Consider the following 109,306-nt stretch of genomic DNA (forward strand, 5'->3'; position numbering starts at 1 on the left):
CCAGGCTAGCTTAGAAGAAAGATCCGCCTGCCTCTGCCTCCCAAGTGCTGGAATTAAAGGCCCACCCCACCCCACCCAGCTGAGCAAGGAGCCTTAATAATCATGCTCTCTGCAATCTCAAGTGTGTGGCTGCTTTGAGGCATAGACAGGTCCTGACCAGTTCAGACTTCAGGGAAGATGCAGGAAGCAACAACAAGGTGAGGGACTGAGCAGTTTCTCATGGCCACACCTCAAATAGAACCAGTGAAAATAGTTTATAAAAAACTTCCTTTGCAAAGGTATGAGGGAGCTGCAGGTGTGGTTACTGTGCACCGGCCAGATGGGTGAGTAGGTGGCAGGCAGTACACATGCCCTCCAGATGTCTCTGCCTCAGGTCCCTTTTCACACTGGGCTGCGAAGGGACCAGTTAACCTCAAACCTGGATGGTTACCTGACTCATTTGTCCCAGAAAGAAGGGACACTGAGCGGGCTGAGCAAGCCAGCGTCTCCAGGGATCATAGAGAGGCATGGCTTTGTTTGGAAGACAGTTTTAGGTTTTATGATTGACAAGAAGAGACATGTCTACCAAGATTAAAGGCTGAGCATCTCTTGGGCCACACCTACCCAGGTCCCACACACCCACAAGCTTCAAAGACTGTAATATAGAGACTTGGAAGCACCTACAAGACACGCTTACTCAGCACTGGCAAAACAGTTTAATACGGCACCAGAAGGTTTGCATAATTGACCTGTTTGGCTTTTCTACCTCAGAAGCGGAGCGCTGACAGGGTAAACATGGGTGGGAACCACTGTGCTTTGGAAAACAGCCTTGTGTTCTGAGATTAGCAAAGAGCAACTTCCTCATCCTCACTCAAGGTTTAAGGCAAAATATTCTCACATGAAATCTCACCTCTCCTGTCCCAGAGTGGATCCTGAAACAAAAATCAATGACCTGTTTACTAGGTGGCCACATCAACAGATTTGACTTAGATCCACAAAACCGGAGCGGAGATTAGCTGTGCTGACTCTGGAGGAGGAGCATGAGTGTGCAGTGAAGTCCTAGAGATAATGCAGGGGTGGCCCGCCATCAGGTTAGCTGTCGCACGGTGCTCCATCAGCTGCTTGAATGTGGAGCCTCAAACAGGTCAGCTACCTGTTTCTCCTGGCAGCTGATCCTTCTGTTATGTAAACAGCTAATGTAAAAGAGTCCTGGTCTCTGTCTCATGCCCACTGGAGTTCTGACCTAGAAATTCCCAGCCTCTAGGAGGGGCCACTCGGGCAGTGGCTAGTGGGTGTGTGTGGAGCCAACCAAGACCAAAACAGCTTGGTGTGGTAGGTGCTGGTGCCTTCATCAGGTGTGTCTGCAACTGGCGTCAACAAGGTCAGTTGGGTTCTGTTGAGGACTGTCTCAGGTAGCTAGAAGTTGTCCTTGCTGCAGCTCTCCTAAAGAGAAAAAAAAAGTCGACTTTGTGGCCTAATAGAATAGATCCTTCTTGCCTGGGGCAGAGCCCACCCACCAGAGTTTAAGGATAAGTACTCAGGTGGTTTCCCCAAGGACTCAGAGGCCTGTGTGCTCAAGTTCCTGATCCTGCTCCAGACAGGTGAGCCAAGCATCCTGCCTTCAGAAAGGGACTGTTGTCATGTGGCATCACAGAGGACCTTGGAGGGGAGATCTGCATAGGCTCTGATGAGAGAAGACTCCACACCATGACAGCTGGCACTCATCTAACCACACACTCAGGCCTCCTGAGGACAGAGCTCCCCGTTTGTGTGTTAGCTCATCCCAAGGAAATCCTGGCCAGAGAGCATCACAGGGACTTGAGCCTATCTGAGGGCACCCTGCCTGAGGATGCCCTCCCTTCTGCAGGCTCATGGGTAGTAACAGCCCCACCAGGGCTGTGCCAGGGCACCCCTCTCCATGTCATGCGGCAGCAGCTATTCTGCTCTCATGAAAGCAGTGTGCTCCAAGAGACTTGTCCAGGGGCTGGGATAGCCCTGGACAGTAGATAGCTACTGACTTGTGTATGGCCTACAAATCCTATTTTGGTCTCCTCTACCATCTTGCTTCTCTTAGCCTCAGAGACAGCCCAGAGTTTCCCCAGAGCAATAGAGAAGCCTAACTTCTCTAAGGACTGAGAGGAAGCCACAGGAGCCACTGGCAAAACAGGGGTCCCTTGCAAAGTCTCCCTGGTGGCCAGGTACGTACCCATGCCTTCCTCCAGCCCTGCATCAGCCGATCGTGCTCCCCAGCAACAGCTCGCCATGCAGCAAGTTCCTGGCTCCACTTTTCTTGCTGGAATGCCTCTGCAAGACAAGCAGAGTCAAGGTCACAGCTTTGCAGACCTCTGGAGTGCTAGAGGTGCATCCTGCCCGTCAGGACCACACCCTAGGCTGAAGTTCTGATCTGCTCTAGTGATCTGTCCCAATGGAGAATCTCCTCACTCACCTGAGGGGGTCACAGTAGAGATCTGGGGAGCCAGTGGGTTTTGCATTTCATTATTGGTGTTTCAGACAGTTTTGCTTTTTCGACCTAGTTGCCTTGAACTCACCCTGTAGCCCAGACTGGATCTAAACTTGAAATCCTCCTGCTTCAGCATTTCTAGTTCTGGGATTCCAAGTGTGTGCCATCTCACAGTCGGTGTCTACACTTACCCCCTCTTCCCAGCCACAAATGTTCTCCGAGGCTCCAGTGGACCTGGCCTCTACATCCCATTGCCATTTCCTGAGTGACAGAGGCCCCACATTGCAGGTGAGCCTGTAGACCCCTTCAGTAAGAACAGGTGCTCCTGTTCAGAATCTAGCTTAGTTCTCCTCAAAGTTGGTAGAACCTTGGGAAGCCAGCATGACTGTGGGTTCAGGGGTTGAGGGATATTTCCCTTGCCTCTCTCTCCATGGTCCCCTAAGTGTGCTTTCTGGATTCTGAAAACAAACCCAACAGCATGTAAAAAGGCACACCATGTCCTTGAACTGTTGCTTACGCCACTAATGTCAAGGTATTTCGTGAACGTGAGCCCATCCGACTTGAAGAACAACTACTAATGCCCAGTGCTCCTTCAGAATGCCATGGGAGCCCTAACCTGCTGGCCACAGTGAGGGAGAGAGAGCTAGTTCTTCCCAGCCACCCTTGAGGCCCTGCAGACAGATTCTGACAGCGCAGTGAGCAGTGCAGCCCCACCAAATGTTAGAATCACTTCCCCCTGCTGCAGCTTTGCGGGGCCTGGAAACACTGGGTGGCACAGATTAATACTGAACCGTCCTAGCATGACTGTATCCTTTGATCCTTGGTGCTAAAGTGTGGGGGGGTGGGGCATGCGTATAGTAGCTTGGGTGTGGCATTGCCATCCTGTATCTTCATTAGCTGCTCACCTTGGGCAAATCATTTGCCTTTGTGGCTTCTGTCTCGACATCAGTTATTTCTTCATCCTTGTAAACTGGCTTCCCACTGCCTGGTGCCTCTCTGGTGACTGTGGGTGCTTGCTAGTGCTGCCCTAACTCCTGGTGAGAATTTGAAAGTCACAGGCCCCCCTCTGCTGATTCTGGTTCATCCTGATGATCAGGCATCAGGCCATTGCTCAGATGTGGACAGTGAGTTGTTGGAGTTTTCTCTAGACCCTACTGAAGGACAGCAGAGGACTTTTTCTTTCAGAAACTGCAGGAGACCTGGAAAGTGGGCAGCTGCAAGACAGCTGCTGACCCAGGACAGATTCACAGAAGAGCTATGGGGCAATCAGTCTGGATCATCTGGATAAGGGAGGAGTAGCATGCTATGGCTTAAAAGACTGCCCAACCAGGGGCCACCCTCCCTCTGCTCTAGCACACAAAAGGTCTCTGGGTTGGGTACATAACAAGCAGATTGAGGAGCATTCAACACTGAAGGAGGAAGCCCTGCCCTTTCCCCAATTAAGTCTCTAGATCTCCAACCCAGCTAAGCCTTGTTGTGCCAGATATTTGTTCTAGGTCTGGGCTGCTGCTGGGTTTTAATGCTGAGCCCCACTTCGCCCGAAACAGAAGACTCATTCTGTAAGAGCCAGGGGAGGAGGAGATTGTATCGTGCTCAGTGGGAGGAGAGCCTGTTCCTCAGCACCCTGCACGGCATCACCTACAGGGGGTTTCTGAACTCCTCACCCTGCAGTCCTGACCCTGGCTTTCCGGTGAGCCCCAGGCCATGCAGATGCTATTTGGTCCAGATCACATGCTTTGAAAAAAACAACATGGAGAGAAGGAAATTGGAGAGAATGAAGTCTGTCCATATTGTGGAAGGCAGAGAGAAGATGCCCAGCTGTGAACCAGCAGGATGCAACAAAGCCAAAGCCTTCATTTCTAAAAGACCCCTTAGGCTTTAGAAGGGGAAGCTGAGACTCGTATGAGGGAGGAGAAAAGTTAAGAGATGGCAGAAAAGAACAAGGGAGCTCCCTGGAGGAGCGGTCCAGCTCTCACATCTTGGAAAAATTCTGAACAGTAGATGGAAAATAGTAAACACGGTCAAGAAAATGCCCCAGAACTGGGGGGCAAGGGCTCCCTAACTAATGGGCCCTAGAAAAGTGTGAAAAGATCAAGCCATTTTAAGTTGTAACTGTTTGAGAAAACAAGCTTTCAGAGATTAGAGAGGTCTCCGGTGACAGATATACAGTGAGACTGTCTCAGGAAAGGGGGGAGAAATCAGGTGAAGTGCCCAGCACCAACAGTGACCTCAGATGCCAGGATGGGGTGTCTGGACTGCCTGGATACCCAGCTAAACTAGCACACAGGGATCAAGCTTTGAAGGTGTTTACCTCCACATCTGTTGCGAGGTGTGCCACAAGACAACACATAAAACAGCTCAGTAGAAGAACACACAAACTCACGGAAATCAGACCCTTGATCCAACATGAAGACACTGCCTTCAAAGTGATGAGAACCCAAACCAGGTGTGGTGCAAGCCTATAATTCCAGCACTCAGGAAGCTGAGGCAGGAAGATCACAGGAAAGCTTATTTGGGCTACCGAGTGAGGGATTGTCTCAAAAAGTGACACCTTGGCTCTTCTGGGAAGCAGATGATGGAAGGTTGTAGGTTGGAAACAAGCCAGTGTGTTTAATGCTCAAATGAGCGCCTGGTGTTGAGTTTATGGTAACTAAGTAACCTGCAAATGGAAATCAGCAGACCACATGAGAAATGGCACAGGAAAGTGGGGCTCTCTGTGTGTGTGAGATTGAGACAAGAGTGTGTGGGGTGTGTGTGTGTGTGTGAGAGAGAGAGAGAGAGAGAAAGAGAGAGAGAGAGAGAGAGAGAGAGAGAGAGAGAGAGAGAGAGAGAGAGAGAGAGAGAGAGAGAGAGAGAGAGAGAGATCAACCCTAGGCTCCCCTGGTCTTGGAGCTTACTGACTTGGCTAGGCTGATAGGCCAGTGAGCCCCAGGGATCTGCCTTCCTGTGCCTCCCCAACAATGGGATAATAAGTGCATACCATCACACATTCTTCTGTTGAGAGAGAGGGGAGCATACACACATGTTCACCTGTTCTTTTCTGTCATTTCTCTGTTCGCACTACACAGGTCCCAGGGATCAAACTAGGTCATCCGGCAAGCACTTGTACCCCTTTAGCCTCACAAACCCTACACTCAGTTTTTGACTTGGGTCCTGATGTTTGCATGCCAGACACTTTATCAAGAGCCTCATCTCCCCAGCCTCCACTGTCTTAGTAACATGAACTCAACTTCCCTTATAGGAAAGTGGGAGACAGGAAGTGTATAGTATGTGTGTTATGTAAGTGGCTCTGCACGTGTAGCTGTCTGTGTGGCATGTGCATTTGTGTCTGGTATACATGCATGTATGTGCAGGCATACATGTATATGGCATGTACACATGTGTGGGTGTGTTTGTAGTGCTTGTGTGTATCAGTTCACCATAAAGCAGTGAAAAGCTAAATCTTCCTCTTCCCCAGCAGAAGGCAAGCAGGTTAGCCCTCAGACTGAAGCTACATGAGTGTCTTTAGATGGACCACACAGCGACAGAGCCCCTAGAAGTGCTGCTGCCTGAGTGGCCCGAAACTTACCATGTCTCAGCACAGTGATTTGAACCTTTGAGGTCTGGTTCCCTGCTGAGGAGAGGACAGAGCAGCTGTATTCGGTGGTTTCTCGGACAGCGTCACGAAGCCAGCTGAGCACATGGGCCCTGCCGTCAGGCAGCATGTGAGTCTGGACAGGTACACACGTCTCCAGGGCATGTCTGTTCTTCTCCCAGATGAAGCGGACATCTGCCGGACCTGTGGACACATAGGCTCTCTCTGCATCTCCACCCAAGATTCAAGGGAGCTGCCCAAATGAAAGGCCATCTTAGTCTCAAATGGACTGGCAGTGACTTGGGACAGCTTCCAGCTCTGTACCAGTCTGTCCTGGAGGAGCTGAGCCACGAAGTTCCACACCTACCCTTAGGCTTTATGGCTTTCTGTGGGCTTCATTTTCTGACATCGGGTGCTTTTATTCAGGGCACACTTGCATGGCCTGCGCCTTCCATAATAACATGGCCTCAACCTCCCGCTTCTGGTTGCTCTGCACCCCCACCCCACCCTAGTGAAGTACCCAGCGACAGTGTCTGGAGGTGTAGTACCTGTTCTGCAGGTGTTTGAACTCTAATTCCACATGACCTTAAACTCCTGATAGACCTGGCTCTGCCCTCCAGGTGTCAGGGTTACATGTGTGTATCACCTCACCATGCCTAGTCCTTTGGGTTTTTTATACTAACTATTGAAAAGAGCCAAGGGATCTAGAAAGATGGCTCAGAGGTTAAGAGCACTGGCTGCTCTTCTAGAGGTCCTGAGTTCAATTCCCAACAACCACATGGTGGCTCACAACCATCTGTAATGAGATTTGGTGCTCTCTTCTGCCAGAACACTGTATACATAATAAATAAATCTTAAAAAATAAAAAGAAAGCTGGGCGGTGGTGGCGCACGCCTTTAATCCCAGCACTCGGGAGGCAGAGGCAGGCGGATCTCTGAGTTCGAGGCCAGCCTGGTCTACAAGAGCTAGTTCCAGGACAGGCTCTAGAAACTACAGGGAAACCCTGTCTCGAAAAACCAAAAAAAAAAAAAAAAAAAAAAAAGAGAAAGGAAGGAAAGACTAGCGTGGTGGCGCACATCTACACTCGCAGCATGGGAGTCGGCTGTAGGAGGAGGACTGACATGAGCTTGAGGCCAGCCTGGTTTACACAGTGAGCTTCAAGCCATCTAGAGCTATATGGTGAGATCATCTCAAACACAAAAATGAAGTCTAAGGTTATGTCTGGTGGCACACATATTTAATCCCAGCACTCAGGAGGCAAAGGCAGGAGAATTTCTGTGAGTTCAAGGGCAGCCTGGTTACATAGTGAGACCCTGTCTCAAAAAGAAAAAAAAAATCAAATCTAAGGAAGGTCACCTATATCCACCACACTCGCCCATTCAAGGGGGCACTGTGGGTGGCTTCAGCTTGTCTGACAGACAGCATTCTGGAAAGTGGGCAAGGTAGGGACATCCAGTAAAGTGGGGAGGGGGAGAGGCTCTGTGAGCCCAAACAGAAGATCCCCAAGCAGACAGAAGCTTGACTTCCCTCAGACCCCAAATTATATTATAGGGTGACTGGGGGTTGTCATGGCTGGGAAATCATGATCAGGGGCTGGCTCTGGCCCCAAGGCCAAAACAGTTGTGATGGCAACAGGTAACCTCTCTGTTGGTCCTGACTTACGGGTGTTTCTAGTCTGGGTCTCAGACTGCATCCTAGAGCACCAAAGCTCCAGGCTGTGCCGGAATAGGCTCCACTCCATCCACCACGGAGGAGAAGTCACTCATACATGGTTCACTCGCTGACCCTGCCCTGGACTGGGCTGAAGATGGCCTGACAGTTCAAACCAGCCTAGTGATGTTACATTACACTTTGTCTGCTCCTGCCGCTGGGTATTTGCTGTGTCACATTGAGCTGGTCAGGCCAGGACCCTTCACCCAGGCCCTGCCACTTTTGTGTCATCTCCTGACACACCACAGGCAAGCCTGCCTGGATTGGGCTAAGCATCTCACCAGCACGAACAAGGGCACCTTTTACTGGGGACCCTGATTCTCGACAATGCCTACACTTCCTTCAGCTTCCCTGCTCCAGACGAGCTGAGGTCCCCTGGACTGATGTGGCAATAGCACATTCCCATCCCCAAGGGCAGCTTCTGCTTGGCCAGAATACCTTGTGAGGATGGCTCTTCGGGTTCCCTAGATGCTAGCCCAGCCAGGAATGGAAGACTGGCTTGGGGAGGAAGGACATAGTAATCCCTCATTGGGACTCAAAACACTAAGCAGAAAAAAAAACAAAACAAAACCAACCAACCAAACAAACAAAAACAGAATTGCCAGGGGAGTCTTAAGAAACACCTGGCATTGTCCCCAGCTGTGAGGCAGAGGGGCAGGTGTCCAAGGGTGGGAGCTAACGCCCTTCTGTGGGAAGGATGGAGCTAGGCAGAGAGTTTAGTACTTGTTGGTCACAGGTCACAGCCTTCTTCTTAAGACAGGATCTCAATATAGCCCAAGCTAACCTTGAATTTTATGTAGCCAAGGAAGCCCTTGAGCGTTTGATCCTCCTGCCTTTACCCCCCAAGTGCTATAGACATGCATCCCTAAACACAGTTGATGGAGTGTTGAGGATCTAACCTCAGGCTTCATGCATGCTAGGCAACCATTCTACCAACCGATAGAAGAGGGACTTGGGTCCACTGGAGTCGCAGGTAGTGTGTGCCACCATGTGAGTTTTGGAAATCATACCCAGGTGATTTCCAAGAACAAGTACTTTTAATTGCTGATCCATCTCCCCAGCCCCTTGAATTTTTAAAATATATTTTCCAAGAGCTAATAAATAAATAGTTACTTTTATAATTTAAAAAGTCACTATCTGAAAAAGAATTGAGGGCTGGAGAGATGGCTCAGAGGTTTAGAGCAATGGCTGCTCTTCCAGAGGTCCTGAGTTCAATTCCCAGCAACTACATATGGTTCACAACCATCTGTAATGAGGTCTGGCGCCCTCTTCTGGTGTGTGGGCATACATGGAGGCAGAATGTTATATACATAACAAATAAATAAATCTTTAAAAAATTGAGCTGGATGTGATGACACACACCTGTAATCCCAGTACTTAGGAGGCAGAGGGTTAACCATAAGTTTAGGGGCAAAGTGAGCTATATAGCAAGTCCCAGAGGTTAGTATCCAGGCACCCCTTGGGAACCTGGCACAGCCACTGCTCTGCTCATGGTAAGCAGGTCCCTGACTGTACAAAGGTGCAAAGGTCCCTTTAATAGACAAGCTCTACCCACTGCCAATCTCTCCCTCCCTACTGAGGTAAGGTCTCTGCCTCTCCCCCTCTCTCCCCTTTCTCCCTCTCTCTCGCCTTCCCATTTCTTTTTCTCTTTGTCTCAATAAACACCACGCCCAAACTCTGTCCGCATGGCGTATTTTGTCACCCATTATGATTTGGACCTCAGCTGCCATGGGACCTGCATCAAAGGTCCCCCTCGCACCATACAAATGGTGCCATGACTTGGATTTGAACCAAGGTCCCTAGACAGTCGTTTCACTTTTTAAAAAAATCAACTTTTAGTACCTGAAGGGCATCAGTTCCAGATCCGTGAGGACTTCAAAAGATGTTTGCAGAAGACCTACACATACCTCCTCCTGAAGACTTTGAGTTGTCTCTAGATTTCTTACGGTGCCTACTACTCTGCAGACACTACTTAAATAGCTGTGGACCGGTCTGTTTAGGGAACAGTGGCATGATACAGCCTGTACATGTCCAGGACAGGTGCAGCTCTGTGGACCCAGATCCACAGCTGGTAGAATCCTGCGTGTGCACCTGCAGATCTCAGGGCCAAGGGTTCCCTTCTATGTAGCTACTCAATGCCTTTCATGAAACCATGTTGAATTAGCCATTCCTCTGCAGATGAGCATCAACCTAAAATCCAACTTGAACTAATTCCTGTTATAACCAAGGGATGACCATGAGACACTAACTCTGTTGTGTGTGTGGTGTGTGTGTGTGTGTGTGTGTGTGTGTTTAAAGCCCAGCCTCCCCACATCCACCAGCTCTGCCCTAACACAGAAGACAAAGGAGCATTCTCACGACTAAACCCCCAGGCAAAGAATCCAGGTAGCCCGAGTTGGAACTAACCACCAAACCCCAAGAACAGGAACCTCCAACTGCAAGGCTCCTCCAAGACCAAGTTCTTGCAGTGAAATGAGAGCATGCAGGATGTACCAGCCACAGACCCCATGAGGACAGACTTAAGCACCTATAAATTTAAATCTTGCATAACTGTCAGACATGAAAAATGATGAAGTGGTACTTACTCTCTGTTCGATCATTAACTATCCAATTCCTTTTGAGTGCAGAAATTAAAGAGAGGAAGAAGGAGCGTTAAAAGTGGACAGTACATCCCCATCAGCGCTGTGCCATCTGCACTGGGTAGTGAACCCAGAACTAAGCCTGTGTGCCACAGGTCCCCCAGGCTCATCCCACATACAGGACACACAGAGGGTTTGTTTAGTTTTGGTTTTTCAAGATAGGGTTTCTTTGTGTAGCCTTGGCTGACCCGAAACTAGCTCTGTAGATCAGGCTGGCCTCGAACTCACAGAGATCCACCTGCCTCTGCCTTCCGAGTACTGAATTAAAGGTGTGTGCCACCACCGCCCAGCTCACAAAGTTCTTTTACTCACTGTCCCAGCTAGGGGTTGGCAGAAGAGTTGTTTCTGCCTTGGGCTAACCTGCCTCAGATACCTTTATGTGGTGGTAGATATTATCAACTTGACAGGATCTAAAATCACCTAGGAGACAGGCCTCTAGGTATGCATGCCTGTGAAGGTTTCATCTAGATTGGGGTCCTAGAAAAAAATAAAAAAAAAAGAGAAAGTCTGGGTATGATGGCACATGTCTTTAATCCAGCATCCAGGAGGCAGAGGCAGGCGGATTTCTGTGGGTTGGAGGTCAGCATGATCTACAGTGAGTTCCAGGCCAGCTGTGGCGCCACAGTGATACCCTGGAGGGCAGGTGAAAGGTGGAGAGAGGAAGAGAGGCAGGTGGGGGGGGGGTTTGAGAGTAGAAACTGAACACTGACATTCACCACTGCTTCCTGACTACAGATGCAGCATCATCAGTTGCCCCGTGCTCCTGCGACCATGCCTTCTGCAGGGACTCATACTGTGAACCAAAATAAAACCCTCTTCCCTTCAGTTGTTATCGTCAGGTAGTTTGCCATAACGCCACCTTGGACATACATTCATGGACTCTTCCTGGCATCAAGCCAGTGGATACTAGGCCTCCTGGCTGGGAGGAAATCTGGCAGAGAATCACTAACCCACCTGTCCCCATGGACTGGTCACTCCCCCAAAGCCTACACTCCAGCTACAGAGGCTCTTTCAAAGCTCCCCTCAGCGCGAGTTCCCACAGTCAGTATCAATCCCATTTCACCCAGGACAGATTAGCAGCACAAGGCTTTAAGCGTAATTTTTTTCTAGAAATTTCTCTCACACTCTAGCCTTCATGAGTTCCCCAGCAGCCATACCCATTAGTACAGACTTCTCTGGGCAGTGTGTACTGCTAGCTCAGATAGCACCTTGTTTGGTCCTTGCTAGCCTGGAATTTAGATCAAGTACGTCTGTTACCTGTAAGGGAGGCTTAGGCTCTGAAGTGTGTCAGTCTCTCTCCCTGGCCCTGAGTCACGTCCCCAGACACCTCATCAGGTCAGGGCTGCACCTGCTGGTCTTGAGAGGTAATGATTTAGCCACCAACAATGGCTTCTTAGGACTATGGACCTGAAACACACCACTGTAATGAATATGCTGGGTTCTGGACTCTAGGGGACCAAAGTCTACTGATGCTCTCAGCTTCCATTGTCTGCCTTTAGGAAGAATTAGCGAACTGAAGCAGCAGGCAGTCTGGACCCTAAGCGTACTCCAGGAAATAGTAAAAGGCACCCAACCCCGGGTCTTAGGGTAAGGATCATGTGATCTTTATCAAAACCACCCCTTGGAAGAACCAGAACCAGAAGAGGTTCAATGACTGAGTCATGGATACTGAATCAGGGGGATCACTTTCTGGTGTGCCCATACCCTGCTTGAGAAAGGAAGACACCAAGGACCCTATTTCTTCCACCCACCTGGCTGCCCACAGAGGTCTCCATTAGTGCTCTTCAGGAAGGGACTGAGAGGGACCCATAGAGCCTCCGTGAGCCCAGAGCCTGAGCTGCCCAGACCGCAGGAGGCCCAGAGAGGTAGCTTTGGTAGTCCCTACCACCCAGTTCCTTAGCTCTCTTAGAAGGTCCTAAACCCATACCAAAACTCCCAGTGAGCTAACGGGCCAGGTGAAGGGATCCCAGACATGCAGGTGCTCGGCCTGGAGTCTTGCTTGGTAAAAGAATTTGCTTATGCTATTAGTAAAAGACCATGGTGGGCAAAGGTATGTGCCCTGTGGTATGCTGTTTGTGTCTATTTTAGTGGCTGTGTAGGGGTGTGCACATGATGTTGACTTAATGTGGGATTCCCCTCTGTATGCTGTGATTACCATTAACGAATAAAGAAACTGTCTTGGCCCTATAGCAAGGCAGACCTTAGCTAGGCAAGAAAAACTAAACTGAATGCTGGGAGGAAGAAGGTGGAGTCAGGAGAAGCCATGTAGCCCCACAGAAGACAGATGCTGGGAACTTTACCTGGTAAGCCACAGCCACGTGGTGATACACAGATTACTAAAAATGGGCTAAAATAAGAGTTAGCCAATAAGAAGCTAGAGCCAAGTAGTCATTTAAATAATATGATTCCTGTGTGATTATTTCAGGTCTGAGCTGCTGGGCAGCCAGAAAACGAACGAGCAGCCCTCCTTCAACATTGACTGGTGCTTTCCTGTGTGGGTGATTTGTGGTGTTGGTGTTTTATGTCGCTGTATGCTATGTAGTATTTCTGTGTGTATGTGGTATTTGTGTGATGTATGTGGTGTTTATAGACTGAGTAAATACTATGTACATGTATGTGTAGCATGGTATGTAGTTTGGGGTATGTGTATTGTATGTATGGCATGGTGTAAGTAGGATGTATGGCATGTGTGATGTGGTATATGTGGTGTGGGATATGTGGTGTGTGGTGTGGTTTGGTACTTGTGGTGTGGTGTGGTCTATGTAGTGTGGTATATGTGGTCTATGTGGTGTGTATTCTATACATGGTATATATGAGTATATATGATATGATGTAGTATTGGTGATATGTGTGGAGTGTGGTGTATGTGAGGCATGGAGTGTGTTTTGGCATGGCCTATGTGGTGTGTGTGGTGTGGTAGATGGTGTGCATGTGCCAACCCATGGCAGCTGGCAGCAGGACAGAATAAACATGAACTTACCAGTTACATCAAGACACCTGGGAAGCAATCGTAGTGCAATATGAGCAATACGGTACCTCCAGTCCCTCAGGAACCCGGCTGCATCTGCACAGGGACCTCAGTGCTGTGCTGGCCCACACAGACTCAGACTTTATAAAGGCACCAGGAAGGCAGTGCCAGGTCCTGCAAGCTCTAGGCTGTGGGCAGCCTGACCTTCCCAGCAGCCATGCTTGGGGCAGCTCTGTTGTCTCCTGATGCAACCTGCCCTGGCCATCTCATTTACCGCAGCGGGGGGTGTCTCAAAGCCTCTCAGACCCTGGGACATACTCACCCGATCCAGATGACATGAAGGCTCTGGGTGGGAGCAGAGGCAGGAGACTAGTCCTGAGTGCAAGTCTAACTAACTGACCCTGATCAACCCTCTGTAGGGGAGAGGCTCCCCAAGATAGTTCAGGGTAACCAGCAGAGCCAGTATGAACACCAGGACACAAGCCAACGACCTGAAGATTCCCTATCCATCCTCTCTTTAAGTCTTGTGTTCTAAAAACAGCTTGCCAGGCCTTTAATCAGTCAGCCCCAAGCCATTTAGAGCAACCATCAGGCAAACAGCTGCTTTAGGAAGTAGAAAAACCCAGGTCATGGCTCCCAACCTGCCCTGCCCTGCCCTGCCCTGCCCTGGGCTGCCCTGGGCTGTAGGATGAGGTTGTGGTTGGGCTGGGAGAGGCAACTGCAATCTCACCTGGCACAGCTGCCTTTGCCTTCTCAGCAGCCACCAGAGACAGAACCCAAACACACACTGCTTCTTGTAGAAAAGTCCCCAGCTATGGTTCCTAGTCCCTGGTCTCTAGTGTTCCCTGAGGTCTGGCCATGAGAAGGCTGATGAAAGTGTATGACGAGCACATCTCCAGCCTCTCACGGTAGCTCTGAGGTGGTGAGGGCAGCGGTGTTGCTGGCAGTAGATGTAGGTTGTGCAGGCCTGGCCTCAGAGGTACTGTACAATAGTCCTTCTGTACACTGTAAAGATCTGCTGCTCTCAGAGCTGGAGAAATGGCTTGGAGGTTAAGGCCACTGGCTGCTCTTCCAGAGGTCCTGAGTTCAATACCCAGCGACCACATGGTGGCTCACAACCATCTGTAATGAGATCTAGCCTCTTCTGGCCTGCAGGCACACAAGCATATATTCTGTAGTATATATACAGAAAACTGTATATATAATAAATAAACCTCTTTTTAAAAAAAGCTGATTATCTGATGGCTAAGCAGGATTTTGGGGACAGAGAGAATGTTGGGAAGAAGAGGGGCAGAGTCTCGGGGGTCGAAAAGAGAGGCCATGAGAAGTAGAGCGCACAGGATGGGAAGTATGGAGATGAGGTAAACGAGCCCCAGGCAGCACAGAGATGAAAAGGAATGGGTTAAGTCGTAAGAACTAGCTAAAATCAGTTAAGTCTCTGTGTGGTTACTGGGGAGCGGCTGGCGGGCTGGCAGGCCAGAGCTGGTTGGCAGTCTAATGAAAAACTCCACCAACACAGAGGCCTGGCCACGTGAGTTAACACAGTTCCACTGTCCTGCCGCTCGGGCTGGTGACTTCCGACAGCTCTGTCTCTGGAGAAGCCAAATCTTCCTGTCTCAGTCCTGTCTTTCCCATGACCTGGGTAAGCAGCTCCCTGCTTCAGATTCCCCGTGTTGAGACGTCTGGTATAGTTTCTGTACATGTAACAGTGAAGTCTATCTTCCTCAAGGCCCCAGCCTGGGACCAGCGGCACATCTCCACTGATGAAGTCACAGCACTCAGGTCCACGACAACCTCCATCCTCTTTGTCAACTACAGCCTCGATGGGGCCACCAGCTGCCAATGGCATGTTACATTCAAGCACGGGGCACAGGCTACAGGATCCTAGAGCTAATTTAACAACACAAGTGGCACTTTCAAGTTCCCCATAGCTGCTTTGATAATTAAGAAACAATCTTAAGATAAACCAGACTTGCTCTTCCTTGCAATCAACTCCATTCCTCATCTCTGCATAGAGGCCAAAGCCCACAGAGACAGAGGCTCTGCATGTTCCTGAGCTAACGCATGGTTTGGGTAAACTACCATCTGCTGAGAGTACATGTCCCTGTGCAATCCAGTATAGGGAGAAACCCTCACCTTACGGTTTTTATGCCTTATATATGCATTTACTTATTTTGCCACTACTGGGACCTTCTACATGCTAGTCACATTCTACCATTCTATCCCTATTCCTATTTCAAAATTCCCAAGACAGGGTCCCACTAAGTTGCCCAGGCTGACCTTGAATTCCCTCCATAACCCAGATTAGCAAACCATGGCCTGTAGGCTACATCTGGATCTTAGTTGTCCCACAGGTCCAGTTTTCTAATATAAAACAGTGCCCATGCCATGCCTACGGCTGCTACTACAGCATAGCAGCCTACAAGCCCAAAAGATCTAACCCTCTATCTTTATGGCAAAAAGCTGGATGACCCCTGCTGCAGCCTAGCAACAGCTTCATATCGTAGTCAGTTCATCTCAGGATCAACTGCTGTGGGATAATGCTTTTGTCACTTGTATGGGTTTAATAAAATGCTGATTGGCCAGTAGCCAGGTAGGAAGTATAGATGGGGCAGCCAGACTAAGAGAATTCTGGGAAGAGGAAAGACCAGACACAGTCGTCACCCAGACGTAGAGAAAACAAGAGAATGCTGCACTGAGAAAAGGTACCAAGTCATGTGGCTAAGCACAGATAAGAATTATGGATTAATTTAAGTTGTAAGAGCTAGTTAATAATAAGCCTGAGCTAATAGGTCAAACAGTTTATAATTAATATAAGCCTCTGTGTGTTTCTTTGGGACTGAACGGCTATGGGACCAGGCAGGACAGAAACTTCCATCTACAAATATCAACAGGGCTGAAAGTACAGATGCTGAACCAAGCCAAGGTAAGGCTAAGTGGTGAACAGTTAGGGACAGCCATGGACAGTTGGGCCCTCAACTCACCTGTGGCCTGGCAGAAGAGGTAGAAGGTCCCCAGCGCCTGCACCTGCTGTGCCTGGTCACTCAGGAAGGGTGGCAGCAAGGTAACCCGCTTACGGCTGCTGGGCCCTGAGGCCAAGGCTGGCCAAGGACTTCTGGGAGAAGACGAGTCAGGGCCCAGACAGGATAGAGAAGAGGAGCCAGGAGGAGGAAATGACTTAGGAGATGAGGCTGTGAGGACAGAAAAGAAGGCACTGAGGAATGAGGAAGAAGTCATCAGAACAAGTCCCATGCCAGAGAAGGTAAAGCAAGAAACGGACACTTAGGGGTGAGAAAAGAAAAGCACCCAGCCCCCCCCCAGGACTATCACGGGGGAGGGGGGACAGGAGGCCCGCACAGCCTCCACCAAGGAGAGGCTGGCCCAGTCAACGATAAAGCTTCTGGTTTATTTGGGTACTTTTCAAATGTATACAGTTCAAAGTAGAAAAATAAAAACAAAGTAAATCTTATAAACACAAATGTTTACACGGAATGATGAGACCATGGCATGCTGAAGATGAGCGTCTACCCGGCACAGGCAATCCAGAGTTCACTGCTCTCTACATGGAATGAGTGTTCCACACACACTGAGTGAGAAACAAATGCTAGGCTCGTACCGCCCAGTACCATCCTGAAAGACACTGGCAGAAGTCACGCTGCAGCAGCGGCCGTCACACGGGATGCTGTGGTCACTGTCCCAGGGCTGGGGGCCCAACTACCCGATCCATTTGTGTCTTGTCTTGCGTGGACAGTCAAGGCGGAAGTCCAAGGGCAGTGATGTGAGATGTAATGGAGGAGAGACAGGAAGTGATCAAGAACCAAGGTTGTCCTCATGAAGGCTCCATCCATTAGGACAGCAGATCTCAAGCAGCAGCAGGGCCATCGGGTACTAACCCTCCTCCCCTCATAGGACCAGCTCAATAGCCACCCAGAGCCACTGGGCCACCTGCCCTTACTCAAAACCCACCTTGTAGATGTATGGTAGGAAAAAAAAAAAAAGCACAGAAAGACAATTTTGGAAAATGGTATTTCCTTCAAAATGCGTAAGATTAAAAGACAAAAACAAACAAACAAACAAAAAAACCCACCAAAATAAAAGGGTGAGTGAGTCCGAGAGACAGTTTTAGGCCTACCATTCCTAACAGCAGGAAAGAATGCATTTAGCAAAAATAAGTCTATCCCTGAGAATCTTAAGCGACATAAGCCATATTTTATCTCCATATATAACAAAAATCTAGAAAATGTTCATCTTCTCACAAATATTAAAACATCTCCTTCAGTAATTAAAAAAAATGACCTAAGACATCAACAAAATCAGAACAAAAATCCTAAAAAATAATTAAGTGAAAGAAAGAGTCCGTGCCAATCTGGACAGCAGGTAATACGTTACCAATCTGATAAACTAAAAGGTCATTTCCAATCTGGAATTAAATTATCTTTTAGTGGCTGCTATGAGTAGGGAAGAGGAAGGTTTACTCTTCTCGGCCCGCAGAGGTGGCCATCGCTCCCCAGTACACAAAGGGCTCAGGTTCATCTTAAATAAGCGCTCCGACGACTGCAGGACTTGAGACTGGAATAGATATTTGTTTCCCAAAAGGACAAAGAGGGACAAGTCACAGACTCAACCCAAGAGAAAAGAGACAAAGGACTGAGGCTGGCGCACAATGACAAGACTCGGCTACTGAACGGGCTCAACACGACACTCTCCACAAAGACTGCGGGACATGGCCTGGGGTGCACAGCGTCAGTCCCCATCAGCATCCGAATCTGCAAACTTCAGTTCACATTTGACATCGAACGGTTTGTCCCTGGCGGAGAGGTCATCGATCCGCTGGGAGTCCTCACGGTCTGTGGGCACTTTGCTGGTGATGGTGTCCTGTTCGGTTTCATAGCCAGTGTCCAGGGCTGGCTTGGGCTGGTCGCCATTCTGCTGTGAGAAGCTCGCAGGTTCCACCAGAGTCTCCTTTACACTCTGCTCCAGGTCAGAGAAATCTGACTTGGGCTTCTTCTTCCCAAGCAGCATGGCTGAGCGGAATTTTAAGCACTGTCCGGGCAGGTAGCCCTTGTAACAGTTGTAGAAAAAGAGGCAGAGGAAGAGGACAAAGATGAAGAGTAGGAGGGACATGAGCAGACGGTTGTCACTGGACTTAAGATACACTGTCTTCTCCGAGTGAAGCTGGGGGACCGTGTTGATGACCATTTTCGGTTCACAGGATGTGCCGGTGGAGGAGGACTTGGGAGGTAGGGTAGCGGCCTTGGGGGAGGTGGCCCACAGAGCCGGGGTAGAGGGAGAGGACCCCTGGGTAGATGCCACCGGCATTTTGGAAGTGATCCTACTACCTTCTGTCTGAACAGCCTGGGAGGCAGGCGACGTGGGGGTCTGAGAAACCACCTTTACTTCCAGGATGTGCTTGGCAAGCAGCCGAGAGACTGTGTTATTCTTCACCCTTTCCTCCGACAGGCACTGGTACACGCCACTGTCTCCCTCCGACAGGTTGAAGATGAGCAGGTGTTTCCTGCCCACAAAGCCATACTTGGGACTCACAGCCTGCAACTCGCCGTTCTGGAACTTCCACACGACCCGAGCCAGGTTGGACTTTTGGAAGCATTTGAGTTCGGCTATGCCACCGTGCTTGAAAAAATGCTGATGGGAACTTTCTTTACTCTTATCTGGAACATCAAAATAAATGTGCTCAGCATCAACAACTCCGTCTGACGACTCAATTGCTCTCAAAAACAGGTTAATACCCACAGGACAGCAGAGAGTTTCACCCACTGGAGCCAGATGGAATCTTCAGGACCAAAATAAAGATATCCGAGACCCGGCAGCAGCCCCCAGAAATGAAGAATTCGGTGACAGCTCTGAGACGCCCCTATTCTCACTCTGTCCCTGTGAAAGCTCAGCAGGCTGGAGGGCTGTGCACTGCTCAGCTCCCCCATCTGCAGTAGTACCCAGGGTCCGCTGCCAAATGATCTGCTAATGGCTGAGGTGGGCCAGCCAGCAACCAGGGACCCTCTTCTTACATGTCTGTGACATGGCTGGTGAGGGAAGGGGGCACAGGGCTTGGGCCCATCTGACCTCATGTGCTGGAAAGGCGGATTAGAAGCCCTGCGAGATACTATGTCTACCTCTGGTCACGGCTATTCCCCAATGGCCAGCCATCAGTAGTAGAGGACAGGAACTAATTATAGGTGTGTCTTTTGTTGGAAATACCAGAGACGGGAAAATGTTTGGGGTTGCGGATATTTGCATATATAAAATGAGACAGCTATCTTCGGAAGGGGACCAAAATCTAAATATGAAATTTCATTTGTAATATAGTGACACCTTATACATATAGCCTGAAGGGAATTTTGTACAATTTTCTGTGTGCGAGTGTATGTTCATATATAGAGGCCAGAAGTCTATCAGGTAATATAGTTAATCTTTTTTTTTTTTTTCTTTTTTTGAGCCAGGATCCACTGCTAGGCTGTCTGGGACCAGCAAGTTTCAGGGATCCACCTGTCCTGCCCTCCTTAGGTTTGGAATCACAGGCACAAACTACCATGGCCAGCTGTTTTACGTGAGTTCTGGGATCGAATTAGGTTCTACAAACAGCCATCTCCCCAGCCTTAAATTACTTTAAATGACATTTTACACATGAAACTACCATTCTAGTGTAAGATTTTTCTCCTTGAAGTATGACCCTGCACCAAATGTTCCCGAATCACTGGTTTTCAATTTAGGCTGTTTGGCCATACCCAAGGGCTCCTTCCTTCTCATTCTTAACAATCTCAGGTTTTGTTTAAGGAGCCCAGGTAAGCAGAGGAGCTTGGTGTGGGGCAGGACATGCTCTCCGGTGACCCGATACACCCTGTGTGGCTTTGCACTCTTGCTGGAATCACAGGGACAGAGAAAGACCACGGGTGCACCACAAGGAGAGGTCACAGGTCTGCTGCATGCCGCCCGACCTCTGTTCAGGGAGGAGAATGGAAAACAAAACACACACGAGCGGTGTGGAATGGAAACACCGGGAACTTTGGCATCCTGAGCAGGAAGGCAAAGGAGGGCCACTCACCCAGGCACGAGGCTGTGTCACCATTCATGTCCTGAATCCAGGCCCTGGAAGACAACAGACACCCGTTACTCTCCAGCCTGTCCACGGAGCACATACTCACAGTCCCGTCCATACTCATACCTGTTGGAGCCCACGGCCTGGTGCAAGGTAACACAGGCCTTGGCAGCTGGGCTCCAGGCACAGTAGGGGTCCCGCGCCAGCACGCAATCCTCACAGGTACCGTGCTTTCCGCAGAAGGCCAGGGGAGCCTGGACCACTCCCGAGTTGGAGCCAGCATAGACAAACCTCTTCCCCTGTGTGTGGGAGACAAACAGCAGGTGTAAGGAGGACTAGACACTGGTGAGGTTGCCAGCTTCTCTACCAACCCCGGGGAAGGCACCGTGCGCTCAAACACTGCAGGGAGGGAAGGGCTCCCTGGCTCAGAACAGGCCACAAGGTCTAACCACCAAGACCTAAAGGGTAGTTTCCTGATTAGTTTTATTGTCAACTTGACACACCTGGGCAGAGGGAATTGGAGTTGAGAAATTGCCTATATCAGATTGGCCTGTGGACATGTCTACGGGCCATTTTCATATTTGCTAATTAATGTAGGCGGGTTCAGCCTGCTGTGGGTGATGCCACCCTTGGGCAGGTAGTCCTGGGCTTTATAAGACAGTAGCGAAGCAGAAGCCACAGGACCAGCCCATAAGCAGCTTCCTCCACGTGTTTGCTTCAGTTCCTGTCCTGGCTTTCCTTACTGATGGACCTGGAAAGGGGAAGCTGAAACAAACCTTGTCATCCCCAGGCTGTTTCTGGTCAGAGTCGATTATTACAGCAACAGAAAAGCAAACTGAGAGAGAAATCGTGTATAAAAACACACAGGCCAGTGCACTGTGTCCCGGGAGGACTCAAACAACACCCGAGGATCCGTAGGGCCTGGGATTTGACATCACCCTTCCACATCTGGGCTGGCTAGGGCTGAGGGCACTGGATTTCTGCACCAGCCTCTCTTCCGACAATGTCTATCCCTATTTCCCCTGACTGGAACACTCCCTCCTAGAGGGCAGAGGGAGGTTCACAAGACTCAGAAACTAAGAAAAACTTCAGAAGCTGGAAAGTTGTAAGATTCACAAGTCCCTCTTCCCCAAGGTTACGAGGAGAGACCTGCGCAGCTGCCTGCTAGCTGTGTAGAGAGCTCTGTGGTCACAGCTTCTGGAATGCTGCTTGCGCTAGAGTAGGTTGTTTGTTGACGCAGCTGCTGCCTCTGAATCACCCACGCTCTTGGAAATACTCCCTCGTTCATACCCTGTAGGTAACTCCCCAAAGTCACTGGCTCACTGAGGTAGACTGGTCTCCATCCATGGAGCCCTCCCTGGGGTAAAGAGACTTCTGTGTCTTGAGAAGCTCACAACAGCCCTCTGCAGCTGCCTCCCACTCCCAATCTGATACCCATACTGCTCCCCTGGACTTACGGTAGAGGACACTGCACTACAGCTAGACGCCAAAGGGCACACAGCCTTCAAAGGCCAGTCCTGCCTCCTGGCAGAGAGTACGCACCTGTGATAAGGAAGCATCCTTATCACTCGTCTCTGAATCTAGAACGTCAGTGCGACCACACCCATCCACAGCGTGCAAAGAACAAACAGAAAGCAGGCAAATTTCACCCAGCAAGAGACACTGTCATGTGATCTCTGCTTGCCTGTATTTGTGAGGGAAGAGTCACCAAAACCAGTCCTGGTGCTGCAGTGTAGCCACACAGAGCTCAGTCCCTGCCAGGCACTGACTTCCAGGACAGGGACGTGTCACGGCACTAGTTGCAGGCCAGGTCCAGCTACCCACCTGGTGCTGGCAGAAGTCCAGCACACGGGTAAGTGACTGATGGCCCCTTGGCATCTGTGGTGGCTATCTCCCTAAAGGGAACTAAATCACAAACATGGGGCCCACGGATATGCAATCCATAGGGAAAGGCAACACCAGGCCAGAGTTCAGAACCAGCCAGGCATCGAAGACGAGGGTACGGGCAAGAAGCTAGCACTGGCACCTGAAGCCAAAAGAGTGACCCGGGACCTATCTCACAGTGGATCACATCAGAGTCCTGGCAAGGACAGGGAGCACCTTGGCAGGTAGGCATGGAGCAAGGCAGGTGGCAACTGTCAGCAGGGAGGTGCTGGCCCTGCTCCTGGTTTTCCCTGGGTCTTGTGCTGCTCAAACCCAGTCCTCCGCACCTATGAGGCTCACGTCCTCTTAACAGTCACATCATGGAAAGCTTACAAACACAGAGATCACCTTATGAGGCCATACAGTGAGGCCCAGGAACACATGGCAACACGCAGCATAGCCGAGATCTGGGAGAGCCCACAGTCTGTACCTACTGCCCTATCCTAGCTGCAATATGTCCATATTGCATATTGCATATTCTATACAGTCCACCAGCTAAAGGACTTTATACCTCCTTTTATTTTTGCAGTGGGGTCTCACTTGGCTCAGGCCAGCCTTGACTCCTGATCCTTCTGCCTCCACCTGCCAAGGCCTGGGACTACAGGTGTGAAGCACCATGTCCCATTCAGGGGCTCCAAATAAATAAATAATTTATATATAATTTATTTATGTATTTATATAATTTGTATATCTTATTTGTTTATATGTCTCTTCACAGCCTCTCTCTCCCTCCCCCTCCCCCTCTTCTCTCTCCGCAGCCCTGGCTATCTTGGAAAACACTATGCATACCAGACTGGCCTTGAATTTATAGAACTCCACCCGCCTCTCTGCCTCCAGAGTGCTGGGATTAAAGGCATGCACTACCATAACTGGTAGAGGTTTACATTTTTAATTGCTTGAGAATACATTTTAAAAATGAGTATTTTTATGATCTATGGAAACTTTAGACAACACACAGTGTGGCTGATTTGGCCATCAGTGTGCTTCCATGGCTCGTGGGAGCCAGAGTACAAAGTTGGGCACCTGGGACTGAGACTCTGGCTGCCAAGCCTGCCAAGCCTGTCAGAGACATGCTGGGAGCACCACAGGGTGAGCTGTTACCAATCAGCACATGTACCATGTCCCACAGCACAGCCCACATTCTCTCGGGCTCGAGGCACAAGGACGTGTTTCCCCAGGTTAGAGATGACCCAAAAGTGCCAGCTACCAGCTCTAGTGGCTTAGTATATTCAACCTCCTTGGCTCTGCCATGCCTCCTTCCCAAGCTATAGATCCTCTGGAAGATGCTGTGAGAGTTCCAAGCCAGCTCATCTAGGCCAGAGGCTGCCAAACCTTGAGACACCATCCCAGCCAGTCTTCACCATGGAGAAGACAAGCACCCAGGTCTGCCCCAGACCACATTACCTTCTTTGACGACAGCAGCAGAGTCTGGACCGGCTCATAGTCCTGGAAGAGCTGGGTCTCCTCGACAACGTGCACCTCCTTCCCAAGGACGACAGCTTTATGTAGAGCTCCCCGGTCTGCAAGGTCGAAACCCAGGTCAGCGAGGAGGGAAACGCTTGCTTTAAGGGTCACCTTACTGCAACCTAGAATCACCTGGAAAGAGCCTCAGCAGAGGAACTGCCTAGATCAGGCTGGCCTGTAGCATTGTCTGTGGAGGGCTGTCTTGATTGTTGACTGACATGGGGAGACCTCACCCACTGTGGCGGCACTGCCCCCACAACAGGCAGTCCTGGACTATGTAAGTGAAGGAAGCTAGCTAGGTAAGCGTAGGGCAACCCGGCAAAGCAGGCAGCACGGATGCATTCATTTCTGTGCTCTTGACTGTAAGTGCAATGTGACTCGCTGAAGTTCCCAGCTGACTTTCCGAAATGACGGACTATAACCAAACATACCCCCTTCCTTTAAGTTGCTTTCGGCCAGAGCGATAGGAGAGGAGGCAGCCAACCTTGATGGTGACCACTCACACTTCCGCAGGCTCAAGTTATTCCCTCACCAAGACCTTTGCTTTAGAAGTGGAGAGCAGCACTTGGCAAAATAATCAGGAGCTCAAGTTATAAGCACTCCAGTTTTCCCACAAAGCATCACCCCTGCCCCAGGGTGGATGCCACCGACCTTCACCAGTAAGGTCACATCCTGACACCTGAGTCACATTGGCTGTAAGGTGGCTGCTGTTGCACTCTACCTGGCGAGACTGGGCCCAGACAGGCAGGCGAAAGCAAAATGCTCAAATCATCTAGGCAGTGGGCCCGGGGACGCTGCCAGCTGCTAAGCTCCAACTCTTCACCCCCATCCCCTAAGACTTGTCTGGAGTTGTGCTGCCTCCTAAGGCTAATCAGGGCAGAATGGAGCCTGGCTCCTCCTAGACAGGGGCAGGGTCTCCCACTACCAATGAGGAAATACCAGGCCAATCCCTGGTTCCATGACAACGGGGACTACTTTGTCCCACAGGCCAGGACTTGCATATATAACAAGTGCCCCAGGTGCCTGCTGATAGTTACAGAAGCTCCCAGGTGCAGGGATGTCTTAGAAATCCCTTCATGCTGTTCCAAACCTCTTGGGCGCCTGGAGATACCAGATCTGCCCACAAATGACCTCGTGAATTTCCCAGTCTCACCAAGGAACCCACCTGTGCTGATAAACATGACATCGTAGAAGGTCCCATCCAAGGCCTGGGTCCTGTCTACCACTATCTGGGTGTAGTTTACATCTGTTTTTATTAGCTTGGGTCTGTTGTCTATGGGGGTCACCGAGTCGTCCATCAGAGGGTGGTCTTTTACAAACTGCAGTGTTTTGTCCGGGAGATTCAGAGAGCTGGTGTAGTTGGCTGCCCGAGCCTCACTGTCGATGCACTGTGGGAAAAAGCAGCGTGATAACACACTCTCTTAGCTCCAACTGAGCACAGAAGAGAGGTCGCATCAGCAGCCCTGGAGGGCCACAGTCACACTTCTCCAAAGAGGAACAGGGCTGAGGTGACCTCCTGGGGACAGGAGCAGTGGTTTTAAGGCACAGCCACATGACATAATTGTCTTAGAGCAGCAGAGGAATTAGGTGTCAATGAAAACACTCAGCAAACCTCTCCAATTAAAAACACTCATTTCATAGCTTCCCTGTGAGAAGAGAGCATGCTAAATATTGTTTAACATGTACACACACGCACACACGCGCGCGCACACACACACAGAGAGAGAGAGAGAGAGAGAGAGAGAGAGAGAGAGAGAGAGAGCCAAGTTCTAAGTAGCATGAAAGGAAAAAGGGCTAGAATTTTTTTTTCCTTTGTCCCAGCTCCTTAGCCATGTTTCAGTGAACACTGCATGCACACCAGAATAACTGGAGGGGGAAGGGGTGTACCCACAGAGAAGCTGGTCCTGGGGAGATCTTCAAGAGCCAGATAGGGCACTATCTAAAAGCCACCCCCACACACCCATTCACCACATGGCGACAATGTGCAGGCAACCCTAGAATTTCCTTTGCTTTAAATTTACTATATTTAGGAGGCCAGAACGTGAGTCCTGTTGTCTAATGGACAGGCTGCCTCAGGAGACAGCCTAGGCTCTGCTGACAAGCGAGGTTTCTTTGTAGAAATCGGGAAATCGAGTGGGCCTGCCATTGCGCAATGTCAGTTTCTCAAAAGAACCCAGGCCAGTGGTACTCTCTCATTTGGGCAGCATGTGGTGAGCCCTGTTCACGTGGAAGAGATCAGAAAAGAACAAGCTTCCCTCTTCACCCCCAGGCCCAGCAGCCACTCGGCCCAGTGCAGAGACTCCTGTTGCCATGCAACCGGCTACAAGTAAGCTCGGGAATCTGCAGTCTGCAGTCTCATGCTTGGGGCCCAAGACCCAAAGGGAAGATAAGCCCTCCCTGGAGCCGGGAACCCTGCTTACCGCTCCAGGCCGGGGAGTGGGCACCGGACCATTGTAGCGCACCCACTTGGTGTGAGATTGCTCCACCGTGGCACTCTGCATGTATTTTCCACGGGAGAAGACTGCCTCTACCGTGGCCAGCGAATAGGCACAAACCGCTGACAGACCCACATTGTTCCTGTGACGGGGAAACCGTGAGTGTCAGGAGGGTAGCAGGTCATCAGGGCGGGCGGGCTCCAACTGCCAGAGGAACTAACTTACAACTGTGGGGTGAAGACCGCATAGAACACAGGCTCCTGGAGGCCTGGGGCCCGCAGCACGAAGACATCCTGCAGTACGTTGAAGACCAGGCCACTGTCTGGCCTGGAGCAGATCAGCCTGGCCTTTAGGAAGGAGGTCCACTTCTTTTGCAAAGTCCGAAGGCCGCCCTGGTCCCCCTGGAATGCCAGAGACAGTGCGTGGTAGGGGCAGCACAAATGCAGCCACACAAACAGCCAGTTCATGTGTCCCCACCCACCAGGCTAGCCCAAGTCTGCTGCGGACGTAAGCGCAGTACTACTGCCACGTGGGCTGGGATCACAGAACACAAAAAGAGACACGTTCAATGACAACCAAAACAACCACATCTGTCACCCCAAGTGTCACATAAGTGCTACTGGACTTGGCTCCCGCAGCTTTCTGAGCTGTGACCCACAAAGGAGCATATAGGAGCTGGACAAGTGACGGGTGGCCTCCTTCCCATCACAGACCCCGACCCTGCAGACCATCTCGGGGGTGGGAGGGAACATGTAAGCGCACCACTGAGAGACCCTTTCACGTCCCCTCCGCCTGCCTGATTCTAAACAAAGTTCTAGATGTTTTTCATTTTCAGTGAGCCAATGACTGAGAGGCAGCTATGAACTGCAGACGACTCAGGGCTGGAGAGAACTACAGCTTGCTCCCTTCCTGGCCTTGTCTCCTGCAATTTCAATTACCCGTGATTAGTCACACACATGGAAAGGATTAATGCTTTCTTCTCCCCCTTCAATTTTTTTTCCTTTTCATGTATATGCACATGTGGTGCGCCTCCACATGGACTCATGTGTGGGTGCATTTGGAGGCCTGAGGTTGATAACAGAAATCTTCCAACTTATTCTTTGAGACAAGGCCTCTCAATCAAACTCAGAGCTTGCTGATGAGGGTAGTCCCTCTAAGCAGGCTTGCTCTAGGCTGGCATTACAGGGGTCCACCTGCAATCCATTTACATAGATTCTGGAGATCAGAACTCTGGTCCTTTTGCCTTTGTGGCAAGAATTTTAACCATTACCCCACCTTCCCAATCCTCTTTGGAGTCTTAAGAGAGAAAGCATCCATACGGCTCTGCCACTTTAATCACCGGTCGTTGTTCCATCTCCTACTGTGCCTCGATTCCCAGAGACAGGAATAGCAGCACCTGTCCGGGACTATGGGTGGGAACTGGGCCTGGGGAGAGGGTGAAGCACTCACCTTGCACACCCTGGCGACTCGTGGGATCATCAGCTTGAAAACGAACTCGTACTCCACAGACACCTCCGTGAAGAAGAAGTAGACCTTCTCATCGTCACCCTCTGCACCATCTGGGCTTTTCTGGATCACATCCGCAAAGACGAAGCTGGGCTCTGCAGAGCAGTATCACAGGATTGGCCCTGTATACAAAGCCACCTTGCCACCTCTCTACCTGTTCCCCATGATGTCCCAGGCTGGCCAGTGCAGCCTTAGGGCTGGAGGCGTCCCTTCTAGGATATCTATACAGTGCACATGTCACACTAGTGACATGGGGACATCCTCCTCCAAGGAGGAACTGGCTGTCTCCTACATATCACAGATCCCAGGGTCTGACTCCAGACCAAGGGGCCGGATTCAAAAAGACCATGATCTCACTGGCCAGCATCCCCAAGAAAAGACCCACAAGTAGCCCCCCCATCATCTACACCCTAAAGTCAGACAGCAGACATGCTTGTCTCTCAGTAATATAACATCTAAATACACCTAGCCTGACCCCCGAGGCGCCCCATACCTTATGTCTGTTTTCTTCCCATCAGAGCTTCATTAAAGATTCCCAAGTTGATTTGGGGGGAGGTGGAAGGTAGGGGTGCGACAGAAGCAGATTTAAAACAATGTTGCTAGCAGAGAGCAAGACACCTTCTCCGGTGTGGGTCCTGAGCAGTCCAAAGAGTTTCTACTGCCTAGGATCTGACATGAGCCACAGTCCCCCACCCCCACCCACCCCGTTCCCCATGGTTTGGCGACTGGCGGAGGGAAAAATGAAGTGGCACACCCACGAGGCTAGCAGCACACACTTCTTACCATTGAGCCACGGGATGGCATACTCTGTCCTCAGGGGGCTATGGGAGGAGTTTCTAGAGATGATGGGTTCGCTGCCCAAGAAATTATACGATGTCCCAGAGTAGAGCTCTCCCCCTGCAGTGGCAAAAAGGGGGTAGAGAGGGGAAACCCAATCAGTCCTTCTGTCTGAGGTGGAGGCTGGGGACGATTGTTTAACATGAGATCTCGACATTAGCCCAGGCTGGCCTATAAGCAAGCCTCATGCTTGCTCCCACCTCCACCAGGTATCATACCTCACCAGGCTACCATAATCTATTTATACCCTCATTAATCCCTTGGAGAAAGGGGGCGTCCCTGACTCCTGTGATATGCCTTTCTGCTTCCTACATCAACACTTTTTCTTTTACCAGGACAACCACGGTCGTCAAATTTAATTAAGTTTTTCTAGGTTAAAGGGTAATAGGATAGCTAATCACCAATGAGAATTCCCACAGCTGAAACAGACACTCCTCAGCGTGCGACACCTTGGAAAGCCATCCTAAGTAGGAGGCACTTTAAGTCCAAAGAGATGCTGGGGCACCCACACCGCCAGGCAGCATGGGCCAGCCTTCCCTACTTCAAACACACTCCGAGCATGACTGTGCGCTACTACTGCACAGAAGCGCCACCTCACACGATGCCTGTTTTGTAACACAGTACTCAATGTCTCACAAAGTCCCCTGGCTATTTTACACTGATGGTGAAGATGGACCCTCAACCTGACTGTCAGATCCCAGGGAGAGCTGTCCGTACAACAGCGCGTACCCACCAACCTCTGATGTGCAAGACCACAGCAGGAGGCGCTGTGGCTCCAGGAGCATCTAAGTGGTATGCACATGACTGACGGAAGCATGGGATATTGCAGTGGGGCCTGAATGATGAGCTCCAAAGCTCTTACTGAGGGGCCTGTGCAGTGGGACGCTCACCTTCTGTGAAAGCAGCTAGTGTCAGAATGAAACCAAGGGAGACAGGACTGGGGGAAAAGCTGAGTGTCCCAGGTGGGCCACCATAAACTCAGAGAGCGCAGGAGCCCCAAAGGCAGGACTCACCAACCATGACTGATGTGTAGCTGTGGGCAGGGTCGAAAGGGCATCTTCCTTTGCCATCTTCATTTTTCCCCAGAAACTTGAAGGACGTCAAGTTCTACAATGGAAGAAAAAGAAAACATCTGACCTTGCACCATGAAGACCAAAAGTGGGGAGCAAACGTGCCCTGACCATGTGGGTCCAGCGCTGGGAGCATATTACAGAACCCGGGACATGCAGGATCAGAGTCTCAGCTTGCTCAACCACACTACTAAATGGGCAACACAAACCAGACAAAAACCATGGAATCCTCACCTCTGTTCATCCACTACCAGCAGCACCAGGAGGATCCATTCTGATTACTAATGGCAAAACCAAGCTCGCTACAACAACATAGGCCACGCTGTGCTCTAAGCTGCCCCATCATATCCTATAAAACAATGGTTTCCAGGCTGCACTTTGCCCCAGGAGATTCCGTTTACAAGGATGGACCTGCACACCACACCATCCACCCAAAACAAACTGATAAGCAACTTATTCCTGGGAACAGAGAAGGGAGCCATCCTGTGAACCCACCAGGAGGAAGTTGAGAGTCAGGGCACATATTCACATTAAGAATGCCTGGGAAAGCAGACCCCAGGAGAAGGTGTAACTTCCTCATCTGGCCCCAGGAAGCAATGGGCATCTAACACTGTGATGGTTGGCCCTCCACACCCAACTATCACCTGGTATGCACTGGAGCCGGTTCCCTCTGGCTTTGCTCTCCAACACTTGACTGTAGCAGCTCCTTCCCAGCACTGGTCTCATTTGAAATCAACACAGACTCTCCAAGCCCAGTTCTGAAACCTCAGCCTCTTTAACCTGTATTTATTCTATAGCCATACATATGCCTTACACTTATAGTCGTCATATGCTGTGTGATATTCATTGCTAGTTAAGATTCAGATAAAAGCAGGGAGTGGGTGGACACGCCTTTAATCCCAGCACTCGGGAGGCAGAGGCAAGTGGATCCCTTGAGTTGGAGGTCAGCCCGGTCTACAAAGAAAGTTCCAGGGTAGCCAGGACTACCTAGAGAAACCCTGTCTCAAACAAATAAATAAACAAACAAAAGACAGGAATAGAAGAGCCTGTGTTTGCCTCGCCCCGATCACCAAGGCAGGTGGGATTATACAGCAGATTGATGTTACTAAAAAGCACGAACCCTTGAGAATTTGCTATTGAATAAATTCTGGCTGGAGGAAAGACACAGCAGAGGCCATGGAGGAATTCTGCTTGCTCCTGGTGACTTGCTCAGCCTGCTTTCTCATACACCACAGTGGTCTGGGCCTCCCATATCAATCACTAATAAGAAAATACTCTCCAGGCTTGCCTACAGGCCAACCCGAGGGAGACATCTTCTGGACCTTGGTTCCATCTTCTCAGATAACTCTAGCTTCTGACAAGGTGGCAAACACAAAACAAGAAACAGGACACATACAAAGAAAAAAACCAGATACATCCAAACATTAATACATATGAATCAGAATGTTCTCATACAGGGAAAAATGAGACACGGTGGAATGCCAAGTGACAAACTGGCGGGAATGCCCACAAGTGATGATAAGGTATTTCCACTTCTGAATATACAAGAGGCTCACAGACCGATTACAGAAGATACAGAGGATGAAAAATAGAAGAGACACGAGCCACCTCACAGGGCAACCGGCCAGCACTTCAGGAGTGTTAGGAAACTCACAGGGGGCAGGCACTGTACACCTAACAGACTGGAGAGGTTGAGGAGAAGTGCTGTCCACCAGTCAGGAGCTACCAGCCCTGCCAGAAACAGCTGGCTGGAAGCCACAGGCCAGCAGGCACACAGGGCCTCACAGGTAAGAATGGCTGCAATGCCCAATAGTCCAGTAAAAGCAATAAAGGTCACCAGTCAGGTTAGGAAGTATGAGCTGGGATGACAGCGTGGCCCAAATAATAATACACATCTATTATCAAATCTCACAGGGATGCCTGGAGGCTACTGAGCTATGCCCTGCTCTGAGCTACTGCACAGGGAAGAAAGACAGAGGGGACTAACAACCACTGTGCTTTCTTAGCTACAATAACGAATTCAGTTGTGCAGGAAAATATCCCCAATTTTGTTTATTTTGGTTTTTTTTTTTTCCAAGTCAGGGTTTTTCTGTGTAGCCCTGACTGTCCTGGAACTTTGTGTAGTCCAGGTTGGCTTCAAACTCAGAGATTCTCCTGCCTCTGCCTCCCTAGTGCTGGGATTAAAGGTGTGCACCAGTACCATCTGACCAGATGCCCCCATTCTTAAGAGATTCTTGCAAAGGCCTATGGGAACCACAGGTCATGCTTTATCAAGTGTACACACACTCACACAATCACAAAAATGAACAGCTACACACATGCAAAAAATGACACATGGTACAGTGTGGTCCAGGTGCACAAATGCACCACACGGTAGGCTCTGATGGAGGTTGGAGCTTTCCTCTTTTTCTTTTTCTTCTTCTTTTTTTTTTAAATTAGAATTTCCTAGTCTAGTTTTAAGCCAAGCATTCTATTCCCTTACCCCATACCTAGGTATTGCTTTGGAGTGTAAACAATAGAGCTGACACTTCCAACTAGACCAATGAGGGTTTAGTCAGGAGGTGCCAATGTGAAGATGTCTCCACTACACCACTCTCTTCTTTTCCGCCTTTCCTTTCTGTCTGCTTTCCTTGTTTTCTACTTAAGATGTCTATCTTTGAGGACCAAGGGCCTTTACATCCCAGAACACCCACCACATGCACATACACCATACATACATACAGAATACACACACACACACACACACACACGGTGCCAATCTTTTTTGCATCAGAGAATACAGTCAGTCGGGTAGACCTGTGCAGTGGCTCTCTCCCCCAGACAGCTATACACTATTTGGTTTCTTATTTCTCTCTTGATATTTTTTTTCCTTTGGAGAGAATCTTTTGAGCTTTATCTTATAACCCAGGCTGACCTCATACTCAGGAGTCTCCCAAAAGCGCTGGAGATTTCTGGTTTGCCTCACCACCCTTAGCTGCCTAAGTGAATGTCTAATGAGTCTGTGTTTTGTCTGGTTATATGTCTGACACTGTGTGTGTGTGTGTGTGTGTGTGTGTGTGTTCTGTATGTATGGTGGATATGCATATGGTCTAAGCTTATATATGTGTGGTGCTGGGGATCAAAATCCAACATCTCTTGCATGCTAGCATGCCTAGCCTCTAGCTGAACTATAACTGGGAACAGGTTTTAAATTTCAGCTAATTGAGAGTTTAGGTGAATGAAGCTTTTCATTTTGGATTCTTCCCCCATCTGTGGTTCCAGTCATCTGCAGCCAACTGCAGCAGAGCAATGAACTAAGTCTCCTGCCTCCTTGCCTTGCCCTGTCCTGCCAGGGTGGTCACTCCCCCATGTTCAGCAGACCCTCATGGTACGTGCTACCGTTCCTCAAATGCCGAGCCTCACGGTCATCAGAACACAGACTAAGGCTTAATAAGAGCCAAGCTTTTGTCATCAGTGGAGATTTTTGGAGCTATGCCCAGCAAAGAGAGGAAAGCCATATAGTATGTTTCATTCATATTTGTTATGGTTTATCTGTAAAATGTCTCCCATGGGCTCATGGGTTTGTTTCCAGGTAGCACTATGGTGGGAAAGGTTGTAGAGGTAACATCTACCAGAGGAAGTCAGTTTCTGGGAGGGGGCACCCCTACTTCTTATCCCTGTCTGCCTTCTGTTTTTCTGAGATGCTTTCTATTCCCTTAAAGTGTGAGCCAAGGTAAAGCCTTCCTCCCTTGAGTTGCTTTTTGTCAAATATTTGGTCACGTCAAGGGCAAAGGTGAGGGATTTGTAATATACAGTGTATTTGTGAACTCCCATATGCTGCTTGAGTGCACAGAGCAGCTGTCTCTGGAAGTAGGGCTGCACTTCCCCCATTGCAGACCCAAGCAGGCTTTTTGCAAAGGGTCTCCAAAACCTCTTGTCTGGGGATGGGCTATCCCTCAACCCTGTGACATAGCGGAGAGAACAGCAAAGAACCCAAGAGTAAGAACACTATGAAGAACACCCAAGAACACTAAGCCCTTGGGAGCAGCTAGAAGGTGAATCGTTTGCAAAAGAGGTTACTATTATTTATCTCATGATATAAAAGTGCCTACAGTGTGGGGGGCAGGCAGAAGTGACTGCCAACTCCCTCGGTTTGTAAGCTCCTTATCTGATGACATAGTCTCTCTGCTGCTATTTGTTTTTGTTTTTTTTTTTTTATTTAGAAGCCTCGCCCAAGCGAACCTTTGCTGTGACCAGGGCTCTGTCTATTGGGAGCTCCAACAGGCTGCCTTAATGAGACCTCCTTGATTTCTGAGGGGCATTTTAAACACCCAATTTGATGTTTTGATATCTATCTATCTCTTGGTAATTATCTTTTGACGCTGTCTTGCCATGTACTTAATAAATTAATTTATCCCACACTGCAAGTATGGCTACTGTAGATTATCCTCTGGAGCACACAGACCCTGGTCAGGAGGAACAGAGCTGTAGGAAGTCTGTGTAGTTCTTGGTCCACACGGCTTGCAGAGAGAAGGGGCGAGTGTGCCTCTCCTTTCAACACTGGCCAGGCTGGTGTGTGAACACATGGTAAGAGGGACGTGTTGGGGCCTTACCAGGTGGTCACAGGTGGGTTGGAACGCATTGGTCCCACACACATAGAGGGAGGTGGCGCTGAGTGGTTGCAACACCCGGATGTAGTTGAGGCATTCTGTCTGCAAGGGAAACACATACACAATCAACAGGCAACCACCAAAGAACCTGCATGTCCCCATGGTGAAGGCCAGTCACCCACTGCCCTGTCCTCTTCTCCACCCAGGCTGATCTGTCTGTGCCCACAGAGTGGGCACACTGCACAGTGCACCAGGCTCTTCAACGCGAACTTTATCTCTGCAGTCCACAGGCAGTTCAAGTGCCAGGCATGACTTTAGCTCTGTCCCTAATAAGATGCTCAGTCAGTATCTGTTGACCAGACAAAGCCAAGACCAAACAAGAGCCGACCTCAAATTGTACCGGGGTACCCACGACAGATGGCAATGTATTTACCCTTGCTAAGCACACCATTCATTTTGGTGCCCATATCACCAAAGCAGACACTGTACAGACTCCTTCTGCTTTCGTGGGGACCCCACCCTACACTCCCGCCAGCACAGAACTAGAAATAGCGACTAGTAGAAGTCAGAAAAAAAAGGCTAAACCCAAGGGTACAGCCAGCTGCGTATCCCTGAGGGCCCGGTGGGAAAACAAAGATGATGGTTTGCAAGCCATGTGCTATTTTAGCAGGACAGTGCTCAGATTATACGGGCTATAGCCTGAAATTATGTCCAAGTGGGAAAGTTGTTCTTTATATTTTTTTTCAATAACTGTTTTCAAATGGATGGGGAATCATTCAGAGGAGGGCTCCCTACCAAGTTCATTGTGGGTCCCCACGTGTAGCAGTACAAGGCAACAGCTCATTCGGCTACATGGATTGTCTGCACGACAGCGAGCCCATCATCATGCCTGCCCACCTCTTAGTTCCTGAGTTAACACTGCAGTTAGAGACCAGTACGGCAGTCTAAGTGTGTTCAGTTCACATTTAACCAAGGAAGTTTAATTAAAAAAAGAAAAATTAGTGGGTTATTTTTTTCTTTTCTTTTTTTAAAAAATATTTATTTATTATATATACAATATTCTGTCTGTGTGTATGTCTGTAGGCCAGAAGAGGACACCAGATCTCATTACAGATGGTTGTGAGCCACCATGTGGTTGCTGGGAATTGAGCTCAGGACCTTTGGAAGAGCAGGCAATGCTCTTAACCGCTGAGCCATCTCTCCAGCCCCCGGTTATTTTTTTTTTTCTTTTAATCTTTGTTTTGAAATCAGTCCACAACTAATAAACTCTGCCATCACTCAGCCATCATAACCACCATCAGGAACAACCTGGCTCTTGTGATCTAAGAACATCTGAGGTATCTGCAGGGCACCAGGTGGGCACAGGTGGGTACCCAGAGTGCCTGAGAAAAGGGATCCAAGGCCCAGTCTCCCTGAATGGGCACCACACTGATGTATAAAAACAAAAAACCCCAAACCCCAAAACTAAAACAAACAAAACAAAACAGCCAACCAAACCCCTGTAACTTCTCAGACCTCAGTGGGTGCAGGGGAACCCAGAAACATGGGGGGTGGGGAGGACTAGCCAATTTTACATCAGGTACTAGTGGGCGGGTACTCACAAGGCCAGGCCATTTGAAAAGGCTTCTCCAGGGCACTAATCCTGACACGGGGTGGGGGTGGGGCAGATGAGCTGAGAGAACAGGATTGAGTCCAGCGGAATCACATGCTACCCGGTGGGCATGTAGAGAGAAGCCCTGGTCCTTGAGAGGATCCAAGTCCAAATCCTAAGAAATGTGCACGCAGGTTCTCTGTGACCCACAATTACCTGCTTTGATTTCCCCTTCTCTGCACACTTTGCTTTTTTGTCTTCAGAGACCTTCCAATACACCTGTAGGAGGAATGCATGAATGCATGAGAGCCCGGGTCACTGCAGCCGCCCCTTAGAAGGAACCGATGGGACAAAACAGACACCAATAGAAAACGCACAACACAACTCAGCACAGAGGTTCGCAGCCAGAATAAAGTCAGACCGAGAAGAGGGTCAAGGATCAGGCAGATGCTGAGGCCAGAGTCATCCCCAGAGCTTCCTGATGCTCTGTGACCATTATCCCCAAACTAGCAGGATAACACAGCCTTCAGACTTGCTCCAGAGGAACAGCGGAGTGCTGGGGAGATGTTTCCATGCGAGAAGTGTTTGCAGTGATGCATAAGGTCACAAATTTGATGCTCAGAATCCATGTGAAAAGGCCAGGTATGGCAACGCACACTGGTATCCCAGGTGTGGCCTCATACACTGGCAGTCCCAATGTGGGGCCCTACACAGGTAATCCCAACTCTGGGAAGGCAGGGACAGGAGTGTCCCTGTGGCTTGCTGGCTGCCAGTCTACTTGACAAGCTTCAGATCAGTCGCGAGACCATGTCTCAACATAACCAAAATTTGAAAAGTGGACGGTACCTGAGGAAAGACACCTAAGGATGTCCTATGACTCACCGCGACACACACTCAGAACAAAACGGGAACCGATTCAATTACACCCCAAAGCGGGGCTTTCATTTGTTCTTTTGTGTTTTGTTTTGGAGACAGGGTTTCTCTGTGTAACAGCCATGACTGTCCTGGAACTCACAGAGATATACCTGCCTCTGCCTCTGCCTCCCAAGTGCTGGGATTAAAGGTGTGTGCCACCACTGTCTGGCTTCTTTTTTTTTTTTTTTAATTTATGTTTTATTTGCCTTGGTGTTTCGCCTGCATGTGTATCTATGTGAGGGTGGCGGATCTTGGGGTTACGGACAGTTGTTAGCTGCTTTGTGGGTGCTGAGAATTGAACCTGGGTCCTCTGGAAGAGCAGTGGGTGCTCTTAATGACTGAGTCATCTCTCCAGCACACACACATCCTGGTTCTTTTTTTTTTTAACCTTAAACATGCTTGTTACATTTTAATTACATGTAAATATGGCTGTGCATGCACAGCACATACGTGGAGGTCAGAGGACTGCTTGTGTGCATTGGTTCTCTCTATCACGCATGTCCGGGGGTTGAACTCAAGTCACCAGGCTTGACAGCATGTGCCTTACCTGTTGAGCCATCCCTTCGGCCCCTTCTCTTTCCTTTGACAGTTTTATACATGTATATAATGAATTTCAGTCATTTTTAGCCCCCGTACTCTCTCATCCTTTTAAGGGTGACCATGTATATACAACACAAATCAGACACAGAAACAGCCTAGATTTTTCTTGGGTGACCTTGCTGGTGGAGTCCTGAGTCAGATCTGTATAGAGGTATGGGCAGAAGGGAGCCCCTGGGGCGGGCGGGGAGGGCGCTGGACCTACCTCATGTCGCTTCTCAGAGACGTCCAGCGCGTTCAGTGCGAAGACAGCTTCCCGGGCACCCACGTACAGAGTGTCTCTGTCCTCACTCATCAGCAAGGCCGAGTAGTTAAAGATGCCTGGCTCACGAAACTGCACCAGGCCTACCTCTGTGGGCAGCAGAGAAGGGAAGGAAAACAAGAGCCAAGGAATCACTGCTTGGCCTGCACGCACCCTGGTCTCACCCCACGGGGTCAGCAGCAGCCTGGTCACATGGCCAACTGTGTCACACTACTCCACCATGGAGTAGTCCTCAGGACCCCAGATAACCTCAATGCATCCCCCAAATGTGAGAGGGGCTGGCCCATGGCTGGAGTCCCAAGGCTGGATGCATCCCTAGGCTATACCCCTGAGCGCCCTCTCTGTCCCCTAGTCCTGCTGAGTTCCAAACCCCTCATACCGGGGGCGTCCAGCACACCACACACCAGACACTTGGTCTACCCTCTACCTCTTTAGCGTGTCTTTAACCATCCACTTTGGGTTTAGAAGAAAACGTAATGGTTCAGGATTTTTCCCACTCAGGAAACTTACTTACTTGAAACCCTCAACAACAAAAATTCAGTACTAGGGCTGAGGACATAGCTCAATGGTAGAGCATTTGCCTCGTGTGTGCAGGACCCATATTCTTTCCCCACCACCCCCTCAAAAAAGTCAAGATGAGTGGACACAGGTCTCTCAACAATTTCCAGTCATGCCCATAACTTCCAGAGACAAGGGACATTCCTTTTACTCCTGTAGCAGTTTTAGGAACACAGTAACACAGAAGGACAAGAGCAGTCTTGGTTTTCTTAGGGGCTCACTGCGTGGCCCAGGCTGGCCTGGAACTCATGATCCTCCTGCTTCTGCCTCCTGAGTGTGGGGGCTCTCAGTACGTATTGTGGTGCTTAGCTTAAGTATTCCCACATGTCCAGGTGGCTTCAGAGTTGAGCATTCTTTTTTTGGGGGGGGGGGGGCGAGGGCACGTGTTGAGACAGGGTTTCTCTGTTTAGCCCTCACTGTCCTGGAACTCTCTCTGTAGACCAGGCTGGTCCCAAACTCACAGAAATCTGCCTGCTTCTGCCTCCTGAGTGCTGGGATTAAAGGTGTGTGCCATCACCGCCTGGCAAGTTGGGCATTCTTATTGCACTTCGCTTCCCGGCCCTCTGATCCCTCCCTGGAATGCTGTGTGGCCTGTGTGCCCCGTCCTGGAAGTCTGACCCGAAGACCTCTGATCTAATCTCAGCAGGGCAGCTCAGGTGCCTCTAGTCAGCAGGCATTAAACTGTGAGCTCCTGAGGTCACACGTGCACTCTGACTAAAGCCTGGCACCTGCTGTGGGGCCTGAAGCAGCCAGCAGGGCCTCCTGCTCGCACGGCATCCTTCTTCAGACATCCCAGCGACTTAAGCCCGCCCTGACCAACTCCACCAAGCATGCATCTCCATGCCCTCCAGAGCCACTAGCCCTCACAGCTGTGGAACTCACCTCCATGCTCCCAGGTGATCCGAGGCACAGGCGCATATGCCACCACTGTCCCCAACACTACCATCAGGGCCAGGAATAGCCCCCTGATGGGGGCACACATCCTCATGGGCAGGGGCCACCGAGTCCTTCAGCAGTGGACACACAGAGATGGCAGCAGGCAGCTGTGGTGTGGCAGCAGGGACTTCTCAGAGCCCCAGGGCTGGGGCCAGCAGCACAGACTGGAGTCCATGAGTGATAGGGTTCTTGAGTCCCCACATGCCAGGTTGGCGGTGGCCACCGTCACCACCTCATGCCAAAGGTTACTGGTGTTCCCTTCCAACCTGCAAAAGAAGGAAAGAAAGGCTACAGGTCACAGTAGCTCCAGCAGGTTCTCGGTCATCTCCCGACTCATCCCTTCCCACTGCCTGTCCTGTCTGAATCTGTCTGCTGAGGGACATGAGGGCATTCAGGATCTGTGGTGCCACCAGAAAGGCAGACCTTGCAGAGACACAAGGCTAAACACACCAAGATGGACCTACCAAGGTGGGTCGTGATCTGAGATAAGCAGCTAGAGGGAAAGCCAGTCGTGTTGTGATAAGCCACAAATGAAAGGAACAAGTCGGGTTTCAGTTCCCTGGGAGACTCACTTCCCAATTTCTGACATGCTAACCCAGGAAAATTATCAGACATCAGAAGTCTTCGGTGTCAAGGTGCATGGCTGAGAACACATGCAAGAGTGCACATGTAGGCAGAGGCACAAACGTGCATGTAGCCGTAAATATACACAAACATATGTGCCCACATACATATGGTATGTGAGCACACATACTAACCTTTACACCTATGAAAACATGCCCTCAGGGCCTCATTTTGCAGGAGTAGCTGGCTTCCACAGAGGACACACAGCCTGCTCAAGAGGCTACTGGGAGCTCTTCCTGCCTCACTGGGAAGAAGTTAATTACCATGGAAACACCAGCAATTAACTCTGATTTATCCAAACAAGGAAAAGAAAAACAGGCTTTGGTATTTGGTGGAATCATGGCCATGAGGCTCTTGAGCCCAACCCTGTCCTCACCTACCCCAGTCAGGCCTGAGGCCAAGCACACATCAGGACCCGTTTCTGAGCCTGTTGGCCCTGCCCACCAGAGCCCAACACATCAAACTGTGTCACACCAGCTGCCCTGCTACACAGGTAGGCTGCACCTTTGAGTGTGGCCAGCAGGAGATGACAGGGCACAACAGTTCCCAGATGTGGACCCAAGGCTGGTATAGCATCTACCTGCCTGCCAGACCTCCCCTGCCTCCCACAGAGGAGAGGGCCAGCTGCTCCTACCTCTCTATCCAGCCCTCTGTCCTGTCCTCAAGTGCAGCCCTGAGAGGCTGTCTGGCCTCCATCCCAACACATTTATAAGCGTCCTCAAGCCAGAATAGCCTGAACCCCTCCTTCCTCCAAGGAGTGGAATATTCTAGGCCAATGCAGCTGATCTTTTCCTCAAGTGACTGGTTGCTATAGCTCAAAAGCAATTATAGGAGACATACAAAAGAAAGACTCCAGTTACAGGGTGTGGTGTCACAGAACAGGGGTCAGCCCAGACCTAGCCCTACCCTACAGATTCACAGCAGCTCAGCAGCAAGGGGTGAGTCCTATCCTCATCCAACCAGAGGAGCAGAAAGCCAAGAACTAAGGCAGCAGCTGGGAAACACAATTATGAAATCTGGGTTCTGCTGAGCAAGTCCACAGTGCACCCTGCCTAGCAAGAGCCCATTCTCCTGCAAGAATAAGGAATGGAGATGTGAGTTGATGGGGTACACGTCATGGGCATTCTAAAGCCAGGGCCAATTTCCTCCAATGCTGAGCACCCACACTGCTGATGAAAGCGTTGAAAGCCAGGACAGCCATGCACCCTGATCTTGAACACCCTCTGGGTCCAGAGCTTCTGCAGTATGCCCAATAAGGGTCTAAGCCCAGAAGGCCCTGTGCTTTGCAGAAACTGGAGATGGCCAGGGCAAGGGAGCTATGACAGGCAGAAGGTCCTCTGATCTGTGTGCACACGGTTCCAGCTGTGAGGGTCCCAGGTGACATCCTATGAGGTTGAACAGCAGCCAAGGTCATGAAGGTAGGGGTCACATGCCACTCTGCTGCCTGCCTTCCTTCAAGGGTTGGGTGCGTATTTCCATTGTTAGAGTGTTTGCCTATCATGTGCAAACTCCTGAGTTCAAGCCCCAGCACTTCATAAACCCAGGCATGGTGATGCAGCAGCAGGTAGAGGCAGAAGAAAGGAAAGTTCAGGGCCATCCTTAGCTACATGAGGCCAGCCTGTGCTACATAAAACCTGGACTGAAATAAAATTTAAAAATACAAACTGAAAGAAGAAAGGGAGGAAGGCAGTTCTTCCAAAAGTAAAAGTTGTACACGAAAGTAAAAAAGTACACAGGCCTTAAATCATAATGCAGAGGCAGGGGTTGCTCGGTGAGTTCACGGCCAGTTCAGTCTACATAGCGAGTTCCAGGTCAGCCAGGGCTACAAGTAAAACCCTGTTTCAAATAGACAAACAAAGGAGTACTGGATGTGGCGGCACACACTTTTTTTTTTTTTTTTTTCGAGACAGGGTTTCTCTGCGGCTTTAGAGCCTGTCCTGGAGCTAGCTCTTGTAGAACAGGCTGGTCTCAAACTCACAGAGATCCGCCTGCCTCTGCCTCCCGAGTGCTGGAATTAAAGGCGTGCGCCACCACCGCCCGGCTGCGGCACACACTTTTAATCCCAGCACTCTGGGGGAAGAGGCAGGCAGGTCTCTGTCTACATGGTGAGTTCCAGGTCTGCCAAGATTGCACAGGGAGGCCCTGGCTCAGAATTTAATGAATTAACTAGTTAGTCAAATGTTTAGTGGCAGAGTATTTGTTTAAGTTTATATAAAATCCTGGGGGAAGGAGTGGGGTGCAGGGGACCAGACACAGAGAAAGAATTTGCCTACCTGCGAACTGTGAAACACAGATCCTGTACAGAGCCCAGCGCTTGGGCCCAGACCAGACACAGCACAGCACCATTAACCTGGGAGCTGATGAACACGCATGCTGCTTGTAAGGACGCTCCACTATGACCCAAAGGACAGGAGACAATTCAGACGCTACAAAGAGACAGACCCCTAGCTGGGAGACACATAGATGTGCATGTTGTGTAGGGTGATAAAGAGGCCCCCCTAAAGTTTACCTTCAGCAGCAGCACAGGACTTCAAAACCCCAACTTCCCCTTTCCCAGAGCTGTGAGTGTCACAGGACACTCATATCCCTGAGCCACAAAATGAAACCCTCACCTCAGTAAGACACAAGGGATGGGAGACCCAGGAAGGCACGGGCCACTACAGCATGCTCACCCACCTCCAGCCCCACCCACTGTCTGGATCCATGGAGATGACGGCCACCCAACCTGTAAGGCTGTCTTGGGTGCACCTCCTTCCCAGTCCATCTACCCTCCCCAAGCTCAGCAGCTTTCCCCTTCCCTTCCTCCCAGCATGCTCACCCCCCTGCCTCTGATGCTTCCTGCTTCATTCTAGGTAACAGGATCCTAAATGTTCCTAGGTGGGCAGAACGCCCAGTTCAACACATTTCTAAGTGGCCCTGGTTCTAGCCAAAGATATATAAGTGGAAATTACTAGAAACAATTCTGCAAAATTGGCTAACAATAGCATTCTGACCCTAAGCTCATCTTCATGCTGCTACCTGGAACTCAGAGCTGATGTCTGGAGCTCTAACAGCCATTCTATGAACATAAAAATAAGGATCTCAGAGCTGGGTGGTGGTAGTACATGCCTTTAATCCCACCACTCGGGAGGCAGAGACAGGAGGATCTCTGTGAGTTCAAGGCCAGCCTGGTCTACAAGAGCTAGTTTTAGGACAGCTAAGGCTATTACACAGAAAAACCCTGTAGAAAGAAATTTCTTTCACACCTGGTACCACAGCCATTCAGTCCCAAAGAAACATACATAGGCTTATATTAATTATAAACTGTTTGGTATATTAGCTCAGGCTTATTATTAACTAGCTCTTACAACCTAAATTAACTCATAATTTTCATCTATGTTGAGCCACGTGACTTAGTACCTTTTCTCAGTGCAGCATTCTCATCTTGCTTCCTCTGCGTCTGGCTGGTGATGGTGTCTCTGTCTTCTTCCCAGAATTCTCCTAGTCTGATTGCCCCACCTACACTTCCTGCCTGCTACTGATCAGTGTTTTTTGTTTGTACAGGGTTTCTCTGTAGCTTTGGAGCATGTCCTGGAACTAGCTCTTATAGACCAGGCTGGCCTTGAGCTCACAGAGATCCGCCTGCCTCTGCCTCCTGAGAACTGAGCTAATCAGCATTTTATTGAACTAACACGAGTGACAAATCTTTACAGTGTTCAAGAGCATTATCCCACAGCAAAACTGTCTCAACACCCCCAAAATAAATGAATAAATGAACAAATGAATGAATGAACAAATAAATAAATAAACAAATGAGGGTGGCACTCTATGACCTGCGGAGTGACGTCAAGGAGGCTGGTCCCTGAGACCACAGCTAAGGCTCTGCGCCTGCATCTTCCTGCAGTCCAAGGATGAATTATTACCAAACACATTCAAAATATAGCAATGAGAGCTCCAGGGGAAGAGAGATTGGTCTATAGTGGAAATGTAATCAATATACACTACCATGGCTTCATGTGCAGTCTCAGTCGCTAAAGGGGAGTGTTGCGGCAGGGGAGGAACTCACTGGGAGGGTGAGGGAGGGGCAGAGGTGCAAAGCAAGGAGCAGAGAGCAGGAGCCTCAGCTTGTGCCCCAGTACAGTCCCTGGAATGGGAAAGACAGGACACAAGCTAAAGCAAATTTGAAGGAAAATACCAAGTGGCTGGAATAACGGAAGCTCCTCACTGCTCCAGGGTAGTCAGCCTGACCAGGGCTGCCCTTGGATATAAGCTTTACAAAACACATCAGCTAGGACTCGAGAGGCGGTTCAGCCATGAAGAGCAGTTGCTGCTCTTAGATAGAGAACCTGGGTTTCAATCCCAGGACCTACATGGCGTCTCACAACCATCTGAAAACTCCAGTTCCAGGGATCTGACGCTACCTTTCTGGCCTTCGGTGGCAGCTGGAAGCAACTCCTCTGGCAACCCTGGCTAACTGTAAAGACAGTAGGAAGTGTGGGGCTCACCATGGTCCTCAAACATCCCCACCCTGGGCTGACCCTGACGCTGCTTACAGAAGCACAGGACATGCATAGTCAAGCCGAGCCCACCACTGCGGCAGCAGCTCCTGCCCTGTAGACCCAATCCCACAATGCAGAGCAGTTATTTCATGGGCAGACACTAGAGGGCAACAGCCTTGCCGAGACCCTGATGCTCTTAAAAACACACCCCAGGGACCAGCCAGAGCCTAGGGGGATGGGGGACCGAGAAGTGGAAAAGGAAGGGGAGGAGGAGGACTGTTGGGTCTGACTCCCCCACCTTCTTTTCCTTTTTTCCCCTCTACACTACTCACTGTTTGGTGTAATTTAAAACTCACTTTAAACAAAGCGACTGCCACTCCCACACAGACAGGCTGCCATGGTGCCTTCCAGGAAAGCTCCACAGTCATCCTTGAATGCCAAGTTCAGGACCTTGCTCTCTGTGTTTAAATTTAAACAAACAGATGTAACACCTTTTCCTCAGGGGAAGCTGAAGTCTCCCACTGACAGCTGAGGCCCTCCTGCTTTCTGCGGTGACAGTGAATTGTCTCAGAAGAGGGCCTGACGTCCCATTAAAGACAGGGTCACGAGGAGCCCATTTACCACACGGAGAAGGAAGACTTGCCTACTGGAAATCCAGGAGAAAGAGCTGCAGTTTCTCCCGCAGCCTGCCTGGACTGTCAGAAGGCAGCTCTCCACCTCCAGGGAACCCTGAAAATCTCAGCAGAGGCTGCAACTGAAAACAGGAACAACCCCCAGCCAGAGCAAGATTAGAGTGGTGAGCACACAGTTCAGGTCTGGGACCATTAATAACCTTGAGAGCACTGTGTGTATGTGTTTGTGCCTGAGTGCATACACTGTGCATGCAAATCTGTGTACATCATGTACACACTCATGTACATGGCCACACCTGCAAATGCCAAGTTAAATGTGTATCTCTGTATGTAACACGCACACAAGTGCATACACACACATGTGCACACATTTATATCTGCAGATGCAAGTAAACATGTATGATTATAAGTTTGTGTGTGCATCCATCTGCAGATATACACTTAGGTGTGTGTGTGTGTGTGTGTGTGTGTGTGTGTGTATACACTGCATCTTAGAGGAGATACCACTAGGTGCTCCAATAGCGACAAGATGGCACAAAGACTTTTAAGCATCCTCTTGGCGCCACAGCAAACACAACAGGGGATCCTGAAGGGCTGTGGTAAAGTAAACTGTCCCCTGAACTCCAACCCCACGGAGACACTGGACACAGGAGCCTGCTCTGACTACTTCCTACCTGCTCATTTGCTTAGACAAGAAGGTGAAACTGGCTGCTACAGGACAGAGGGGAACCTAGTCACACCTTCCCCCCAGCTGGGTGTGGCCCTCCAACACTCACCAGGCACTCCACCCCCACAATGCTAGCACCCCAGAGATGCTGCTGTCACTAGTCTGAACACTGAATTCAGAGGACCCGTCCCTTGAGAGTTCCAGGAGGGGTCCAGGAGCTCCTGAATAGCTGCCCAACACAAAGCTGTTGTCCCAGCTTTGGTGTTCCCAGGCCCTGGGGCATATCCCCAGAGCCAAGGTCTCCAGCTGGCAGGGATGTGCTCTACTGTAGTAACCTGGCAAGGCACAGCTAGTGGGAGCAGCTGGGCCTCACCATCTAGGTCAACATTCAGTCTCAAGCCACGTGAGAAGGCAAGGCTCAGATGATGCCTCAAATGGGCTCTTACCCCAGCTCAGGCCCCAAACCTGAGCACTAGGTGGGTGGGTGCTGTGCTGGGTGGGAAGCCAGCATGCAAAGCAGGGCATGGGGCGTGATGGCCACGGTGCCTACGGAACAGCAGTGGTGACAGGGTATGCACTGAGGAGGAGGCAGAGCCAGGAGGGAAGTGGGTTCCATGGGGGACTAGCGGCCACCTGCAGAGACCTGGGGCAATGGTATGCTATTAGTACAATGTGGCTTGAACTTCAAACAGATCCTGACACAATCTCTCTTCCTACAGGTTTTGTGGCATGAGGGTGGCATTCTGTCACCTCCTCAGGCCCAAGAAGTACAAACCTGGCCTCACAATCCTCCAGGACTCCAGGTATTGGTCCTGATCCCAGAGACAGCACAGGTCTGTGCAGTGGCTGATCAGTCCCAGCCTCTGGCCCTGGGTAACCTTCAGCTGCCACCGTGAATGTTACTGTGACATTCTAAATTCCTGTGTGGAGCCCCAACTCCCAGAGTGACGGTGATGGAGGCAGGTGAGGTCTCTTCGAGGTTATGAGGTCATGAGGATGGCCTTCCTAAGGATGTTCCACAGAACTATCTCCCTCTCCCTTTCCACAAGGCATGATGGACAGTCAGGAGTGAGCCCTCGCCAGACACTGAATCGACAGTGGCTCGATCCTGGGCAGCAGCCCACAGAACTGAGACTGCCATGCTGCTTACAAACGAAGAGCCAATTAATAGTAAAACCCAGCCCGGAGAGGCCAGTACCAGATATACTAGCAGAAAGTACTTACTCAGGAGGTCAAAGACAGTGGTGCTTTTGTCCCCAAAGAGAGAAAGGAAACTTCCATCAAAGATGCTACAGAGCACCTCGTTTGCCTTTTTAAGGCTCCTTTCTTATCGAATGTTTTCTAGCTGCATGAATGGCACCACGGTGTCTGACTCCTCTGAAGAAATGTAAACTGAAATACCACAATGTGTCCCCAAGTCTCCCCCAGCCAGTGCTGCTGGCCTCTGAGGACAAGGGATTTTGTTGGGGGGAAGGGACAATAGAAATTAAGCCATGGCAACATTCCACCCCCTGGAGGCTTCGGGATGCAGCACTATGAACAGTGAGGACAAGAACCTACTATATTGTTTGGACTGCAGAAATTGTCTCTGGTTCCTTGACTGGAACAGGCCAGCAGGTGCACCTAGGAAGACAGTGCACAGTCAGAGACCAGGGTGGGTGTGCTGGGTGCCTGGGTCATATTGTGCCTGCTGCTTACCTCCACTGCATTACGAGGAAGGTGTAGGTCAGCATGGGAGTGACCCGTACTGTTGAGAGGAAGTGCTGGTCTAGGAAGTGCTGGTCTGCACTAGGGCTCTTACTATTTAATGTGGCACTCAGTGCATGAAATTGCCCATACCTTCAAATTTCTCATATCTAAGGAACCTGAGAAACATTTCAGAGACCAACGAAATTCAAAGACAAATGGTCAGTCAAAAGGAGAAAGAGAAGGAGGAGAAGAAAGCAGCAAGACAATGCTTGGAGCCCAGTGCAAACTTCAACTTCCTGAGGAATAATGAGGTCTCGGGCCAGTCAGGCGGCTGAGTGAGTAAAGATGCTTGCCATGCAAGCCTGATGACCCTGACAACCCGAGTACAATCCCTGGTACCCATGGTGGAAAGAGAAAACCAATTTTGAAAGTTATCCTCTGACCTCCACTGGCAAGCTATGGCATGCATGCACATGCCTGGACTCACGTAAGTAGTCTCTGCCCCAATGCACCCAGACATCCATGCTATACACGTGTATAACCAGCGCCCACACCCCCAGTGAGGGCTTCCCTCCTCACCACAGCCCGGCCAGGCTGTCTCTGAGGAAGAAGCAAAGCTGTTACTTATGTCACTGTGCACTGAGGAAGAGGAGAAGGGTGAGGGACGATGGGTTTTACACACTTTCTGGTTATTTCTCTTAGCTTTGTCCAAGTAAAATGCATCACAAATCCTGGTTCGAGTGCCATCAGGAGCCCTCTTCCGGTGCTGTGCCTTCCCACGGCAGGAAGGCGAAGGCCAGTGTGGGTGCTGTAGCCCACACCATGTTGAGAGGAAGTATGGTCAACATACAGAGACAGACACACAGAGACAACTGACACAGGACCCACACTCACAAATACACAGGCAAGCACAGCCATATGGGAGATACAAGCACACACACAAACTCAAACACACAAATGTGGAGCCGTAAACACACGGGGACATGGACACAGGGACATGGCCATGTGTCTTTTCTACACCCCAGAAAAGAAGAGAAAGCACACATGGGGTGCACACAGGGGTATCATGCCATTAGCAGTCACAACCCAGAAGGGATGGGAGTTGAAGGAGAAAGGGAAGGTAAGGCCATCAGGGGCATCAGTGGCCAGCATCAAAGCCCCATGCTGCCCTGAGGGACGGCAGCCGTGTCTCAGTCTTGGCTCCAATGTACACATAGCAACAAGATACCTAACTGTCCATTAGAGCCAACGGAGGCTTCTGGAAGGTATCAGTTGCTAACCTGGGCATACAAATCAAACACAAAATGATTTATTTACCTGTACTGTGCGTGGGTCTCTGGGGTCAGTCTTGGCACTTACAGAATGGAATCTTCAGGAAGACTGCTCTGAAAGTATTGAGAAACCAAGAGTCAAGTCCCCAGGTCCTCCACCCTCATGCTCAGCTTGGCTTCCAGATACTGATACAAATTTCTGCTTCAACTTACGGCCCCAGGCAGATGACCTTTCTCCCCAGGACCTATGTGGCTTGTACACTTCAAAGGAAGTGAGGTGCTGGGTAGCCAGCAAAGGGGAAGTACAGTCTGGGTCGGCTGGCGCTGGCCTCACCACACACTACCACTTCTCCTTTCTTTCTTTTTCCTTCTCTTAAAAAAAAAAAAATCAGAGAGATGGCTCAGAGGTTTAGAGCATTAGCTGCTCTTCCAGTGGACCCAGGTTCAATTCCCAGCACTCACATGGCCGCTCACAACTGTCTGTGGCTCAAGTTCCAGGGGATCTGACACCCTCACACAGACATAGATGCAGGCAAAACACCAATGCCCATAAAATAAGAAAAAATTAAAAAAAGTAATGTTCACCAGGTTGCTGCTCTGTTGCCCAGACTAGCTTCAAATTCAGTATTTTGTTGCCTCAGCCTCCCCACTGCGGAGACTTCAGGTGTATGTCATCCTGGTGCCTCGGCCACTTTTGAGTAACATAAGCCATGTATGTACGCACTGCCTGTCACAGAGAGCAGCGTCCGTTCACTGGAAAAAGAATCACCAGGCTCAGTTAAAAAGCTTACCTAGCATGCAAATGGCCCTGGGCTCTGTCCCTAACACTGTATAAACTGAGCGTGGTGGTACAAGTCAGTAATCACCTGCAAGGCAGAGACAGGATGATCAGGAATTCAAAGTCATCTTTGGCTGCAGAGGGAATTCTTTTTTTTTGGTTTTTCGAGACAGGGTTTCCCTGTAGTTTCTAGAGCCTGTCCTGGAGCTAGCTCTTGTAGACCAGGCTGGCCTCGAACTCAGAGATCCGCCTGCCTCTGCCTCCCGAGTGCTGGGATTAAAGGCGTGCGCCACCACCGCCCGGCCTGCAGAGGGAATTCAAGGCCAGCCTGGACTGCGTGGAGCCCAGGCTCAAAAACAAAGACAAGTATAATCTAATTGCTTTATTCTTTTCAGATTTTCAAAAACTCCAGTTACACTTTACTTACTTATTGTGTGTGTGTGTGTATGTGTGTGTGTGTGTGTGTATGTGGGGGCACACTCGCCCACAGCAAGTGTGGAAATTCAAGGACAACTTGTAGGAGTTGGCTCTATCTGTCTACCATGTGGGACCCAGGGATCCAATTATGGCAACTGAGGTAGGCGGCAAGCAACTTTACCGGCAACATCTCAACAATCCTAATTTCAGATTTGTATCTTTTCCATCTTCCTAAGGGAAAAAAAAAACACAACAACAAAAAAACTACAGACTGCATAGTCACAAGAATTAAATGGGTGCTCACCCCATCTTGTTTGTTTGGTTTCAGGGGTTGCTGGGACAGAATCCAGAGTCCGGTTCACACTAGGTCAACAGTCCACCTCTGAGCTGCACCTCAGCCCCTCTCTTTTCTTTCGGGGTACTTTTAAAGCTAACCAGAAACAAGCAGCCCCTGTAGAGTGAGGTCAGGCTTCTATAGTACATCCATAAGCATCAGGGACAGAGCCCTCCAAACAGGTTCCCTGAACCTAGTGACTCTGTGCCATCAGTCACAGATGGACAACATCCACGCTGTGGACGGCTGGAAGCCGAGTGTTGGAGGAACCTGCAGGGCTGCTCAGGAGTGGGCCAAACTGAGCCCAGTCCCAATGGCTTCCCTAGCCTGCTGAATCCTAGGCCATTCCCAGTGGGACTTTGCAAATGATACAAGGTGACCCACTCAAATGGTCCTTTTCTGCCACAGGGGTAGCAAGAGGGGGCAGTCTCCTGGGGTCAGGACAGAGAACAATTTAGGGAGACAAAGGAAGTGATTTACACAGGAGAGGAAGGTTTAGAGAGCAACGTGAAGGCCTAGAATTATGAAATGGAAAGAGTCCCTTTGGGGAGGCCTTCTGTATGTTTGCCACTTCATGAATGGAGGAACCTTGTCATTTTGTGAATGAGGGAACAGCCAGGGCTGCTACACACGGCCTGATCAGAGCTCATCACCTCTGTCGCAGGGCAGGGATGGAAGTGTTGACCCTTATCCCTAGAGGTTTCTGTGTCCTTCTAATACATACTGGCCTCTGATAGCTGGACTCACTGTTTGTGCCCATTTCCTGCCCACCAAGGTTCCCAAGTCCCTATCCAGTCTCTGACCCCAGCCAGACCCCAAATCCAAGTCACACCTGTTCTGGCTGCAGCAGCAGCAGCTCAGACGCTGGGCCTCCAGTGTGTGTTCACCGTTTACTCAGACCGTTTTCTTCTGCTTCCTCAACACAAAACCACCAAGATATAATTAGTTCTCTCACTCCAGTCAGCCTGCCATGGACTCCCCCTGCGTGGGTATACAATGGCACCTGAGCCTCCTCAACACAGCACCTACTGGTGGCTTGCAGAATGAAAGACAGGAGAGAAAGGCTTCCCATTTTCAGAAGCCAGAGAAGCCTGCCTTTCTCTCACCTCTAGGACAGAAGCTAGGGTGGCCCCGCATTCCCAGCAGAAGTAATTGGAGCAACAGGCCCTAAAGTTGAAACTACCAAAGTCTGGCTCCTTCAAGCTGGCCTTAAGGAAGTTGCTGGGGCTCCGTGGGCCTGTTTCTCCCTTCAGAAGACAAGCTAACAAACAGCGGTGACCCAAACAGCAGCTGCCTCGGACAGTCACTGCCTCACCTGGAGGTTTGAGGATCTGAGGTTGATCTATGTGAGGAGCTTCATCCTGAGCACGGCACCCACCGAAAATGGAGCTGCTGAGTGTTAACTGGGTGGCACTCATGCAGCCTGCCACAAAGGCCTCCCTGAGATGGCCCAGCCACACACAAAAAGAGCAGAGTGTGGCTGCATCTGCTTTAAGTGTACCAGAAGCATTTTAAGAGTCTGGGCTGAGGCTGGACGCACGCAGCTCAGGAGGTGGAACATTTGCCTAGCACGTGCAAAGTCTAAGGTGTGACACCCAGCACAGTTCAAAACTGGGTTTGGTGGTGGGTGCCTGGCTATAATCCTAGCTGTGGAGGCAAAGGCAAGCAGATCAGAAGTTCAAGGATATCCTCAGCTACATAGCAAGTTCAAGGCCAACCTGGGCTACAGGAGACCCTGCCTCAGTTCTCTTCCCCATATGCAACAAGGGTTTTGAAGCACTATGTCCTGCAATAACCAACCACAGGCCTGGATGGCGTATCCTGAACTCCAGAACCCCCACCAGTCTCAGTGGCAAACACAGTTTGGCGAGAGCACAATGTATGTAGCAGGAACCCCAGACCCCTAGCCTTGTCCAGGGCTGTGGGCGGTGGGGCTCCTCCTGGTCCCTGTTGTTCTCAGCCCCATGCCATGCAGAGGTGATGGAAGAACACACAGCACAAGAGGACAGGGCCACGGCCAACTGGGATTTGTCTTCTAAGTCCCAGCCACTAAATGCTACCCTAGCAAACTGCTTTCATCTCCAGCAATTCCTCGGAAACGCACAACAAACGATCAGGCCAGCTCGACAAGGGTCATAATCAAGATTCTCGTGACAGGGAGGCCTAGGTCAGTGGGCGGTTATCTCCTGACTCCTTTCTAGGGATGTGGCACACCCATGGGAGGGGCTGCCTGTTCTCTATAGCCCCCCAGCACGTTAAAGCTCCCCTAGTTTGCCTGATCAGGGTTTCTAGTCTAACTGCCAACTGTCACACTGCCTCCCCCAGAGACCCCAAGCCATACCTCAGCAATTTCACCACATCTTAAGGTACTGTTAACTTTTTGTCTGTTTTTTTTTTTTTTTTTTTTTTTTGAGATGGGTTTTTACTGTGTCATCAGACCTGGCCTCAAGTCATCTTCCTTCCTGCTGAACCTCAGAACAGCACACCTCTGCTTCTTCTTCATCTTTTTTTTTTCAATTTGTTTTTGTTTTTTGAGATAGGCTTTCTCTATCTAACCCTGGCTGTCTTGGAACTCACTCTGTAGACCAGGTTAACCTCAGACTCAGAGATCCACCTGCCTCTGCCTCTCCAATGCTAGATTTAAGGCTTGTGCCACTATGCCCAGCTGAATGTCCCTGCTTCTTAACCACAGCGGAACCAAGGCAGCCAGCGTTTTATTGATGCTCAGCATGTGGTCACTGTGGACATCTTTTGAGACAAGACAACTTTACACACCGCATGCCTGTGACAGGAAGAAGCAAGTGTTGCGAAGTCCTGCAGTGCTTTTCTCAAGCTAAGGGTACCAGGGTTCCCCGTGCTCCCAAGACAGTTATGGTGCAACTGCCACATGTTTACAGCCAGACTCTCTGGTCTCTAAACACAAATGGCCCTCAGGCAAGATGTAAAAGGCTAACAGAAGACTGAGCAAGGAAGGGTACCTGAGTCAAGTCTTCTGACCCATGTGCTGTGGTAAGCATTGGCATAGCATGCGTGCGCATGCACGCACGCACGCACGCACACACACACACACACACACACACACACACACACACACACGAACACTCTAGAGGTTGGTATGATGTGACCCATAGATTACAAATGATCCTCAAACTCACTTTACGCATTCTCTCAAGCCACTCACAGGAGCTATTTCTTTTTGACTTCCGTTAAAAACAGTGGCTGTAGGGGACCACCAGCATCAAGAAACAACTTTAAACAAGGCCATAACCTACAAGAGTCCTTGCATCTGTTACAGACACTAGAAGACGCTGGAGGCCGAAACTGATCCAGAAAGATGGCCCCATCAGAACTGCACTCACGGTGTCCCCGAGGCAGCCAGCAGGGCCCAGGAGGGACTCACCACCATTAGACCCAGAAATCAGAGATCGTTCTGCACACTCCAACCAGGAACCCGAGCAACCCCACTGTCCCTCTACCGAGAGCCCCTCTGCTCCTGGCAGCCTAGATCCCTATATAGGGCTCCAGGGCCTGGAACTCTGGACTGAATTTGAGACCCTGGCCCTGAGTGTCTCTGGTCTGGTGAGCCTTACAACAGCAACAGGCCAGGGATGCCAGAGCAGGCATCCTGTTCTGTGCTGTGCCAGTTCCTAGATGAATCAGATCGTGAAGCCCGGTGGGTCACTCACAGGGAGCATGAAAAAGCCGGTGAGTCACCAGCACCAGACACCAATGCATCATCATCTTCCACGGGCACAGCTGCATCTCTTTGGGGGCACAGGAAGGAGATGGACTCATCCCTAAGTACGAGGGGAAAATGCTGGGTTGATATGCAGAACTGCCTCACGTTACGACTGGAGCATCAAACCTTAGAAATCCCAATTCTAAGCTTCTTAGAAAAGCCAATTCCAGAACATTCTTTCACCAAGATAAGCTAGGCTGCATATACAAATGACAGGTGGCCCTGGGGCCCTATCCCTGCTTCAAGACAATAATTTGTCCTTAACTAAGCTCACTGCCCACTCCGAAGGCCCAGAACATTCCAGGCCTTTCCATGCCAATGAATGTGAAGAGATGCCCTAGTGAAAGGAAGACCCCCTCACGTGCATCCACCAGGTCCATTCCATCTTCTCCCTGTGTCCGCAGACAGAAGAATGCAGGTGGCGGTGAACTTAGGGTCCCAGAGGGAGAGACAGCTGTGCAAGAGGTTCCAGGGCTGTCAGGCATCCATGCATTTAGAGGCACAGAAAGTCGGGACTCAGGGAGATAGCTAGGTGGGTAAAGTGTCTGCATTGCAAAGCTGAGGATTCAGTTCAATCCGTAGAACCCATGTGAAAAACTACATGTGGTGGTCCAAAGGAAGTAGACTCGAGGCATGGGCCTCAGGCTTCTATACTTGCAAACCGTACTTGCTTACGTAAGAGTGCCCATACATATGTGAACATGCACTCATACAAATACACATGCAAAAACCATTGGGTCTGGGCTGAACGTGCACACACTTGTCCTTATTCCTTACACTACTTGTAGTGTGTACCTGTATTCACATTAGCAACCCCAAGAAGATAAAAGCTGTGGGGGGGGGGGGTGTGCAGTAGGAGGGTGTGCAGTTTCCACACAGATACTGAATGTTCCATAAGTAGCTCAATCATGATGAATTTGTTTGTCTTGAGGTGAAATAGAACTGATCTCCACAAACAAAAGGTGAGAAAATCACAAGCTGTGAGTCAGACAGTCTTCGGGGAGGGGACAGGGGGTAAATACGGGGTTCAGGGTCAGGGAACAGTTCAGTCATGGGAAGGGGATTTCAGCACAGGGAGTGAGTGTATCACAAAATTTCACAAGGAGAGGAAGTTTTTAGCAACATTGCCCCAATCAGCAAGGCCTGTCCAGCTCTACCCAACGCACCCATTAGACACACCCAGCCTCATTTTACCTCCACCAACAAGCAGAGGGTCTGCAAACCCTCTGGACCTAGCTCTACACAGTCCCCTGTGCAGAGGGCCTCAGATGAGGGCAGTGAGCTGGGACCTGCCACGCTTACTTCCTTGGCTGTGCTATCCCACACGTTCAAGGGGATGCCAGCTTGGAGATATTTATCTCCAAGGTGGTTTCTGAACAAAAATTATCCTCCTAACATATGCTCATCCATTAGGAAGGGCTAAGTAAATAATAACAGCAGGGTATGCAACACAGGCAGCACAAGCCAGGCGTGTCAGCGGTTCTCAGCAAGCACAAACACAATACAGTATTGCATGCAAAACACGTAAGTCAGGGCTACTCACTAAAATCACAGTCCCAAGGATGGCGTCTGGAGGCTGGGCCCGGCGGCTCCACCCAGACCCACACCTGGAGGGGCAGCAGCTCCTGTTTTTGAGGTGCACGTGGGTCTCACATAGGTAGTACCTAGGCTGACCTGGAAGTTGTCACCTGCACACAAACGGAACTACCTGCATTCAGTTCAGTGGAATTTTAGAAGCACTGTAGTCATCCTCTTTGTATTCTTCCGGGTCTTCTACGTATGTGGCTGGGGTCTTCTGTCAGTACTAGCCATAGTACCACATGCACCGCTTCCAACCACAGCTGTTCCCACCTCGGCATCCTCTCTTCCGGCATCCTCTCTTCCGACGCACCTTGCCTTGGTATCCCCACCAGGCATTCCTGACATCTACAGCCTCATCCACACTGAGATCCACATCCTCAAAACACCAAAGCTTGGTGCACACACAGGGTTACCTCCCAGGTACTTATCACCTCAGGCCTGTGCCTCTGTTATCTTCACAGCTACGTTGTTCGGCTCTGACCTGGGCCTCCATCACCTTCACACCTGTGCTCTGTGGCCCACCCTCTTCCTGCCACCCCCACACTCTGAGCCAGAGACACAGTGAGACTACCTGCACCAGCTGTAACCTGGGCCCAGTTTAGCATCTATTACCTGGTAGAGCTGGCCTCCAAAGGTGCCTGGGCTGCAGTGAGGCTACTAAAATAGACTACTGGTTGTGGCTTGATTCATCTCCTGAGCCACAGGAGATGTGGTTCAATTAAAAAAAAAATCCTTAAGCTCCCTAGCACTTGAGAGGCAGAGACAGGCAAATGTCTATGAGTTCAAGATCCGCCTGATCTATATAAAGTGATTTCTAGACCAGCTAAGGCTGAGACCCTGTTTCAAAACAAAGAAAAAAACTTGTAAGCTCACTTAAAACATGGTATGATTTTTACTTAGTTTACTAGGTCATACGGTTCTTGGGTGCAAATTCTACATATGACAACATTGTATATGATGTCAAAAATCTAGACATGTCTGAAGGAGAAATCAACCTAAAAACCAACTCTCCATCCGGAAAAGATGGCTCAGTAGCTCAAAGCACCTGCTCCTCTTGCAGGTGGCCCAGTTCCAAACACCCATGTTGTGCATATCAACTGCCTATAACTGCAGCACCGTGGGGAGCCAACAAGTTCCAGTCTCCATAGGCACCCGCATGCACATGGCCCACAGTCTGTCTGTCTGTCTCTCTCTCTCACATACACACACACACACACACACACACACACACACACACACACACGGTGGGGGGGAAGGAGGGACAGAGGGACAGGGAGGGAGGGAGGAAAGGGGGTGAGAGAGGGAGAGGGGGAGGGGGAGGGGGAGGGGGAGAGAGAGAGAGAGAGAGAGAGAGAGAGAGAGAGAGAGAGAGAGAGAGAGAGAGAGAGAGAGAGAGAGAGAGAGAGAGAGAGAGAACAAGTGGACCTGAAAGCCCACATTATTGCATTGGCCTCAGTGCTCAGTTTCTTCAAGCAAACTGAAAAGGGGCTCCAAGCCCCGAGTAGCAGCCAAGCTATGGCCCCCATGAGCTCATATATTTAAATGCTTGGTCCCTAATTGGTGGCACTGCTTTGGGAAGGATTGTGAAGTACGGCCTTGGAGGAGGTGTGTCACTGAGGTGGGCTCTGAGATTTCAAAAACCCACTCGAGGTCCAGGCTTACTCTCTCAGCCTCCAACTTTCGGATAAGGAGTGAGCTCTCAGTTAACTGTCCCAGTGCCACGTCTGCCTACCTGCTGCCATGTTCCCTGCCATGACCACAGACTTCGACCCTCTGTAACTGCAAGCGTCCCATTAAATGCTCTTTTATAACTGGCCTTGGTCACAGTGTCTCTCCACAGCAATAAAAGAAGTAACTAAAAGACAGAATCTTCTCCAAGCACTAGAGAGAGGTTTCCAGAGCCAGCCTGGGGGCAGAGAACAGACACAGAGGTGGCCTGGAGAGGCTGGGGGGACACAGAGACAGGTGCTTATGCAGAGTGGCCAGCAATGGCGTCTCTTCGGGCTTGGGTCCCGTCCACAGGATCCATGCTCACCAGCTCGGCATGTGCAGCCATGACACTATGTGAAAAGGACCAGGGAATCACATTCCTCCTGCCCTGTGCTGGGTGTCCATGCACCTTAAACACCCTGCACCCGAAATCACTGCCACCCAGAGAACACAGAAGGGCAGCTAGGCCTCTAAGCCTCTACAGGTTCACCTTGCTGGCTGGCTCCGCTTCCTGGCACACCCAACAGAAGCACCGGGAAAATGTTTTGTTTTTAGCCCTGTGCATGCTGACCTTTCTCTCTGCTCTGCTGGCCTGTGGCTGCCTGTCTAGTTCTAAACATATAGTAGACTCACACAGAGGGCACACCCCGGCAGGCCCCTGGGGCTGAGGCCGCACTTAACAAAGAAGGGCCTATTTATTCTGTGGCCCTTCCTCAGCTGACCATTATGGTCTAAGTTTTTGGTTTGTTTTGTCTAGTATGACATGGAGAAGGGGATGAAGGTTTTGCTCTGTTGCCCAAGATGGCCCTGAACTACTGACTTCAAATGATTCCCCTGCCTTAGCTTCCTGAGTAGCTGAGACTCCTGAAAAACACGGCAGTACTGGGTTCTGTCTCATGTTGCTGTGCCCATCCCTCAAAAGAACCTCCCTTTGGGGATACTGAGGCCTGGTGATGCCTACCACACTCCCCACCTTGCTGACCCTTCCCAGGAGTAAGGACACATAAGCCACCTTTACTGGACCTTAAATCTCACCTACCCTCCACTAACTGGCATCTATCCAGCACCTCTGTGCTGCCCCCATCTAAGGACTGCAGCACCTGCCATCCACGGTGCCACTGCGATCCCCTGCTGGGCCAGTGGCAGTGGCAGCAGGTGGGCACCGGACAGAGTTCCTGCATCCCTGCTAAGCCTCAGCGCTCCATCACTGACCTCATCTGCCTCTCAAAGGTGAAGATGCTCCTCCCCCGAGCACTTCATCTTAGGGAGCATGGATGCCTCCCTGGGACCGCTACTGAAACAGACTCCACTGCTTTGAAACAACACAGATACATCACAGAACAGCTCTAGAGGGCAGGCATGCAGAGGGCTGGCTCCAATCTCAGGGTTGCCTGGGCTCCTGGATGTACCACTGGGCTTCTCCCAGCTCTGTAGGCTGCCCACACCAGGAACCTTCCTCCATTGCCACAACCATCAAAAGGGATCCCAGGGTCCCAGGCCGACTAGGACTCGATCACCAGCACTGCTGAGATGTGAAGGCAAGTGAGGACTCTGGGCAGTCCTGGCAGGAATGAAGGTATTCTAAAGACACCCCTGCACCCTCCCTTTGGCTATCTGGCTACTGAAACAATGGACCCCAGGAAATTGGAATTTCTCCAGGAATCTCATGCTGGGAGAAGGGCGTGCCAGAAGCCTAGACCAGCCAGGCATTGTCTCCCAGGAAGAGAGTTCTTACAGGCAACTTGTCAGAACACCTTGCAAGAGGAACTAGAGCTGAAAGAACGGTTGTTCATGATGGCTGGGACCACATATGACCAGGACTGCTTAGCGATACAGACCTCTCAGGACCCCGAAGATGGTCCTGATATACGTGGTGGGGGTGTTCCCGCTGGACCACTTTGTTCCTCCTCCCAATGCGATCACATTGGCTAAATCTCCCTTTTCTGCTCTTCGCTGTTAATTATTTTTTTAATTGGCTTACTGAGGACAGGTCGCCTGGCTTGTTGGGACTGCCAAGGCCCCAAGCTGTAATTGCTCCAGTGACAAAAGCTGGGCTGAGCGACGTAACATCAATTTTCATTTGCACAGTCACTTGTCTATCACACACCGACCAGAAGGAAGGAGATGAGGCAGATAGAAACAGACCCTCCCTCCTCTGCATTTCTAGGTCACTGTGGCAAAACTCCCACCCGAACCCTCTTGTCTAATCCCTTCTTTGGGATTTATCACCATTTACTTAAATGGCTCTGAAGCCCGGATCTGCTTCTTTGGCGTCTGAGTTCTTTCGTGAGAGGCACCAATACACATGAGGATATTAAAGTCAGCAGGCCTGTCTCCTCTTGGTCTGTCTTTTACTACTTTACTTCACAGGCACCAAGGCAGGGCCTGGAAAGTGGGGTCCCCTCTCCTCTGAAGCAGTGGAGGCCCCCAACAGTACCCTGATGATTGTATGCTGGGTCACCTGAATTATCAAGGACAGTCTCCCCACCTCAAGGCTCCACACCAGATCATGGTAGCTTCCACGAGGCACCTAACCGTCAACAGGCTCTGATGTGAGCGGTGGATGTCTTGAAGGACGCTTATTCAGCCCCCTGCAGATCTCCAGATTAGCACATCTGTCACTAAAATCCTAAACTGAGAAAAGGGACTAGAGCCCTGGCAAAAGGGCTCAAAAAGGGCTCTAGTTTGCACCCCACAGAGATGGTTTCTCATTAATAGCAAAATTAGTATGTTTGGCAGTCCAGCACAGATGAAACTGACCTCCAAAGAAAAACCTTTACACAACATCCAACAGAGGAATGGACCCAGGAAGGAACCCTGCGGGGCCCAGAACAGGTAGGAATTTTCCACTTGCCATCCCATAAGAAGCACGACCAAGACGCTTTTCTTTCATAAATGGGAATCACTGAGACGGAATGTCTACCCCTTTTCCCTGGGCCAGACTTAAAAAAAAAAAACAACCAAAAACAAAACCAAATAAACAACACCCTCTCTGTACTTCTCTTGCATGCAGATCCTAACTTCTAATTGTTAAATATTTAACTGAAGTGGGTGTGGGGAGAGAACAGGAAAGTAGAGAGGGCCCATGAGATGGGTAAAAGGCTTCAAATGAGAATGGAGAGGAGGGGAATGGGACTATGTCATTTGGAAGCAGAAAGGGGACCACTGGTGGGGGGGGGGGGATAAGATGGGGTAAATCAACCAAAACTAAAGACGTATGCCAATGCCATAGGGGGACGTGTTACTTTATAAACTCATTAACAAGACAAATAAGTAAACAAAAGTGTCTGTCAGCAGCCTAACTTGTAAAGAGAATACATAAAGAGCAGCCCCACCAGCTGAGACACAGGCAGGTTTGCTCACTGGAAGGAGCCTGTGCGAACTGCCCGGACCCCACTATAGGAAAGCCCCCTAAAGCTCGCTCAAGGCTCAATCTGCAGATCTCCTGGCCTTTGTCTCGTGGTTTCTAGAAGTTATAAGATGGCCATAGCCTCTTTCCCTCTCCAGTTAAGCCAAACTGTAAATTAATTCTTTTCCCTTTGCCTATGTCTGTTTCCTGATTTCTTTTGGAATTCAGGGAAACAGAGGCTGCTGGTTTATTAAGGCCCTGAGTGTCCTTCCATACAAACATGAAATTTCTGGGACCCAGTGAGGGAGGAAGAAAGGACACAGCTGAGAGCCTATCTCAAGCAGCCACCAGCCTTCAGGAAGATGCCCACAGTGGGCACAACTTGTTTGCTGCTGTTTCAGGTAAAGCCTGTTTCTGCCGGGAAGCAACAGACTGGCATTTTAACAAGGGGAAGTCCATAGTGCCTGAGTCAGCTGCTTGAGCAAGCTGTGTTCACCAGGGTCACTGAAGGGCACTTCCCAGCATACCTGCCATAGCACGTGCTCCACAGGAATGCCAGAGAGTCAGGTAGAGAAGGGCACAGGGGATGAGCAACGACTGTGGACAGAGGAAGAGTCTCAGGACCCCGGAGAACATGGGAAGTTGCAAGACTACACAGACCAAAAGTCTCTGACCTTAGAAGTCACTACACCACCGGAAGCCCCCAATCTCTGGGCTCTGGTTCCAAGGCTTCAGTCCCAGGAACTCCAGGGCAGGCACTGCCATTTGGTCCTGGCCTGTAATTTTTTGGTCGCTCCCTGTCCCCACCCTTAGGTCAACACACACCCTAGTCCTCTGACTTCCACACACATGGGGCATCAAAACCGTTGATTTACAGACCCCAGTGGCATGAGATGAGGGCACTCTGGTTGTGCCACTGTCCCACACAGCAGCCACATCTGGGCTCTGCTGAAGTTGGTAGAGAGGGTTTCCTTCCCTGGGCTGTGGGGCCAGCCAAGTCCCTGCCAGGGCCACGCCCACAGGTAGCAAGCCAGCCTAGGCCCCCACTCCTTCCCCACAGAGTATAAAAGACAGAAACATGAGATAAATAAATTCAAACAACAAAAGGAGTGTGGCCCAAGATAGCATCAGCAGATGCGGGTGACAACTAGCTACTTCCAAGAAGGACCCAGGGGTAGCTCCAGGCTAGGTAGCACCAAGCAACTACTGAACGATAGACTGGCTCTGTAGCCAGGCCATGCCCACAGCCTTTAAGGTATAGGACAGTCACATGTTCAGACTAAGCATCCACCCTCTGCCTAAGTAACCTTTTTCCTCCATTCCTGGGCACCAGCCATCTGGGCTCCTGGAAGGTAGGTACACTCTCAGGATAGGATACCCCACTTAGACCAGAGCCATTTGCAAAGCCAGAGGGAACACCAAGCCCCATTACCTTTCTGAAGCTGGGCTCCCAGCCCTGTGCTGCCACTGTATCCCTGGCTGCTAGCAGGATCGCACTTAGGACTCCTCTGGACTCCTCTGGACCACTCAGGACCCTTGTGTGGGACCTCTGCCTGCCTGAGACGTCTGTCTTGAGAGTTGGGGTTACAGTCTGAGATGGGGTGAGGGGGACGTGCTGCAGGCGGCTGGGCCCACTCTTGTTACAACAAGGCACCCTTCAGCAATAGGACAAGGCTCCGTGGTGAGCTCTCTCTGCAGGTCGTGGGACAAGCCTGTCCCCATTCTCTGCCCTGTAAATAGCGGGGCTGTTCTACAATGTGGGCCTGATTGTTTTCCTACATGGGCTGATTCGGGGCATGGGACAAGCTAAGGAAGGAGAAAGGCTGCCTTACAGACTGGGCTGAGACCTGAGAGGGGAATAACCCTGCCCAGCACCCTCACTATACTGGCTCCTGCCTACCAGGCACAGCCAAGGGCCACCTTCTTGACCTAAAGAAAACACTTTAAAAAAAAAAATCACCCACATCCTCAAGGTTTTTCCCACCTCTAGCCATTAGAGTGTGGGGATGGAACCTTACAGAGGAACAGACATGCTGGATCCCTTAGACACGCGGCCCTTACCTGGTTCTGTAAGACCCTGGGCCAGACCTGAATACAAGGGTGACCCAGTCCCCTTGGCAGTAATGTTCAGAGAATAGCTCATCCACAGAGTCAAATATTCCTTCTGTCCTTAGTGACAACATAAAAAGGCTTTTAATGAGCACACGATTCCCCACACATGCGAGCACCGCCCGCATCCCTGAAGATGCAGGACTCAGTTTGACTTGTCTCGGAGGCTCAGCAAACAGGGAAGGCCTCTGCAGCCGACCCAGACCCCACAATACAACGCCTCAATCTGTTTACAATAGAAAGCAAGAGTGGGTGTCTATTTTCAAAAATCATGTATTTTCCTTAGAACAAAACAAAACCTAGGAAAAAAAGAAGAAAGGAAACAGCCAACGAAGAATTTACTGTACATGCTGCAGCCAAATGAAAACCGGCTGGCCCGTGACCAAGCTCAACCACATTTCGGCGTCACTCACAGGCATTAACTCATCCTGTTTGGTCCAAGAGCATGCCACATAATACGTCTACATCAGTGTGGGGCTCCGTGGGTCACCCTCATCAGGCTGCCAGGGGCTGCACTGAAAAGTGGCAGGCCTGGGACATCTGAGGCCAGCCTGACCTGGCTCACCCAGAATGGGCCAACAAACTAACAAGCATGTCACTGTCCTCCCTCTGAACCCACCACGTCCTGAGAGCTACCAGACCGAGGCACCTCTATCCCCACACAAGCCCACTGTTATGTTGGTTTCTCACCACCCCCACCCGAGTCAGGGAACTCATCTCTCTCCCTGATGAACTAGGAAAGAAAAGTTAAGCAGATTATGCATAATTGAATATGCGATTAAGTACTGCTAAACACTACTAGAGTTTTGAGTTCTGCGTTGGGCTTTCCCTAAAATTTTACTGTAAACATACCTCCAACGCTGTCTGTAAGCGATTAAAACTGCCACGAGTAGGCACGTGAGAAGCCTTGAACAGGGAACCATGGGCCCCAAGAAACAGCTTGGGTGTCCTCATGTCAGCCAGGTCATTCTGGACACTCCCTACTCACCCCGGGGATACTCCAGAAGTTACAGAGGACCGCTACAACCATGGCTGAAGTCATGCTCCCGTCATAACCACTCAGATAGAGCTTGGTGGGAATGTAGCACTCCAGAACCAAACATGTCTGAGCACTCTCCAGCTTATCAAACAGATATTCTCACTTGGACCAGAGAGGGCACACCTTCCCAGAAGGCTCGGCAGAGGGCCTGTGGCTGGAGCAAACGTGATCTTTTATTTGTATGAAGGGTTGTGCCAAAGTTGGCACAAACACCCTTGCCACACACTGCTCCTGGCCATGTAACCAGACTGTTTGGTTCACTTTTCAAGTTAGTCAGGAGACTCTTCCCTGTGTTGTCCTCTGGTGTTGCAATGAAAGGCTTAGGCCCAACGAGAGGCTTCTTCCAATGGTCTCTGCCTACTTCAGATTTTTATCATAAGTTAAGTGGGCTGAGCTGGCAGCACCAAGAAGAGACAATGGGGCAGCAACAGCTGTGGCGGTGGCGGTGCTACCAGCAGAAGTCATAGCAGCAAGATGGTGGCTGAGGGGGCTGGGGAGATGGTTCCATGTGTAAAATATGAACACTTGCATTTAGATTTTCAGAACCCACGTCTATCTGGACACAGCGGTGTGTGGCTGTAATCCCAGCACTCCTACAGTGAGGGGGAGGCAGAGACAGGCTGATCCCTAGAAGTCACTGGCCAGCTAGCTCAGTGTACACAGGAGCAAACAATAAGGAGACCCTGTCTCAAACAAGGCAGAAGGTGAGGAACAACACATCAAACTACACTTTGGCCTCTGTGTGCATGGCATGCATACATGCTGTTGTGGAATAGAGTTTAAGATATGTTACGTTCTTTTGTGTGGAACATTTGTTTAATGGTGCAAAGATGTGTTGCATTCTTTTATGTTGCATTTGTTTAACTCTGTGAAGCTGTGTTACTTTTTCTGTCTAAAACACCTGATTGGGTCTAATAAAGAGCTGAATGGCCAATAGCTAGGCAGGACAGAGAAACAGGCGGGGCTGGTAGGCAGAGAGAATATATGTGAGGGGGGGAGAGAAGGAGGGAAGGAGAGTAGAAGAAAGGGAGGGAAGAGTAAGAGAGGGAGAAGGAGAGAGCACCAGAGCCCAGCCACTCAGCCACACAGCCAGTCACAGAGTAAGAAGGAAACTAAGATATATAGGATAAAGGTAAAAAGCCCAGAGGCAAAACATAGTTAAAGAGACACGGAATAATTTAAGATAAACCGGCAAGAAACAAGCCGAGCTAAGGCTGGGCATTCATAAGTCTCTGTGTATTCATTTGAGAGCTGGGTGGTGGGTCCCCTAAGAGCAAGGAGTAAAAAAAAAAAACCACTACACATGCACCTCCATTTATAGACAACAACGCACACACACACACACACACACACACACACACACACACACACACACACACACACACTGGCTGAAGAACTGAGAGGCCAGCAACAGAAAAGACCAAAGATAGTAAAATACAGAAAGGGCTTTTTGTTGTTGTTTTGAGACAGGATGTGACTGTTTAGTTCTGCCTGACATGGAACTCAGCGTAGTACAGGCTAGCCTCAAACTCAGAGTTCTGCCTGCCTCAGCCTCCTGCGTGTGCTGGGATAAAGGCATGTGCCACCACACCCAGCCCAGAAGGAGTTGCAGAGAGCCAAAGATGAGGGACTGCAGGCCTTGGTCCCAAGGTTTCAAGAGCTACCATGTCTCAGATTCACTGAAGGTTTCAGAGTTACGACACTAGCTGCTGGTTGGAGCCACAGGTCCCAACACCCAAGGCATGAGAGCTGTAGCACTAGATCGCAATAACTGCTGCTGCCAACCACTGCTAAGAGTCAAGGGATACACTACTGGCCCAGTGCCAGCCACTGCCAGCTAAAGCCCAGAGAAAGAAGCTTCCAACCTGAGCGCCTGCAACCAAACACCTCTGGCCTCAAGTGTCAGGAACAAACTGCCCCTAGCTCTCAGGACTGAGGGATCCTCACCGCAACCTGCCCATATCTATGCCTTCATGCTGGAGGGCTTGGGCTGTCAACCCAACAGCTACTAAGAATTTCGGAAAAGAGCACAAAGCCCTCAGACTGGAAGCCACTCTCTCTGTAGCTGTCTCTCCACAGTATAGCTGCACAACTATCTCTAAACTCCAGCTCTGACTACTGGTTATTTAAAAAGGGGAGGAGGAGGAGAAGAAGAAAAAAGCATCTCCAGGGACTCAGGAGGTGTCTCAGTGATTGCTACACAAGTAAGAGGTCCCAAGCTCCCATATAAAAGAGTCAATGCATATAACCCCAAGTTGGGGGATGGAAATAGGTAGATCTCAAGAATTCACTGGCCAGCCAATCTAGCCAAAAGTGGCCTCTAGCCTTCACACATATGCATGCACACACCCACCCACACATGCATGCATGCAGGCAGGCAGGCATACACACACCATACACAAATGTAATAAAAAGAATAAACAGAATATCAAGAGCTCTCTGCTTCCTGCAGATTAAAATCTCAGCTCTATACCTCAAAATAGTAGTTGGCTGCCTGATCCCCTTCTCACCAGCACCCTAGCTACTGGCTGCTTCTCTCCACTCCACCTTTTGCCTGTACAGCAGCCAGGCCTTCTGGAGAAATGTCCCCAATCTGAAAAGAAGGAGTCTTCCTCCCCAGTATCATGTACACCTACCTCCTCACACCCACCTGCACACACTCCCTCCTCCTCACACCCACCTGCACACACTCCCTCCTCCTCACATCCACCTGCACACACTTCCTAGTTCCAACTGTCAGCAGGGGACCAGAGTTCCTCTCATGGAATCAAGCAGGGGGAGAAACACGGAAACATAGTGTTTGTAAGATGTTTGTAAGATATTTGTAAACACGAGGTGTTTGTAAGATGTTTGCCTGGGTGTGCCACGTGGTGGTCAGTCCTACTTGAGTACTGAAGATGAGCTAGCTTGGCCAGTCGACTGGAGAGGAGACCTGGGCTAGAAGCCATCAGCCCAGCCCACAATTACCCTATCTACGACTTCTCTACTCTGGTAGTGTTTCCCCAAAATGACCAAGTAAAGTGGAGGTTTGCCAGGTGCAACTCCCAAACTGGCCTGATCAGCAGCCTGCTTTCCTAACCACTCACAAGAGCAAGGCCTTCTAAGAACAACAGCCTCCTCCCATGGCAAACTGCTTCCTCAGCACCCAGTCAGCGCAAGTCAAGCCTCAACCTGTCGTGGCATATTTTGATCGCCTCTGACACTCCCAAGACTGTCAATAAAGTTTACATCGAGTCAGAGGGCAGAGCTAGCTACTAGCTGACCATCGTTAGCCACAGAGATTTTGGAGAACCCAGAACATATAGAGAGACACAGGAAGTAGTAAGGAGGGACTTAGATTCACAGCCCTTTAGGATTGAGGAAGGAGAGAGAGGAGGTCACTGGTCACTTCTCCGTCACTTCTCTGATCAATCAGGTTTTTACTCCAATATTTGACTTTTGTATTTAATAATAGAACAATATAACTAATGGCTTCCTTAACCATTACCTCATGCATGTGGCCCAACCAACCCCACATGCCACCATACTGAAAGAAATGCCTTAAACCAAATCAGCCTCATCAACAGGCCCCTCTCCCTCCACACACATGCAGAACGATTTGCGCATGTTCTCCTTCGTGTCAGCGGGCAAGCTGCACCTCTGAACAGCAAACAACATCGGTGGTGGCTCTACAGGGCCTGGCCTCTGGGCACGATGGATGACTATAAAAGCCAGGCCTCAGCTAAGACATGTGGCAGTGTACGTCAGAATGTCAGGATGTTCCTAAGAACAGGAAAGAAAAGGAGGGCAGAGAACTGATCCCCCAAGCTGAGTGTTGCCTTCCTCTCCGATGGAAGCTGCCTGGCTACTCTGCCCCTCACCTCTTCCTTCTCCTCCCAACATTTCAGTTGCTTTGCTTCTGATCTATTACATGTCAGCCTCAGCCGAAAGCAAGAGGAAGCAGTCACTGTGGATGAGGGACTGGCAACTAGAGGACGAGGACTGTGTCCACCTTCCTCTAGAGTGACTTTGGCGAGTCACAGCTTAGGCATAGGAATGTCTGTGACAAAGCTCTCAGCCCTCTCAGCCCCGCCCCAGCAACCTTTAAAGGGCTTCTCCAGATGCCATTACTATTTACCACACCAGGATCCCACACAGAACATGGTGTGTGGATTAACACCCAGCAAGTCTATGAAGGAGGCTGTGTCTCCCTCCTAGCTATGATACCCAATGACCTGCGGCTGGGCTCCTCCCTTCCCAGGGGCCAGGCCACACTCTCACACCCAAGAAACGTTGCTGTCCAGACGCTAGAGTCAAGGCCAGTGGGTAGAACAACCATGAAGGCCAAGAAAGGGGCTGCGGCACTCTAGCCTGGCCTCTTGTGTCACAAGAACACAAAAAGAACGAGCAAACCAGGATTCAGCCAAGGGTGCCAGAGCTGAGATGCTGAGGAGAAAGGGAGGGGATCAGAAAGCTCCAAACAGAAATAAAACAAGGCTTTGAAAAGACAGCCTTCCAATAGAGGAGGCTCAACCCCACAAGCACTCAAGACACAGCAGAGCAGGCAGGCGGCCGTAAGTCTCCTGCCCCAGTCACTTCCTCCACCCCCAGGAAGCTGCTTCTCCCCAGACCATGACTCAGTCTAGAAGGCCCACCTGTACCCCACTGGGCTCCCTCTGGGAAACTCCAAAAACACTTCCTGATGAGACTTGCAAGACGACAGCTGGAGCATGACCCCTCTCCTGCCCCAGGGCAGAGCCCATAAAATGAGAAGCCCCGGAAAGAGATGGGTGTTTGTGTTCCAGGCTGTGGACGGGCTGAAAGAAACGTGTAAGGAGGGATGCCCTGATGCCCACTCGACCCACAGGGTCTTGTTAGCACATCTAGACCCCCTCCTCCAAGGCCTATCACTGCCCCCAAGCCCTGCCCCTCTGTCCACCTTTTCCTGAGACCTAGCTGTCACCTACTTATCTCATCCCACTGACCTTGAAGAAATTTCACGGCTGCTGTTCCTGCAGCAAGCTGGACATCGGGACCGTAGCGTTCATCCCTACACAGCAGAGCCACGCTCCAGCAACATCACTGCTACCATGAAGCAGCCACGGACAGAAGGGCCTGCCTGCCCAGGACCAGCAAACAGTCAGGCAGACCCGGCCCAGTGACACCTGGGCCAACCTCATCCCACGCCTACCTCGGAGCTGGGGGCCCAGGCTGTCAGTCCTGTGTGGGGTCAAGCACCTGCAACCCTCCACACCTCCACCCACAACTCGGGTGCGGCTGGGTCACACACAGGCAAATGCAGGCCTGACCTCATCATGCTCCCAGCAAGGGTGGGACTGAGCCAGCTCAGCAACACAGAGAGTTTTCAGAAGTCATGGAGCACCAGCCACCAGAGGGGCAGGCAGTGTCTAGGGACAATACTCAGAAGGAGACCCAGGCCTGGCAGTTCAAGGTCAGGCACACAAACCTGGAACACGGATGTGTCTCTCTCTCTCTCTCTCTCTCTCTCTCTCTCTCACACACACACACACACACACACACACACACACTAACAGCTAGATGTGGGCACAGAACAACCGTCACATACTTGCCGACTGTTCGTGCACAGACTCTACCCCATCTATGCACTCACCCTTCCTGGACAGTGTCAGACCACAGACATCTAAAGGAAACGCAGGAGGAAGGCAGGTCCCCAACACAGAGGCCACCTTCTATTGCCAGGCCCGCCACAGGCTGTTTTCCAGTTGGTGCTCATTGCCTTACACTCTGGCTTCACTAATTGCACATTTGGGTTTTTGTTGTCCACGTCTGACTTTAAAACAGGATCTCATTGAGCCCAGCCTGGCCTCAAACCAATATGTAGCCAAAGATGGCCCTGAACTACCAAGCCTTCTGAGATTACAGAGGTGCACCATCACGCCTAGTTTTATGTAGTGCAGGAGAGCAAAGCTACCGAGGGCTTCACACACGCTAGGCAAGCATTCGTCCAACTGAGGTACATCTTCCGTTCTAGCTTCACTGGCTTCTGGACGTTACTGCAAGCACACAGAGGGTGCTGGGAACGTGTGCTTGCCTTTCTCCCTGGTTTTCCCTGCTCTCCTCCACAGCCCCTTCAGCACGGAGACTGTGCACCCTGACCGTCCTCTGCAGAGGGAGCATGTGTCAGCCATGCATTAGAGGAATCTTCTCTCATCACGGTGTTAACACAGCATGTGCAGGACACAGAGGTAGAACGCCTTCACTGTTGTCAGCATACTCCACAGAACTGTCACCAAAGTGACTCGGATGTGAAAAGGCAAACAGGTCACTGGGGAGCGGTGGCATGTCCTCTTATGAAGAACATTAAGAAACCACTGAGCTGAAGTTCAACTGATAAACCAAAGGAAAAAAGAGAATGGTTGTGGCCTAGTGCCAGTACACTGCAAGGACCCAAAACTGGGCCCCTTCTTCCCCAGAAACACCATCACCAACCCTGAACAACCTGAGTTTAATCCCACACAACAAGCAGTGAACTGAGTCCAGCAAGTGGCCTCTGACTTCCACCCAAGCTATGGTACACTCGTGTACACGCACGCACGCACGCACACACTTCCCTGAAGTCTTCACTCAAACATCTGAATTCATGCTATACAATTCAAACTCACAGAATAAAGTTTCTGCATAGCCATTCTAGCTTAACACCAACACCACAAACCCTAAGAATGAAGAAAAAGACCTAAGCATTGCGGGCTTCACCTGACTGGCAAATGAGACACTCATAAAAGCAGCCAGCAGAAGAGAGAATTGGGAATAAGCAAGATGGCTCGGCTGGTAAAGGTGCTTGTGGTGAGCCTAACAGGAGTTCCATCTCCAGAAGCCACACGGTAGGAGAGATCTGAGTCTCTCAAGTTGTCCTCTGCTCTCCACAAATATGCCTTGGTAAGCATGTACCCCTACTCCCTGCTTCCACACACACAGAGAATAAATAAATGAGATGAAAATTAGGAATTAGTGTTTCAATTTTTTTTAAGAACCGGGAGTCAGTGTTTCAAAGCAGAAGCATCTAGAACACCCAGCCCCTGATGAGGAGCAAGGTGAGCAGGCGACCCAGCAGAAGTGGTAACAGGACCCAAGGCTGGAACCACTCACCAGGGTTCAGGGACAGGCGGTGTGACCACAACATCGCTCTCCAGCAGACACTTGCCACTGCAGAGGGAGGGAACTGGGAACAGGGTCCACCACTAAGCAGACACTTGCCACTGCAGAGGGAGGGGACTGGGAACAGGGTCCACCACTAAGCAGACACTTGCCACTGCAGAGGGAGGGGACTGGGAACAGGGTCCACCACTAAGCAGACACTTGCCACTGCAGAGGGAGGGGACTGGGAACAGGGTCCACCACTAAGCAGACACTTGCCACTGCAGAGGGAGGGGACTGGGAACAGGGTCCACCACTAAGCAGACACTTGCCACTGCAGAGGGAGGGGACTGGGAACAGGGTCCACCACTAAGAGCAACAGTCACAGACCCTTTCACAGAGCAGGCCAGCAAGTTCTACCAAAGCCAAGAGCCACACACCTGTGACCCAGCAGTGCCCCACCCAGAGGTCACAGCCTCGGAATGACAGCTCTGCCATAGCTGAGGGTATCTGTGGAGGTACTGTTTATCCTGACTTCCTGTTTCCCCGTGGCTGTCCTTACCAATTACTAAAGCCCAGAAGCTTAAAACAACAGGCATTAACCCTCCCTTGTCTCTGGAGGCTACAAGCCTTAAGTCAGTGGCATTGGGCCAAAGTCAAGGACCATGTTAGACCCCCAAGAATTACATCAAGGCTCTTCCTGTATCTGGTAGCTGCAAAGGGTCCTTGCTTGTGGAGTTCTTGGTACCCCCAGGTTCTTTCAAGAGGAGAACTGATGGGATGTATACAGAGAAAGACATTCATGGGGACGGTCTGACCGGTGACTAAAGAGGATGCAATTGCTAAATGGAGACCCCTGAGCTCCCAGGCAATCTGCAGGCATTTGCTCCCTCCTAAGGACCACCCACATGGGGAAGGCCTTCTGATTTACTGAGTCCTTGGATTAACACAGTAATCTCATCAGAGCCCCATCTAAGGCCGGGGAGATGGCTCATTGGAGAAAGAGCCTGCTGTACCAGCATGAGGACCTGGGTGCGTTTGGGTCTCCAGAACCCACATAAAGCTAAGAAGCATCTATCCACAACCCCATTTCAGCTACTGCAGGGATTCTCAACCTGACTAATGCTGCAACGCTTTAATAGAGTTCCTCATGCTGTGTTGTCCCCCCAAACCATAAAATTATTTCATTGCTACTTCCTAACTATAATTTTATTACTGTTAAGAATCATAATGTAAACATCTGAAGTGCAGCCCCTGTGAAAAGGTCATTCAACCTCCAAAGGGGTCACGACCCACAGGTTGAGAACCACTATCATATAGGAAGGATGGAAGGTGATACAGGAGAAGCCCTGGACCATGGGTCAATGAATCTGGGGCACACAAAGGCAAAATAATAATAGGAGTAATAATAATAATTAGTAGTAGTAGTAGTAGTAGAGCCCGTTTCAAATAAAGTGGAAGGCAAAAACACCCACATGTGAGGTCGTCCTCTAAACTCCACAAGCGTGTATGGCATGATGTCCTGACATGTATGTGCTCACATTTACACACACACACACACACACACACACTTAAGAAAAAACATCACAATGCCCTCCAGACACCCAGAGCGATGTCTGACAGAACATTAGGCACCAGGGACCCAGGCTGTTTGGGGTAAAACCCATCTTGGCAGTCCACTGCGCCAGGGTCCACCTCATCTCCACAGAGCCAGCCGTCTTGACTCCTCCACCCTCCTCCTATGAGGGCACCTGTGACTGCATCCAGGTTCTCCCAGATGAGCTCAAATAAACGCTCCATGAGAAAGACCTTCAATCTGCCCACATCCACAGGAGCTGTTCACACAAGACCACATGAACGAGGCACTAGGGTCAGAGTCTGACAGCCCTGGGGGTGTTATACAACCTGTAGAAAGCCATAGAGCAGAGACCACAATGCTCAGTGTGGGTCTCTGAGTGTGGTGTGCTGCCATAGGGACCACTGCCTGCACACCCAGGCCTGCCCGGTTCTCAGGGGAGGAGAGCATGCCACTCTACAGTGTTCTCAGGGCTCTGCATTTCCTGCACAAGTGTCTCCCTGGTTCAGTCAAACACGCACCCTCTAGGACCATGGTGGCCGTGACTTCTGAACACAAAGCTGCAGAAGGAGGAAGACAATAGACACAGGCTATCTCTATCCAATTCCAAATCTCTGTGTCCAATTCAGAGGACCAGAAAGGCTCAGCTAGGGGTCATCCTGGTGGGACCAGCTCTGCACATGAAAAGATGAGACACATGGCCCATGTCCTGGCAGCTCCTTTTCAACATCTCAGATCTCTCCATGGACCCAGGCACCATCTCTTCTCCCACTTGAGCTTAGTGATCCCACCTGGGGTCTGTCTTCCTGGGCAGCTTAACATTTACAGTCTACCAAGGTCTGGTTGCCTGGTCACAGTTGGCTACAAGAACTCTTCCAACACGGTGTGAATAGAAACAGCTGAGAAGGACCAGCCTCTCTGCAACAGGCCACCTGGGGGCTGACAGTTCCACCTGCCCTCTGGGAACCAGCATCCACATACTGCAGAATGGCAGGCAGAAAACTACGAGGCCCAGGCTTGCCAACAAGAACTCAATGATGCATCCAGAAAGCTGCTCACTGCCAGGCTCGTGTCTTGGGCTCTGGTCATGTGCATGGCAGCATCACCACATGCGGGCTCTCCACAGGGGGAAAAAAAAAAAGAGTCCTTTGTGGGATATTAATAGCCTGGCCAGATGTGGGAGTGCCTGGGGTATTTTCCTAGGACTGTGCCGGCTCCCCACAGCTGCACAGGCAGGCATCAGCCCCTTCACTCAGGCTGCCAAAGCAAGTCACAATGTACTGGGGGGGGGGGGGGGCAGGTATTTACAAGATAGCTCTCCTCATCATAAACATGACATGCAGACTGAGCAGGCCACCAATGCATTCAGGACATGGCCATGATGTGGAAAATCAGCTATAAACATGTACACTGCATCTTTGCCCCCAACAGAAAACAAGGGCAAAGGAAGCCTGATGCTATGCCTTCAGGTTGCGGGCTCACCACAGGCAAGGCAGGGCTGGTGCCTCAGAGAAATACGGTCAGTGTGGGGACCCTCTTGAGCCCCCCAGGAGGCTGCTTACCCAGAAACTGCAGCACTTACCAGTGGCCCAGCCCCAGGGGATCAGAGCAAAGTCAAAGCCAGGGCAGCCACAGCACACTCTAGATCCACACTGCTAAGGGCACACAGCTGATGGCACATGCCACTGCAATTGCATGGATGGCCACATAACTTTCTAATAATCTATTTCATGTAATCCAGTACACAAACATGCATAATACAGCCTTCTAATATGCACTTAACACACTTCAAAAGAGGCATACATAATCCCTTCTGGGTACTGAATCTTCAAAGCAGGCCTTGGCTTTGATCAGTCACGCTCCAGCACCTGGGCATAGCACTCACTTATGGGACTGGGCCATGTGGATCTATGGTACAGGACAGCAATACGGCCCACACATGGCTGCTAATATAAACGTTTGGTTCCAAGGGCACTACGGTGTCCACGCTTCCTGTCATTATAAATGGACCCTATGCTGTGCCAATGGCGGAGCCCCAGGCCAGGGCTGGTCCCTTTGGGTTTGAGTGGCTGGACAGTACCACACACTACCACATCTCCTGCCACACTGGAGCCACTGAGGACCTGCCATCTTGCTTACTTCTCCCGCAATGCCTGCTGGAGATCTACACTGTGGACCTAATGTCTGGCTGATGCCACACAGGCAGGAGTTCTGTATACTAAGGGTCTCTGAGCTTTAGGGTTGACACCTTAGACCCCGGATGCCCAAGGGGAAAGGGCCTGGGCATTATTCCAGGTCATAGCTTCCCAGGACTGCACCCACAGGACCAGAGAGACCTTCCCAGGCTCCATGAAACACACAGGAGTAACTATCTCCCATTTTAGTATCATTTAATTAAATCTATGGTGGCTTTCCTCAAAGCTTGTACTTTAGACACTGAAAATAAGGCCACCCTCCTATATATAAGTTGTTGGTCCCAAGGCAGATGAGCACACTCAAGGGTACTGGGCACACTCAGGGGTGGGCATACTTAGGGGACAAGTACCCTCAGCTGAGCCCACTCCAAGGCTGGGCACACTTGAGCACTGCAAGAGCATGCACACAATGGGCCTGGTAAGACCTCATGGCTGGGGCTGGAAAGATTATGGATGGCTCGGGGTTACAAATCCTTTTTGCTGTTGCAGAGAACCAGAATCCAGTTCCTAACACTGACAGCGGGGTGCTCACAGCCACCTGTAAATCTAAGTCCAGTGATCTATGCCCTCTTCTGGCCTCCTTGCAAGCATGTGGGATACACCCATACAAACACAAACACATAACTATAATAAATAAACACAGAAAAAGATGAAGCCAGGCCCTGTACACAAGTGGCATACACCCAAACAAACAAAAATACATAAATATAATAATTAAACACATCCTAAAAACCAAGAAATATGAAGCTGAGTACAGTGGCGCACATCTTTAATCCCAGAATTTAGGAAGCAGAGGCAGGCAGAGCTCCACGAGTTCAAGACCAGCCTGGTCTCCAGAGTGACTTCCAGGACAGCCAGGGCTACATAGTGAGACCCTGTCTCAAACAACAAAACAAAACCAACCAAGAAAACAAACAAAACACAAGAAAGACTACAGAATTGTGGGAAACATGAGCTTTGAAAGCTCAGACAGCTCAAAAGTGTAACGAAACTTAAAAGCACTTTCCTTCCCATACTGTGTGTCCCCTAACACATGCAAGTAGAGTATGGATCTAAGACCAGAACTGCAGGTGAGCACAGAGCCTTGTAACTTGCCACTAAGCAAGGCCTGTCCCTAATCCTGACATCTGCCCTGTCATAGGCTCAGTATTCCCAAAAGACCAGAGGGGCACCCAAGCACCCCCAAACCATGCTTGTTAGCCAGACCTCGCAGAACCTCTTGGCTGCCGCCTTCCCTGCCTGGACACACCAGTTTCTCCCAGAGGCCACTCTTAGATTCTTGGCTAGATTTCCACTATGGCGTCATAGAGACGGGCCCCCAGGGGCAACAGTAAGGACAATGCCTGCTTTGTCCCCACTCAGAGGACCCACCAAAGGCAAAGCAGCTTGTATGGGCCACTTCACACTGGGAAAGATCCTGGAAAGTTATTCTAGTTTCCACCTCAATGCAAATCCTACAACATACAGCTTAATATTCCTAAGTATTTCCTTTCTAGGCAGTCTTTTATATGCAAACTACTGTGTCCCCCCCCCCTTATCCTGGGGGTGGGGGAGAGACAACGCCACCCTCTCCAAGACTGGTGACTTGTCACTCGCTGAGTGACTGACACTGTGGAGCATGCATGCACCAGGCTTTTTCAGGGACACAGAAACCTCGGGCAGAGTTTCTTTCTAAAAATTAGACACAGCGAGGTATCAAGAGCAGCTAGGAAGAGGACAGAGAGCTGTTCAAGTGTGAGCCCGCTCCCCTTGCCCTCCGAATGCTTCCCGGCACTGCTCTCTCTCCTTGTTGATTTCAGGGGACAAAACATGCACACAGTGAAACCGCAGATAAGGGGACTACTGTATCTGTGATGTGAAAGCCCAAGGCTTGGAAAATCTCTGAGCCGCCAGCTAGAGCACTGTGCTCACAGCCGGCCAACCAACTGGGCTTCCAGCGAAGACTCCGACACTTGAGCTGGGAAGGCTAGTATGACAAAAAGTCATGTCTGGAAAGTCTACTAAATGCAGGTGTGTTCACACACACCTTTAGTCAGAAGCTCTGGCCCAGCCATGGAAGGTATGGGGTCTTTGTGGCTGCCTCTCCCTTCAGTTCTGGAAGTGGCAGGCCCTTGGGGGCTTGGTATGAGGTTGGCACAATAAGGCCAAGCAGCACTGGGAGGTGGGTGCCGTTACGGTGGCTGGAGGTTACAGATAAGGCTGAAGATGCTCCTGAAAAAATGGCTACTTTACCTTCACCACACTGTGCCTGACCATCACCTGTGACAAAAAGGTACCAACTCCCTGCTGAAGCTGCTGAGACAGGTTGGCATCGCTACCACACAAGCATGTGCAGCAGGATCCATGCATACCAGGCCCTCTGAGTCCTAGGCAAGCCCAGAAAGACTCTACTATCCACCACCCCGAACACACAAGTGTAGCGACCACAAAGAGCTGGCACATCACCCCCCAGCCCGCAGGTGAGCTCCCACCTCCACACACTTCCCTACTCCACGGTCTGGGAGGGCAGAAAAGAGGCAGGGCCAGCAGCTCTTGAAGCTCCCAAGGGAGGGAGACAGGCCACCTTCAAAGATCACTCCTGAACACAAAATCCCCAGGGGATTTTTTTAGAGGGTGGAGTAAGGGCAAGCCATGCCAGGACTCAACCCCAGCTCCCTCCTGTCTTGCTGACAGTCGGAAGTTGGTGCTGACCCAGGTGAATCTTCATTGTCAACTGACTGGATTTGGAGTCACACAGGAACACATGTGACTGTGAGGGTGTTTCCAGAGAGCTTTAACTGAGGTCGGAAGAAGACCTGCCCTAAACGTGGGTTGTTCTATGCCAGGGCTGGGGCTCCAGACTGAACAAAACAAAAGAAAGCTGAGCACCAGTCTATGATTCCCTCTGCTTCCAGACTACAGATGAAACCCGGCTGCCTCAAGAGCCCGCGCCACTCCTTACCTGTCATAATCGTCTATCCTTAAACCGAGCAGAACGAACCCTTCCTTCCTTACGCCACTTTTGTTCAGTATTATGTCACAACAGGAAAAGCGAGAAATCCATCATCCAAATGGGTTTCACCCAGAGTCCCTTGCTAGCAGCCTGTCCCCCTCCATCCACACAGGGCCTTCAATGCCTCATCCAGACAGTGACCCCTTTGGCAGGAACGCCTCAGTTTTCATGTATGTAACAGAACCAACTGCTGACTCATGGGGTCACCTCCCAAGGGGACACTTTCTTGGCGGGTGGGTTTTGTTACTCACCTAGGGACCAGGATTGTCAGACATGTCGGCATTCAGAACCTGGCTGTGTTCCAGTGGTGTTAACAGAGTCTGAAACAAGAATTGGAAAAGGAGGTATCTTAGCAGAACCAAAGTGAGTCAGCTAGTCAGCCAGTCACACAGACAGACAGACAGACACACACACACACACACACACACACACACAATCACATACATACACGAGACTCTTCAAGAGCACTGCCCAAGAGAGGAGTCTGTCAGGGAGTGCAGCCCTCCCGCCAGGTGAGCTCTAAGGACAAGCCCCACAAGAGCAGGGAGGGTGGAGGTGGTGTCTGCCTCTCCCTGACTTAGATCCCTCTCTGCTAGCCAGGAGCCAGAGCAGAAGTCTCCACAGCACAAACTAAAAACTGGTGTGTGGAGGAGGGCAGGAGATCATGGGCAGAGAAAGATAATCCAGTCATCATAAAACATGACACTTCAGAGCAAATGAGGTGGCTTGGTAGGTAAAGCACTTGCCTCTCCCACACGACAATCTGAGTTTGATTCCTGGTACCCACATAACAGAAAGAGAGAACTGACTCTCACAAGCTGTCCTCTGACTTCCACACGTGCACTGCGCACTCCAGTAGACACATGCCACAGTCCTCTAAAAGAGAACACATGCATATATACATACATACATATATGTGCATATATATTACACACATATATATACATACATACATATGTATGATTATATATATATCACATGCTCCAAATGCACACACCCATATATACTGGAAGAGGCCTTTCACCTTCTCCCAGAAGCCCTACCCACTCACCCACCAACTCTGAGATACGCATTCTTAGCCATTGCCTCTGCTAGGAGCCTCAGTTTTGACATTGGGATAAGGCCACAGATGAATGAAAACCAGACCCTTGGGCCCCAGTGGTCTTGCAGGGCAGAGGGGAGCACAGGAAAGTGCATTCCTAATGGATTCCAGGCTTGCACTGCTGAAGGCCTCTGGGGACACAGCTGGAAGCTGCTCTTCCAGGGACCAGTATGGGAAAAGTTCAGCGACTCTGCTGTTTCTTACAGGGGCCAGCCTGCATCCAAGTGGTCCCAACACATTATGAGAAGATGCAGAACCAAAGCAAAGAAGGTAATTCCAGAAGAGAGGTACTATTAGCAGCTCAAGAGTGTCAATGGAGAGTCCCCGCTACTAACACAACTAAGAGGCCCTGGCACCCATGGGTGCTCCATCCTGAGCCTTCTGTGGCTTGAAGCACTCTCTCTGGCAGGACGCTCTTGGTTGCTGGCCAAGAGGATACCCCTAGAAGCAGGGACAGAGTCCCCTAGCAGGAACATCTGGCAAAGTGTAGTAGGACCATCTGGGTGAATGGACAGTCTAGGCCAATAAATAAGCCTCCAACACTGTACATGAGTCTGAAGAGCACAAAGTGATAAGTGTGACCACCCTGATGTCACCTAAGCCCTGAGCACCTGCAGAACAATGGCAATGGCAGGTGGGGCCCTATGTTGGGTTCTAGAAAGACCATTGCAAGGAAAGACCTTCCTGACACTCAGATTCATGGCACCAGTCTAAACAGACAAGGCCACATACAGGCCTCCAGGTCTGACTTGGTATCCCCCGGTGAGCAGTCAGTCACAACAGACACTGGGGACCGAACCTTGGACCAGCTTCCCTCCGCTCTTAGAGCCCATGGTCTTCAAGCCACTCCTGGTACATGTTCATCCCTACCTACGCCCGGCTCTTCCCTGCAGAGCCTACTCCCCTTCAGACCTCCACCCTCTCCCACTGCTTACTAAGCCTCCGTTTGGTTTTGGTTTTTGTTTACCTTCCTTACAGTGCAGACGATTTCCAGTCTCTTGAGCATGCTAAGCCATCTGCCGCCAAGCTTCATACTTCAGAGCCTTGTTTTTTTTTTTATTTGAATTTGTACAAATCAAAAAATACTGGGGTCCCCAAAAGGTGTTATATAGCAATACTATCATACAACTAAGCAGAGGCAAGAATGATCTAGCACCCTTGAGAATAGCTTGCCATCATACGAAGAGTGCCAGAATAAATTTCCAATAGGTTTTATTCACCCCTGGCAGAATAGCCTAGTGGGGTGTTCTAGACATCATAAGTATCACAAGATGGTCCTGAGGCCAAACTATTTCCTGAATGACAAGGGAATTACTAAACAAATTCCAGAAGGTTACGATGAAGTATAGTAACTCTTTCTAGCAGTTCATTTAACCGGTTTGGTTAGGAGGGGAAGTTCTGAGGGCTTCAATAATTCCCAAACTGCAGAACATGGTGCCAGAATGTCTCTGTACATCTGAATTTCATCTCAATAACAAAAAGCTATATGAAGTCAAGGGATGTTGGGATGAATTCCCAATGGACACAGATGGGCTCATCCTACAGGAGGGTATCAGTTGCCTCTCTGCTATGCAGGAGCCATTTGTACACCCACAGATGTCTGTGTTGGCGTCAGTGGTTCTGCACACAATCTGGAGCCCCTCGATCTCACATCCACTTAAACATTACTTATTCCAAAGCCTGAGGCTAGAAGAAAAGAGGGAACACAATATTGGGGTTCTGGAGGTACAGGGGATGGTTTGGGGGGAGGAACCTATGAATGAAGGGACAATTACGAGTGGCCCCTGCATTTCTGGGGAGGCAGAGGAAGTGGGTGCGCAGGGAAAACAGGAGTGAGGAACCAACCAGGCCCATGACAGCAAGAACCGAAGACCTGAGAATCACACCAGAATGGAGCTCTTCTAGGAGGTCATGAGCCTGACTTTTAACAGTGCCCCACATGGCTGTGGGGCTCCCCAGCCTGTGTCACAGTGTCAGGGACATGTGCCAGTGGGTGAACAGGAAGTTCAAAACCACTTCCTGATTCAGGGGTTGGGGAGATGGCTCAGCCGGTAAAGCACTTGTCTTGCAAGCTTGAGGACCTGAGTCCAACCTCCCCCTCCCGGGAACCCATGTGAAAAAAGCTGGACTAGTCGTGCGTGCTTTTAAAGCCAGCACTAGGGGGGACGGCCAGAGTCAGGAGAGCCCTGCCGTCTCACTGATGAGCCAGCAAGAGCAGGCCAGTAAGAGGCCTTAAAAAAAAAGTAGGAGACACCTGAAGTATAAGTCATGGTTCTGGTCTGGCCTTTGTGTGCACATGCAAACACACGTGTACCTGCACATGTCAGTATGCGCGCATGCACAAACACACACTTCCTAATCCAAACAAAAAACTAGGAAAATCAGCTGAGTTCACCTCACTGATAACGAGTTTATTTTCATTTCTGCCAATCTAGATTCTCTTTAGGGCTGACAAAACAACTCTAAAGGCCTGGGGCGGGAAAACAGGTCAAGGCCACCTAGGGCCTTCCCTAGGCTACCACAGGGCTGCAGGAAGTCCCAGGCTGATGCCCTGGCATCACACCTATAACAGTTTCTGCCAGAGATGTGCAAATGTTCAGACACACTAACACTCAAAAGATCACGCGAGCACACACACACAGTAGGCCTTCCAGGTGTGCAAGTACCCATGAGCCCACTCAGTACCTCAGTGAGGGTCACCACTGCCCAGAGCGTGTGCTGGTACGGTGGGACCCAACCTGGCAGCACCAGCTGTGCTTGAGATGTCTTGTCATCAGGGACATCCCCAAGGCCCCTCCCACTGCCCTCTTTGTCTGCCGTCAGGATCCAGCATGCAGTGCCCGTAAACATGGTGAGAATGAGGGCCGGGCATCCACATGTGCGGTCACGTCCTGAGCACAAACATGAAGTAGACATGAGTTTCTAGGAGGATGCAGCTCTCTTCCAAACACTCCAGTTACTGTATAACCAGCGGTTTTGAAATCCAAAGCTCCAGGGGACAGGCCCTGGAAGGGCTTTGTTATTCTTTCACAGCCGTCAGAGCAGAATGTGAAAAGGTCACCAAACTCCTGGACAGAAAGTGCATTAATCTTCCCAGCTCTTAGCCTGCGCATGAAGGTTAGCTGGGGTCCCCGGGTCGTGGGGGCTGAAGCTTCCATAAGCGGAACCCCGGCACCACCTCTGCCTCCTTCCTGGCCACCATGGGTGGACCTGAGTACATGTCCCCAGTACCACACCTGCTCTAGCATCATCATACCCTAACTGCCCAACTCTGCAGAATCAAGGTGACTCAGTGATAGCCCAGAGCCCAGAAAGACAAGAAGCAATGTGCTATCTCCTAGATGGCTCAGCCTACAGTTCAGACTCACGTAGGCCTCTTAATACATGGGTTCCACAAACGTTCAGAAACTGAAGCTCTGCACAGACACAGCCTTTGCCCCTTGTCATTTTCCCCTTCCATATGCCCACTGACGTGGCGCATAGGTTATCTCGGAAGGGTGAGGAATTGAGGTGACGGGTGTACGGGCGGATGCTGACTGTTGTGTGTAAGCACCACACGCACCATCTTACGAAAAAATCAGAGCATCTTTGAATTCTGTGGATGGCTCTAGGACCCAATTCATTCCCTCAGACACAGATGAATAACTGGACACTTGTGCAAGTCACCCGGTGGAGATACTGACTTTCATGTCCTTTACTCCTTCGTTTTCCGTGTGTGTGTGCGTGTGTGTGTGTGTGTGTGTGTGCGTGTGTGCGTGTGTGTGTGTGTGCTTTGCAAATTGTGCTTATGCATGTGGAAGCCAAAGGTTTAGGTTGGAAATCATCCTCAATCACTCTCACAGAAGCAAGGCCTCTCAATCAAACCCAGAACTCATCAATATAGTCTCCCTAGGCAGGTTGCTGTGTGGATCCCATTTCCACCTTCCATGGGTAGAACAGTGAGGCCACCAGCTCAATGGGTATTTACTTGGGTCCTGGGGATCCAAACCCAGGTTATCACACTTACACAGCAAGATCTTTAACCAGTGACTCAGACATCTCTTCAGAGTCTGGGCCACTGCTGTTTTAACATAAAATGCCTGTATACGATATATCTGTACGTTTTGGGACTAGTCTGGAGTCTGTTTTCACAAACAAAAACCATGGGTTCCTTATGAAAGGAGGGAAGGCACGGGTCCATAGAGATCCTACTCTAGACGAGATCACAGTGGAGGTTAGTCTTCTAGCTGCCATGAGCTGTCAGCAGGTTGACGCCATGTCACACACCTGCAAAGCCACAATACGAAGGGGCAGCAGACAGCTGCAGAAGGCTGACGACAGCCTGAGGCTGAACAGCAAAGCACAGCAGATACAGAGACCATTCTTGGCACAACACAGGCCAGGACAGTCACTGTGTTTGACCTACTTGTCCCATAACCCAGCATTACTTCCATTTGGTACCCTGTCATAGCCTGGGGTCCTCACAGTCCCATGTGTCCTTTGTGGTGGGGATTTCTAAACCCTCTCCATTTTCAAAAACTCCCCCCCTCTTTTAAATATTCTTATTTTATGTGCATGTCTGTGCACTATGTGCATGCAAGGACCCATAGTGGTCATGAGGAACCGGATCCCTGGGAACTGGAGTTAGAGGCTATGAACTGCCATGTGGGTGCTGGAGACCTAACCCCAGCCCTCTGCAAAGAGCAGCCAGTGCACTTAATCATGGAGCCGTCTTTCTAGCCCCAACCTTCTCTCTTTTTATTCCTTAAAAGTCATTCTCCCGTTCGAAAGCCCAGCATGACACAGATTTTTTTAATTAAATGAAGCAAAATTACTTGCCTGAGGAATTACTAAAAAGGGGGTAGGGAAGAACCTTTTCCCTCACCTAAGATGTTCCAATGTATCAGGACAGGGTAAGAACCACAATCTACAGCTTCCATCATCCAAACAAGGCAAATGGGAACAACGTGCCCTTCAGAAGGGAAGGACACAGTAGATAATCTTCACTCAGCAGAAACAAAAGACAGAGGTGCTGTGGAGACACAGGCTGGGCTGCCTGAGGAGCCTGAGGAGGCTCATTCTCGGGACCTCCTGGACTAACACCGCAAAAAAGAATCTCAGGATGAGTCATACGTTAAGAGAGTCCACAAATGTATTAACTAGAGATAAAGCATAGCATATGAGCCAGAGTTGAGCTGGTACTTAGAGCCACACAAGTATCTTTGCAATGTTTAGACGATATATGTGTGTGTGTGTTTATACATAATATATATGTATGTATGGTATACATATGCATATAACACATATACACAAATTTTGTAGCTAAGTTGCACTGATCAAAGAATATAATTTACAACAAGATTTGAAGTTTAAGCTAAATTTTTTTTTTTTTTTTTTTTTTTTTTGGTTTTTCGAGACAGGGTTTCTCTGCAGCTTTTTTAGAGCCTGTCCTGGAACTAGCTCTTGTAGACCAGGCTGGCCTCGAACTCACAGAGATCCGCCTGCCTCTACCTCCCGAGTGCTGGGATTAAAGGCGTGCACCACCACCGCCCGGCTAAGCTAAATTTTTAAAAATTATTTTATTACTTTGTGTGTGGTGTGTGTGTGTGTGTGTGTATGCCATGTGCAAGCCTAGTACCTGAGGAGGCCAGAAGAGGGCACTGGATTCCCTGGAACTGGAGTTAGAGAAAGTTGTGAGCCACCATGTGGGTGTTGGGAATAGAACCTGGGTCCTCTGAAAGAACAGCCAGTGCTCCTAACTGCTGAACCATGGCTCCAGTTCCTACGCTAAGTTTCAAACTTAAGTGTATGAGCTAGTTTATGTATTTCAGAAACGTCAAGGATTTTCTTTTGTGAATGGAACTGTCATATGTGCTGCTTGTGTGCAGAGTGACAGAAGCGTGCTGACACAGGCATGCAAGGCTGTGAGCTTTGGGGTCTGAGGAAGACAGAACAGTCTCACACTCACTACACAGTGGAAGGTGACCATGAACTTCAGTCTTCAGGCCTTCACAACTCCAGAGTACTGGGGTTACAGACAGGTGTGCACCACCACACCCATTCCACACAGTGCTGGGGATTAAACCCAGCACCTGGTGCTCGTGAGGCGACCACTACCAACGGAGCCACACCTCCAGCCCCTCTGGCTGTTTTTAAATATCCTTGTTTGAGATGTCCACAGGAGGGCAAGCACTATATCTGTAGGCAGTTTTGACTTTTCTTTTTCAGTTTTGACCCAGAGTCTAAGTCCCAGCCCTACGATTCTCCGACTTCCTCTCCTGCCTCACTCCGCTTGGCAGGCTTGTCTGGGCTTCCAAGCAGGCTAACAAGCAGCCTTTGTGGAACAGACAAAGCATAAATGAGTCTGTATGTTGGAACAGTCACCTGGCGAGTGCTCACAGAGGAGGGACAATCTCATCCTCATTCTCGCCTACAAGTTTCCTCTTGCTGTATATCAAGTCCCCCGGGGGACTGCTTCCAGGTAGCAGGCTGGCCCTTCTGGAGACAATGAAGCCGCACAGGTCACTGGGGTACTGTGCATTAATTGGTTAGTCCTGGCACCACCTGCCACCAGGGCTGCAGAGCCTTGGTGTTCGTCCTAGCACACACCACTGAGTCCCTGAGGAGACCAAGGAGATGGGCCCCTGGGCATGAGGCAAGTGATAACTGCACTAGATTCCAAGTCTACAATATGTGAACAACTGCCCAGTGCTCACCGTCAGCCAAAAGAGGAGTCACTGCCACAGACCCCACAGACGCCAGCTCTATAAACAAGAAATACACACCCAATTCTTTAATAACTACAAACAACCCAAACTCACCCAAGATACAGTCTCATCAATACTGTAAACATGAAGGAAATTGAAAACATAATTAAAACCCTCAGAAACAGACACTGAAAAAGTCTATCTAACATAAAAGAACGAAGGCACTAACAACAGTCTATGTCACCTCTTCTAGAAACAGGGAGACAAACGTCAAGGCTGACGCTGCCTTGAGAGCAAAACAATCAATTCCTGCTTATTCATCTCAAAAAGAAAGGAAAACAACGAAAAAGAGTAAAATGACTGCACTTATTTGATTGACATGTCTTAAAATTTTATTTATTTTTGGTGTTTTGTGAATATCACAAAGACAAAACAATTTGGTGCCCTTGGAAATAAATTTATATAAATAAACCAAATAAAATAAATTTATATAAATAAACTAATAAAATCTTATATTACAAATGGATCTTTTCTAATGAAAAAGTTTGTGTGTGTGTGTGTGTGTGTGTGTGTGTGTGTGTGTGGTACATGCACCTGTCCATGTGTGTACTCATGCCCATATGCACATCTGTGGAGACACAGGTCGGCATCAGGTATCCCCCTCTATGGCTCCATAGTATTAGCTTATTCATTATCGAGGGGAACACACACCTACCACAGCTCCCACGAGGAGGTCTCCCCCTTTACCTCTTGGGGCAGAGCCTCTTCAGTTGTTTCTCTTCCACTATGTAACTCCAAGAAGCTTGCCAGCAATTCCCTTGTCTCCACCGTCCACCTTGTCATAGAAGTGCTGGGATTGCAGATGTGTGGGTTCTGAGACTTGAACTCAGATCCCCAGATTTGCATGGTAAGTCCTTCTCCCCACTAAGTCATCTCACCAACAGCCGTATTTATTCATTCATTTATTTTTTGTTTCGTTGAGGTTTGTTTTTAGACAGGGTGTCCCACCCATTGGCTAGACACATCGGCCATGGAGCATTCCAAGTCTTCCCATCTCCACACCCAGACTAGGCCTGTAGGTGCGTGCTGCCACATCTGGCTTTTCCCATGGGTGCCGAAGATCCGAACTCAGGCCCACGTGCTTATGGAGCAAGCATTTTACCCACTGAGCCATTTTCCCTAGGCCCTAAAATTCTGTTGTTAAAGCTGCATGTCCCAGGATAAATAGCTCAGCAGGCAATGATGCCTGCCTTCAGTCTGACGATGTGAATTCAGTCTTCAGAAGACACGTGGGAGAAGGCGAGAAGTGGTGGTGGCGGTCATTTGTGGTGCACTGCTGCGCCATCTACTTACACACAAGGAAGATGGGAGACTTTACTATACGTATTTACCACAGTAAGAAAACAACGACTTCAGGGCTGGGGAGACGTCTCAGCGAGTAAAGCAGCTGCCCTGAAGGGACAGGATGGGACTTCAGATCCTTGCACCCACTTATAAGTGACCCAAGTGGAGGGATATGGAGATAAGGGATCCCCGGAGCAAACTGTCTAGCCAGAGTAGCCAAAACAGCAAGCTCCAGGTTCCGTGAGAGACTGGGTTTCAATACGTAACGAAAACATCCTTGGTACATGTACTAAGTACATGTACCCACACACACATACAAGCCTACACACGTTAGCATACACATATACAAACACACTATACCAAGATACAAATTTACAAAATTATATATAGATTAAAAATAAAGCATAAAACTAAAAAGCATTATATACATGTATGAAACTGTCAAATAACGATAACAACAATGACAATAATAATGAAGAACAAGCAATAAAAGAAGGTCAGAAGAGAAGAAAATTGGAGCAGTTCCTGACATCCCTCTGCAGATACCATGTGCTCCAGACCAGAAGGGTTTACATATCATTCAGGGTCTATGTCTGCTTCATGTATGACTGAAGTCCAAAGGCAATGCAGATTTCGAGTCCTGTAATTACTGATGAAACGGAGACCTCAGGACAACCCATCTACTCCTTTAGATTTTTAAGAAATCATATCCTTTACTTTCCAGAACAAAAGGCAACCAAGAGTGTAATACAACACATCTGGGCCTGGGTGTGCAGCTCACACTCCTGGCCACACAAGAGCCCTGTCACCCAAAGCTTACCCTTCCACAGTTGCAGTCACCTACCATCAGTCATGGTCCAAAAATATCCACAGGACTTGTTCTAAGTTTGTGACTGCATGCTGCTCTTTGTAGCATGAGGGAAGTCTTTCGTGACCTTGCCCCATCCTGATGGGCTAAGCCATCCTCTTGCCCAGTGTATCCACTGTGTGGATGTTATCCACCGTGTGGATGTTATCCACGCATGCGTCCCTCAGCAGCTGTCTCGGTCATCAGGCTGGCTACCTCAGCAGCACAGGGCTTGAGTTCCAGTAACCCCTATCTGATTGACTAATGACTCTACCGCACAAGAGGTGGGGGCTGTGGGGATTTGGATCTGCAAAGAGAAGCCCCAGGAAGTGCTTCTTTTAAGAGAAAGGCTGCGTGTTTTCAACCTAAGCAAAGAAATAAGACAGACCAAGATTGCTCAGATCTATAGTACAGTGAGATTTCTCTGTGTGTGTGTGTGTGTGTGTGTGTGTGGTCTAAAAGAGACTGTGAGCTAGTGTAGCACACGTGCACTTGTATCAGAGCCCCTTTACATTGTTATATAGAGTCATCAAGTTGCCAAGCAGGCCCCGGAATTGCCATCCTCCCATCTCACCCTCCGTGGGAGCTGGTACCGTAGATGTGCACCCCAGACAAGGTGCTGTTAACTCTTACTGTGCCTAACTTATACTTAAACTCTGCTGTAGGTCTCTATGTATACAGTTCGGTAATGCCACGGGTTCGGCCATCCACCAGTGGACTCTTCCCCAGATGCCTTGCAGGAAGTGGAGCCGATGGTGATCCACCTTGAGCTGACGGTGATCTTATAAAGAAATGAATGCAGAGAGCATAAGCCCACCTTTTGGTTATACAAGGCAGACCCAAGGGCCAACAGAGGGGGACTAAAGCTTGCTGTACATGCATGAAGCCTGGAGTTTGGATCCCCAGAGCCATGTAAATGCTGGGTGGGCATGGAAGCTCACTCATAATTCCAGCTTCAGAAGGCAGAGATGGGATCCCCAGAAATAAGAGACTGGTTGAGAGACCTTGCCTCAACAAGGAAGGTGGAAGAGCAATCCAGAACGATGCCTCAATCAACCTCAGGCCTCCACATGCATGCACAACATACACACACACACACACACAACATACACACACATGCACATGAACGCACACACATATATACACATTCACAACATACAGATATATACACACGAGGAGGAGGAGGAGGAGGAGGAGGAGGAAGAGGAGGAAGAGGAGGAGGAGGAGGAGGAAGAGGAGGAGGAGGAGGAAAAGCCGGATCCGGATCCTCTCACTCAGGTCATTCTAGGAACTGCCCAGAGAAGAGAGACAAAAAGACAGGTCCTCATATCCACAGTAATCACTTATGACTTCACAGGGATGGGAAGATGGCCTCTGTCCCAATGGCTCCAGCCACACTGCTGATATATGGGCACCAGGTCCTGTACACAGGTCGCTTCCTTCTTCCACCCCCCATTGCCAAGAAAGCTCACTTCAACGAAGTCCAGCTGCAAAGCGCAGCTTTAGACACCTGGAACCAATAAACCTTGGGGATAAACTCGGCCTTAAGCATCGCCGCTCTGCACTGGCAGGCACGTCAGCCTGAGGAACCTTCGCTTCAAATGAGTGTCTGAGGTTGGGTTAGGAAATCACTTGCATCTTAATCCAAACAAGAGCATCTGCAAGATTACACAGGACACATAAACATAAACAGACCTGTTCTTCCATGGCCCTGGTCATCAGCCATCTTCCTCTGTAGGCAGGAATGGAACAATCTAGCAAATGAGCTCCATAAACCACATTTCAAACAGCTTTCCTTTTTTCAAGATCAGACACACTCAAGCTGTCCATGGAAGCCAAGGAGCTTCAGAAACCCTATACGGCTTTCTTAAGTGGCTACACTTGGTATCTTCAAGTTGGACTATTCCCAGAGCAAAAGGCTCAGGCATGTATATGGTCAAATCATGGCTCTCAGACCTCTCCTGACCTTTTAACAATGGTGGAATGGGATTGTCCCCTAACTGCCACATGCTTGTGGGTAAATTAATCTTCCCTCAGTGAGAAGCTAAGCCTGGGTTAAAGCTGGGAATTCTGGTTTTGAGTCAAAGATGGGGTCCTGCAGTTGAAAGGACCAGTCAGCAGGTCCAAAACGGTAGCCCTTGCTTCAGGACCTGAAGGTGGGGCACTGTGGGCAGTGACTGATTCTGTCACACTAACACCCCACTGTCACTAGGTGCACCCACAGAAACCCTTGGATCAAGATGCAGGATGTCCCCAATGGTCCTGCCAGCTTCTCAGAACTTCAGGCTAGCCACAAACCTCAACCCCAGGCTACCCGGAAAGACCTGGCTTCCTAGAAACAGCTAAATTGAGGCTTGCCAGGAAACCCCAGAGACTGGAAAGCAGGCAACCCTGAGGCCTGTACCCTAAGATGCCTGCAGAAGACAGGCCTTCTAGACCCCAAGGTTCTTGTGACACTGTCTGTGAGCCTAGCTTGGGAAGGACACAGGGACACACACTGACTCCAGCCTATGAGCAAAAGCCTGGTGTTGTGAGCCACCTATTCACAGCCCTGCTACTGAGGCCCAGGTGCCCCCTCTCCAATCTGATAACACAGGGCCCTCCACCGCCAGCCCTCAAGGCTGGCTCCACCCACTCGTTGGCTCATTCATTATCATCTAACTACTCTTCCCCTGAGCCAGGCCTGCTGGGAAAGAAGGCAGAAGCCCCTCCCTCACCAGTCAGTCCTGGCACCCTCCACGCACCACTCAGCTCCCAGCCCGCTGTTCTCCTGGCAGCTCCTCTCCAAGCCTCTGCAGATGCCAGCACACCAGGCTCTCTCTGTTTAGAAGGGATTACTTATGGTTGGATGAACCATCCAGTACAAAGGTCAGATACCAGCATGCCAGGGAGCAGGGAGGCGAACTTCAGCAGCTCCCAACAGGGAGGAAGAACCGCAACCTACATAAACATTTTCCCCAGAAAAAGGAAACAAAATAGCCAAGTTCAGTGGCTTTCTGATAAATGCTTCCCGGGCGTTGAAGCCCTAGCATGCTGGTCAGGAAAACAAAGCCGCATCTGGGGAAGGACCAAATGCCCCTTAAAGTGGCACAGAAGGAGTTACTCCTTACTGGAAGCAGTTGTGGGCCCCTAAACATGAGGCTAAAGTGACAGGAATGAAGAGACTGTCCCAGTGATGCAAAAAGTCATAGTGAGGCTCAGCCTACAGGATCCCAGAAGGTGAACCCGCCAGCAGACCTTCGTCCATGCCTTAATGGTCTGGTGGCCTGATGAATGTGGAGCTCTGTCTGCTCCTGGGACAGGCCAATTCCCTCTTCTTGTTCACCCTGAGCAAGCTCCCTACATGACCTAGGCAGGACATTCACCTGTCCCCTAAGGCCTACCCAGGTCCAGGGCCCAGGCCCCCAGGACTGTGGGCCTTCTTTAGAGCAGAACTTGACTATGTAGGGAAGTCCCCATGAGCAGAGAGGACAGCCTCACAGGAGAGGAAATGGTTGGGAGCAATCTACATCCACAGCATCTGGCCAGACACTCAGCCAATGTTGACCAGGGACGAGAGCTGAATAGCTGATCCAAGAGAAACTCACATCAGTCTGTGGTATCCTGCGGAATGCTCCTGCATCCTCTATCACTCTAGATAGGCCAGTGACCCCAGAGAACAGGGAGGGTGGATTTTAGCTCCAGGCCAACAACAGACTTCTAGAAAATGACTTCAGTGAGCCTCCCAACGAACAGTCTGTTAAATATAGGAAAGCTTCCAGAATGCAGACTTCAGCCTTCTGTGCACCCACATGCATTCACATACAAGGGTGTACATGTGCAAACAGGTGTTCACACGAATGCACACATACTCGCATGCACATGCACACACTGGTCCACAAACGTGCACATGTGCACACTCACGGAAGCAGGTACCCACATGCATACACATGCACACATTGATACACACACATGCATACTCATGCTCACAAACAGGCAGGCCCAAGAATGCCCCCCACACCACAGAAGCCACCTTAGGGGCTCTACCACTCTCAGGAGCCACTCCATATCATAAGGGCAGCCACCCAAGCTGAGCAATGCCTAAAAAGCAAAATGCACCAAGAAGAAGTCAAGGAGGTAGCATATTAGACAGACACCCCCACCAAGAGCCAACAGATGTGGGGTGCATGCAACACAGGAACCCACGGCTCTCCGATGACTGGATGCAGCTGCCCAGCATGGCACAGAACATGCACATCTACAACATAGCAGTGAGCAAAGAGAGCAGAAATGGCTACAGTTTGACCAGAGGGTCGGTCCGGGGATGTGTGTGTGCGTGTGCATCCGGAGCACACGCTCATGCCTGAGAACAGTAGCAAAAGGGGAAAAATGTCAGAAAAGCAAGCTGTTAATGGCAAGGACCCAGATCGGGGAGGAAACTCTTTGCTTTCTTTCTCCCTTTTTGAAACAATAAAAAGGCCATTAAAATAAAGGAAAAGTGAGTCAGCACCCCTGGCTTCCTGTTCACACTGGCGATTCCACGAGGACCTCTGCAGAGACCCCTCGACAGCGAGAGGAGCTGACCCAGCAGACAGAAGACTCCCTTCCTGTTTCCCCCAACTTCGAGGCTCCGCTATTCTTTTGTTTCCACAGTTTCCCACTCGTGCAAGAGGAGCTGTGGTTTCCATTTTCCTGCAGATAAAGCTTCACTGGAAGGAATCTCAGGGTGGGTGACTGCCCGCCAGCGCCTGTGCCAAGCCCCCGTCCCCACCTCCTGGGTCACCGGCCTTAGGTCTAGTCCCAGCGAGTGAGCCACTCGCCTTTTCTCCTGCTGCAGGAGGCTGACAGGCTCACCATCCCACATGGGTGTGACCTTACTTGCCCAAAGGGTCTTTGCAGATGTTCCTCAAATCGCAAAGATCTTAAAAATGGTCTCTCTTAGGGCCAGACAAGTATCCTTATTATACACAAAAAGAGACACAGAAGAGGTGGCCACGTGACAAGGAACAGACTGCAGTGACTTACTCATCAGCCAGTGCTGTCTGAGGCCACATGACAATGGCAGACAGGACAGCTGGCTGCCCTGCTCACACCTTGCCCTTGTCTGCTGAACTAGGAAAAGCAAAAACCAATATTACAACCCTTCAGCTGGGATATTCTGTCACAGTGGTCACAAGAGACTCTTAAAGGAAAGAGCACACAGCCTTTGAGGTCAGTGTCCAGAGAGGTCCCAATACCCAGGCCAAAATAACATGCAGCATGATGCAAAATTAGTCACTTTCCCCACAGCCTGTGGAGGGTCTTCCGTGTGTTCACAGCCCACGCTCCCACCCAGCCTCGGCATCGCAGCACCTGCCAACCACCGTGACACCTTTTCCTCTCCCTGGGGAGCCACCGCCTCTACTTTGGTCTCAGTCACAAAGGCTCCTCTCCCACCTCCATCCCACGCCACCACACTGGCCACTGTGTGAAAGAGCACAGACTGCTCCAGAATCAAGAACCCCGGAGTAAGATGGTCCGTGCTGTCAGCTTGACCAGGCAGAGGAGACAGACCTCTGGGCATGACGGTGGGGGCTGTCTGGATTACATTAACTGAGGTAGGAAAGACCACCTCCATGGGGATGGCGGGAGGCGGGGGGCGTTCCCTGGACTGTGTAAGAGGGAGGCAGTCAGCCGTCACTCCCTGTTCTGACTGGGGATACGGTGTGACCAGCTGCCTGAGGCTCTCCCGCCTTGACTTTCAAATCGCCATAGTGAACTATACCTTGATCTGTGAGCTAAAATAAACCCATTCTCTTTTAAGTTGCTTTTGCTGGAGCATTTTAACCCAACAGGAAGAGACTAAGATACGGGGCAAGGCCAGGACAGAGATGGACGTAAGTGGCAGCAGCTGTGCCGTGTGGTGACCCTCACCGATTGAAAAGGTCTTTCCCTAGGGGAGAGGACTACCAAGACTCATGAAGCTCAAGACTCAAGGTGGATGAGGAGGGGAAACTGAGGCTGACTCAGGCTTACATACACACACACACACACACACACACACACACACACACGCATGCATGCACGCACACAAACGCATGCCCACGCACGCACCCATGCGTGCACGTTTGGGGCTTGCTTCAAGTTTGAGATAGTCTTTCTACTGTGAAACACTGCATGTCCTTAATGAGATTATCTTGCGGATGGAACCGAGATGGAACCATGTCTGAAGACAAACCCGCACTCTAAGCACACAGCCTGAGGGTGACTTCCACAACACAGCTGAAACCCATCACATATTTGGGTTTTAAGCTCTGTGGAATGTTCTGCCTGTGCTGTCATGCTGCCACTACGTTTCAGAAGTTGGGGTACTTTAGATTTTAGGGTTAGGGATCCCAACTTACATGAGACAGCAAGGTGAGAGAAAGCTCTCTGTGTACTCAGCTAAACGACACAGACAGATGCCCTGTGGACACATTTGGGAGCACACCACAGGATCTGAAATACACAGCAAGGCACGGAGACACGCACTGGTGATCCCAGTTCTCTGGAGGCAGAAGCAGGAGACTGTGCATTCAAGGCTAGTTTGGGTTATACAGGAAGACCTAACCTCCAAAACTGTATATAGTGATGCTAGCCCAAACGAACCCAGCTATTAGAAGGGTCCAGGGGCTGGCAGTACTCACCTGGGATCTGATTACCTCACATCAGGCTGTGTTTGTGCGCAGCAATATTGGCCCAGTGATACTGGCTGCACTTTGGGAGTAAATTCTACAAACATCTGGGTGGAGAGGAGGAGATGGGATGATGAACAGAGGGTGACACAGACATCAGCAACAGAGTTTCCACTTCCTACTGCTGTCCTGTTCCTTTTTTTTTGCTAAGATTTTATTTTTAGTTTCAACTAATTATGTGTATTGTGTGGGTATGTGCACATCGAGTGTGGGGGCCTTCCAAGGTCAGAAGAGGGTGTCAGATGCCATGGAGCTGGAGTTACAGGTGGGTGTGAGCCATCCAGTGTGGGGTGTAAGGAACAGAACTCTGGTCTTTGGCAAGAGCAGCAAAGGGCTCTCTCTTGCCTGGTGAGGTGGGACAGGAAGTAGGACAGGGATCACTTTGATACAGATTCAGGGGCTCACTGCAAAGCTACAAGAACCTAAAGGTTCAGTGGCAGCTTCATCATGCTTGAGGAATCAGCAAGAATCACGTGACCCCTCCCAGGTCTGGGACCACGTCTCCCGTGAGTTTGACAGTCACAGATCAGCAAGCATCCACTGCTTACAGGCGATACTTGCCTGGTGCTTGCCGTTCCCCTGGGACAAGTATACAAAGGAGAGCTGAGGACCGGCCACACCCAGTGACTCTGCAGGCAGAGGACAACCACAGGGCCAAGGTCTTGACCATGAAATCTGCCCCGCATGGCAGCTCTGAACAAGCAGTTTCTTTTATGTGGCAAACTGCAAAGGGGCTGGAGAGACGGCTTGAAGCCCAAGCCTGAGGACCTAGTTCAGACACTCCAGCACCCATGTGAAAAGCCAGATGCAAGAGCAAATGCCTGTCACCCCTCTGCCCCTGGAAGACCTGATCCCCAGCATCGCTGCTCACCTGTGAGGCACCCCCCCATCTCCACTTAGGACCCACGGTAAAAGCCACTACGAAATGCCGTGTGTGGCAGCAGTCACGCCCTGTGTCCTGGAGCAACAGAGAGGGACTGGCCCACTGCATGGGTGAGGGTGACACCAGGGAGCACAGCCCCCAGGCTGGAGAACGGAAAGCCTCTCTCCATCTTTAGTAGCTATAACATAAGTGTGACAAAATGCTTCAGAAGAGTCTTCCAGACACAAGACGGAGGCAGAAATACCCTGGTGATATCAGCATTTACTCTAGGCAGAAATAACCTGGTGATATCAGCATTTACTCTGGAGATAGAAAGATAATTTCTGTTGGTTCCCCCTGAAACAGGGGAGCGCATACACCCAAGTCCTCTGTGCCCCAACATTTTCCTATGTTTGTGTGTGACATCCAAGTCCTCTGTGCCCCAACATTTTCGTGTGTGTGTGTGTGTGTGTGTGTGTGTGTGTGTGCATGTGCCAGGGCAGAGAGGGGGTTTAAAGGTCAACCTTGGGTGTCATTCCTCAGCCTCCATCCATCTTTTAATTAAAAATTTATACTACAACTTTTTTTATTTTTCACCGTGCAGAAGTAAAAGGATATCTTTTGGAAGTTGGTTCTCTCCTTCCATCATGTGGATCTTAGGGATGGAATTCGGGTCATCGGACTTGGTAGTAAGTACTTTACCTTCTGAGCCATCTCAACGACTAGACTGTTCGGATTGTTTCTTGAAACAAAGTATCTATCTCACTGGGACCAGGGACTTTTCTATCAGGCTAAGCAGACTGGCTAGCAAGCCTCAGGGCCACCTACAACCACATCTCCTCCAAGGAAATTTTTTTTTTAATGTAGGTTCTGGGGATCAAACTCAAGTCTTTCTGCTAACTGAGCGATCTCCCCAGCCTGAGTCCCTATCATTTTCACAGTGAGATGTCTGTGCCGTGCCTCCCAAGCTCTCGGCAGAAATGACTCTGCTCATTTTACATGACAGTTTCTTCCGGCTGAAATCCAATCCATGCCCGCCAGCTCACGGAGTCACGAGCGGTTACTTGTATATAAATGGGAATCTGTGACTCCCCACAGGCTCTTCCGAGATGGGTATCTACTTTAAAGATTGGCTCTGACCACCTCCCTGGTTGGGCCCAGCTGGGGGAAAGGAAGCCAGCCTCACAGCACCCTGGGGATGGATGATCTTTTCCTTGCCAGACACGACAGACAAAGCTAGGGGCTCACAGGGGCAGCAGGAGGGAGTTGGTGATTTCTCCAGATTCCGCACTTGAAACCCAAGCCGCTGGCTGCCCTGGGTTTTCAAACACAAGCAGAGATCCAATTCCGCCTGCTTTGCTGTGACCCAGTTTCTGGAGTGCGGTCCAAGCCCAAGTCTGCTAAGCTCAGACACTGCTTGAGGCTCCGGGTGTCTGAGGCACCTGAGAGCCCAAAGATGATCCAGACACGGAGAAAATGAGGATGAAGGAGCTTGATTGGTCATGGTCACTGGAGAAATCAGAGAACTGTACCCATTGTACGCGTGCTGAGAGCAGTGTACCCAGAGTGTGCATGCTGACTCTATGCAGAACCTGCCCACAAGTCACGTGAAGGCAGTGTTTTTCAACACTGGGTGAAAACATTTTTTTTTTTAAATAAAATGCAATGGAGAGGGCTGGGGAGATAGTTGGGAAAGTGTTTACCTTGTGAACACAAACACCACATGTAAAAAGCCGGGCATGGCATGTGCTTGTAAACCCAGCCCTGGGGACGTGGAACCAGATGGATCCCTCAGGCTTGCTGGCCGTCAACCTGGTCTAAATTGGCATGGCCCATGGTCAGCGAGAGACCCTGTCTCAAAACAAAGGTGTCTGGCAACTACACATGGATGTTTGCACATAGGGCCTCAAGTCACACGTCCCAGCCAAAATCTCAGTTTCTCTACTTCCTGGCTGAGAGACCCCCCAAGAGTAAGTTTCTATGGTGTCTGTTTCCAATGCCTTCAGCTGTAAAGGGTGCGAGAGCTGGGCCAGGGTTACAGGTGAGTTGGGGACCCCATATAATGGCTCAAAAAAGCACAGGATGCATTACTCACAAAAGCCACTATGAACCACAGGATTATTCTTGCATTGATCCCACCTTTACAAGTCAATGCTAGGAAGCACCAAAAAAACCCTTATTTATTTATTTCTGTGTGTTTGTGTGTATCTGCGTGTGTCTTTATATGTGTGTATGTGTCTGCATGTGTCTGTATATCTCTGTATGTATGTCTGTGTGTGTCTGCCGTGTGTCTGTATATCTCTGTATGTATGTGTCTGTGTGTATCTGTATATCTCTGTGTATGTGTGTGTCTGCGTGTGTATGTATGTCTATGTCTGTGTGTATATGTGTGTCTGCGTATGTCTGTGTGTATCTGTATATCTCTGTATGTATGTGTCTGTGTGTGTCTGCCGTGTGTCTGTATATCTGTGTGTATGTGTCTGTGTGTGTCTGTGTGTATCTGTATATATCTGTGTGTATGTGTCTGTGTGTATGCCTGTGTGTATTTGTATATCTCTGTGTGTCTGTCTGCATGTATGTCTGTCTGTCTGTGTGTGTATGTGTGTCTGCATATGTCTGTGTATCTGTATATCTCTGTGTGTATGTGTCTCTGTGTGTGTCTGCGTGTGTATGTGTGTCTGTGTGTGTTTGTGTCTGTGTGCGCGTGCTATGGTGAACATGTGGAGGTCAAAGAAGAGCAGGAGTCAATTCTCCTTCCCCCTTGGGTTCCAGGGATGGAACTCGCATCATTGAGCTTGCGTGGCGAGTGCTTTTACTCGGTGAGCCGGCCGGCCGGTCCTTTTTACACAGGGACCTGATCGCCCTAGTCAGTGCTAAGGTCAGTGCAGGAGTGACAAAAGACAGACTGCACACCACAAACTGTCAGTTATGCTCACCCGACACCCTGGAAAACAAACCCTGGCTGCCAACACTCATGCGATCTGACTTCAAAGATGCCCGAGACAGCTTATGGAATTCTGGAACTCAGGCGATGACTCCATGGTTAGGGTTTCTACTACTGTGAAGAGACACCATGGCCACATAGTTCTTTGGGGAGGATAACATTCAATTGGGGTAGCTTACAGTTTCAGAAGTCTAGTCTGTTCTCATCATGGTAGGACATGGCAGCGTGCAGGCAGACATGGTGCTGGAGGAGCTAGAGTCCTACATCTTGATTCACGGGCAACAGGAAGTGAACTGTATGCCACACTCAGTGTAGCTTGAGCAAAGGAAACCTCAAGTCCACATCCACAGTGACATATTTCCTCCAACCTTCTAATAGTGCCACTCCCTTTGGGGGCCATTTTCTTTCCAACCACACAGGAGCATTTATGGAAATTCCCAGGATGGAACATTTTATGGGGTAGACTATACTGTACTGTGTTTACCATAATAAATCATTCAAACTATCAGAACCCAACCTAGCAGAAAGACAATCTTAAAAGTCTTAGTAAGAAATCAATTTCATAATTAAAAGCCTCACCAAGAAGAAAACCTCAGGCTCTGATGGCCTCACTAATAAATCCAAACTTTGAAGAAAAAATTGATGTAGTCCACAAAAACATTTGCCCCATGAAGAGTGCTACAAATCCTAAACCAAGCAATATAGAACTCTCTCTTTAACTGTGGCTTACCACAATTTCAGTTACCCACCTTCAACCAGAGTCTAGAAATACTAAATGGAAAATTCCAGAACAAATGACTCATCAAGGTTATACTGTATGCTGTTGTGGCTGATCAGGACAGAGGCACATCCCTTTGTCCAGTGTATCCACACTGTATACAGCACCCTTCTGATAGACACTTTGTAGTCACCTGAGCTGTCAGTCAACTGATCCAATTCCCAGTGCTCTCACCCAGGAATGGGCCTCAGCAGCAGTGATGTGTCAAAGCTCACAGCAATCTCCCTGCCTCCATTTCTTTCTTTGGTTTTGTTTTGCTTTGTTTGTTTTTGTTTTTTGAGACAGTCCTACTTGTCCCGTCCTAGAACTCACTCTGTAGATGAGGCTGGCCTAGAACTCACAGAGATCTGCCTGACTCTGCCTCTTGGGTGTTGGAATTAAGGCATGCACCACCTCCAGGCTTAAAAGGATCTTGAAATACATTCACAATATCACAACAACTATCATCAACTATTATGTGTTTATTACCTCCAAAGGAAAGCTTAAGACGGGATGTAGTCAAAGTGCTTGCCTAGCATGAAAAAAGGGAGGGGAGGGGAGTCAAACCACAGCACTTAAAAAAACAAAAGAAAACTAGAAGCCTCAAACATCAGGCAGTTACTTCCACTCCACCTCCCCAGCCCGGGCACTGATGCTGTGTTTCTGATCCTATGACTCGGCCTGTACTGACATTTTATAAACAAGAATCGTGACTCACACTGCCTTAACTATGGCTACTTTCACTTAGAGTGCTTCAAGGCTCAACTCAATTACAACAGGCAGAGGTGGTCCAATCTTTCCATGTGTGCACACACCACATCTGGCTTACCCACTTCATCCACAGAGGGACAGGTGGGCTGTTTCCACCCCTGGCATCTTGGGAACCGTGCTATAAACTGCGCAGTTTTTGCTTAGTCCCTATTTCCAATTGTGATCCAAGTGGAACTGCTGGAATTGCTGGATCACAGGGAGTTTGGTTCTGTGTTTAACTTTCCAAAAGACCTCCACACTGTTTTCTCAGACAGCAGCACCATCTTACCCACGACCAACCATGTCCCAGGGTCTCACTTCTTCCACGTCCTTACCAGCAGTTGCTATCTGCTAACCCCTTTGATCAAAGCCATCCCAGGGAAGTGTGAGGTGGACTGTGGTCTTGGCTTGTATCGTCCTCTGACTAATGATGCCAGGTGTCTTTCCATGTGCTTCTGCCATCTGTGAATGGGATCAAGCAATGCCATCTTGGGGCTTGTGCTTTGCTGGTTATCTGCTCTTCCACTGTGAAGTCTTAGCCCCTAAACTTTCAATAGGAAACAAGCCAAACATCCACCAAGAGATGAGCAGACCAACCACAGCACAACTGGCCAGTGAAGCGCTCTTCAGCATCAAAAAGCCCCAGCACTGACCCGCAAGAATCACGCATGGATCTCAGAGCCACACTGCAAGTTAAAGCGGAGACACATCGAGTACAACAGGGCAGCTCTTCCCGCACCTTCTTTCTGAAGGCTCAGTTATCCAGTCAATCACAGTCCAAAAATACTGAATGGAAAGTTCCAGAAATAAATAATTCATAAGGCTTAAATTACAATTCCAAGCATCCCAAAGAACTGTCACTACCAATTTCACCCCACGGCTGCAGTCTGCCTCCCTTTTCTCCAGAGCACCCACACGGCGGTGTAGACTCCACACCACAGGCCTGCTCAGCTCCCCCTCATTTCAGTTAAAAAATGGTCCCAAAGAAAAGATGGAAGACAAGTGTTCGTTCACGGTTGCACTATAAGTTTGCACACATGCTCACACTTCCACTGCACACACCCATACGCATACTCTTACACCCTCACATTTCACGTGTTCATCCACACAGTACACCCACTTATCCTATACACACACCCTTCACAGGCTTCCATTTTTTACCCTATCAATCTGCTCTCCTTACACACATATCACAGACTTCCACGCTGACTCTGCCACTCACTCGCACACATCTGTACATTCGTGCACGCGGGCAGGCCCCACCCTCACACTCCCACTATCCCAGCTTCCCGCCCGCACTTAGGACTATGTCCCCCTAGCTGAGGGCAGCCGTCCATGAGATGCTGCACCATTACGGATGCAACATATGGAAAGCATCCTCACAGACACACATGTGCTGTTTGTATACACATAGGAGAAAACTTCCGTGCATAAGTGCCTACTTGTGTAAACAGGACCGTTCGACACACTGCACTGAAGGCTGAAGTTTCAAGTAAACCCTTGAGCAGCTTCTTCATACAAGCAATTAACACAGCCCTCGGTGACTATTAACTTCTAATTATGGAGGCCAGAAAAGGATAGTGAGCCCAGGACCCTCACCCAGACCCTAATCTGTCCCCAGCAGACACCATAACTCCTCCCCTGCTCTGAGACAGATCCCAAGCACCCTTAGTGTCCTGTGCTCTCATGGTAACAACAACCAAACTCTATGGTCATAAAGACAGCCCCATACCACTGTCACTCAGAAAATGTCTGTCTCACTGCCTAGCTCAGACAGGGACTCCTGTGAGAGGCTTTGGGAAGCCTGAAATCTCCAAGTGCCCCCTAGAAGCCACTCAGAGGAGAGGTGCAATCGGTTCACGAGGGCAGTATATGAGAGTTTAGACCAAATGACAGGACCCTATAGTAAGTAGGGTGGGGCTGCTGACCAAGCCAGGGTCAGCGACAGATGTGCAATGGTGCAGCACAGGTAAGTGACTCAGGGAGGGGCATAGCTGCAAAGCAAGCTCCCAGAGCAAAACAGCCATGGGCTCTTCCCAAGAAGCTCCGTCCTTGGTGTCTGCTCTGGGGAGGACCAGCAGCTCACCCCATAACAGACCAGGTTAATCGTATCTCCTAACAGACTGCCACTTCTTTCTACATCTCCTCCAGGCAAGGGAGTTGCACTGAGGTCTAGCAAACCTCTCTCCCTTGCCTGACCTGCCTAGCTTTGGGCCACACCCTGAGTCACCCAGGGACAGCCACGTCTTCAACTAGGATGGCAGAGACAGGCTGCCCAGACTGCGGCTGCCAAGCTGAGGATGGCTCTTAGCCAAGGGAAAAAAAGGGACCCTCCCCTCAGCCTCAGCTTCAGCCTCAGCCAATCTCACCAGTATCTCCACCATCTAGAGGCCCTTCTGGAACTGTCACCATCGGGGAGAAATAGACTGGGTGTGGTGGAACCCCAGCACTCAGGAGGCTGAAAAGGGAGCCCAGATCATAGACCAACCTGGGATACACAGTGAGACCCTGTAGTAAGACCCCTCCTAAGTAGGAGGGAGGCAGGAAGGGAGGAAGCAAGGGAGGGGGAACTGCCCCCTGCTGGCAACTGCTAGCAGCTGCTTTTCCCCAAGACCACCTTGGGCAATCAGCATGTTCATGCTAAGGCTCCCTGGGAGCTGGGAGACAAGGGGACAGGGAGCCTGAAGGAAGCAGAGGGGGCACCTTTTCCAGGAGTCCTCTGAACCCAGCAAATTCTAAACACGAGGAAGCAGTTTGCTCTAAAGGACAACAATCAAGAAGCAAATTGCAAATTCCCATCTAAGACATTGCACAGTTAACTAAGGTGTAACGGGGATGCCCTGGAGTAGGTAACGAGGGTCCCAGCCCAGGAACTCTGGCTCCAGGTTCACTCCATATAACAAAAGAATCAAGATAAAGAAAACTGGTCCCCGGCCCTCCCAGGGCAGGCTCCTTCCAGAAGCACCTCAAATGGTTTGAGAAAACCATTGATCTTTGAGATGCATTATTGATTGGGCCGTCCATTAGCACACATTCCCACAGCACTGACCTGCGCCACACACCAACCATGCCTGGGGTGCGGTAGGCCTCTTTGGACACCATCCATAAAGAGCAACCTATAGAGGAGCAACTGTCTACAAGTGGATGATGTCACCTGAAACACTGCCCTGGTCCCAGACCCACCGCACCCCGGAGGCAGCATGGTCCATGTACCATGCACCTCAACCTGCAGTCCAGGACAGGCTACCACTTGGCTCCAGCGGGAGGGGGGGGGGATCTGTAAGACAGACTATGTGACAATTAGGAGTCATTGGAGTCCAAAGACTGAGGGACATCGTGGCTCCATTTCAGAGGACAAACAGACTGAAACAAGCCCATTACAGGAAGACAGCCTCTGACTCTTGCCCTGGATCCGGGTCTCACAACATCACGCAAGAAAGGGATCCTGGGCAGAGTTGCAATTGGTACAGGCAGCATGCTTTTGTTTCTTTGTTGTACTTGCTGTGTGGACCAGCCAGACACCTGAGTCTTAAGGTCTGGAAGGACAGTCCTTGCCCATACAAGCATCACTCAGCATTCTATACTTCCTACTTCTCCACGGATGATCGTTCTGACATGATGTGCACAGACAGCAACGGTCAAAGTGACAATCAGGCCATTATAGTCGCTATGGGGATCTTCCCCCACCACTGCCCAAGGCTGCCTGCTTCTGGGACATTGTAAACATTCCCAAATAACCCTGTCTAGGCAGCCAGGAGACAAGTTGGACGCCAGGGGCACAGATGATGTGACAGGCCGCTGGTGTCACTTCACCCCCCTGGGAAAGAAACTTCCGTTTGGTAGCGCCTGGTAGACCTACAGCAGGGTCAGATGGCTGGCTACAGGCCCCGGTCCACTGAGAGGCTGGCCACCCACGGGCCTGGGCTGTGCTCAAAACAGTGAGGTTTTCAAAACAAAAGCAGCGCAAGTTCATGTGGCAAACGCCCCAGAACGTAGGGGCAGGCCTTTCCACCACATGCTTCATTTGAGGCAAGACTCCCGGTTCGCCCACAGAGAGACGAAACCGAATAAATAAAAAGGACAGCTACGTGCTCAGCTCTGTTTTTCACGCCATGACTGGCAGAGCCCCAACCGAACCAGCCCCCTGCGAATCACCGGGCGCCAGCAACAGGTGCAGCCCGAGCTAAAGCTTGTGGTGCCGGGCGGTTCTAGAATAACGCAGCCCGAATCTTCCAGGAAGCCAGAGCCTTGCAGCGCCCACTGCCCGGTGGTGGCGACCCTACAGCGGCAGCCCTGTGAGCCGCACCTGTCTGAGTGCACCGCGCCACATCCGGTGCACCCGAGCCAAGGCCTGGGAGACCGAAATAGAAGCCGGTTAGGCCGGGGCTGGCAGCCCGGCTAGGGGTACCGGGCCTGACCTGGCAGGCGCGGCCCAAAGGGGCAAGCACCCGGGGGTCCCAGCGCGCAGGGCCTGGCCAGGCCAAGTCGCGATTGGCTGCGCGTCCAGCCTCCCTGCTCCAGAGCAGCCACCTGCCTGCCAGGGCCCGGCGGGAGCCAGGGAGAGGAGGCCGGGGAGGGACCCGGGCTGGGATGAGACTGCAGAGAGGGTCTGGGGGACGCGGCGGAAATGGAGAGGGCGTCTAAGGGATCCGGGTGGGAAACAGAGGGGATCCGGAGGATCCGGGTGCGAATGCAGAGGGAGTCCGGAGGCATCCAGGTGGGAATGCAGACCGGGTCGGTGCGGTGTGGGAGGATCTGGGGAGGAAGCTCGGAGGGTTCCTGAGGGCCCCGCGAGGACGCAGGAGGGGTTCTAACTGGGTTCCCTCGGTTTCCCGCGAGGGGCTCCCAGCGCCCAGCGCACCTGCCCAGCCCCGTGCGCGCTCCTCCCGCGCCGGCCCAGTGGCTTACCTGAAGCGCGCGTCCGACCCGCGGCGGCTCTCGGCGGGGCTCGGCCGGGCCAGCTCCGCGCCAAGAATGGCGGCAGCGATGGTGGCAGCAACGACAGAGGCGAATGACGAGGGGAGGTTGCGACGGGGAGGCCGAGCTGCGCGGAGATGCTGCGGCACGCGAGGGCGCGGAAGCCGGCGTGGGGACCGAGGGCGCGGGGCGAGCGCGCAGGCCCCACCCCCTCTCCCTCCCTTCCCGCCTCCTCCCCTCCCCCTCCCGTCTCTTCCCTCCCCTCGCCCCTCCCCCTTCCTCCTCCTCCTCCTCCCTCCTCTCACCCCCCAACCTCTCTCCCTCCCTCCTTGCCCTCTCGCGCTCCGCCCCTGTCTTCACCTTCCCCACTCTCTCTCCTGCCCCCCTCTTCTCCCCTCCCTCCCTTCCTTTCCTTTCCCACCACCTTCCACCACCTCTTCTTCTTTCCCCCCCAACACCCTCTTCCTCCTTTTCCTCTCTATCTCTTTTCCACCCCCTCACCTCGCCCCACACCCGGTCCTGGAGGTCCTGGACCAGAGGCTTTTTCCTACCCTAAACTGGTGTCTTGAAAAAAAAAAAAAAAAAAAAAAAAAAAAAAAAAAAGGCGATTCCCAGCATAGGAGACTTTTCCTTCCTTTCAGTCTCTTGATGATCCAATTTGTCCCTCTAGGTCCCCAAAGTCTCCTGCACCTCAGGCTCTGGGTCCACCAGGGCTGGCCCCAGAGGTCCTGGGCTCTTGACTCTGTGATCTATGGCAGACCCTTTGGGGTTCTCAGGGCAAGGTACCATTCCTCCTATGGTACCTTGACTTCACTAAAGGGTTCTTAGCTTCCTGTGGATCAAAGGGTTCCTGTATGTAGCCCTCGGTGAGATGCATTTCTAACTAATTCTGGCCTTCCTGTAGTTGGTACAGAGGCTAGGGACATAACTAGATCCTTAACCTGTTTGCTGACATTGATGCCCCAGAACCTACATTAAGAAGCTCCAAACGGTGGTGCTTTCTTGTGACCCCAGTGCTGAAGCAGAGAACACTGGGGGACCTCTGGATGGAGCTTGTTGCCCAGCGTGCCTGTCTCACCTACTTCAGCCCATCCCAGATTCCAGTAAGAGATCCTGTCCCCTAAAACAAAGTGGACAACACCTGAGGAGCAACAGCAAGTTTTGACCCCATGACACCTGCGCGCGCGCGCGCGCGCACACACACACACACACACACACACACACACACACTATACACAGGCTATGTCCTTTTCTACCTGTTAAAGTTGTTCAAACAGTAACTGGCCAGGTGGAAAGTGATGCCCAGAGACATAGTCCCCGCAAAAGGAAACCTACTTCCTAAATGAACCTGTCCTAGGTACTCCAGAAAGGAGTCAGGACCAGTCTCCACCTTAGGGTCGTGGCTTCCTGAATTACAACATGGGATTGGGACTGTTGGGATGGTGGGATCTGAGGGTAATCAATCTCAACACCTCTAAGGTTAGGTCTGAGTGAGGGTCAGGAAGCTCCTCTGGCCTCTAAGGTTAGGTCTGAGTGAGGGTCAGGAAGCTCCTCTGGGATCAGTCTACCTGTCTGTGCCCTGCGTAGAGCAGAACAGACCCACTAAAGGTGAAGTCAGTAGAACCAAACAGGGCTGTGTGGGTTGTCTTTGCTGTAGGGGTCATGACTCGCATTGGGCCTGGAATCCGGCAAAACTCAACTTGATTCTTGGTTCCTTTGCTTCCAAGTTGACCTTGGGCCTCTGTTCTCTATTGCTCCTTGAGAGAAACAGGTGAGTAGCCTTGGGGGATGCTGCAGGAACATGGCCAGAGAACAGTGGGCAAGGCTTATAAAGCTCTGTGCTCCAGTTCAGTGTGACCGTGACAAGGAAGAAGGAAGGAGGAGGCTTCTCCAGTTGCTTCCTATCTTGAGTGTTGGTGCCCCCCTATCTTTGTTCTGGCTGAATCACAGCACAGCAGGAACAGGTTAGTCCGAGGCCTATTTAACAGCATCCTGTATCCCAGGAAGGAAGATGCTCGTAGGATGTCAATGCATACGTAAATACAAGGCTACAGAGATGGAAGGCACTCTCCTTTGTTCTTCACAGGAGATGCGCAGCTAGAATATGGCTCCCTTGCTTGGGTAGCCAGCAGCATCTTAGGGGTAGAGGTGAGGGCAGGCGACACACTAAAAACCTCCAGCTTGGAAAATTCCTGTGTGCAGCCCAAGCAGTGGGATCCACAAAGCTGCAAATTGCCTAAAAAAGGCGGACCCTGCAGGATCACGAACAGAAGATCCGGATACCGGGGTGCAAATTACATGAGACAGTGGCTTTGTGCCCACGGAGAGAGGTTCTGAGTGATCTCTGAGTTGACTGCCCCCGTGGGAACTTCCCTCAGACACGCTGTCTGGGCAGGAGGGGACCTGCTAGAGGACACTGCAGCTGGAGGAGAGAGGGCAGCGTGGAGCTCAGCAGACCATGCTGTAGCTGTCCTGGAGTCCACAGCTCTAGCCTCATGGAACTTCCAGTTATTTCTTAGCAAGTCCAAGGGAAATGGATAAGAAAAAAGAACCCTCTAACTGCTCTCTAGCGAGCCCAGCCTGCAGTTAGAACTGCATTCTCTAGTCCCTTCGATGGCCTAGGCCTCCACCCCCGGTTCTAGTCCGTCTTTTTATTGCTGTTAGCATTTTGGTTTTTTAAGGTTTGTTTTTATGTTATGCATATGCACGTTTCGCCTGCATGTATTTATATCCATCATATTCATACAGTGCCTGCAGAGACCCTAAGACAGAATCAGACTCCCTTAAGCTAGAGTGACAGGTGCTTGTGAACTGCCCCACATGGGTGCTGAGAACCAAACCCTGCGCAAGGCCAGCAAGTGATCACTGCTGAGTAAACTCTCCAACCCTTTTATCTTTGCATCATTTGAATATATGTATAAGATCAGAAAACTAACCCCAGCCTGCATCTGCTCTAACCAGCTTCCCCTCCCTCTAACTTCAAGCAGATTGTTTGTCCAGAAACATTGAGCACTTAGACACTTACCTGGGTTACAAGACATTTTTCTGCATCTTTCTGTGAGAATATTGATAGCCTCTATGTCCAGAGGAGCAAGCTAACCCCGGGGATAAGATTCAAACCTCACACGAGAAAGACTCTCAAGTGTGGTAGCTTCAGTGGCGCACACAGACTTGGCTTGGACCATCCTCAGGGCAGCTGGGCAGAGCCCTGGGCTTCCAGGCTTCTGCCTCACAGTGGGAAGCAGGAGGTACCCAAGGCTGGCTGGAGGCTTTGTCCAGCCATCCAAGTGGGGGATTTCCACCCCTGGAGAGCAGGTCAGCAGGATTATCAAGGTTCTCACACTGAACAGAGAAATGCTTCCCCACCCCCGCACCCCACCCTCTGCACACAATGGTTGATATCTGCCTCGGGAAATATAAGGACAGCTTTTTATATGTGTGCGGGGTAGGGAGGGTCACATGGATGTGGGAGCATGTGGGTATGCCTGTATATGGAGGGCAGGACAATCTTGAGTGTCATTCCTCAGACACCATCCGTATTTATTTTGTTGTTGTTTGAGACGGGTCTCTTACAGGCTTGCAGCTTTCAGAGTTGTCCAGGCTGGCTGGCTGATGAGTTCCAAAGAGCCCCAAGGGATCCATTCATCTCTGCTTCCCCAGCATGGGATTATGAGCGCATACAACCACACCAGATTTATTATTAGTTTTAGCATGAGTTCTGGGGATGGAGCCCCAATTTCTCTTCTCCTAAGGCAAGCATTGTGTCTCCCCAGTGCCTGAAGAGAGGTCTTTTGAATGTGATCTGCAATATGGGATGGCACCTCAATTATTTTACCTCCAAGGTGACTGCCACCCCCATCCTGTCCCTGCCTCTTTCCCCACACCCCCCAGAATCAGCCTTTCCAGGACAGCCTCTCCAAACAAAGTGTCCATCACCCCTGGGGAGCCTCTGAGGCCTCCAGATGCCCCTGGTGCTTTCCGGTGCCCCTCCCCCTCCCCGAAGCCATGAAGGACCTTTTCCCTAAAGTGTGGACTGGGAATCTTAGAGCCAACTCTGCAGCAGGGTATAAATGGGGACCTGCTGAGCTGCTGTTGCTAGTACTGTTCTTTTCTGCTCCCTGCATCTCAGCTGTCAGGCCAAGCACTAACTAAATGGGCTTCAGGGCTGTAATCTAGCCCTCAGCACACTCTTTTCTGCAGTACTTCTCACCTCCCTGCGCACACAGCACAGTTACCGAGCTGCCCTTTGTCATCTTCCAAAGGGGCTGTGCTTTGCTGCAGTGCTAACACAGGAGAACTGAGTGAGTGGCTGTGAAGGGGGTGGGGGGCAAGACAGGAGACCACCTCAGCTTTACCATCACCTTTTTTGATCTTCAGGGCAACCTACAGGCTGCCAGAGCCTTGGGGCCTGGGGCCCCTTTGTTTTTGTTGTTTGTTTTTAGCTTTTGCCTATTGTCTGATGTCACTTCCAACACATCCCAGCTGAATTAAGGTGTCCCCCCCCACCCCCGCTCTACCCAGCAGCTAGGATGTTACCCCAACATCTCTCACCACAAGTTTATGTCGGCTTCGACTAAAATTGTTTCTGGGAGTGTTTCTTTCTTCTCTGAGCTATATTTGGCGACCTCTAGTCTGGTAAAGCCTGCAGACATCTCAAGGCTCATGGGAAACCAGTTATCCAAATGTTGCAAAGTGCGGTCTCTTCACTTCCTCAGAAGCACTGGGACCAGAAAGTCACTGTTCTGAGGTCACAATGAACTACCCACTATTCTATGCCTGGTGGCAACTAATGTACGGAAACTACTATGATTTCCACTGGTTAACATTAAACATTAAACATGACAGATGTGACTCTATGATTTTGTGTCTGCACAGCTCCTAGAAAGAAACCCTTCAACTCATAAAAATATGTGTTTATTCTTTGATAAGTTCATGTACAATCTTAATCATACACCACTGCCTCCTCCTGCCTCCCATTCCTCTTAGATAGCTCCCATCTTCCCATCCTCTCTCTCTCTCTCCCTCCCTCTCTCTCTCCCTCTCCCTCTCCCTCTCCCTCCCTCTC

General features: G+C 50.3%; 2 protein-coding genes across 3 annotated transcripts; both read right to left on the bottom strand.

Annotated features, from left to right (window-relative positions):
• Positions 1-767: 767 nt before the first annotated feature.
• On the bottom strand, positions 768-16,583 carry LOC121677238. The gene is made up of 4 exons (XM_042055335.1): positions 16,316-16,583; positions 6,009-6,218; positions 2,186-2,283; positions 768-1,422 (listed from the first exon to the last, which is right to left on the bottom strand). Exons 1-4 carry the CDS (start codon positions 16,581-16,583, stop codon positions 1,396-1,398), a joined length of 603 nt encoding a protein of 200 aa, XP_041911269.1. The 3' UTR covers positions 768-1,395.
• A 133-nt stretch (positions 16,584-16,716) lies between these two features.
• Positions 16,717-104,403, bottom strand: LOC119816623 (semaphorin-4D). Of its 2 annotated transcripts, XM_038333414.1 has the most exons (17): positions 104,233-104,403; positions 77,592-77,660; positions 48,473-48,540; positions 39,012-39,331; positions 37,515-37,660; positions 36,014-36,076; positions 34,210-34,308; positions 29,561-29,654; positions 28,494-28,607; positions 27,654-27,805; positions 26,430-26,605; positions 26,190-26,346; positions 24,935-25,157; positions 23,710-23,825; positions 20,509-20,681; positions 20,389-20,432; positions 16,717-19,000 (listed from the first exon to the last, which is right to left on the bottom strand). In XM_038333414.1, exons 4-17 carry the CDS (start codon positions 39,115-39,117, stop codon positions 18,075-18,077), a joined length of 2,589 nt encoding a protein of 862 aa, XP_038189342.1. In that variant the 5' UTR covers positions 39,118-39,331; positions 48,473-48,540; positions 77,592-77,660; positions 104,233-104,403; the 3' UTR covers positions 16,717-18,074. The 2 variants fall into 2 exon arrangements, with proteins under 2 accessions (XP_038189342.1, XP_038189343.1); XM_038333415.1 differs by lacking the exon at positions 48,473-48,540.
• Between the last annotated feature and the right edge of the window lie 4,903 nt (positions 104,404-109,306).

The sequence above is a fragment of the Arvicola amphibius genome, chromosome 6 (genome assembly GCF_903992535.2).
Source record: "Arvicola amphibius chromosome 6, mArvAmp1.2, whole genome shotgun sequence".
In the NCBI taxonomy this organism is placed as follows: domain Eukaryota; kingdom Metazoa; phylum Chordata; class Mammalia; order Rodentia; family Cricetidae; genus Arvicola; species Arvicola amphibius.

Bases quoted from the DNA above. Each gene is read 5' to 3' on its own strand.
- LOC119816623 (XM_038333415.1), bottom strand. From the start codon at position 39,117: ATGAGGATGTGTGCCCCCATCAGGGGGCTATTCCTGGCCCTGATGGTA. The intron at 23,826-24,934 runs GTGGGTTCCTTG...TCGACCTTGCAG, and splicing joins TGTCATGTTTATCAGCACAG to ACCGGGGAGCTCTACATAAA. The intron at 19,001-20,388 runs GTGAGTGGCCCT...TTGATGTTCCAG, and splicing joins TGACACAGCCTCGTGCCTGG to ATAAGAGTAAAGAAAGTTCC.
- LOC121677238 (XM_042055335.1), bottom strand. From the start codon at position 16,583: ATGGGACTTGTTCTGATGACTTCTTCCTCATTCCTCAGTGCCTTCTTT. The intron at 6,219-16,315 runs GTGAGTTGAGGG...ATGTGTCCACAG, and splicing joins CCTCTTCTGCCAGGCCACAG to GTCCGGCAGATGTCCGCTTC. The intron at 1,423-2,185 runs GTACGTACCTGG...TTTTCTCTTTAG, and splicing joins AGGGCTGGAGGAAGGCATGG to GAGAGCTGCAGCAAGGACAA.